At 34.6% G+C, this 144179-nt stretch overlaps 4 protein-coding genes, 1 non-coding gene and 3 pseudogenes across 12 annotated transcripts; 7 read left to right on the forward strand and 1 right to left on the reverse strand.

Annotated features, from left to right (window-relative positions):
- The first annotated feature begins 32495 nt into the window (after positions 1-32495).
- On the forward strand, positions 32496-36197 carry LOC114397296 (annotated as a pseudogene).
- A 1185-nt stretch (positions 36198-37382) lies between these two features.
- LOC114396606 (NADPH-dependent aldo-keto reductase, chloroplastic-like) lies at positions 37383-44953 on the forward strand. Of its 4 annotated transcripts, none has more exons than XM_028358674.1 (7): positions 37383-37800; positions 41583-41633; positions 42074-42202; positions 42273-42371; positions 42829-43104; positions 43437-43679; positions 44581-44953. In XM_028358674.1, the coding sequence occupies exons 1-7, from the start codon at positions 37648-37650 to the stop codon at positions 44662-44664; spliced, it is 1035 nt and encodes a 344-aa protein (XP_028214475.1). In that variant the 5' UTR covers positions 37383-37647; the 3' UTR covers positions 44665-44953. The 4 variants fall into 4 exon arrangements, with proteins under 4 accessions (XP_028214475.1, XP_028214477.1, XP_028214476.1 ...); XM_028358676.1 differs by having other exon boundaries at positions 37384-37800; positions 42074-42150; positions 42284-42371; XM_028358675.1 differs by having other exon boundaries at positions 37384-37767.
- A 3775-nt stretch (positions 44954-48728) lies between these two features.
- LOC114397297 lies at positions 48729-51591 on the forward strand (annotated as a pseudogene).
- Positions 51592-65799: 14208 nt separating this feature from the next.
- On the forward strand, positions 65800-65906 carry LOC114397782. The gene has a single exon (XR_003663407.1). It is a non-coding gene; the product is annotated as a small nucleolar RNA R71 (small nucleolar RNA).
- Positions 65907-69323: 3417 nt separating this feature from the next.
- Positions 69324-71377, forward strand: LOC114397298 (annotated as a pseudogene).
- A 7194-nt stretch (positions 71378-78571) lies between these two features.
- On the forward strand, positions 78572-81499 carry LOC114394646 (uncharacterized protein At2g39795, mitochondrial-like). Its single transcript, XM_028356311.1, has 3 exons — positions 78572-78944; positions 80576-80913; positions 81005-81499. Exons 1-3 carry the CDS (start codon positions 78678-78680, stop codon positions 81162-81164), a joined length of 765 nt encoding a protein of 254 aa, XP_028212112.1. The 5' UTR covers positions 78572-78677; the 3' UTR covers positions 81165-81499.
- A 1777-nt stretch (positions 81500-83276) lies between these two features.
- Positions 83277-85878, forward strand: LOC114395431 (NADPH-dependent aldo-keto reductase, chloroplastic-like). 4 transcript variants are annotated; one of them, XM_028357212.1, is made up of 8 exons: positions 83277-83465; positions 83785-83922; positions 84050-84100; positions 84215-84291; positions 84705-84792; positions 84881-85156; positions 85254-85499; positions 85607-85878. In XM_028357212.1, the coding sequence occupies exons 2-8, from the start codon at positions 83791-83793 to the stop codon at positions 85691-85693; spliced, it is 957 nt and encodes a 318-aa protein (XP_028213013.1). In that variant the 5' UTR covers positions 83277-83465; positions 83785-83790; the 3' UTR covers positions 85694-85878. The 4 variants fall into 4 exon arrangements, with proteins under 4 accessions (XP_028213013.1, XP_028213012.1, XP_028213014.1 ...); XM_028357211.1 differs by having other exon boundaries at positions 83277-83459; XM_028357213.1 differs by lacking the exon at positions 83277-83465 and adding an exon at positions 83523-83704.
- Positions 85879-93138: 7260 nt separating this feature from the next.
- On the reverse strand, positions 93139-101666 carry LOC114395792 (delta-1-pyrroline-5-carboxylate synthase-like). 2 transcript variants are annotated; one of them, XM_028357636.1, is made up of 20 exons: positions 101383-101666; positions 100582-100653; positions 100033-100136; positions 99302-99404; positions 98999-99160; positions 98593-98870; positions 97865-98015; positions 97534-97698; positions 97280-97357; positions 96976-97065; positions 96722-96808; positions 96507-96593; positions 96346-96442; positions 96162-96265; positions 95940-96015; positions 95189-95339; positions 95042-95110; positions 93909-93975; positions 93750-93820; positions 93139-93529 (listed from the first exon to the last, which is right to left on the reverse strand). In XM_028357636.1, exons 1-20 carry the CDS (start codon positions 101431-101433, stop codon positions 93448-93450), a joined length of 2145 nt encoding a protein of 714 aa, XP_028213437.1. In that variant the 5' UTR covers positions 101434-101666; the 3' UTR covers positions 93139-93447. The 2 variants fall into 2 exon arrangements, with proteins under 2 accessions (XP_028213437.1, XP_028213435.1); XM_028357634.1 differs by having other exon boundaries at positions 98593-98888.
- Positions 101667-144179: the final 42513 nt, after the last annotated feature.

Consider the following 144179-nt stretch of genomic DNA (forward strand, 5'->3'; position numbering starts at 1 on the left):
CAAAATTAAGCAATTAGTAAATGATGGGATACTTAGTACTTTAGATTTTGCTGATTTTGAGAATTATGTAGATTGCATTAAGGGCAAGCAAACTAACAAGTTTAAAACTAATGCAAAGAGGAGTTCACACCTATTGGAGATTATTCATACAAATATTTGTTGTCCAGACATGGGCGCGAGTAGTCTGAGATACTTTATCGCCTTCATAGATGATTACTCATTATATATGTATCTTTACCTACTTCATTCTAAGGATGAAGCTTTGGACACCTTTAAAGTTTTTAAGGCTAAAGTAGAGAAACATTGTGGAAAACAAATTAAGATTGTGAGATTAGATAGAGGTAGAGAGTAATATGGTAGTGTCGCAACCTATCCTTCGACGGGAGGGCGAGGCAGGAAGAAAAAGGCACATCTTCCAAAAAGGAGAACGCGTGGGAGTCGCCACCAACATTTATTCGAGGAAAACGTTAAAAAAACAAAAAGAGATCTACGGATTTTGAAAATAAGGGTTTGGGAGTTGCTTACACATAGGGAAGGTATTAGCACCCCAAATGCCTATCACGAGGGGCGGCAACCTTTAATTGAGTGTGCAAAACATGACTTCAAAATTATTTACTTTTCCCTTTGTATATCTTTTTATTTTTTTGAGGTCGACAAGGGTGTTGTCCTTGCTCCTTCGTATCCTTAGGTGCAATGATGAATTTAGACCTACGTAGTTCTTTAAAGTGAGAAAGTTTGTGTGTCAAATTATTTTTATGCTTTTGAAAGGTTCACTTTTAATTAATAAGAACAAAAGAGGGTCATTAAGGCATTGGACCTTGAACGATCTCAAGTGACTTTGATGAAGAGAAAATCAGTTATGCGTTGGTTTTATTAACTTTCAATGTCTTTAAAACACAACTGCGACGCTAATGATCGGTTAAGATTAAACTTTACAAAAGAAGATTACCGATGGTAGAAGGAGAAGATGAATATGCACAAAACAACAAGGGGGAACCCTAAGGGTGCATAGATCACATTCAAATCTTAAAAACAACACTAACCAACGGTCGCACGAAGAACACCGAACAAAGAATGATGTAGAGATTGATCACAGTCGCGATTCGACAGCACCTCGACTTCGTTTCCTCTTCTTTCTTCTTCTTCTCTCTTATTTCTCTCAATTTCCTTCACTAGTCAATGCTGGAACCCTTTCTCAGCCTCCCCTTCACGCCTATTTATAGAAAAAAAAGGCACTTGGTGGACTTGCAGCTTGCCCAGGCAAGCTAAGACTTACTCCTGAAGTAACTGGCTTGCCTAGGCGAGCTGGTTCCTTCACCCTAAAGTCATTTAGGGGCCCAGGCGAGCCAGAGGCTAGCCTGGGTGAGCTAGGGTGCAGGAAACTCAGTAAAAGACCCTTTTGCCCCTCATTTTTGGTATCTTTCGCATTCTTGATCAAAACATTGAACGATCTTTCATCTTGTGCGGTAATTGGTGTCGAAAAAGGCAGTTTGGCTAGCAAGAATCAAAACATCAGTGAATGATAGTCCCCAGACAAAATTAGGGTCTGACAGTTGCCCCTCTTTGCTTATCTTTTATTGAAAATGAAAAGGTATGCAAAGATAAGGGCACTAATTTCATTTGACCGATCTTGCTTTCCGACCAGCAACTAGTGAAAACCAAGGAAGTGAAACCTATAAAAAAGAACAAACGAATATCGATATGGAAGTATCAAAAGTATTAAGCAAAAGACATTGTACTCTTGCACAACAAAATAGGAGACATTGAAGTCTTCGGGAATGTAAAAGACAAAAGACATTTGAAGTCTTCGAAATGTTAAAGACAAAAGATATTAAAGTCTTTGAAATGTAAGAGACAAAAGACATTGAAGTCTTTTCAAATGTAAAGGACAAAAGACATTGAAGTCTTGAAAATTTAAAGACTGAAGACATTGAAGTCTTGAAATATAAGGACTGAAGACATTGAAGTCTTCGAAATGTAAAGACTGAAGACATTGAAGTCTTGAAATGTAAAGACTGAAAACATTAAAGTCTTGTAAATGTAAAGACTAAAGACATTAAAGTCTTGAAAATATAAAGACCAAAGACATTAAAGTCTTGAAATGTAAATACTGAAGACATTGAAGTCTTGAAAATGTAAAGACTGAAGACATTGAAGTCTTGAAAATGTAAAGACTGAAGACATTGAAGTCTTGTAAATGTAAAAGACAAAAGACCTTGAAGTCTTGTAAATATAAAGGCTAAAGACATTGAAGTCTTGAAAATTTAAAGACTGAAGACATTGAAGTCTTGGAAATGTAAAAACCAAAGACATTGAAGTCTTAAAAATGTAAAGACTGAAGACATTGAAGCCTTGTAAATGTAAAGACTGAAGACATTGAAGTCTTGAAAATGTAAAGACTGAAGACATTAAAGTCTTGTAAATGTAAAGACTAAAGACGTTGAAGTCTTGAAAATGTAAAGACTGAAGACATTGAAGTCTTGAAAACTTTCACTAAAATGCTAACACGCTTGGTAAAGAAACAAACTCCCAAACTGATCAGAACAACACACATTTTTTTCAAAAATAATGCGACGAATGAGGAATGAGAGCACAAAGATAGAATTTCTCATGACCAATAATGAGATTAAGACATTTTGCATTTCGTTTCTAAAGGAGCATTAGAAGAAACACTGAATTTAAATTAGTAGAGGAAAATCGCTCAAGGGTGTATAAAGCTTCACACAGGCAAGTGTTTCATCTTAATTCCAAATCACATATACGTCATAAATTGATTTTGCAAGTCATTTCCCATAAAATTAGGGATAATGTGCATAATCATCATAGATCAATAGGACTTTTTAAGGTCGGACTTGTAGGAAATTTTGGCTTTGGTTGCTCTGGTATTTCCTTTTTTTCCGGTGTGAGTAGGAGAGCAGACATAAAGATTTGGCTAGTAACTAAAACGGGCGATCACTTCCTATCACCTCATGTCTTGACCAAGTTACTATCGTTTCCCTTCCTTTTTACCCTTAACAACAACTTTGTACATGGTTCAGACATTGTTTGTTTCAAAGAACTTGTCTTTCTTTTCTATTTTCCTTTTGCTTTTTTTTTTTCCACTTTTGATTGACTTTTTTTTCTTTGTTTTTATTTCCTTTCTTCTATTTTTTTATGAACATTTAACTTCCTTCAAAAAATCCATGACTAACCAAAAGATTATAGAAATCTCCCTTGGAAGATACCCCTGCTCTCTTATCCTAGGGTAAGGTAGGAAACTTTCATCCTAGGTCAAGGTTCTGGTAAAAATCAAGTGTCTGGCTCAAAAGGCTTGCAAATGGCAGAGAATAATGCATATTGGGACAGCTGTTTGGCCAATGGCTTAGAAAGAAGGAATGCCCAGATCACTTCCATGAATCATATGTTATGACAATTAGATATTCATGCAAACTCAATCATAGAACATATCCATGCGGACGCTCAACATAAAATTTGTGGTCACGTAATCACTAAAGCTTAGGGTTTGTTTCCACATTCAGATCAAATCAGTGTTTCAACAATTGTTCTTTTATTAGGTCCATGCAAAACAATTGTTCTTTCATTATCTTTATCCTCAAGATACACATTTTTTCATTTCTTTTTTTTTCCTTTTCAAAAACCATTTTGTTGTGTTCTGATCTACAAATTTTTCGAAGAGTACTGGTGATTGTTCCCTTTTAAAAGCATGTTAGTTTTAGAAAAAGTTTGACTCCTAGACAAAGTTATAATCCGAGACTACACTATCAAAAAAACAAAGGGCGCGCAAAAATAGAAATGAAACCACGCGTAAGTTTTTTTTTTAGTTCTTTTGTTTCAAACAATCCTCACAACAAAATAACATAACAAAGTATTGAAAGAGATAAATAAAATAAAGACAAGTTCACAAATTTAGAAGGTCCTGGTCGGGAGGCTCAGTCTCCTCAAAGGAAGAAATCCATCACATTTGCCATATCTCCATCCTCCTCAGCTCCGTCTTCATCTCTTTGGGCTTCTGTGGGACCTGCACCTCCTTGAAAATTAGGCCTGTCCCCAGGCCATGCGACAATGGCTCTGAACTACTCGAGAGTAGGCCACAGGTAAGGGTTGGGGTCCTGGTGTTGCTGGTGCAGTGTATACTGATAGAAGCTATCGTTCAACTGCACTTGGCCTCTATGGTTTGCCACTTGCTGGTCGGCTAAATGTTGCATGTATGCGTGCATCTGGAGCTCCATCCTCTGCATATGAGCCAAGATGGACTCTAGGGACGGTGGCTGATGTGGAGGCAGTGGTGGTGCATTTGCTGCCAGCTGCTGCTGGTCTTGCCCCAACTGTTGTGCTTGCCTTGGCATGTAGTACTTCTCAATGAAGGACCTATTAATGGGGGCCGGATGAGCTTTGTGGGTGAGACTGGTACCCCATGGAATTGGCAGAGGCCTTTGATCAATGCTGGAAATCCCAGTGCCCTGTTGGACTTCTCTGGGTCCATTGGGTGTCTTAGAGGTGCAATACCTATGAACTGGTAGATGGCATTCGAGATAAGCTGTGCTACATGAACATTGATCAGGGTCAAGATAGCGTAGACCAACTAGCATTTAGGTAGCGGGAGATTAGAATTATGGTCACTAGGAAGGATGTTGCTGAGCAGAAGCGTCATCCAGATCTGGGTCAAAGTGGTCATTCTAGTGCGCGTGATCCGCACCCGCTTCTCTATCACACTCCATGCAAAATCCTGTCCCAAGGAGCACAGTAGCTGGCCTATGGCTTCTTCATCAAAACCTGAGACCTGGCTTTTTCTTTCGACGTACTCACAATGTTGTCCCTCTTCCATGATCAACGGATGCCCCAGGAATTGGTTGATAACATCTTTATCATAGGGGATCCATTGGCCCCGCACCCAGGAACGCTTATCCATAACTCCCTCTTCAGTAGGTAGGCGTTTGCATAGAACTCCATGACTATCTCAAGGTCATACTTAGCCAAGGGCTCTATCAGCTGGATCTAATGCCTTCTAGCAACCTCCTCCTGGAATTCTGGGTACTCTCCTTCTGCTAGTTGGACCCATCTTTCTTTGAGGAAAGACCAATTCTTAATCGCTTCAAAACGGCGTTGATGCTCCTCGCTTTGGAAACGGTGTCCATCAAACTCAATTTTTGCTTGTGGGGCCGCACTGGATCCCTCCTCTGCGGAGGTCTTCCTAGCCCTTTTAGCGGAAAGCTTCTTCATGGCCATCACCTATAAAGACACATCGGTTAGTCGTCATCTACGACTAACTTTTGTATAGAAAAGTTTTATAAAATGTATATATTTTCCCCCAAATTATGGTTCTTTTTGTAGGATCATAAATATTTTCTTGTTTAGTTTAAATTGTGCTCAATAAATACTCTCCACATGGAATTAATGCAAATTTCACTTCAATTTCAGGTAAAAAGGAGAAAAATTGGAAGATGCCGCAGCTGGTGTCTCGCTAAGCTTGGCCCATGCGCTTAGCAAGTATCATCTGCTAAGCGAGGCATCAGCCCGCTTAGCGAGTAAGAGGAATCTTGAAGGGAATCTGCCATGCAAGCACACACTCAGCGCATTATTAGCTCACCCAGTGAGTCATTTGTCTCTTCTGGCGCTTATCGCGCTTGGCTCGCTAAGCCAAAGTTCACTTACTCGCGTTAAGCGCGAAAATGGCGCTAAGCGTCCCTTCGAGGACAGAAAGCCCTTTTTAAAGCCTGAAGTGGAAAATCAGGAGGAGGGGAGTGTAGAGCTTTGAGAGTACGAAGAACAGAGAATAGAGGCATAAAACAAAGCAAGGAAGCAAAAACCTTAGTTTTAAAAGGATATTAGGTTTCAAAAGGTAAAGGAGACATCCCCACCACTATGTAATCTGTTATTTTCTCTTATAACCCACTTCTTGCTTGTGAAAGGTGTTGCCTTGTGATGGAAGGATAAACCCCTTTGTTGGGGAATTCTGCTGAGAACTTGATGTAAATTCTTATCCTATCTATTTAAAGTTGTTTTGTGTGTTCAATGTTTCTATCTATGCTTAATTTCTGCATGATTGTGGCTTAATCACCCATTTGTATGTAAAGTTAGGATCTTTAGCATTGGAAAATGCATTGCATCCTTAGAACTGGATAAAACGGGCTAGGTTATCGTATGTGTTGGATCAAGTGGCCTCGGAATAATTAAGAAGGGGGGGTTGAATTAATTATGAATGTGTCTTGACTAATTAAAAATCTATCCTTCTTAATGTTACTAGATTTAATTTGGCTTTTACTACTAAGTCAAGAAAGTAAAGAACATAATAGAAACTTAACCGAAAGTAAAAGCGATAATTAGAAGTACACAACGGAAATTAAAGAATGTAGGGAAGAAGAAGACAAACACAAGATTTATACTGGTTCAGCCACAAACCGTGCCTACATCCAGTCCCTAAGCAACCTGCGGTTCTTGAGATTTCTTTCAACCTTGTAAAATCCTTTACAAGCCAAAGATCCACAAGGGATGTACCCTCCCTTGTTCTCTTTGAAAAAACCAAGTAGATGTACCCTCCACTTGAACTGATCCACAAGAGATGTACCCTTTCTTGTTCTCAGTATAACAATCCCCAAGTAGATGTACCCTCTACTTGTACCACAAAGGATGTACCCTCCAATGTGTTGGGACAAAGAATTCTCAGGCGGTTAGTCTTTTGAATCTTTGTAAGGGGAAACAAAATATATCTTAGGCGGTTAGTCCTTTGAAATCTTTTGCTTAAGGGAAAGAGAAGAATTAAAAAAATTCTCAGACGGTTAGTCCTTTGAATCTTTTGTAAGGGAGAAGAGAGACACAAAAGAATTCAGGCGGTTAGTCCTTCATTCTTTTGGCAAAGGGAGAAGAGAATGAAAAAGATGAATATCAAAAGTTTTTGAACAAAGAACTTTTCTTGGAAGAGAAAGTGTTGATAAAAAACTTTTAGAAAGATGAAGAGAAATGAATCAGAAAATTCTGTAGAAAGATATTGAAAGATTGATTGAAAGATGTTGAGAGATGATGTTGTAGAAAGATTGAAAGATAGATTATTGTAAAGATTGATGATTATTGTTATTGAAACTCATGCCATGGTCACATATTTATAATCTCTTGATGACTTAAGTCAAAGCTTGTGACTCTTGGCAATTTCTTTAAAACTAGTCACTTAAAAAGTTGTGACTTTTGAAAGAATCTTAAAAAACAAGTCACTTGAAGAATTGTGACTTTTGGAAATGTATTTTTCGAAATCAGTCACTGGTAATCGATTACCGTGTAATCGATCACACATCAACATATGTGACTCTTCATTTTGAATTTTGAAAATTAAAACGTTTAGAAGCTCTGGTAATCGATTACAAGTGTTGTGTAATCGATTACACTAGTTTATAATGATTTGAAACTGTTAAACACAAGTTGTAACTCTTGAAATTTGAAATCTTAACATTTTAAAATAGTGGTAATCGATTACTACCTTCTGGTAATCGATTACCAGAGAGAAAAACTCTTTGGTAATGATTTTGTGAAAACTTCTTGTGCTACTCAATGTTTTGAAAAACTTATTTAGTACTTATCTTGACTGAGTCTTCTCTTGATTCTTGAATGTTGAGTCTTGAATCTTGATCTTGATTATTCTTGAATCTTGATTCTTGAAACTTGGTTCTTGAATCTTGAATCTTGATTCTTGAAACTTGATTCTTGAATCTTGAATCTTGATTCTTGAAACTTGATTCTTGAATCTTTGGAATTTGCTTAACTCTTGATTCTTTGGCATCATCAAAATAACCTTGGAAGACATTGTTTTACGTACTTTGTGTATGTTTAAATTATTCATGCTTTACGTACTTTGGTCTTTTTTATGTTGCCAAAGGGGGAGAGAAAAATGGGTATTTTAAGAAATCGAAATTATATTTTCAAAATTTTAAAATTAAGCATAAATTCAAAAAGAAAGGGGGAGAAAGGGATGAGTGAACGGTAGAACAAAAATTGTATGCATTCTCTTGATTTCAGGATTGTCATCATCAAAAAGGGGGAGATTGTGGAAGCAATGCCTTCCAAGGTTATTTTGATGATGCCAAAGTATCAAGAGTTAAGAAAATTCCAAAGATTCAAGAATCAAGTTTCAAGAATCAAGATTCAAGATTCAAGAATCAAGTTTCAAGAATCAAGATTCAAGAATAATCAAGATCAAGATTCAAGACTCAAGATTCAAGAATCAAGAGAAGACTTAATCAAGATAAGTACTAAAAAAGTTTTTTAAAACATTGAGTAACACAAGAAGTTTTCACAAAATCATTACCAAAGAGTTTTACTCTCTGGTAATCAATTACCATAAGGTAGTAATCGATTACCAGTGGCCAACATTGTTTTCAAAACTGATTTACAAAGCTGTAATTGATTACCATAATCATGTAATTGATTACCAGTGTTTTAAAACGTTAGATTTCAAATTTCAAGAGTCATAACTTGTGTTTAAACATTTTCAAATCATTTTAAACTTGTGTAATCGATTACACAATACTTGTAATTGATTACCAGTGTTTCTAAACGTTTTGATTTTAAAATTTAAACATGAATAGTCACATCCGTTGATGTGTAATCGATTACACTTTAAAGGTAATCGATTACCAGTGACTGATTTCAAAAAATAAATTTTCAAAAGTCACAATTCTTCAAGTGACTTGTTTCTGAAGATTTTTCAAAAGTCACAACTTTTTAGGTGACTAGTTTTCAAAAGAGTCACAATTTTTAAGGTGACTAGTTTTAAAGAAATTGCCAAGAGTCACAAACTTTAACTTGAGTCATCAAGAGATTATAAATATGTGACCATGGCATGAATCTTTCAATCAATCTTTCAACAATCTTTCAATATCTTCTTTCATCTCTTTCAACAAAACTTTCTAATTCATTTCTCTTCATCTTTCTAAAAAGTTTTTGTTCAACACTTTCTCTTCCAAGAAAAGTTATTTGTTCAAAAACTTGTGTTATTCATCTTTTTCATTCTCTTCTCCCTTTGCCAAAAGAATAGAAGGACTAACCGCCTGAATTCTTTTGTGTCTCTCTTCTCTCTTGAAAAAAGATTAAAAGGACAAACCGCCTGGGAATTTTTTGATTCTTCCCTTCCCTTGTGTCTGTCTTCTTTTTCCCTACACTCTTTAGTTTCCGCTGTGTACTTTTAATTGCCACTTTTACTTTTGGTTAAGTTTCTGTTTTTGTTCTTTACTTTCTTAACTTTGTAGTAAAAGCCTAATTGAATCTAGTAACATTAAGAAGAATAGTTTTTTAATTAGTCAAGACACATTAATAATTAATTCAACCTCCCCTTCTTAATTATTCCGAGGCCACTTGATCCAACAACTTGCACGACTCGGTACACTTGCCAATAAGATTTCACATTTACAGTAACAAGTGGAGCCGATGGAACAACATCCAACTAAAATTTAGCATAAAAATTATTTTGTATGAAATACATAACTGTTAAACCCTAATTTCATCCGAGGACTATCGCTCGTTGATCTTTTGATCCTTGCTAGTCGACTTACGATTTTGAATGCCAATTATAGTGTGAAATAGATGGTCATTTAGTGTTTTGATCAAGAATGCGAAAAATACCAAAAAAAGGGGGGGCAAAAAGGTCTTTTCCTTGGTTTTCTTGGACCCTAGCTTGCCTAGGCTAGCCTCTGGCTCGCCTAGGCCACCAAATAGCTTCATGGTGATGAAACCAACTCGCTTGGGCGAGCTCATTACTTCAACACTAAGTTTTAGCTCGCCTAGGCGAGCTGCAACTGTCCCAAAGTGACCTTTTGCCTATAAATAGGCGTCCTAGGGGTGTTTTAAAGGGTTCCAAGGTTCAAAAGTGAAGAGAATTGAGAGAAGAGAGAAAGAAGAAGAAGAAGAAGAAAGAGGAAACAAAGTCGAGGCGCTACTGAATCGCGATCGCGGTCATTCCTTACTTTGTTTCTTGTTCTGCGTTCTTTGTATGACCGTCGGTTAGTTTTGTTTTTTAAGATTTGAATGTGATCTATGTACCCTTATGGGTCCCCCTTGTTATTATATGCATATCCATCTACTCCATCTATCATCGGTGATCTCATTTTTTCTTTGTAAAGTTTAATCTTAACCGATCACTAGTGTTGTAAAATTGTCTTTAAAGAGATTGAAAGTTAATAAACAAAACCAATATAAAACCAACTCATAACCAACTTCTTTTTATCAAATATCACTTGAGATCGTTTAAAGGTCCAATGCCTTAACGATTCTCTCCGCTTTTCAAAATTTAAAATATCGTTTCAAGGTCCAACGCCTTAAACGAATTTTTGTTCACAATTAAAATAAATCTTTCAAAAACATAAAATCAATTTAACACACAAACATTCAGACTTAAAGAACTACGTAGGTCTGAATTCCTCATCGCACCTGAGGATATGTAGGAGCAAGGACAACACCCTTGTCGACCCCAAAAAATAATAAAATATAAAAAGGGAAAGATAAATAATTTTGAAGTCACATTATGCACACTCGACTAAAGGTTGTCGTCCCTTGTGACGGGCGTGTGGGGTGCTAATACCTCCTTTTGGTTTTTCTAATGCTTTCCTCGAATAAACGTTGGTGGCGACTCCCACACATTTTCCTTTTTGGAAGACGCTCCTTTGGCTTTTCGCTCGTACTCCCATCGTAGGGTAGGTTGCAACAATAACCATATTATTTTAGTTATCCCAAGTATAGCAACCAAGAAGTCAACCAATTTTTGTGTAGTCTTTATTAATTGTAGGTGTTACTATACAACTGATAAAGATCACTACTCAGTGTGTATTATTTTGAAGGAAAGAATTTGATATTCTATAGCAATTTATGCACAATGTACCCACCTTGGTGTAGCAAGTTTAACCAAACAATTATGCCAATTCAATTCAAACAACTTTAAGCATTCATATGACTCATGTAATTGATTCTAAAGCAATGTCCAAAACTTCAAACTTAGTTCACACCCTTGGCATTTAATTTAACAACCCAAGTTGATCATGCACCTGTAAAGATCATTACCCATTCAAGCTTCAAAATCACAGAATAGTCATTGCGACATTTCATCAAATAGTTGGTGTGCGCATGTTAAAACATGTATAAATGAGAGATAAGGAGCAACATGACATGCAAATTCATAAAAGAAGCAAAGATAGGCCTAGAGCCATCCAATACAGCCATCAATCCAAGCATTTTGATCATGGGTTTACACACAACTTACCTCATAAACATTGCAAAGAAAGCAACAAACAAAGCACCAAACATTACAAGGCAAACGTAAAATTAGATGGAGATGGCACTTACTTGAATGGGATGAAAGGAATGCAAAAAAATGAAACAAGAGTGCACAAAGGAAGCTTGATATTGCTGCCAATGGTGGTGCCTTGTGAAGCTTTTGATTTTTTTGGGGAATATGGGGTGAAATCAGATTTCACCCCTCCCCTTTTATTTTTTTGTCAGCCATGCTCGCCCAAGCGAGTTAAAATTTTATTTTATTTTTGCAAAAAAAATTTTGCAAAGTTTTTGAGTTATCATTATTATATATATTTCCCTTTTAAGCCTTATAATTATGTACAAACTCTAGGTAAACTTACGGGATAATTCAAGAAAAGGAACAAACCTGGCTCACAATGGAAAACATGAAGCATAAAATTAAAGAGAAAGGTTTAGAGATACTAGGTTGCCTCCTAGGAGCGCTTCTTTAACGTCTTTAGTCGGGCGCGTGGTCTAAGGTCGAGGCTTCGTTGTCTCATCCTCCCTAATTCTTTTGCTTGATTGTGAGCAAATTTGATCATGGACCTAGCACCTGTTAGCACCTGCCCTAATGCTTTGACAAAGAACATGTTAACACGCAAAATGTAAAGAAAATGCTAAGAGATGCCCGTATCACCTTTCCATTTGCCCCTAGACTTACCCAAGTTGGTGTGGTGCTGACCACCCAAAGTGACCCTTCATTCATTTTCCCAGTTGCAAAATACTTTGATGATAAGATTCAGATGCATGCATGTTTATGATCAAACTTTAAACCTAATAATTAAATGGGTGTTGTGATTTTTTTCGTTGTCGTGTTCAATTTTAATTAACGCTTACGGCACCCCTGCTGAACATGCCGAATGGCTCCAGAATACTGGTCATATGAGTGAGCAAGAGCGAGGGTGTACGTTCATGCTCAAAGGCAATGAAAAGTGCAAAGGACATAACACTAGAGGGAGAGATGCAAATCATTAATCCATATTTATTAATGTTGCGATTATTGTTTACAAAAAGCTTAAGATTTGGAGGTCCTAATGATTCCTTGAGGAGGTCCAAACATTAAGCCTTTGAATTGCCCCAAGTATTACGTGTAATATCGCTTGACGATGTCAAAATTCACAGACGAAGGTAGCTTGAAATTCTGATACCAATGACAGATGTCGTACCGGATGTCACGACATCACGCTTCAGAACATGCAGATTATATTTGACAGTATGAACAGATTTAAACAAGTAAATAACACAAGAGAATTGTTAACCCAGTTCGGTGCAACGTCACCTACATCTGGGGGCTACCAAGCCAGGGAGGAAATCCACTAAAATAGTGTTAGTTCGAAGATCTAACAGCCACTGTTTACAACCTTCTCACCTAACCACTACCCGTGCAACCTCTACCTAAGAGCCACTCTTAGATATGAGAACCCCTCTCACTCCCTCTCAATCACTCTCCCGTGTTTACAATTAAATCAAATACACACCAGAGATTGCTCTCTGAACAATAGAGATCAACTCTACACACTCAGGTCCAACACTTGATGTTAGGGTAGCATCAAGGTGGCTCACAAAACACTCAAGTCCCAAAACTCACAAAATAACTCTTCAATCCCGGACTTGGTCGAAAACTCGTGCAGCCTTCATGTTTATATAGCAGTGTGCGTATCTGGGCTGCAACAACTTGCGCTGGATGAGATCTATCATTTTCCTGAAAATCTGCACTTAAAGATCTAAAAGATAAAGCTTGATCTTTTAGTTTTTTATCTTTAATCTTTAATCCCTGAACGAACTATTCAAGTTTGTAATTCGAACTTTAATTATCTTTTAATTCGTTCCTAAAGATAGATCGCCAAATCTGTTGCTAACTGCACATTAATCTGTTAAAGATATAACAGATTTATGTGTCCAGTATTTTCGGGCAAGATGTCCTGGACATCGTATCCGACATCGTGGATCCTGCAGCTTCAATTCTTCATTTGACATTTTATCTTGCCTTGTGCATTGTGCAGCCCAATCTGATTCCTTGACATAACGTTGGACATCATGTGCAGCAACTCCAGCTTTCCTTCAATGTCTAAGTGCTTATGTTTTAACAAAATTTTAGCCAATCTTTTAAAGCTCAGTAAAGCTAAGCACTAACAATCTCCCCCTTTGGCAAATTTTGTCTAAAACATACTTAGACACTTCCTGAGCAGGTACGAGCAGTTATGCAAGTGGGATCAGCAACTTTCATTATCAGAGTAATCAAGCACAGCGGTATCTGTAGTGGCGACAGCAAAATTCTGCAAGTTGCAAGTCGTTTCCAGGATGTCAAGACATCTCACGTGACATCAGCTTTCTGCTCCCCCTGTCTCCATGCTCTTACTGCAGCATCTTCTATCAGCTACTAGTCTTTTCCAGGATGTCAAGACATCTCATGTGACATCAGCTTTCTGCTCCCTCTATCTCCATGCTCTTACTGCAGCATCTTCTATCAGCTACTAGTAGTTACAGTAGCTTACATCAGTCATCATCAGCAGCAGCAGTCTCCCCCTCAAAATCATATACATACAACTCCCCCTCAACATCATGAATCATGCATAATACTACTATTGCATACATAGTATCCTACTACTCAAAATCATAAATCATGCATAATACTATTACTCCCCCTTTTTAGACAGAATTTGACAAAAGTAGAATGCATGCAAATATTACAGACCAATAGCAATCAATTGTTCAAAGGGACATGCCCCTATAGCTAGTAAGAGTAAAAAGCAAAAATAAAGGTCTGATGGTCATGGGGTGGCATCAGAATCATCATCATCGGATTCTGTATCCTCTGCTGCATCTTCTTCTTCCTCAGCGGCTTCTTCTTCTTCCTCAGCTGCTTCTTCTTCTTCCTCAGCTGCTTCACCATCATCAATGCCACTGTCTGAGAGTCGTTTGATCAGGCGTTCCAGCTCCATTTTCTTCTCTGTGGTGGCTTTGATGGTTGCTTCCAGCACCTTGCATGTGTCCTTGAGTTCAGCAATCAAACCATCCTTGGACACAGCACCTGAAGCAACAGCTTTCCCTGATGTCGAGACAATGTCTGGGACATGTGTCCCCTCAAACAGTTTGTAATGCAGGGATAGAGGAGATTCTCTCTTCTTCACTGAGTCAATGTTGTTTAAAATATTGGGATGTTGACTCAACATAATGCCACACAATACAGTTGGGAAGGCAATGGGTAATTTGACAGCAAAAGATTCTGAATGCTTAATAGTTTGATCAAAAATATAGTTTCCAAAATTAAATTTGGACTTGGTTCCAACAGCATACACAAATTTACCCAAACCTGTGGCAACAGTGGAAGTATGATTGGTGGGTACCCAGTTTGCAGCGCCAATCCTATGCAGGATTGCATACTTCACACTTAGCTTCCCTGCAGAAAGCTTCCCTTTCTTTGGCCAATGCTGGACTTGTTTGGCAGTGATTTCCTTGGCAATTTGATGCTCAGAAACAGCAATATCCACCACTCCTTCAGTTGGTCTGCCCAGGTATTTGTTGATTACAGCAGGGGAGAATCTAACACATTTTCCTCTGACAAACACTTTCTGATAATCATCACTCTTTCTGTTTGTTATATCAGAGGGAATGTTGACAATGAATTCCCTGACTAGACTTTCATAGCAATCTCCCAACTTGGTGACAGTTTTCAGCAGTCCAGCAGCCTTGATGAGGTCCATGATCTCCTTGCAATCCAAGGCATCTCTTCCCAGTTCTCTTTCAACAGCAAGTCTGCGTTGATATACAAATTTCCACCTTTCAACATTGCCAATGGAGTGGAATGAAATGTTGTCCAATGGTGCATCAGGGACATTTCCAGGCACCTTTTTCCCTGATTTCTTGGCCCTCTTGATGTCGGGAACATCTAGTTCGACATCATCATCAGAATCAGATGAGGAAATTTCTTTCCTCTTCTTGGAAGGGATTGCAACTTTGCTCCATCTGGATGTGGTAGGAGTGATTGGTGTGCTCTTCTTCTGTGCCATAGTTTTGATTCGTCCAGACCTAGTAATGGGGGTTTTTCCCTTTCTGCTTTGTAATCTTTCTGCAATGCCAGGTGCCAACTTGTTGGCAATGGGTTCCTCATCAGATTCTACTTCTTCTAGGTCAATGAGGTCACCTGGAGCAGGTTCTGGTGCCCTTGGTGCAGGGGTCTCCTCTATGGCTTGATCCTCTTCCTCTGTTGATTCCTCTTTACTGGATGAAGAGAGGACTTCAGCATTTGGGGTGGAAGATGTTGGAACATCTTCATCAGCATCAGGGACAGAAGCAGTTTTCAGAATGCTACTCACAATACTGCGGATCTTCTTATCCATCTCCAGGTCTACTTCCCTAGGACTTGTTGCAAGGCTAGGGTTTTCAGAAATCTTCACTCCCTGTTGTCTTTTGGGAACCAGTTTCTCAGGAACAGGGGCTTGACCAGGAATCATTTGTATGGGGTGGATATTGAATTCAGGTTGTTCCTGGTTTGATGGTGCTTTGGTGGATGATGGAGATGATGGTACAGAGGGTGAACCAGGAGATGAAGTATCTTTTGGTGAGGTAGCCATGGAGAAGCAGAGCTTTTGAAATGGTTTCGTGAAAATCTGAGAGGTGTTGGGGAATGCTGATGAAAACGAGAATGCCACGAAAATATAAATTTGAATGAGGAATGTAGAGGGACGTGTGAAGCAACGGTCGAATCTGTTTTGGCCCAGTAGTGAACGTGCTATTAACGTTTGAGCACATTCAGATAGAAGTAATTGCTATAAGTCTTCTAGCAGACAAATGCCCAGCTTGCCCCTCAGTTTTTCAAACTGATTTGCATCCAATGCCTTTGTGAAAATATCTGCTATTTGTTCCTCAGTGTCAACGTGCTTCAGTGTGATCACTTTATCATCAACAAGATCTCTAATATAGTGATGTCTAATGTCAATGTGCTTGGTTCTGCTGTGTTGAACAGGGTTTTTAGAAATATTAATAGCACTCAAGCTGTCACAGTACAATGTCATGACATCTTGTTCGACATTGTACTCCTTAAGCATCTGCTTCATCCAAACTAGTTGTGAACAGCTGCTTCCTGCTGCAATATACTCTGCTTCTGCAGTAGATAGGGACACACAGTTCTGCTTCTTGCTGAACCATGAAATAAGATTGTTGCCCAAATAGAAACATCCACCAGAAGTGCTTTTTCTGTCATCTGCACTTCCAGCCCAATCAGCATCACAATATCCAACCAGCATTGAATCTGAACAATGACAGTACATAATCCCATAGTCACTGGTGCCATTTACATATTTCAGAATTCTCTTTACTTGATTCAAGTGACTTATCTTAGGGTTGGCTTGATATCTTGCACATACACCTACTGCAAAGGTGATGTCAGGTCTGCTTGCTGTTAAATATAGTAAGCTCCCAATCATGCTTCTGTACAGACTTTGATCAACACTGGTGCCAGCTTCATCCTTTGACAGCTTCAAGTGAGTAGGTGCAGGTGTTCTTTTATGGCTGGCATTTCCCATCCCAAACTTCTTGACAATGTTCTTTGCATACTTGCTTTGTGAGAGGAATATGGAGTCTTCCATCTGCTTCACTTGGAGTCCCAGAAAATAAGTCAGCTCTCCAACAAGACTCATCTCAAATTCAGATTGCATCTGTTGGACAAAATGTCGAAGCATCTCATTCGACATCCCTCCAAACACAATGTCATCAACATATATCTGTGCTATCATCAAGTTTTCAGCATCTTGTTTGACAAAGAGAGTCTTGTCAATTCCTCCCTTCCTATACCCTTGCTGAGTAAGGAACTCTATTAGCCTTTCATACCAAGCTCTTGGAGCTTGCTTCAATCCATAGAGAGCCTTCTTGAGCCTGTATACATGATCTGGATGAGTTGGATCTACAAATCCCTTTGGCTGCTCCACATAGACTTCTTCATTCAGGTATCCATTCAGAAACGCGCTCTTCACATCCATCTGGTACAGCTTGAATTTGAGGATGCAAGCTACACCAAGTAACAATCTGATGGACTCAAGTCTAGCAACAGGAGCGAAAGTTTCATCAAAGTCTACACCTTCAATCTGAGTGTAGCCTTGAGCAACAAGTCTGGCCTTGTTTCTGGTTATAACACCTTCTTCATTGGTTTTGTTCTTGAAGATCCACTTGGTGCCAATCACATTAGTTCCCTCGGGTCTAGGAACTAGCTCCCAAACTTCATTCCTTTTGAATTGCCCCAATTCTTCTTGCATAGCATTGATCCAGAACTCATCAGTCAGTGCCTCTTTCACATTCTTTGGCTCAGTTTTGGAGACAAAGCATGAATTGGAGACAATCTCAATCTCCCTTGATCTTGTAGTGACTCCTCTGTTTGGATCTCCTATAATCAGCTCCTTGGGGTGCATCTTCTGGATTCTAATGGAGGGACTCTTGTCAGGTTGATTGATGTTTGGTTCATCTGTAGCAGAATCAGAGTTTTCTGCATTTTCTGCACTTTTAGCTGTATCTGCTACATTGTCTCCCGATGTTCTGACATCTTCTTCGACATCCTTCTTTCTTGCTGGAGTTAGATCATCAACAACCACATTGATGGATTCCATCACAGTTCTGGTTCTGGAATTGAATACTCTATATGCTCTGCTGTTTGTAGAGTATCCCAAGAATATTCCTGCATCACTCTTGGGATCCATCTTTCTCCTTTGCTCTCTATCTGCCAAAATGTAACATGGACTTCCAAAGATGTGGAAGTGCTTGACAGTTGGCTTCCTCCCTTTCCAGATTTCATACAGTGTGGTTGGAGTCCCTCTTCTAAGTGTGACTCTGTTGTGGATATAGCATGCTGTGTTCATGGCTTCAGCCCAGAGATTATAGGGAAGTTCTTTGGCATGAAGCATGACCCTAGCAGCTTCTTGCAAAGTCCTGTTTTTCCTTTCAACTATGCCATTTTGTTGTGGTGTAATGGCTGCAGAGAACTCATGAGTGATGCCTTCAGATGTGCAGAATTCAGTAAACTTGCTGTTTTCAAACTCTCTGCCCTGGTCACTTCTAATTCTTTTGATGACACAGTCTTTTTCTCTTTGAAGTCTTAGACTCAACTCTTTGAATACTTCAAAGGTGTCTGATTTCTCTCTGATAAAGTTGACACAGGTAAATCTGGAGAAATCATCCACAACAACATAGGCATACCTCTTCCCTCCAAGGCTTTCAACTTGCATAGGCCCCATCAAGTCCATGTGAAGTAGTTCCAGTACCCTGGAAGTGGTCTGATGTTGATGCTTCTGGTGGGACATCTTGACTTGCTTTCCAATCTGACATTCACCACAGATTCTGCCTTCTTCTATTTTCAGATTGGGAATGCCTCTAACAACACCTTTGTCAATGATTTTCTTCATGCCTCTTAAGTGCAGATGTCCAAATCTTTGATGCCATATTTTGACTTCATCTTCTTTGGAGGATAGACATGTGGAGGAGTAACTGGTTTCTTGAGGTGTCCATAGGTAACAGTTGTCCTTTGATCTGCTGCCCTTCATTAGAACTTCACTCTTCTCATTTGTCACCAAGCATTCTGACTTTGTGAAGTTTACATTGAATCCTTCATCACACAACTGACTGATGCTGATCAGGTTTGCAGTCAGTCCCTTCACCAGCAGTACTTTGTTCAGACTAGGAAGTCCATCATGGACTAGCTTTCCCATTCCAGTGATCTTTCCTTTAGAGCCATCTCCAAATGTCACATAGCTAGTGGGGCAAGGTTCAATGTTCACCAGGAATTCTTTAACTCCTGTCATGTGTCTGGAACAGCCGCTATCTAGGTACCAATCTTCCTTAGCTGATGCTCTAAGTGAAGTATGAACAACAAGACTAACAGTCTTGTGTTTTGGAACCCACATCATCTTCCTTCCACTGCTGCTACTTTGAGTTCCATGATGTGGATGGCCATGTAAATGATAGCAAAAGGGCTTTATGTGACCATACTTGCCACAGTAGTGACACCTCCACTTCTTTCTTTTGCTCCTTTTCTGCTGCGTTCCATGATGTCGAGACCGATGTTGTGACATCGTGGCTCCAGTGCTGTTTTTGGCAGGAACAAATTCTGTCATGGTTGTTCTGCCAGCAGATTTATGATTAAATCCAAGTCCTCTCTGGTTTCCAACACTCTTCCCAAGCTGTAGCACCTCATCAAGCAAATCTGAGCCTTTATTCAGCATCTTTATTGATTTTGTCATGTTTTCCAGTTTAGAGTTCAGAAAACCAATTTCTCCTTTAAGTTCAGAGATTTCCTCTTCATGTGCCTCCTTCTCAGCCTCCAGATTTGCAATGACCTTCTTTAGTTGTGCTTCTTGCTGAAGAATCTTCTCACTTTTGATGCATAGTTCTCTATAGGATATAGCAAGCTCATCAAAAGTGATTTCACTATCTGTATCACTTGAATCTTCAGCAGATTCAAATCTCCCAGTGAGTGCATTCACATCTCTGTCAGAATCACTTTCTTGTTCACTCTCTGTATCATCAGACCGACATACAGAAAGTCCTTTCCTCTGCTTCTTGAGATGAGTGGGACATTCAGCTTTGATGTGTCCATAGCCTTCACACCCATGGCATTGAATTCCTTTGCTGTGACTGGGCTTTTCTTCTGACCTTTTCTGGTATTCACTACCTTTCCTGATGTCGAAAGGGATGTTCCGGACATGTGGTTTCTGCCTCCTGTCCATTCTGTTCAGCACTTGGTTGAACTGTTTTCCAAGGAGCACAACTGCGTTAGTCAGACCTTCATCAGTATCCAGGTCATACTCATCTTCTTCTCCTTCATCATTGGACACGAACGCCAGATTCTTGCTCTTCTTTTCAGTCCTATCCGAGAGTCCTAACTCAAAGGTTTGAAGGGAACCAATGAGTTCATCTACTCTTATGTTGCAAATGTCTTGGGCCTCCTCTATTGCAGTGACTTTCATGTCAAATCTCTTAGGCAAAGATCTGAGGATCTTTCTCACCAGCTTTTCATCTGTCATCCTTTCTCCCAAGGCAGTGCAAGCATTGGCAATTTCAAGAATGTTCATGTGGAAGTCATGAATACACTCTTCCTCCTTCATCTTCAGATTTTCGAATTTTGTAGCCAATAGTTGCAATCTGGACATCTTCACTTTGGAGGTTCCTTCATGAGTGGTTTTCAGGATCTCCCATGCATCCTTGGCCACAGTGCATGTGTTGATCAATCTGAAGATATTCTTGTCAACTCCATTGAATAGAGCATTCAAGGCTTTGGAGTTTCCAAGTGCCAATTCATCTTCTTCTTTTGTCCAGTCTTCTTCTGGCTTCAATCCATCAGTGGGCTTTCCTTCTGTGTCCAGCATCTTGGGATGTTCCCAGCCTTTGATGACAGCTTTCCAGGTTCTGCTATCCAGTGATTTGAGGAAGGCCACCATCCTTGCTTTCCAGTATTCATAGTTGGTTCCATCCAGAATTGGTGGTCTGTTCACTGGTCCTCCTTCTTTCTCCATGTTCATCAGAATTTATCTCCCTAGATCTCACTCAGTGATTTCGAGTGCCAGCTCTGATACCAATTGAAATTCTGATACCAATGACAGATGTCGTACCGGATGTCACGACATCACGCTTCAGAACATGCAGATTATATTTGACAGTATGAACAGATTTAAACAAGTAAATAACACAAGAGAATTGTTAACCCAGTTCGGTGCAACGTCACCTACATCTGGGGGCTACCAAGCCAGAGAGGAAATCCACTAAAATAGTGTTAGTTCAAAGATCTAACAGCCACTGTTTACAACCTTCTCACCTAACCACTACCCGTGCAACCTCTACCTAAGAGCCACTCTTAGATATGAGAACCCCTCTCACTCCCTCTCAATCACTCTCCCGTGTTTACAATTAAATCAAATACACACCAGAGATTGCTCTCTGAACAATAGAGATCAACTCTACACACTCAGGTCCAACACTTGATGTTAGGGTAGCATCAAGGTGGCTCACAAAACACTCAAGTCCCAAAACTCACAAAATAACTCTTCAATCCCGGACTTGGTCGAAAACTCGTGCAGCCTTCATGTTTATATAGCAGTGTGCGTATCTGGGCTGCAACAACTTGCGCTGGATGAGATCTATCATTTTCCTGAAAATCTGCACTTAAAGATCTAAAAGATAAAGCTTGATCTTTTAGTTTTTTATCTTTAATCTTTAATCCCTGAACGAACTATTCAAGTTTGTAATTCGAACTTTAATTATCTTTTAATTCGTTCCTAAAGATAGATCGCCAAATCTGTTGCTAACTGCACATTAATCTGTTAAAGATATAACAGATTTATGTGTCCAGTATTTTCGGGCAAGATGTCCTGGACATCGTATCCGACATCGTGGATCCTGCAGCTTCAATTCTTCATTTGACATTTTATCTTGCCTTGTGCATTGTGCAGCCCAATCTGATTCCTTGACATAACGTTGGACATCATGTGCAGCAACTCCAGCTTTCCTTCAATGTCTAAGTGCTTATGTTTTAACAAAATTTTAGCCAATCTTTTAAAGCTCAGTAAAGCTAAGCACTAACATAGCTCTTCATCATCCATGTTCATAAGAAACAACGCTCCTCCTGAGAAAGTCTTCTTCACTATAAACGATCCTTCATAGTTTGGGGCCCATTTACCTCGGTGATCCTTTTGGACATGCGACACTTTCTTCAGAACAAGATCCCCCTCGCTGAACTTACACGGGCGCACTCTTCAATCAAAAACGTTTTTCACTCTGCACTAATATAGTCTCCCATGGCTTATAGTAGCCAATCTCTTACCCTCGATAAGATTTAATTGGTCAAAGCATGCCTGGGCCCACTCTGCTTCTTCCAATCCTAACTCTGCTAAGATTCTTAAAGAAGGAATCTCCACCTCAAATGGGAGCACAACTTCCATCCCATATACCAAAGAGAATAGGGTTTCCCTAGTAGATGTTCACACAAAAGTTTGATATCCATGCAGTGCAAAAGGGAGCATCTCATGTCAATCCTTGTATGACACAATCATATTCTAAATGATCTTCTTGATGTTCTTATTGGCAGCCTCAACTGCCCCATTCATCTTGGGCCTATAAGGTGTTGGATCAAGTGGCCTCGGAATAATTAAGAAGGGGGGGTTGAATTAATTATGAACGGGTCTTGACTAATTAAAAATTTATCTTTCTTGATGTTACTAGATTCAATTAGGCTTTTACTACTAAGTTAAGAAAGTAAAGAATAGAAACAATAGTTTAACCAAAAGTAAAAGCAGCAATTAAAAGTACACTGCGGAAATTAAAGAGTGTAGGGAAGAAGACAAACACAAGATTTATACTAGTTCGGCAACAACCCGTGCCTACATCCAGTCCCCAAGCAACCAACGGTTCTTGAGATTTCTTTCAACCTTATAAAATCCTTTACAAGCCAAAGATCCACAAGGGATGTACCCTCCCTTGTTCTCTTTGAACAACCAAGTGGATGTACCCTCCACTTGAACTAATCCACAAGAGATGTACCCTCTCTTGTTCTCAGTATAACAACCCAAGTAGATGTACCCTCTACTTGTGCCACAAAGGATGTACCCTCCAATGTGTTAAGACAAAGGATTCTTAGGCAGTTAGTCCTTTGAATCTTTGTAAGGGGAAACAAAAGATATCTCAGGCGGTTAGTCCTTTGAAATCTTTTGTTTAAGGGGAAGGGAAGAATCAAAAGAATTCTCAGGCAGTCCTTTAAATTCTATTTGAAAGAGAGAAGGGAGACACAAAAGAATTCAGGCGGTTAGTCCTTCTATTCTTATGGCAGAGGGAAAAGAGAAGAAAAAAATAGCACACTTTTGTTTTTTGCAGAATTTTCACTTGCAGAAAAACAAGGTTTGGAAAAACAAAACTTAGAAAGCTTTTTGGCAAAAGAAGAACAAGAAGAGAGATGAGTAGAAAGGAATTCTTAGAAGTTCTCAAAAATTGTTAAAGTGTTGTAGAAGTTCTTTTGAATGCAAGTCAAGGTCTTACTTTTATAGACTTTTCATGTCTGGTCAAGAAAACCATTGGAAAAGTTATAACCTTGAGAAAATCATGTCAAGAGTTACAACTTTTGACCTTTTATTCTAAAGTTATCATTGGTAATCAATTACTATAATCATGTAATCGATTACACAATACATTTTATGAAAAGTTGTGACTCTTCACAATTGGATTTGGGTTCCAACATTCAGATACATTGGTAATCGATTACCAATATAGTGTAATCGATTACACCATTTGAAAAATATTTTGGAACATTGCAAATCAGTTAAAAACATTTTGAAATCAAATTTGGTCACTGGTAATCAATTACATGAAATTGGTAATCGATTACTAGAGAGTAAATACTCTAGTAACTTAGAAATTTTTTGAGAAAACTCTTTTGTAAAACAAAATTGTGCTATATTTGGATTTTTTGAAAAAATACTTCCCTTGTGAAGTCTTGACTATTGCTTCTCGATTTCTTCTCTTGAATCTTGAAATCAACTTCTCTTGAATCTTGAATCTTGAGTCTTCTTCTCTTGAATCTTGAAACTTAATTGTTCTTGAATCTTGAAACTTAATTGTTCTTGAATCTTGATTCTTTGAGACTTGATTCTTGAAGCCTGATTCTTTGGAACTTGCTTACCTCTTGATTCTTTGGCATCATCAAAATAATCTTGGAAGTCATTGCTTCCACATAAGGCATGGAATTATGGTGTTGGATTTTGATGTCCTCACACATTTCCTTCATCATCTTGTTGTTTAAATTGGTGGCATTATCGGTGATGATCTTTCTGGGTAACCCATATCTACAAATTATCTCCTTCTTAATGAATCTAATCACCACATTTCTAGTCACACTGACATATGAAGCTGCTTGCACCCATTTGGTGAAGTAATCAATGGCGACTAAAATGAAGCGACGCCCGTTTAAAGCCTTGGGTTCGATGGCCCCGATCACGTCTATGCCCCACATTAAGAGTGACCATGGTGCTGCCAATATGCTCAATGGTATAGGTGGAGCATTAACATTTTTAGTGAAGGTCTGGCATTTATGGCATATCCTCACATGAATGCAACAATCTTTCTCCATAGTGAGCCAGTAATACCCCACCCTCAGAATCTTTCGGGCCATGACATGTCCATTGGCATGTGTACCAAAGGATCCCTCATGGACCTCCACTAGTATTTGTTCGGCCTCTCTTGCATCACATCAAAGCAACACCACGTCATGGTTTCTCATGTACAAGATATCCCCACTCAGGAGGAAACCGGCTACTAACCTTCGTAATGTCCTCTTGTCATTGTCAGAGGTCTCAGGTGGGTATTCCTTGTCTTTAATGTATCGTTTGATATCGAAATACCAAGGTTTACCATCCTTCTCCTCTTCTATCAAACAACAATGTGCAGGCTCAACACGACATCTGAATTTGATGTATGGCAAATCTCAGTGAGGGCTCACTTTGAACATGGACGATAGAGTAGCAAGGGCGTCGACCATCTAGTTTTCTTCTCTAGGAATATGATGAAATGATATGTCATCAAAGAGTCCCATCAATTTCCTGATATAATCCGCTATATTGTTTGTGCAATCAAAACACAACCTAGCCATGATAGGTATATATTGCTTATCCGGGGAAACCAATATTGCCCCAATCCTGTGGCCTAGTGCATTAGACGCACCATAAAACCACACAATCCACTTATCCTTGTCCTCATTGTTGGATCAAGTGGCCTCGGAATAATTAAGAAGGGGAGGTTGAATTAATTATTAGTGAACCTTTACTAATTAAAAAAAAAAATGTATCCTTCTTAATGTTACTAGATTCAATTAGGCTTTTACTACAAAGTTAAGAAAGTAAAGAACAAAAATAGAAACTTAACCAAAAGTAAAAGCGATAATTAAAGTGAACAGCGAAAATTAAAGAGTGTAGGGAAGAAGAAGACAAACACAAGAATTTTATACTGGTTCAGCAACAACCCGTGCCTACATCCAGTCCCCAAGTGACCTGTGGTCCTTGAGATTTCTTTCAACCTTGTAAAAACCTTTACAAGCAAAGATCCACAAGGAATGTACCCTCCCTTGTTCTCTTTGAATAACCAAGTGGATGTACTCTCCACTTGAACTGATCCACAAGAGATGTACCCTCTCTTGTTCTTAGTTACAACAACCCAAGTAGATGTACCCTCTACTTGTACCACAAAGGATGTACCCTCCAATGTGTTAAGACAAAGTTCTCAGGCGGTTAGTCCTTTGAAACTTTGTGAAGGGGAAACAAAAGATATCTCAGGCGGTTAGTCCTTTGAAATCTTTTGTTTAAGGGAAATGGAAGAATCAAAAGAATTCTCAGACTGTGTCGTTTTGAATTCTTTGAAAAGGGAGAAGGGAGACACAAAAGAATTCAGGTGGTTAATCCTTCATTCTTTTGGAAAAGGGAGAAGAGAGACACAAAAAGAATTCAGGCGGTTAGTCCTTGGCGAATTCTTTTTGGCAAAAGGAGAAGAAAATGAAAAAGATGAATAGCACACTTTTGTTTTCTGTGAAAGAACAAAGTTTGGAAACCAGAAAACTCAGAAAGCTTTTGGCAAAGGAAGAAGAAGAAGAAGTTCAAGAAGATGTTCAAAGAGATTCAAAGGTTGTAAAAAAATATATAAAAAAGTTATTGAAATGCAAGTCAAGGTCTTGCTTTTATAGACTCTTCATGTCGGGTCAAGAATAACCATTGGAAGAGTTATAACCTTGAGAAAAACCTGAAAACCATTGGAAAAGTTACATCTCTTGATTTTTATTCAAAACTTGTCACTGGTAATCAATTACCAAAACCATGTAATCGATTACACAAAGCATTTTATGAAAAGATGTGACTCTTCACAATTGAATTTGAATTTCAACGTTCAGATACACTAGTAATTGATTACCAATATATTGTAATCGATTACACCATTTAAAAAACAATTGGAACGTTGCAAATTCAGTTAAAAGCTTTTGAAATCAAACTTTGCCACTGGTAATCGATTACAGGAAACTGGTAATCGATTACCAGAGAGTAAAAACTCTGGTAACTTAGAAAATTTTGAGAAAAACTCTTTTGAAAAAAAAAACTATGCTATGTTTCTTTTTTTAAAAATCTTTTCAATACTTCCCTTGTGAAGTCTTCTTGATTTCTTCTCTTGAATCTTGAATTCATCTTCTCTTGAATCTTGAAATCAGACTTCTCTTGATTCTTGAATCTTCTTGATTTCTTCTCATGAAACTTAAAATTTATCTTGATCTTGAACTTGTTGACTGAATCTTGAAATCATTCTTTGGGCTTTTTGTCATCATCTTTGTCATCATCAAAACTACTTGATTCATCATCATGAAGCTTGCTTCTACACACATCTTTAACCTCCTCTTCAAACAAGGCCATAATATCCTCATCTGGGAATTCATCCCAAATGACATTACCTTATAGCATAAGGTTCCCCATAGAGTGATGTAGGTTGTCTTTTCCATATCCTCTGATGCCATCTTTATCTGATTGTAACCCGAAAACCCATCCATGAAAGAGAATAGGGCAAAACTGGTCGTGTTATCCACAAGAACATCAATGTGGGGTAAAGGAAAGTTATCCTTTGGATTGGCTCGGTTTAGATCCCGATAGTTCACACACATTCGCACCTTCCCATCCTTTTTCAGGAATGGCATGATATTGGCGACCCATTGTGGGTACCAAGCAGCGGCCAAGAAACCAGCGTCAAATTGCTTCTTCACTTCCTCCTTTATCTTTAGGGACATCTCGGGCTTCATTATCCTCAATTTTTGCTTTACTGGGGAGCATTTGGGATTTAAAGGTAGCTTATGTTGCATGATTTCTGAACTTAAACTAGGCATATCCTGGTAGGTCCAAGTGAAGATGTCTTGGTAGTCTCGCAATAGAGTCACTAACTCATCTCGGACCTTCTCAGACATACACGTGTCGACCTTGACCTCCTTTTTCTCTCCGCCAATGCTTAAGTTCACAACCTCTGTCTCTTCTTGGAGGAAAGAAATGACTCCTAATGTTTGCTTCTCCTGCTTCTGACCTTTGCCTTCTGTAAGAAATTGTATTCTCTGGAATATTTTGTGTGTAGCTATGTGTCTCAGTGTGTTTTTTTCCTTTGCTTCTTCCTTTTTTTTAGGTTAAGTCAGCTTAAAATTTACTCAACCTCGCGCTAAGGGCGACCGTCGCGCTTAGCGAGTGAGTCAGTGGTCACGTGCTTAATGCCCGACTCACACTAAGCATGCCTTCATGTGCTATTTTGCTTTTCCATGTGACTTCTTTACGTTGAGCGAGTGCTGCGCACGGAGCGAGGGTCTTCAGATCTTCAATTTTTCTTCTTTGGGCTTTACTTTGTTTTTTTACGTCAATTATTCACCAAGCACTATAAATTCACAAAATTTTAACACTTTCTGCACAAAAACTTAAATGATGTTAAAATTCCAATTATTCACACAAAAAGGAAGAAATATGAGAGAAAAGTAACAATTCCTATATGATTTAATCCCAAAATTGACCTATACATAGCAGTTATCAAGTTTCTTTTTTTAAAAAAATGTTAAATGACTTTAACAATCCTAATCAATTTATTAAAACAAAAGAACTAATTGATTTTTTTTTTCCAAAACTTATGGTGTATATTGTTAACCTACTCCAACAAAAAAAGGATGAGAATATGTTAACAATCCCCTCTTTCTCTGTATATATATCAAATGTAATCAAAATGTCATGTTTTTAGGATGGTTGATATGTTTTTTCTTTCTTTAATTTTGTAACACTATGAAAAGCAAAGAGTTGAGAGGTTAAAAAAGAGGAAACATTATTTTAGTTTTTATGTTAAAGAAAATTATAATGGAAATATTTGTTGGCATGCAACACGTATAACATTTTTTATTTGATTGTTATATTTTACAACAAGAAAATGCAGAGAAAGAACTAACTTAAAGCCAACACTAATGGGTTTTCTCTTCGGCGAATTACCATTTATTTTTATATATATGAAGGTAAAATTGCATTTTTGATCCCCCTAGTTGTTTCCAATTTCGATTTTAGTTCCCTTTTAAATTTATTCACAAATTTAGTCCCCCAATTATGTCAAATCATGTAAATGTAGTCTCCAAGTCCAGATTTGAATGTTGACTGCCACAAAGAAATGTTGATTTCCATGTGTCACATTCTAATTGGACGATGAACAAAAAAAATGTTAGAGTTGACTCTTGTGTGCACCTTTTTATGTCCAATCAGAACGTGACACGTGGTAATCAACGTTTCTTTGTGTCAGTCAATGTTCAAATCTAGACTTAGGGACCACATTTACATGATTTGACATAATTGGGGGACTAAATTAGTGAATAAATTTAAAAGGGGACTAACATCGAAATTGGAGACAACTAGGGGTCGTATATGAATTACCAATTAAGTGGTGCATCGGTGCAACACCATTTTTCAACACTTTTATTTATTTTTTATTCTCGAAAAGTCATTTTTACCCTCACTAAACATAACTATCCATCTGTACCAAAATAGATATGTAGCTCCCTTCTTAGCATCCCCCGCCTTCATCTCTTCCTCCGTGCTCCTCCTCCTGGCATTGCCTTGTGTGGTCCTCCTCCAGGATGAAGTTTAATGTCGTCAATGGCCATGACCATAACCTTGCCATTGATCTGCCATCATTCCTCATCCACCTCCTTGATTTGCCACCATTCCTCAATCTCCTCCTTGATTTGCCATTATTCCTCAATCTCATCCACGATTCGTCACCATCCTTAACCTCGTCCCCGATTTGCTGAATCACGACCTTAACCTCTTCCCACAACCAGAAAAAATTGTACTTTGTTCTCTTTTTTTAATACATGTTTGGAAAATTGCCTTTTTTGTTGTGCACAAGTTGGAAGAGCAACATATTTGTGTTCTCTTTGAACCTCGGTTTGTAACTCTAGATCTTTCTAAATGTTGAGTTTCTGGTTTTTCATATTTTTATGTTGATTTTCAATAGATCTGGAGATATGGGTTCTCTTGTTCTCCTTGACCCTGGATTTTTAAATCTAGATCTTTTTGTAAATGTTGAACTTGTGTTTTTTAGATTTTTATGGTTGTAATTAGAAATTATAATTGTCATGGTTTGGTTAGAAGGTTTGAGTAGAGGTGTATTTTGGGTGGAAAACGTTGTTTTGCTTTTGGAATGTTCTTTATAAATGATTGAAAGTAGAGGTGTTAAAGCTCAACCTTAGGCTATGTTTGGAGGGACGAATGCCTAGGGCCCAAGACTAGAGGGGTCTCATCATTTGAAATTGAAACGCATCATTTTCATACCTTAACTCTATAATTCACACAAGTAATTTAATTTCATTATTGGGCATCATATTAGGCTTTGTTGTCCCTAATGATCAAAAGATTAGAGGGTGATCTCACATATATATTATTGTTGATGTAGAAAGGAAATTGGATGTGACTAATAATGATGATCGTCATGTGTTGCGAACTTGATGACTGTTAGTTTTAAATTTATACACTCCACTTAGGACAACTCAAAGGCCTAAAGGTATAATATAGTCAAAACCATAAAAATGTACTCATTCTAGCTATTTATTGGAAATATCCTCTAGAGGCAATATCTTTTAAAGTTTATTTATGATTCAATATAGTTTTACTCTGTCATCCAATCATAAATTACCGTTCATATAAATTTTAAGAAAATTTTGTTAAAGTCATCAAACTTATCATAAACATTTGTTTCTAATTGGATGACAATATAAAACTATTTTATATTGTTAATGCATAGTCATTTTAATTTCTTTATCTTTTAGCATATGATTTTTTTTCCATGTTTCTTACCCTAAATCAACTTTGGCATGTGCTTCATTTCTCTAAAATTAGAAGATCTAATACGACATATCACACATACGATCACAAGAAAATAACTTTTAGCGACCAAAATATTTGGTTGCTTTGGTATAGATTTGTTTGCTAAAGTACATAGAGACGTACCTAGTAATCACCATATAGTGTTCATATTAAATTTGATGACTAGCGTGTTTAGCGACTAAATTTTGACATTGATAGCTAACATTTCCTTTTTTTTTTGTTTAACCCTTTGGTTCATTAGAAGAAATGGATCCTGACTAATTCAAGTCGAGGTAAGTAAAACCTGACCAAGAATTATTTCCACCAAAGATCGAACTCATGTACTACCCGAACAATTCAACCTTAACTTTAGCACATTAACCACTTGTGTCCAATCACTTGGTTAACTAGTATTGATTTGCTATAATTGATTGTTAATTTTTTTTATTGGTATACAATGATAAACTTGGGACTCCATGCAAATGACCTAAACCTTCATCACTCAATTGACTCTAATGGGTTATTGATAACTAATTAATAATAAGTTGTAACATTTTTCTCACTTTTTATTTGGAGACCATATTAACAATTGCAAGTATGATAATTAATTCACTTGCTAAATTTAACTGTATTTTTTAAAAAAAAATACAATTTAAACACAATCACTGATGGTCTCTAAATGAGTATCACAATGATGAAATTAGTAGTGACATTTGGTACAAACAGGTTAACACAAGTGATAACGATATGTATTCCTTAATCAAGTGATCCATGATTCGAATCTTAATTGATCTTTGGGTATAAAATAGATCTTGTTGAAAGGATAATACTTACCTTGTGCGCACTCACGATATCCGACGAAAATTTATCATTGTTTTCGGTGGGGGAAATTCTATATCAATACTATGGTTAGAAAAAAAAAGTAGTGGCATTTGATCGCTAACTCTAGTGCTAATTTTTTTTCTGTTTAAAAAAAATGTTTTTCTTACTACTGTTTAAAAATAATGCTAGTGTTCAATAGATTAGTACTTAATTTTTCTTTATTTAGATGTTAACTGATATCAAGAGAGAAAATATCATATGAGATGAGTGTATCTTATATAAGAAGAAAATGATTAAATTTAGACTATATAATCAAATATAAACAATTAAGATTTAATGTCACATGACCACTTAAAAATTATGTAAATTTTTTTAAAAAACATAAAATATTTTACATTAAATCTTAACTACATATATAGTTATATGAAATTAAATCTCATTCGGATATGATGTTTCCTGTGCCCTCTAACTAACATTATGTAGATGACTTCGGTCTTTCCCAAAATTATAAGGAATTTGTGTATAATAACACTAATGGATTGACTCAATTGAAAATCTAACATTATCGTTAATTCCTTCTATTTTTAATACAGGCAACAATAAGATTAAAAATTTGTACAAACTACTTAGATTCTTCGCTACTAGAACTCTATCTAGCTTCAATCCATAAAGTGATAAATAATTAAACATATTTCCTTCGGACCTAAATATAAGTAATAAATTTTTTTTAACATAAATATAAGTAAATATTAATTAATTTTTATCTTATTTAATGATATTATTCCTATTATGCCCTTCATTTAATAATTTTATTTTCCGTGAATCATTTATTTTTATTCTACAAGTACTATTATGAAGAATATTTTAAGAAAGAAAATAGATTTTAAATAAAATTTTTTGAATTAAATATTATTAATTAAATTTCTTAATCCACACGTCTAGTAGTTAAATTTATTTATATTTAAGTTAGAAGGGAGTACGTACATAAATTATAACTTAGCTATCTCATTTTTTGTCGTTTCCAAGTCTTTTATAGTAAAATTTGAGTAAATTACAGTAATATTTTTTGAAATTTTGTATAATTACACATAACCTTATTCTTTTTTATTTTCCTACTCTAACCTCCTTTTAATTTTAAAAGTATTACAGTAACACCTATTTATATGTTTAAAAACATTCACTGATACTCCCACAATCCTTATACTAACTTCTCATTCAGAAAAGATAAAAGTAATAATTAAAAAGGTAAGATACTTATATAATTATATAAAATCTCAAGAAGTGTTAATATAATTTGCTCTTAAAATTTTCCTCAAACATTTAATCCAGAACAAAACCACGTCTGATGATATGAATCTACGAAAACAATATCGAACCATCGTCAATTCATGCATGGTGAAAGAGAAACATGCATATCTTCCTTAGAAAAGAGAGACACTAGTATACTTTAATTTTAGAAAATCAAAATCAGCTACAGGCAATGTTTCCCAGATCGTACACTAATACGTTTAAAGTTGACTAATCTCGGCCCTTTTAACCATGTCCAACTCCTCTGCATCAAGTGGAATTACCATATCTGTACATTTACATAAAATTGCACAAATTTTTGGAAAAGCGTAGCTAATTTCACATTCTCCTACACACACATATGTGGCTGAGTGACAACCATTTGCTTATAATTTTCTCTTTATTAATCATTTCCCCTCTAATTTCAACTGAAAATTAAAATAATTAAAATATCTAACAAGTAACAACAGTCATATATAGCAGCAATTGTTTCTTTTTTACGATATGGTTCCATTAAGCACTTTCATGGACCAACCTAACATTACAATGCTAATATTCACAACAATAGCATAGTTTCTATCAAGCGCCGAGGCCTTGCGTAAGTGCGGGAATTGCGGTCCGTACCCGGTTCCGTATCCATTAAGCACGGGAACCGATTGTGGCAACCCGTGGTACAAGATCCGGTGCACCGAGGGTACACTGTGGTTCGATGCCCTAGCCGGAACATCTTACCCGATCAGGTACATTGACCCGCTAGCCCGTAGGATCATTACCCGACCCGCATCACCTGCACCGAAGTCGTGCGTGTCCACAGATTTTCGCAGCGAAGGCATGCACCTGAACGAAACCCTTCCATTTAGCATGGCTTCAGGAAACACCGTTTTTCTCTTCAACTGCACCGCCCACGCGCCTTCGATGAACTGCACCGCAAGCGGCGCGTGCCACAGCTACGTTAAGAAGCACGCGGATTTTGGCGCGTGTGTGCGCGTGGGAGTGTGTTGCGAGTACAAGAGTGGTGGGACCCGCAAAGAGTACGTGGTTCGGGTACACGATGGAGGGTGCGCGGCGTATCAGAGTTTGGTGGATTTAAACGGCACGACGGCTGTGGCGGTGGGAAAGCGGTGGCCGGAGCCTGGGGTGGGGATCGAGTGGGTGGCACCACAGGAACGTGTTTGTACGACGCCAATAGATTGCAAGGAATTGTTGAACTCCAAGTGTTGAGTGGGCCCCGCTGGTGGTGGGGTGCAAAGGTGCTTGTGCAATGTTGGATTTAAGTGGGACCGGATCAATGGTTCGTGACAACCTCAAACTCAGAAACAGAGTATGGCTCAAAGCTAATCTAATGTTTTATTTATTTACTAAGATATACTTTAAAATTTGATATTACTTATATAAAATGAATAAGTAGTAACATACTGTATTTTTTTTTTTTGAAGAGAATGTGCAGTATTTTATTTTAAAACCAAAAAGTATTTATTTATTTTGAAATAAATAGTTAAGTTGCAACATGTATGGGCTCGAGTCCAGTGAGAATTAACCCATATACATGTGGGCTTATATATATTGGCAATTTAGTGCATGTTTGATTAAATGTTTGTACCTTCCAAAATTTTATTCTGGTCAACGGATCCAAAAATTATCTTCTGCGTTCATCTGTTTGATATTTATGAGAATGCGTGTCATCATAACTTCAACTAGAACTCAAACATGTCTTTAGTTTGCATATTGAATGAGTTTGATGTGTGGGTTTGTGATTTTTAACTCATGACATGCATATATTTTTTAAAATAAACATTTAATGTTATTAAAAGTATAATTCTGATTAGTTGAGACCTTTAGTTTGTAACCATTTGGGGTTTGAGACTATTTGATGACTATTTTTTATGTAAAACTTGATCAGGGATCTTTAGTGAGTTTTTCTCTCTCAAATTTTAATCAATTTTTTTTTATAAAATTTGAACTTAAGATCTTGTTCATGATATTTGAGTCCGTACCACTCATTTGATATTTTTGCTGGTTGTTACAGAGTATTATTTATCTTTTTATCATTTTTCAGTTGCTTTATATATTTTTTTAGATTTATGTTTAGGCTGCCAACTAATGTGAGGCTCACGAGACCAATTATTATAGATGCTTGTTTATTCTGTATCCTTTGTTCTTGTTTTAGTTTTATTTTTTGTTTTTTAACCTGCAGATACAAAGTGCAAAGGACATGGAAAAGATAGCCACTGCAAAGTTCGGAAGAAAAAGAAAATGCTTCTGGCTGGTATGTGTGTATCATATGTAGTAACTCTGTTAAAAGTTTCTTCTGCTATATGCCAACAAATATCAGTTCGGATCACTTGAGATATTGGTGTGCAATATTTGGTGTGACCATAAATCTTTATTATTATATGAAAAGGGGATTTTAAGAGAACTTCTATTATGAGAGAATGAGATGGGTTAAGATTAAATCTCAATGTTATGTGACTTTTCTATATGATCATGCAAGCATTAAAATTCTAAACATCATGTATAGTTGTATGTTACAGATTTCTTTGTTATCTTCTTGTGTAAACACTCCTCTGATCACATGATACATTCCTTGTATCAAATACTGACAAGGGATTCAAACTCTACAAATAACTGAGCACTCCTATGTTTCACTTTTTTCTCTCATACAAGATTTCTTTATCAAATGCAATTTTCTTGTAGTTGTAACTAACCACTGTGTTTGTGCTCTTTTCCCCCTAAACTCTTCTGTTATCAACAGTGGTTGCTTCCTTAGGAGGAATAGTCTCTATTGTAATAGTTATTGGATTCATTTTCTACAAGAAGCATAATCAAGCAAAGGAGGCCAAAATAAAAAAGAGGAAAGAAATCTCAAGTGCCAAAGCCAGTGCTTTCATCAAGAATCTTCACTGGCAGAGAGATAAAAAAAGCAACTAACGATTTCTCCCAAGAAAACCTCATTGGCTCTGGTGGCTTCGGTGAAGTCTTCAAGGGAACATTCGATGATGGAACCGTCTTCGCCATCAAGCGTGCCAAGCTTGGAAGCACCAAAGGCATTGATCAAATGCAAAACGAGGTCCAAATTCTCTGCCAAGTAAACCACAGAAGCCTAGTGAGACTCCTTGGCTGTTGCTTGGAACTTGAACACCCTTTGCTAATATACGAGTATATTTCAAATGGGACCCTTTTCAATTACCTTCATCGCCACTCTTCTGGCTCGAGGGAACCCCTCAAATGGCACCAAAGACTCAAAATTGCACACCAGACAGCTGAAGGGCTTTGTTATCTGCATTCTGCAGCCAAGCCTCCAATTTACCATCGCGACGTGAAATCGAGCAATATACTTCTTGATGACAAGCTTGATGCAAAGGTTTCTGATTTTGGGCTATCTAGGCTTGTTGAATTGGCTGAAGAGAACAATAGCCATATTTTCGCTAGTGCTCAAGGGACACGGGGGTATCTTGATCTGGAGTATTACCGTAACTTTCAGTTGACGGATAAGAGCGATATTTATGGCTTTGGAGTGGTGTTGATGGAGTTGCTCACTGCTCAGAAGGCAATTGATTTCAATAGGGAGGAAGAGAGTGTGAACTTGGCCATGTATGGGAAGAGGAAAATGGTTGAGGACAAGTTGATGGATGTGGTTGATCCTTAGCTTAAAGAAGGAGCAAATGAGTTGGAATTGGAAACTATGAAGTCATTGGGGTATCTTGCAACTGCCTGCTTGGATGAGCAGAGGCAAAAAGGGCCTTCGATGAAAGAAGTTGCTGGTGAGATTGAATACATGATTAAAATTGTTAGGGGTCAGATTTCCAAATCATGAATGTGTCTATTTGGGAAAAGGAGTGCTGAGAACATACTGGCTATCTAGTTCTTTTTAATAGATTCTATTCTAATGGTTGAAATTCACGTAGTCTTGTTAGTTTGTGAATAAGATCAATCAAATGAGGAGTTAGACTTGCATGAATTTCGCTCAATAAGAGAATTTACAGGAAAGAAAGTGTTAAAAAGCATCTTGTCCGCGTTTCTCATTTAGCCAAGCCCGCAAAGAATTACTGAGCAAAAATGTACCTGATGAAAAAAGAAAGAACCTTTTGGCTTAAAATTTGGCAAATTCTCCTGATGATAATAGCAGGGTTCAAATATGTATGATATGAGTAATAGAAACAAGTAGTCTGCAGGGGAACACTTCTTTTTTCAGAATTTTACTTTTTGTAACTTTTTACAAATTGTCTTTAAATAGTCTATCAATCAAATCATTCAAATGTTAGGTCTTTGGTTGAGGAAAAGAAGAGAAAAATAGAGAAATAATTGTGTAGATCTCATTTTTACATACTTTACTTTCGTTTCTAAATCAACATGCCATAAAGAAACTGGATATAGGAAAAAAAATATGTGAAAAATATTAAATAAAAGAATAAGAAGAATAAAAAATAAGGGTAAGGAAAGAGATAAAAATAGATTAATGATATTTTAACATTTTATTATTTTAAACACTTCATTAATATTTTTCATTTTTTTATCTCTTCTAATCACATCATATCATTTATTATGCATATATTTTTTCTTTTTATTTTCTCTCTCACTATGTTGAATAACATTTGGCATATACAAGTAGACTTTTTCCATAAAAATATTAGAATTAAATAACTAAGAAAAATATCAACGGACACCTAATTATATATTATTTAACATCTAGAATGATAAAGAGATGAAAGAAAGAGAAGGGTAGGCCTAATTATATGTTATTTAACATCTAGAAAGATAAAGAAATGGAAGAAAAAGAAAGATAGGTATGATGAGTATTATGATGTGATATGAAGAAAATATAGAAAAATAATTATTGATAAAGTGTTTATAATATAGAAACATTCATATATCCCTACGTAATAGCTAATTCATTGTTTGGAGAGAAAATAAAATTAAAAGATTATATGGATGCCCCTAACACCTATTGGATAACTAGAGAGAATATATATATATATATATATATATATATATATATATATATATATATATATATATATATATATATATATATATAATAAATAGAAATTATGATGTAATAAGAAAAAAAAATATTAACGGAATTTGTAAAATATTAAAATATCTATGTATCATTACTTAAATAAACTAGAGTTCAACACTGAAGAGGCACCACACCGGGTCCTAACAAGTTTGTCTAGAATTATGTAGTGTACGTGGTTCTAGCTCTACACATGGCCTCGCTGAAATATGTACATCACATTAGCTAGAAATTAACGCCAACGCAAGAGTCCAAGGAGCAAGTGGGAGTGCATTCAATGGTTGTATATTCGGTTGCACCCACGTGTTTATTTTTCATCCACCTTGTTCCATGCACAGCTGGCATTATCTTTAATATGCTCTATCGGGTTGTGTTGTGGTGACAAAAATGAGCAACGAAATCCGGTTCTTCGAGCTAAACACTGGAGCTAATATCCCTTCACTAGGGCTGGGAACTTGGCTGGCTGATCCTGGTGTTGTTGGTGATGTTATAGCTCATGCCGTCGAGGTTTTTTCCTCCTATACTATATTATCCTTACACGTACTTTGTGATTCTCTTTCTTTTTTATTCGCTATATTGTGGATCCGGAGTTTCTTGGTTGAATGGTAGTTTAGCATATATTAACTTAGAAATTTACCAAACTTTTGAGATATGGATCTACAATACAACTGTCATATTTGGTTTGATGTACTTTTGTTTTATTGTGAGAATGCTTATCCATTTATGGTAAGATTCTCAAAATGAAAATTTTAGAAGAAATATAAAAGATTTGTTAGAGTTTAATTGTGAAAGTCAAATATTTTCACGTTAAATAAAAATGAAAAAGTTAAGCAACTTAATAGAGAAAAATCTTTAAATTTAATGTCATGAGATTTTGAGTTAAAATATATATCAACTTTACTTGTATAATTTACTTCAGATTTTGAGTTAAAATATAAGTTTACTTGTGTAACCAATGGTGTAACTGGTCTAATAATTGCAAAGAGTGAAGTCCAGTGGGGTTGCTGACAAGTTGTTAAAATCCAATGATTATTGATCCAATAGTGATTATGTTAGTGAAATCCTATCTTGAAGAGTGAGCATTGGGCATAGTTTAAGTTTGGGATGAATCAATATAAAAATTAATGTGCATCATATTCCTTCTCTTTTTGCATTGATTTTAAACTATAAACTATTTACTAGTTTTTTATTATCACTAAGACAAAAACTCCTATGATAAACACACTTAAAATTGAACTCTTTTTATTAAAGTCTTTTCAACAAAACAAACCTTTAAAAAAAGGAGTTTTAAACTGTGAAAACTCTTGTTTAGAACAATTTGCATTTTCATTTTGAGTTTAGAGTAGTTCTTCATAATAAATTGTCTATTTCTAAACTTATATCATAATACACTTTATTTTAAAAAAGAAATCAAAGTTTGTGAAAATACCATTCAACTTCCCCTTGTAGTATTTTTGTCACTTCACAATGTTCCACTTTTTACTTTCTAGTAAAATGGGAATTTTGTAAATAGTTAATTTTTTTTCTTACATACCTAACCACTTTAATTCAAACCTTTCATCTTTTTTTACACTTTCTTTATCTCTATCAAACAATTTTACTTTACACTCTCTTTCATCTTTTTTCATCTCTCACATTTTCATCTCTTTTTATCCTTCTATACCAAACATAGCCTAGGAGTCAAGAACAAGCCTCTAAGGGTTCTCCACTTAGCGACATAGCAATGTTGCCTGGCACCATAAAGATAGGGCTTAAACATCAAATTCTGGAGATTTTACACTTATTGCACCCAAGGTTGTGTTTAGTGCCAAAAACACATAGTTTCAATCTATGACTCTAAAGTGGATGGCACTTAGTGCTAAGAGTGGAAATAGACCAGACTACTCGATTAGGACCTTATGACCTAGCTTACAATAGGCTAGGCCAAGTCATGCTTGATAAGAAAATAAATTAGACTACAAGTTTTATTAAATCCTATTTAGTTAAAAAGTCTAAGCTCTAGTACATTCAAAAAAAAATTTATGTCTAATAAGTTGACCTATTTGAATAAACAAATAAATATTTGTTATTATTATTGTTGTTGTTAGAGTAAATTATACTAATCACTCTTGAGGTTTCGTAAAATTATACAAGTATCCCCTTTTTTTAACTATTACTGTATCCCTTGTAGGGAGTATTAATTTAATATATAAGAAAGTATCAGTGCAATGTTTCAAACATAAAAGAGGTTAGTGGAGGAACATAAAAAAAATAGTGTTATGTGTAATTTAAAAAAAAACTTTGAGGATGCAAGTATAATTTTCTCTTATTATAATAATAATAATAATAATAATAATAATTTTTATTTTTATTATTATTATTATTATTATTATTATTATTATTTATCTTTTTAAATGTTAATCATGTTGACCTACACAAATAGTTAAACTTAAGCTTAAAATTTCATGGAGGTCTTATTTCGATTCAAAGTATGTTTTTAAATGAGTTATCGTGCAAGTTAGATTAGACCTAAAAATATATTTATATCATATGGACTAAATTGTAATTTTGGTCTTCCTTTAATTTTAAATATACAATTTTAGTCCTATTTGTAAATCAAGACATTTAATCTCTTATTTTTTTAGAATAAACAATTCTGATTCTTTAGTCTATTGACCATCCAAAGTTAAATATTGGTTTTGATGTGATATATTAGTACTAACATGACATTTATGTAGGTTGTTAATATGATACTTATGTGACATGAAGTTAAATAAAATAAAAAATAAAAAGGATTAAGAATTGAACTCATAGCCTCTTATTCAAAAATAAGGTAGTAAACTCATTTGTTTTTTTAGTTAGTTTTATAACCACTATTTTTACATGTACTATTAGTCAAGATTTATTAATTTTTTAATTATAAAAATTTAAAAATATTTAATATATAAATCATTTTTATATTATTTTATATATTTTTTATTTTGAACCATTTACTTATTTTGATTTTAATTTTACCAATTTAAAATTAAGTTTCATAAATTAATATATAAATTATTTACATAAATAATTTGTAAATTTATTTTAATACAAAAATTACTTTTACTCTAAAATTGCTTATCCTAAAAAATAACGAGACTAAATGTCTTTTTAAAATAAAGTAATTAAAATTGTGAATTTAAAATTATGAAAGGATCAAAATTACAATTTAATCTATTATATAAACAAACTATACTCAATTCCTATAAAGCCTAACATACCTATTTTTACCTTTACTTTAGTATAAACCATCACAAAGTAAGCCCTTAACCAAGATTGTAAACCAGACCCAACTTTTATTTGTTTCTAATCCACTAACGTGGACATGTTCTCCAAATTTTGAGCAAAAATATTTTGAATCAAGTGATGACATGAAAAAATGGTTAGTTGCACTTATAATTTTCATGCTGGATTGTTGCATTTAATGATTTTAATAGGTTTTAAACTTTTTTTGCAATTAGCTTATCATATCTAACCATTTACTATGATAAAAAAAATAGAGCAAAATGCACAAACACTTCCTCAAGTTTGAATATATTACACACACATCTCCTCCATATTTGATCCTTACACAAATACTCATTATTTTAGGATCTCAGGTACACTAGTATCCCTTCTCCAGTGACAATGTTAATGTTGTTTACCTAGAATAGTTACGTGTTAGTCACATGGTCCTTTAAAAGAATTTTTATGACAAAAATATTTATGTCTTCTCTCCACCAACCGTTTAAATCATACATTTTAGGGGTTTTTCATGTCTTTATTAGTTTTTGTTTGATTCATGTTGGCCAAATCAATTTCTTCATACCCTTATTCGATTTCTTCATTCGTTTGTGAGTAATTGATCCACCAACAGTTTAGGTCAAACCACAACCAAACCAACACCAACTAGCTCGAACCACCGGCCAAATACAATCGTCGAAGCCAACATAGCTGAACACCACTGCAGTGGAGAAATCTACTTTTAACCCAAGCAGACGCAGACAGTGATCATTAAAATCCTAGCATATGAAGATGGTGGTCATCGAACCTGAGAGAGAACTCAAACCCTCGCAGAACATATTTTGGGGATTTCTAATTTAGGGGTTGCATAACATGTGAGGGTGTAGCGAAATGAGGGATTTAGAACTATGAAGGATAATTTTGATCTTTCACAAACACACAAACAATTAACAGATTCGGTAACAGATGCGAAAGAAATGTATTTTAAAAGAGGAGATGTGCATGTAATATGTCCAAACTTAAGGAGATATTTGTGTAATTTGCTAAAAAAGAAAAGTATCTAACCATTTACTTCATTGGTTCAGGTTGGTTATCGCCATATTGATTGTGCTCAAATTTACGGCAATCAGGAGGAGGTAATTATCATAAACAATGTCCCGATTCAACAAAATACTAGCTCGCTAGTGTCTGTACATGCATAACATTGCTTTTAGTCTAATAACTAAGTCAACATATATGTAATACTGAGTAGCCTAGCAGGTTATTCTACACTCCAATTCACATTGTTTTTGTATTGATTAGAGTTTTAATACATCTATCAATAGTGGTATAAATCATAAACCTTGCACCTAAGAGATCTTTAGACATCTTCATAAGTATTATTACTGATCTAGATCATTACCAATAAGGATGTAACAAAAATATTTGCTTATTTGCAATATTGGATAATGTTTTCAGTTTCAATATGTGATTTGCTATAATGTTTACACATCTATCTTCTCACATGATGCCTTAATTTTGCGACATTGTCTTGGTCCAAATGTCCAATGTTTATGATTCATTCTCTCTGTTGTAGATTGGTTTAGCATTAAAGAAGTTATTTGAAGAGGGTGTAGTCAAGCGAGAAGATTTATGGATCACCTCTAAACTCTGGTTTTATTTCAGTTCCAAATTAATTATCTTCCTTCTTAAAGTTAAAGTGATGGTAGTAGAATCATGCATTAAGTTAGTCTTTAATATCTAGAACTAAAGGATTCTCTATACCTGAAGTTAAGATGATGGACAGGTGTACAGATCATGCTCCAGAAGATGTACCAGAAGCTCTGGACAGAACATTGAGAGACTTGCAACTTGATTATATAGATTTATACCTTGTATGTGTTACTGCTCGATATCTATATAATCTTCTATAAATGTTTAGTATGTGGGTTATGTCTGGATTTAATTAGTGTCAAAATCTACAATGATAAACAATATCTAAGATATAACTTCAGATAAAGTTTTGAATTTCGGATTTATTTTGCATTCTGCCCCCCCGCCCCGGCTCTTTTTACTTGCATTCTCGTTATATGAAAATTCACCATTTTCAGGTCTCAATTTGATTCATGGACAGTAAAATGGTTTGAACAAAATATCAGATGCATTATTATTTTTTGCTTTAATTTCATATTTCATAGTTCTTATTTTGTATCTACATTTCCAACGTATGTATGTTTCGAACAGGGGGCCTAAATTAATACTCCTGCGTGTGGCGCATTATTATGATTTTTTTAGGGGAGTATGCATATTTGTAACATTATCAATTATATACTAATGAGTTTTCCTATTAAGATTCACTGGCCAATTCGAATGAAGAAGGGTTCAGTGGGCTTTAAGGCTGAAAACATTGTGCCATCAGACATACCTAACACTTGGAAGGCAATGGAAGCTTTGAATAAAAGTGGCAAGGCTAGAGCTATAGGTGTAAGCAATTTCTCAACTAAGAAGTTGGGAGAATTGCTTGAGTATGCTCGTGTTACTCCTGCGGTTAACCAGTCAGAGTGTCATCCTGCATGGAGGCAGGACAAGTTGAAGGCCTTTTGCAAATCTAAGGGTGTCCACTTCTCTGTAAGTTTTCTAACCCTTGATGATCTTATTTCATTTTTTCCACAATAGTAGTCACTTACCGATCATGTTTGTCACTTAGCGTGATGGAGTATTCAATTTTGAGGAAGGTTAAAAACACACTCTTTATCATTTATCATTTGTTAAGACGTTTTTAAATAATAAAATATAAGTTGAAATTCATTAAATAACTGTGATTCACAAAACTGTAATTTTTAATACATTTAAATCAATAGCAGAGTGTGTTAGAAAATATGTTGTTATGCTAGCATTTTTCTATTTTCTTTATAAAAAAATTCATAGTTAAAATGTGACATTTAATTGCAAATGTTCAGGGATATTCACCTTTGGGTTCCCCTGCCTGGCTTGAAGGTGATTTCCTTAACCATCCAGTTATAAATATGATCGCAAAGAAATTAGGAAAGACTCCAGCACAGGTAGCTCTTCGATGGGGACTGCAAATGGGCCATAGTGTGCTTCCCAAGAGTTCTAATCCAGCAAGGATAAAGGAAAACTTTGATATTTTTGACTGGTCCATTCCTGAGGACATGCTTGATAAATTTTTTGAGATTCAACAGGTAAATATTTAATGGTTAGCTTCAATCTTTGGATTATATAATTACTGTAATGAGGACCTAACATACACGAGTAAATGAGGAGAACCATTATTCCTATTTCCTACACATATTTTCTACAACACCTTTTCACAAGTCAAGTTTTCTCTGAATTTCTCTTCATGACGTCACTCATGTTATACTTACCTCTTTTTTCTTCTCATCTCCTTGTAGAAAAGAGTTATAGGAATAGAATTTCTCATAGACAAGTAATGATAATCACACAACTCACATTCCTCACATGGATTTGAGCACAAAAAAAATTATTTAATTTATATCGTCACTCCGCTTCCTGTCTACTGTCCGTCCATAGAATGAGTCATGTGACTCATGCATAACATACTTAATTGTTTTGGATTCTGATCCATAATTGTTCTGTCCTCCATTTATTGGGTTGAGAGTTAGGAGTCATTTAGAGTAGAAACTTAGCTGTTGAAGCTTGGAGTTAGTCATAGATATCAATTCAGCCCTTGATAAGCTATACTTAGTAGTTAATTTGTTAACTTTCTGTTATTTCTTGTATTTCTGTTATTTCAGGTAATTCTGTTAGAAAAGAATTTAGCTATAACTTGTTTTAGAATGCAGAGATCCTATACTAGCCATATAAAAGTGAAGCTACTGTTTCTGTAAATAGTTAATGCAATCATTCTGCTCATTTACACGATTTAGCTCTCTTGCTCACTATCTTCCTCCCTTGACTTATCTTCAAGACTCAGCTTTGGTTTTTGGTGTGAGGGTGCAGTAAGCATAGGCCCTATCATTAACAAGGCTTATGCTTGTCACATTATAGGATGTATAAAAGATTTTATTTATTTTTATGGAACTTACATCAAGTTTTCTGACACACTAGTTTTTTTGGTTGCAGGAAAGATTACTCAAGGCTAGCTTCTTCCATGAACCAAATGGGGGTTACTTACCCGAAGACGAATTGTGGGATGGGGGTATATGAAAAGTCAGTTGAATGATTAATTAAATAAGTGGATGGAATAAAAGAAACGCATCTTCTGTTTGCGGTGTTAGGCTATATGAAAATACTCTTATCTTTAGCTATGTGCATCCTTTGTCACTATCAGTCTTTTAAGTTGCAACCCTTCAACTGAGAAATTAAAAATTTTCATGTATGTCTTTCCTTAATTCTCATTGATAAAAAAATCAGACCGCTTTAGTAGGTTTATCGGCTTGGATAACTCAAAATTTGAAGAGTTACAACAAATCAATTTGAAGCGGTCTCTTATAAATTTTCCTTCTTAATTTCTTATTCAGAATTATGATTTATTTAAAGATTAGTTTAGTTTAGTTTTTGTTTCTAAAAAGATAGTTCTACTTAATCTATTATATATAATACAACTTATGATTCTATATACTAAAACACAAAATACCCAATTCATCCCGACTAATAAAAATAATTAAGTTAATTTTAATTCATAATATCATAAATTTAAAAAATGTATTAAACAATGTCATTAATATTTCTCATAGAATTATTATTGCATATGTATAATTTTTCTTTATTTTTTTCTTTTATTTTTATATAATAATCTATTATATTTTTTTTTTGTTTCTTTTTAATTTCCCCAATCCATATATATCCCATATTTTGATGCTTTTTTTTATTTTTATGTTTGTCTGTTCTTAAGTTCTATGCATTTCATTTGATAGAGAGGAAAGTAACCCATGCATGAAAATTTTAAATTAAAATAGAATTTAAAAATATGAATATTATATTATCTTACTATTTATTTCTATTCTTTATCACTCCCATTCTATGCAAACTAACAGGGCCTAAGTTTAGCTACGTCCTTGTCTCCTCCTAGCCATCAATAATAATGGTACTCAAGTGATAGTAGGATGACAACGGGTCGGAGTAGAGTTTTACTTATCTAATCCTCATCCTTGACTCTTCATTTTTTCTTCTCGTCCTCACCCCTAAAACCGAACGGGGTGTATATTTATCTCATTCCCGTCCCGCACGCGGGTTAGGTTTTCCCCGTATCACCTCGTTCCCGACATGTTTATAAAATTTTATTAAAAAATATAATTTTTTATAAAATGAAAAATATAATTTTAAATAACAACCCTAACATATTTTTAAATTATACATGACAATATAAAATCCAATTCAATATTAGCATGAAATTCAATCTAATAGTTTTATGTTTTAAATTGTACATATGTAATGATATTTTTGTAAATTCATTATTAACGGGATGGGTTCGGGTAGGTATTAATAATCTCATCTCCAATTCCAAATCTGACTTTGGCTATGGGAAAAAATGTGATCCCAACCCCAACCCCAATTAACTTAGATTTTTTCTATCAAAATTTAGACGAGTTTGAGACAAGCTCATATTCGACCCTGTTACCATGCTTAGATCACACTCTACTTACAGACACTTTTCCCTAAAATCCTAATTAAAATATCTATATCACATCAAGCTGCTAGTAATTCAGCAAGAGTCCAAAGAGCACGTGGGATGGGAGAGGACCGATTAGACAGTGGTTTGTGTTGGCACAATTACACTTGCATCCTTTTGGCTTTATTTATTTATGATTTAATTATATATTTACTTTTTATAATTTTTAAATTTTTTTAAAATATTTATAATTAATAATTAAATTTTTTAATTTTTAAAGTTTATATTTTGATTTTTAAAAGATTTTTATGGTTAACTAATGAGTTAAAAAAAAGTTAACAACGAGATTCTTTTAAAATATTATCACTAAATCACAATGGGATACCATCTCCACTTAACGAATTCAATAATGACATAGTTTCTCTTGTGTATACAGACACTGCTTGTAGCCAATGACACAACTTCTTACACACAGAAGAAGGAAATGGGTGGTTGTTTTGGGACAACACGTGCCAATGGCCAAGGATGAAGCATTAGTTTCGAGATCCAAAGGAGCAACAAAATTTGGTATTGCAAGCACTAGAACTGTGATGTTAACATGTTTTAAATTTGTAAAACCAATGTGTGCTTGTTCATTCCATTGTAATTTTGTATACTTACCATTGAGAAGATTAGTTAGTGGTGCAATTATGGTCGCATAGTTGCGGATGAATCTTCTGTAAAAATCAATTAATCCCAAAAATGCATGCAACACGGTGAGGTTGAGAGGAGGGGACTAATTGAGAAAGTGATGAGGACAAGGCAAGAAATAAGGGCAAGGAACCTTTAGAAGGACTTGGAGGACCTATGGTAAGGGCTAAACACAAAGAAGGCCAAGGAAGCTCTTCAACAAGTATTAACCATGCTATTTAAATTTAGGCCCAAGTTACAAGTGGAGAAGTTTCAGATTGTTAATTGCACCATGTTTCAAGAAGAAGAGTAGAGGGTGCCACTTTTGTTGAGTGGTTTTATTAGCATTTTGTTAGTTGAAATAAAAGCCCAAACTTGTGTTTAAGTGACTGTCAATTCTCTTGGGATTTGCACCACCTATGGACTTCTTTTAATTTAAATAAATTAAGGTTTAATAAGGTGAAAACTCTAACATTGTGGCTGCCTCTTGCTGACCAAGGAGTTGCGCAATTTTCCATATGTATAATGACACCATCAATTGTTGTTATCAATTCTAGTTTTAATTAGGTTTAATGACACCATCAATTGTTATTATTGGTGATCATTTAACTTGTGTAACCAATTTGATGTCATTCCTATTTATAGGCTGCACATTTTCTAATAAAAAAATAGATCTTGAATTTGAGTTTTAATCATCTTCTAAAGTGTGAGAGTAAATCTCCTTACTTGAGTGATTCAAGAAATTGATTTATTAAGAAACACCACCTTATGTGTGACACCAATTTCGGAGAAGTGATTCTTCCAACCCCCTTCTCCATTCTCCTTCTTCATCTTTCTAAACCTTCATTCTTTAATCCTACTTGAATACCATTGTTATTATCTTCATTTTTCATCTAAACACATTCAAACTTTGAACTAAATATCTTACATTCAACCCTTCATAAACTTGTCACTTTCTCTCTCGTTCAATAAATTTCATAAAAAAAAGAAAGAAAAATCTTTGAAGATCCATCTTCAATCCTTATGCAAATAGATTTACATCAGAATAACATCAATTTTGTTAGCATCGTCTTGACCTTCGAATCAGAGGGATAGCCAAAAGAAGAAGAAACGAAGGCGAAACAAGGAAGCTGCAAATCCTCGATGCCACATTTGTTGAGATCGGCATCAAATGTACGAGCTCGCGAAGGTTTCGATTAGAGATGTGAGGCCTATTTCTAACTTCTATTTACCGATGCTTATTGTGCAATTTTCTATTGAAATTCTAAAATATAGAAAAGAACTTGTGGAGGAACTTTAAGATCCTTGTAGTGTTGTTTTGGGTTTGTTAAAATTCATCATTATGTCGTTTTGTTGCAGTTCCTCTTTATTCAATGACTTTTTGGTTTGTAATTATTGTTGATGATTTTTTGTTTGCCTGACAAAAACATTATTCTGCCGCAGGGCGAACTCCAATAGGCAAGATTGCAAGAAGCTTCGATTTTTCCCCTAATGTGTAAGTAGTTTTTAATAGTTGAGATAATAGGAAAAATATTCAATTTTGTTGGAAACTTGGAAGCATGTGGAGTGCAATAATGAATGCTCACTGCAAAATGGTGCATAAGTGATCGATGAAGAAATAGCATATAGCTGGTTGAAAGATAAAATGAATAAAAACTATTGGAAATTTTCTCTTTTTTAAAAAAACTAAAACAAATATAGTGACGGCTTTTCATTGTATGTACAAGTTATTAAAAACACTAAAAATAATATTCTTTAAGTATCATGTGTAAATTTTCGTTAATTAATTAGTCAGAGGTGACAAAAAAGGGTAAAATTAGAAAATTATGAGAACCAATTGCATTGTTAAAAAACAAAAAAAAATTGAACATTTTTAATAAACTAAGAGACTAAATTTGATATAAATTTAAAATATTTATATATGTATTTCTTTATTATTTAAATTTTTTCTCTTACTTTTAATTAAAATTTATGATTTCACATGGCTAAAATGCTATATGAAGGAATCTATCCCCCTCACGTCTCTTCTTCTGATTACTCTTACTCTGCCACCTCCATCACCTTTATTGAGTTTCACGTCCTTTTTAGTACTGTACTGACTCTTGATTATCTTTACTAGCTCCACAACAACAACCGATTACACAATCATGAAAGTGATGGACAAAGATATTGTAACATTAAAGAATATGTAAAAGACTTTTAAAAGTGATATTTTAAAATTTAATTATATGGATAACAATAATTTTTTTAGAAAGAAATCTATTATTTTCTTTATCAAAGATTTTTTCCAAATCTCAAATCATGCTTATGAATATAAAAATATATTTTTATTACAAATGTAATTTACTTTTGAGCATAAGTAGTGAATACGCTCAAAAGTAAATTACAATTGTAATAAAATATATTTTTATATTCATGAACTAAAATAAAATGACAATGATTAAAATTTTTTTAAAAAAAATTATTTTAAGATAATTCTCTGAAAAATCGTCTTAGAATGTTTATATTCTAACATTCTAAGACGGTTTTTCAGAAAATCATCTTAGAATCCTTGATATATTTTAATTTGTTTTTTTTTAAATTCTAACACAGTTCTCTTAAAAATCGTCTTAGAATGTAAAAATCAAAAAATTGTCTTGGAATTCTTAATACATTTTAATTTTTTTTAAATATTTTAAAATGGTTATCTAAAAAACAGTCTTAGAAAGTGTATCCTTCTAAAACTGTTTTTAACTAATATCCGTCTCGGAAAGGTATCATTCTAAGATGGTTTTTACCTAAGAATTGTCTTATAATACTTTTTTCTAAGATGGTTCTCTATGAGACCGTCTTAGAAAGTGAAGACTTTGTACAATGTTGGTTATGATAACGGTTAATAACTGTCATAGAATGCACAAATTAACTGACGTAGAAGCTATTTTTCATAGTATTGTGTATAACTTGTTTTGTTGTATCAAAAATTAAAACTAAAAGTAAAAGGAAATTAATAATGAACATTTGTATAATTTCTTTTAATTGTATCAAATCACATAGATCTTATATTTTTAAAGATGTCAATAATAGCTTATTTCTAATAAAAATTATAAGAAGGATCCAAAGTTTGTTTTAGCCTACATAATCAATATGAAGTAGTACTTATTTTGTATCTCAAATAGTTCTAGTGTATGTATCTTTTGACTAAGGGCATAAGAATGTGGTGCATTATTCTATTTTTTTAGAAGCATATTTGTAACATTATCAATTGTATACTAATGACTTTGCCCTGTTAAGATTTATTGGCTAGTTCGAATGAAGAAGGGATCGGTGAACCTTAAAGCTGAAAACATTGTTCCATTGGACATACCTAACACTTGGAAGGCAATGGAAGCTCTCTATGATAGTGACAAGGCTAGAGTTATATGAGTAAGCAATTTCCCATTGAAGAAGTTGGGATAATTGATTGAGGTTGCTCGTGTTCCTCCTAAAGTTAACCAGTTAGAGTGTCATCCTCCCGAAGTTGTAATTTCTCATCAAAGTTGAGAGAATTGCTTGAGGTTGCTCGTGTTCATTTTTTTGTAAGTTTGCAAATCTTGAATGATCTTATTTTATTTCGGCACATAATAGTGGTTATAACCAATCATTTTTATGAGTTAGCATGAAGTAGTATTTAGTTTTTTTTTCTTAATTTTCCATGCTTAAAATGTGTCATTTAATCACAAATGTTCAGGGATATTCACCTTTTGGTTCCCTTGGTTGGCTTGGAAGTGGTTTCCTTAAGCATCCAATTATAAATATGATCATAGAAAAATTAGGAAAGACTTCTGAACAAGCAGTAGCTCTTTGATAGGGACTCCAAATGGGCCATAGTGTGCTTCCCAAGAGTTCTAATTAATGAAGCAAGGATTAAGGAAAATTTTGACATTTTTGACTAGTCTATTCTTGAGGATATGCTCGCTAAATTTTTTGAGATTAAACAAGTAAATATTTAATGGTTACCTTGAATCTTCCGCAACATGATTTTGTCACTAGGTTTTTTCTGTGTATTTCTCTTCTCATGAACCTAATAATTTTTTATGAACATTGAATTTCATTAATTCAATTGTTGTATTGAGCATCTTATTAAGAATATTAGGTCTATAGAATTTTATATAATTTAAAAAGTAGTTGATGCTTTATTAAGTAAAAAGTTTTACACCATTATCTAATCACAACTCACCATATATGATAAGCTTGTTGATTTTTATGATAATTACTTTAAAAGTCATATTAACAATGAATTATGATTAAACGCTAGTGTAAAAGTGTTTTACCTTGTTAGAGCATGATCATTAATTAAACTCTTAATGTATTTGTAGATGAATAATTAAGATTAAAAGACAGTCATCACATGATAACTAAAATGTTTGTACATTTATAATTTAATTTTCATTGTTTAAATAAAATCTAATTATTCATATTTAGTATTTTATTTCTCACAATAAGCAAGCATTTTAACTTAATTATGTAATTATCCATATATATTTTTAGATATACTTTTTTTTTGGATTTTCATCTCCATTTATTGGGTTGAGAGTTGGGAGTCATTTATAGTGAAAACTTAAAAAGGCTAGTTTGTCAAGTTTTCTGACTCAATAGCTTTTGTTTTTTCAGGTGAGATTACTCAAGGCTAATTTCCCAGTCCATGAAACAATTGGGGCTTACATATCGGAGGAGGAATTGTGGGATGGTGATATATGAGAAGTCAACTGAATGATCAGTTAAATAATTTCGTGGAATAAAAGAAATGATTATTGTGTTTGATGTTTGATGTTTTATTAGGTCATGACAAATTGTGAACTTGTTCATTTTTCTTCACACTTGATTGTCAAAAACTCAGTTGAATGTTATGTAAGACTTTTTCAAACATGCTTTTTCCATGAATTTTTCATTTAAATTTATGATCAATTATGTGCTAATTGTTGAAGGATGAAATAACCCCAAATATTTATGTTACTACTCTTATACAATTAAAGTTATGATATGTTCATGAAGCCACAATTGCAATTTAGAATCATAGGGATCTTTTCCTTATCTTTATGCACTACTTTTAAGGGAGATTCACCTTGTCAAAGGAAGTTGCTTTTTTTCTTATCGACAAATGTTAGTTGCTAGTTTGTTAGTTTTTGTTAGTTAGGAGATTCGAACACACGACCTCTCCCCCTTTCTTTTCTTCCTTCACCACTAAACCAAACTTGTATCTCCAAGGAAGTTGCTTTTAGTTTGTCCATGTTTAAGTGATAACAATCTCCATGGCCTTGTAGCCATGTTGCTTTTGAACAACTTATTTTATGTTTTGAAGTTTTACTAATTTGAACTTCATGTTTATGAATATGCACAAGATTTTTCTTATTTATATACCTCTATTTTGATCTCAAACTTTTGATATATACAATTATAACTATACAACTGGTACTTGAAATTCACAGATGTTGATGCTTTGTGTGTGTTTTAATTTGGTTTGCTAAATCATTTGTTTATTAGATTTTAGAAACATATATATATATTATTGTTTAACAAGTACTTGCCTACATCCCATCCACTTTATATTTCATGCTATGGATGTTTCATTTTAAACCTTATGAATATGTTTTTATCATTACAATACTTAAACTCATTTAGAGGCATTATATTTAGAATTTTAAAGATAAATATCTTTATTTCCAATCGTGAAATTTTTTTACTTTATTTCATTAACATTTTTTTTAAGTTGTTTAAAATAATTAATCAGAATTTTCCAAAGTCAGTTCTACCTCCAACATGATGAGTGAGTCCCTATCATAAATGACAAAAAGGATTTTGCAAATCCAAAACCATCATGTGATATAAACCATTGGTGGACACTACAATCTCGATCTACAAAAATAATATAATGAATTTGTCAAGATATATATAGATATATATATATATGGGTAGTGGTGTACTACAACATAAGGTTTGAATGGCCTTGGCTTGAATATAGAGTTATTTGTCTAATATTTTGATGGTTTAAAGTACATGATTTTTTTTCTCATGCACTATCACTTTTAATCTCAACCATCAAGTAATAGTGGTAAGTGATTACCTAACAACAATATTAACAACTCAATGACTTGGCATCATCAAGGAGTTTGGCAGTATTGCCACATAATTTTTTTTGTCAAAATGTGTTTTAAACTCATCAACTAGTTTAACGTCATCAATTATTCTCAATAGACAAGAGATTAAAAACATAATTTACCCGCATAGAGTACATGTGATTGCTTCGTCACATTCCTTCATGATGTAACAAGTTATTGGACTGCCAACACCACAAAAGTCATTAGTTAACATTGTTACTTGACAATAGGGACTAAAAGTGATAAAGGAGAAAACCTTATAATTAATAAAACCTTAAAATTAGTACTTTGTTGTTGTTGTTGTTGTTGTTTCGTTTAATCTTTTCTAACTATGTATAAATGACTTATCTAGGCTAAATATAGTTTTGGTATATTTTTTACTTTACTAAAAAAAAAATTGGTCCTTTATATGATTCATTTTGATAATTTATCTCTCAAACTTGGGTTATTGTTGTCTTTGCAAAATTATGATTATTTTTTATTTAATGACATGATTTTGAACCTTTTATTTTATTAATTCAAGATGTAAAATTTGTCCTACTAGATTCACCTACATGAAAACTTTGATACCAATTAATGTTAAACAAATTTATCATAAACATAGTAAAAATCGTATGAAAAGTGAGTCATATAAGCAACCAAAAAAACTTTAAAATCTAGTCTCAAATTATTTGTTATAATTTCTCTAACTTCTATCAACAATGTTTAATTAAAAATTCATTTTAAAACTATGATATGAATATCTAATCTTAAATCTATTTCTTTTTATTTAGTTTGGTCCTTTATCTTTTAAAAAGTTAACTTTGGTTCTTTATGTTTTAAAAATGATTCACTTTAGTCTTTTTCGTCTTTTTTAGAGGAGTGTTTTTTGTCTAGTTTGTTACAATTAACATTTTAAAAAGTCAAGTTAGCACTTTTTGATGGCTAAAAGCCGCCAATAATTGTTTTAGTTTTTACAAAGTATAAGCAATGTTTTGGCGGATTGGAATTATATTTTATCTTCTTTTCACCATTCTTCTTGCTGCAAAAAACTCACTAGAGTCAGACATGTTGGCCACAACCATCCTAAGTTCAAATCCCTCTCTGTTGAACATGTTGTAAGTACTTAAGGGAAGGTAAACTAATTGCATTTGAATATGTTGTAAGCAAATCATTAAACACCAACAATATTACCTCCTCCACAAACCTATTTTGCACATATCCAGATGGAAAAGAAGGCATGGAAACCACATCAAGTTTAGAACTTTCATCAACCAGTTAGCAGGAATACTTGTTCTCGCCTTCTTTGACAGTCACAACACCTATACCATACACAATATTCATCGGAACATGTGGCCCAAAAATTCGCAAATCTACTAGAAGAAAATGATTTCACATTCCTTCAAACTAATTTGATCCCCCAATTGCCCACAGGGAAATCCGAAACCAGAAAAAGTTGATGGATTTTTTTAGATCTAGAGAAACGGTAAGCAACACACCATATCAAGAGCTTTTTAAGGTGCGTTGGCAACGATCGAGGAGAGCATGGTGAGGAATCACAAGTTGAAGGATGAAGATGATGGTGACACCATCAACAATGTGTACTCCACAACCATGAAGAAGAAAAGCTCAAATGCAAACAAGCAAGAGATCGTAGTAATGCGTAGAGGGAGATTTGAAACTAAGGAATCTATAATTCACATTCTCCTTTTGGTCCTATGCATAAACCATTGAGAAATCGATGGTGGGGGAGAAGAGTTTCTCAGAGAAGAAGATAAAAGGAATATAGGTTATTCTCTTTTTTTAAAAAATAAAACAATTATTGGAGGCTTTTAACTGCTAAAAAGCTCTAGCTTGACATTTTTTTTAAACGTTGAACATAACAGACTAGGCGAAAAGGACTAAAATGAATCATTTTGAACACTTAAAGGACTAAAGTGAACTTTTTAAAAGATAAAAGACCAAACTGAACAAAAAAAAATAAGATAAAGAATCAAATTGGTCATTTAGCCAAGATATAAATTATTTATAAAATATAATGTAATTTAATTAAATAAATAATATATGCCTTAAATTTAGTGCATTAGAGGGGTATAAAAGCTAGTTCTAATTTATATAATAGGGTGAATTAAATCAAAATCAAAAGCAAAAATTAGTTAGAGTGAAAAATATAAGGTAAATTATGTTTTTAGTCCTTGAACTTTTTGACATTTATGGTTTTGGTCCTTAAACTTTTTGATAATTGGTCAACTTCTATGAACTTTTTTCTTCCGCACAATGTTTTCATCTTTTCCATCTATTTTGGCCGTTAAGTGATAATGTGACATTGGTTTTGTTCTTATTTTATTATGATTCATTTTTTGGCGGCTAAAAACTAAAAAAAAATTACCTAGATAAAGTATTTATGAAAAGATTAATAATTTGTGGCAACTTATAGCTGTCAAAAAAATGCTAGAACCTAAAAAATAAATCACTCAATAAATTCACAATCAATCAACAATTCAAAATAATAATAAAAAAATCAATCAAAACTTTATTAAAAGGTCAAATTGGGGAAAACCATTACATCAGGTAATGAACCCCATCTAAAACAAATTTATCAACACCAATCCTAAAACCCATATGCATTGACCCATACATCACCAAAAACATATCATGAACCCCCTAGATTTGCAAGCCCCATTCATGAAACACGTAACACCCTTAAATATAACCTTTCAAAATAACCCATTGATTTACTTAATAAAAAGATAGTCCTCAGTTCTTATTAAAGTTAACTTAAAAGATTAGAAAAGATAGTGGAAATTTTGGAGAAAATAAAAACTTTCTAATCCATTTTCGTAAGACATCACTTGATCTTTAAAACGTAGTAATCACTTAACGCATCAAAGCTTCAAGTTAGCGAATGAAAGGAAACATGAATAAACCATACATGCTCAAATAACATATAAAGATAAACAGGTAAACCTATATGGTCACCCAATATAAATAAATAAGTGTCATGTGCCATAAAGAGTAGCAAAATATAATGTGTCCTAATGAAACTAGGGAGTAACATATATAGTCCCAACTAAAGTAAAGTAGTAATGACTAATTAAGTACCAAAGGTCTGAGCCTAAGTCTACCCATCCCAAAATACACGTAAGGGCAAAAACCTAAGACTTAGAGTAGTCACCTCTACCCAAGTCCAAAGTCAGGTGACTGCAACTCAGAAGGGATAACAACCTCTGGCATAGGCACAACAAAGCGGTAATACGGCGGTGTAGTCTAGGTCTACCAAATGTAAAAGTCAACTATGTGAGGTCTATATCCTGGTATGTTTACTGACGCATGGCGACAATGGAGGAACTCATAGAAACAGTCCACATGGAACATATCATCATGTTCTGACCGTGTCTTGGTGGCGTCAATAAAGAATGGGGGATTCCACAACATGCTCGACATCAGACCTTGAAAATGATAATAAGGGAGTGAGTGCTCCATCCCTTTGAAAACCACACACACGAACATTATTAAGTCCTGCACATAACCTAGACAACCACCACATGTAGTATTATAACATACATCACCCACAACATCCTAATATGCAATTCTTCTCTCACACAATCCTTATTCTTGGGCCCAACACTGCCACTAAGCCTCCTAGGCCTTCATGGTCTTACACAATATATGGATGATGATTGAGAAGACACGTCACATGTCGGTATAGACACATGGTGTTCTCACCAACCACATATATAGCTTCGCTCTTGTCAGGAATGCCAAGTGAGGCTCGTGAGTCCCCTGAGCTAACTGAAAATGCTCTTAGTCAGGTTATCACCACTCAACGTTCTTCTAGGTTCCTTTGAACCATTTAGACCATCCCCTAGTGTACCTATTATTGTCATCCACCCTCACTTAAAAAATCCTCACTCATTCTATATGATGAAAAGCATGAATGACGGTCACATTGGTACTTGTGAATAGACATTAGAGAGTGTATTCCCACTGAGTATAAGGTCATGCCCCAACTCTTGACACAACAATCTCTCTAATTCTAACACAATCTCACTACCTTGTTCATTCATTCCTTCCTCTTAATATGTGTCATTCTTCATGAAGCTCGCTATTGCAAGTATCCTCCATCGTGCACACACATAAACATATCAAGAGAAGAGGGAAATTAATCTTCTTCCCTCTTTAGGGTCATCATCAACATGGTCCTTTAAGTGGAAAAAACCATTTTAAAAAATCACTCATCAACACATACCCAATCACTAAGATCATTGCAAGACATTCAAAATAAATTTTGTTCAGGGTCAAACACCCTCAAACCCATTCCTAAAGCACAACAGTTCATGATCAACATCATTAATAACTCATGTTCATAACATGCACATGCCTTGCCAAGTGACCACACTCACTTGGTCTTACAACAATTAACATAAAAATTTCCACAATTCCACATAATAAAGTCTCAATTAAAGTAAACAATTCAATCCATAGTTCACATAATTTATTCCATGCATTTATACACATTTATCACACATTCTCATTTGGAATTGCACTTAACTACCTACTTTGAAATCAACTTTCTCATTCATGTAGAAATCCAATTACGACAAACCATATATGCTTCTCAAGGTTTTAAAATTCAAGGAACTCAGTTTTGAACTCAAAATTCCACAAATCCACTCCCATTTGGCCCTAACAAAAAACTTCCCAACACTTAATTCACAAAGTTCACAAAACTTGTTTTCTAATTTCCATGAGTTTTAGAAATTCATTTCATGCAAATTTTATATCAAACCCTATGTTTTCAAACATGAGGAACTCATTTCCATAGTCAAAATCTACATAAACCAAACACATATGTGCAGTTCGTTCAAAACAGAGCAGAATTTACCGAAAAAGGGCAAAACTTGAAATTGTGATTTCATAAACTATACTAACTCAAATGAGGTGTATTTTATGTCTAACCCTTGGTTTTTGGACCTAGTGAGTTAAATTTTGAGGTTCATAATCACATATTCCAGTCCCAATTTCAAAATTTTAAAAAACAAAGCATTATACACATATAACTTGCCCTAACTAAACAATTTAATTCCAAAGGCTATACAACTCTAAATGAGACATATCATATATGCTTTCCTAGGTTTTTGAGGTCAAGGGACACATTTTTTAACCTAGAACTCACAAACTCAACACGATCATATTATCACAGGTACATATTACGAGTTTCACACAAAAACATACAAAACCACAACATAAATGAAGTTTAACTTCAAAACTTCAAAGCATGGGTTCTAATAGATCAAGTACTCTGATCGAGGCCGTACCCGAATCAAATAAACATTAAAAATGTAATATCTAGGAAGTGATCCTAGGTCGTCTCCCAACAAGTAATGGTCAACCAAACGTTCATATCAGATAGTAATAAAACAGTAACGAATTGGGGGGGGTTGTTTGTTTTTGCAAATTAAACAACAAGCAAATTTGAATTAGAAAATAACAGAATTAAAACATGTTGTTTCCCCTTGATTCACAAGCAAGTCTCTTATCCTAGGTTACGAGAATTTTTCCTTAATCAATTCAACCACTTAATCCAACCCTAAATTAAATTACTAAGCAAAAATTAACATAAGGCTGTCATTATGTGATTAAGCAACACATACACCAATTAATCATGAATGAAACTGATCATTAAGCATGAACGTAAATTAAGCTCAGAGACAATTAATCAAGCACTAAGCATGCATGGATTAATAGCAGCAAATGCAGAATAATTGGTGAAGAGGAAAAACTGATCAGAATTCAATAGTAATAACAAAACCTCAAAGAGAGTTGTGCTTGATCCTCTAGAGAAAACAACGCTGGAGACTTAGCCTTCCATTAATTAGTAGAGAACAAAATTGTAGATTGAAGCAGAAATGAAATTGCAGAAAACAAATTTTATTCTACGTGAATAGTGCGCATGAACAGTAAAAACTGGAATTCTAAAACCCTAGAATTATTCTCCTCTCCGAAAAAACTCTCTAAACTAAAACTCTGGTGCTGTTATATAAGTCCTCAGCCCCAAAGCTTACAAATCAGTTTTAAGTTCAAGCCCATAAATAAAATAAAATCTGGACAAGATAAGATAAGATTGGATGGAATAAAATCTGGACAAGATAAGATTGGATGGAATAAAATCTGGACGAAATAAAATCTAGATGAAATAAAATTTGGATAAGATATGATTTGATAAAATAAAATTGTCTGCCCTCTTCAAGTCCAAGCCCAATTCCGGATTCAAGTCCAATTGCTTATAATTCTCCTAAAATTAAATTAAAAACACAAAATTAGTCAAGTAGGCCCAAATGATAAAATTGCATAATTAATTTGACAATTAAGGCTAATCAATAATTAAAATGGTGACAAAAAGGGTTAAGAAATAAAAGATAATAATGACACATCAAATCCCCCCACACTTAGCCTTTTGCACTCCTGGGAAAAATCAAAAAGCAAAGCAAGGAACAAATCCAGAGACATTAAAGAGAAACAAACAAACACAAAAACAATTACATATTTCTCAATGAATCTCAAGGAATGAAAGGAATAGGCAACATCCAACACGTAGAGAGTTAAAGAATCAAGACAATCATGAAAATCATCCAAGCATCTCAAACATGGCAAGATAGTCAATTAGCTCAAGAATGAAAAGTGATAAAGCCTCATAAGATATGCACTCTATCTCTCAAGTGTCTAGGCTATTGTTTACTCTCGGAGCACCCATGAAAAACAAACACCACATAGACTTGGCAAAACTCTAAAATCGACAACGAAACTCGCCAAACACATACACATGAGGATCAAAAGGTCTTTTAAGGTTGTAATGGGACCAAGGACAAGGTAGAGGAAAGTATGGGATAGGTAGCTAAAACCCAAAGGAATATAGGAGCAATGGGGAATAAGTGGAAACTAAGTAAAAGTAGTAAACCCCAAAACCAAAATTAAAAATTAAGCATAAAAAGTAACCCAAAACAAAATCAACCAAGTCCTCAAACCAATCCAAGTCTTCAAACCAAGACCTCATTTATTCAACTTCATTCTCTTTTTTCTGTTTTTTTTTTTGTTTTTTTTTTTGAACGTGAACAGTAGCATTTGAAAAATAAAGCAATAATTAGGCAATATATGTATATACATCAAGCATGGCCAAAATACATCATCAAGCATGGTCAACAAAAACATATCATCCAATGAAACATACCCACCCACACTTATTCCCAAAACAATTCCAAAGCTCCAAAATTCCTTAAGGGTAGGGTGAGATCATGGTTTTTCACTTAAGGCTTGTAATGAGCTTCAAAGCAAAGAAAGAGGAACATAGGCTCAAAGGGGCTATCAAAGGAATTAATTCAAGGTAGGCTCATTTGGCTAGAGGCTTATAAGAACAAAATGCCTAAATCATCTCTCAACATGCATGTGAAGCAAGAAGTATCAACAAGAGTCAAGTCAAGGCTATTGTGCAAGCAATCAATGGGGCAAAACACACCGAATAAAATTGATGATGATGACTCAAATTCTCACCAAGGGTAAATCTATCACTTTCAATTCGAACTTTCAAAACTAACTTGACATGTAGAGAAAAACAAAGATTTCAATTCACAAAATGCCAAGAAACTCTTATTTCAAAAACAATTACCCATTACCTGTACATAACCTATAATTCAAAGAGAAACATGCAATGTTGTACATAAAACATAAAACCAAAATAATAAAATTAACCTAGAAAACCTCAAAAAATTAAACTAAAAAAACCTAACAAAATCAACAAAATTAAAGAACAATCTCCCCCCCCCAATACTTAAACAACACATTGTCCTCAATGTAGCACAATCACAAGATCAAGAGCAATCAAAACAATCAATAAAATTGGACAAGTGCAATAAAAGTAAAGAAAGAGACAGAAAAAGAAAACTCCCTAAGTCATGGCGGAAGAGAGGTAGGGTGAAGTAAGGAGGTCTCATCCACCACTACATCTACAAAGGAGGGATTTGTGAGGAATGGTTTCAGCCGGTGTCCATTGACCTTGAAGCTCTTATCTGTGGATTCACTTTTGATCTCAACTGTACCATAAGGAAAAACATTAGTCACCACAAAAGGACCAATCCACTTTGACCTCAACTTACCACTCATGAGTCCAAGCCTAGAGTTATACAATAAAACTTTTTGTCCAACCACGAAGTCCTTCTTAGCTGTCAAACTATCATGGAACTTCTTGGTCTTCTCCTTGTAGAATTTGGAATTCTCATAGGCTTCTAAATGGATCTCATCTAGCTCACTTAGTTGCAACTTCCTTTCCTCTCCAGCCTGATCAATAGAGAAGTTGCAGGTCTTTACAGCCTAGTAGGCTTTGTGCTCTATCTTTACAAGAAGATGACATGCCTTGCCAAAGACAACCCGATAAGGAGACATTCCTATGGGTGCTTTGTAGGCAGTCCTATGCGCCCAAAGAGCATCATCTAGCCTGGTGCTCCAATCTTTTCTATTTGGCTGCATAACCTTCTCCAAGATCCTTTTTATTTTCCTGTTTGAAATCTCAACCTGTCCATTAGTTTGGGGGTGGTAAGGTGTGCAAATTCTGTGCACGACCCCATACTTTTTGAGCAAGGCATACATGGACCTGTTACAAAAATGGGTGCCTTGATCTCTAACGATGGCTCTAGGGACTCCAAACCTGCAAAACATATTAGATCTAACAAAATCCACAACAATCTTAGCATCGTTAGTTCTGGTGGGTTTGGCTTCCACCCATTTTGAAACATAATCAACAGGAAGAAGAATATAAACAAAACCATAAGAGATAGGGAAAGGTCCCATAAAGTCTATACCCTAGACATTAAACACCTCACAGAACAACATGGGTTGTTGAGGCATTTGTTGTCTCCATGAAAGTGAGCCGCCTGCTCTCTGACAAGGCTCACAAGTGCTATAGATTCTCCACGCATCCTTGAAGATGGTGGGCCAATAGAAACTGTAGTCAAGCACCTTGTGAGTTGTCCCCTGTATGCCAAGATGGCCACCTGGTGCGGAAGAATGACAGAATTGCAGGACCGAGTCAATCTCATGGTCTGGAATGCATCTCCTAATAACCTGGTCACTGCACAACTTCCATAAATAAGGGTCATCCCAAATATAATGCTTAGCATTGCTCTTAATTTTATCAGTTTGAGCTTTAGATGCTAAGGGAGGAAAAACAGAAGCAACCAAATAATTCACAATATTAGAAAACCAAGGAGTAGGGAAGGAATCAGAAATACTATACAGAATGTACAAATGGTCATCTGAAAAATCATCCCGAATGGGTGAGTCCGCAGACGCACACTCAATCCTACTCAGGTGGTCAGCCACGAGATTCTGTGCACCGCTCCGATCATGGATTTCCAAATCAAACTCTTGGAGCCAAAGCATCCACCTGATCAATCTAGGCTTTGATTCAGCCTTCTTCAACAGCTACTTTAGAGTTGCATGGTCAGTATAAACAATAACACGAGTACCAAGTAAATATGAACGAAATTTCTCAAGAGCAAAAACTATCACTAATAGCTCCTTCTCTGTGGTAGTGTAATTTGCTTGAGCAGCATCCAAAGTTCTGGAAGCGTAGTAGATCACCCGAGGCAGCTTATCAATCTTTTGAGCAAGGACAACCCCCAATGCGTAATTGGATGCATCGCACATTAACTCAAATGGGGCTATCCAATCAGGTGCCTAAATGATAGAGGTGGTAGTCATCGCACGCTTGAGGCAATCAAAATCATTTTTGCACTGGTCATCAAAATGAAACTCCACCTCCTTTTGCAGCAGATTGGATAGTGGAAGGGCCACTTTGCTAAAATCCTTGATAAAGCGCCTATAAAACCCTGCATGACAAAGAAAAGAACGAACCTCTCGCATGCAAGAGGGGTAAGGCAATTGTGAAATAACATCTATTTTTGCAGGGTCTACCTCTATGCCCCTACTGGAAATGATATGCCCTAAAACTATACCTTGTTCTACCATGAAGTGACATTTTTCAAAATTCATCACAAGGTTAGTTTCAATGCATCTACTAAGAACTCTATCCAGACTATCCAAACATACATCAAAAGAGGATCCATAAATAGTAAAATCATCCATAAACACCTCTATGCAACTCTATAAAAAATCACTGAAAATGCTAAGCATACACCGTTGGAAGGTACCAGGGGCGTTGCATAGGCCAAAGGGCATCCTCCTATAGGCAAAAGTGCCAAAGGGACAGGTGAATATGGTCTTTTTTCTTGATCCTCAGGAGCAATATGAATTTGTAAATAACCAGAAAAACCATCAAGAAAACAGTAATGAGACTTTCCTGCCAAGTGCTCAAGCGTTTGATCAATGAAAGGCAGGGGAAAATGATCTTTTCTGGTTACCTGGTCCAGCCTCCTATAATCAATGCAGACTCGCCAGTTGTTCTGCACTCTTGTGGGGATAAGCTCATCCCTTTCATTCTTAATCACTGTGAGGCCTGTCTTCTTAGGAACCACTTGGACTGGACTCACCCACTGGCTTTCAGAAATGGGGTAGATGATTCCAGCTTGTAAGAGCTTGGTCACTTCCTTTTTCACCACATCTAGAATGACGGGGTTGAGTCGCCGTTGTGGCTGCTTCACTGGCTTAGCTCCATCCTCTAAAAGTATCCTATGCATGCAGGTAGATGGGATAATACTAGGAATGTCTACTAAAGTTCATCCAATGGCCTTCTTGTGCTTCTTGAGCACTAGCAACAACTTCTCCTCTTGCTCAGCATCAAGGGAAGCGGAGATGATCACTGGAAATTTTTCTTGTCCTCCAAGTAAACGTATTTAAGGGTTGTTGGTAAGGGCTTCAACTCTGGTATGGGTGGTGGCTGAATAATGGGAGGAACCAGGGTAGGAGAAGAGGAAGGTTCCTCAGCTTGTACCTCATAAAGCAAGTCAGAAGTATATGTACTTTCTGCAACATGGTTAGTGCATTCTGACTCTAAAAAATCAACATCAAGAGGTACAACACCCAGAAAATCAGAACTAGACTCAAATTCAAATTCACTCTCAGTATAAAAATCAGATACAAGATCGAATTCAAACTCAGATTCAGATTCAATGCATAAGGAGTGACAAGTATGCAGATCAGATAAAAATGGATGTTTCTTACCATGAAGAACAGAATCAAAATCAAACATATAATCATCAACAATCTGATCAATTATCTCAGCACGAAAAATAGAATGATCCTCAGATGGATGTTTCATGGCATCAAGAATGTTAAAATGAACAACAATATCACCAAATTCCATAGACAATGTGCCAACATAAACATCTATCTTGGTTCGGGCTGTTTTCATAAATGGCCTACCTAAAATAATTGGAACTGAACCATGGGAAAATCCCTCTTCCATATTAAGAACATAAAAATCAATAGGATAAATAAGTTCACCAACCCGAACCAACACATCCTCTACGAAACCTGTGGGGTAAGCAACACTTCTATTTGCCAAATGAATAATCACATTTGTAGATTGCAAAGGTCCAAGAGATAAAGAATTGAAAATGGGCAGAGGCATGACACTAACTGATGCTCCTAGATCTAGCACGGCATTCTCAAATTTATTATTCCCAATAATGCAAGGTATACATAAAGTACCTGGGTCCTTAATTTCTTAGGAATGTGAGGAACAAATTTACCTATCAATGCTGACACATTTCTGTCCATGCTAATCCTTTCATTGCCCTTGAGCTTCCTTTTGTGGGTGCACAACTCCTTTATAAACTTGGCATATCTTGGAATTTGCTTGATGGCATCTGGCAAAGGTATGTTCACCTCTACTTTCCTAAAGGTCTCCAAGATCTCCTTTTCCATTTCTTCCATTTTTTGTTTGGAATTGCTCTAGGTGGGAATGGAAGAGGGATAGGAGGCTGCAGTAAGTCAGAATTACAAGAAGAAGGTCCACCTGCATGAAAATTTTTGTTAGGAAGCTTTCTCTTTTGTGCAACTATCTCATCCTCTTTTTCGGGTGTAGAATGAAGCTTGACAGGTTCAGGTGCATGTGCTGCTACTGGTGGAGGCACTTGAATTTGGTTGCCAGACCTCAAGGTGATGGCATTCACATTTTTCGGATTCTGCACAGTTCGTGAAAGCAATTTGTCAGAATTTTGGGACTGAGCTTGGTTCAACTGAGTAGCCATTTGCCCCATCTGATTTGTCAGACTCTGAATGGAGGCTCTTGTCTCTTGCTGAAATTGCATATTCTGGATGGTCATTTGCCTCACTAACTCTTCTAAGGAAGGTTGAGGATGAGCCTCAGTTGCTTGTTGTCTTTGTTGTGACTGTTGCAGTTTCTGCTGCTGTATTGGAGGAGGAACATATGGCTTGCTTGGACCAGCAACATTCTGGAAGGGAGGGACAGGCTGTTGTTGTTGTGGAGGACTTGCCCATCTCAGATTTGAATGATTTCTCCAACCTGGATTGTATCTATTGCTTGAAAGATCATAATTATTCTGCTGTTGTTGGTTTTGCTGCTGAGGGGGTCTATTATAAATGTTTGCAGCATAAGCTTCAGGTTGCTCATTGACTCCAGATTGCTGCAAAGAAGGACATAGATCTGTATGGTGATCTGCAGAAAAACATAGACCACAGACTCTTGCAACAGGTGCAAATTTATGATTCATGGCAAGCTGAGTTACTAGGTTGACCAAGGCATCAAGTTTTCCCTCAAGCTTTTTATTTTTAGCAGATGAAGATGAATCCATGGCCACCTCATGGACTCCTCTAAGGATAATAGCATCATTTCTTGCACTGAATTGTTGGGAGTTGGAAGCCATCTTCTCAATGAAATTCCTAGCCTCAGCAGGGGTCATATCACCAAGAGCTCCACCACTGGCAGCATCAATCATACTCCTCTCCATGTTGCTAAGTCCCTCATAGAAATATTGAAGAAGGAGTTGCTCAGAAATCTGGTGGTGAGGGTAGCTTGCACACAATTTCTTGAATCTTTCCCAGTACTCATACAAGCTCTCTCCACTAAGTTGCTTGATGCCTGAAATGTCTTTTCTAATGGCAGTGGTCCTATATGCAGGGAAGAATTTCTCCAAGAACACCCTCTTAAGGTCATCCCAGCTGAAAATGGACCTGGGAGCAAGGTAGTATAGCCAATCTTTTGCCACTCCCTCCAGAGAATGAGGAAAAGCCTTTAGAAAGATATGATCTTCCTGGACATCAGGGGGCTTCATGGTGGAACAAACAATATAGAACTCCTTAAGATGTTTATGAGGATCTTCACCTGCAAGACCATGAAACTTGGGCAGCAAATGTATTAGTCCAGTCTTGAGAACATATGGAACACCCTCATCAGGATATTGAATGCACAAGCTTTCATAAGTGAAATCAGGTGCAGCCATCTCCCTAAGAGTCCTCTCACGAGGTGGAGGTTGAGCCATGTTCTCAGTATGAAAATTAGTAGTTGAATGCTCAAAATTAGAATATTCAGAATCACCAGCAACAGAATACTCAGAATGCTCAAAATGCACAGAATGACCAGGATGCACACTATGCCTAACTAATCTATGAAAGGTTCTATCTATTTCAGGATCGAAGGATTGTAAATCACCTGGATTTCCCCTAGTCATGCACTATATGCAGCAAATCATGTGTTTCCCAAACAAGCACCAGGGGAGGGTTAAAACTACAACTATAATCAAACGATATCCAAATGAGCTGAAATTTTGTGATCAACACCCTAAAATCATGAAAATATAGCACAAAAATTTTCAGACAAAAATTCAAAGTCTAACTATGAAAACTGCCTAAGGAAAGTTTAGAAAAATAAGACAATAATACTAAAAAAAAAACTTAGTAAACGGATTATTTTTCAAGTTTAAAATAGAAATTGACCTCCGATCATTGCCACGGCATGGGAAATTTTCTTCTACCCCAAATGCATTTATAATAATAGTCATTCTGATACCCGGAGCAAAAGTTATGGCCGTTTTAAGTTTTGCTAAAAACAAGTTCCCAAATTTTTTGTCTCTCTCAAATTCAACCACACCAAGTGCTCCTGGTATTTTTCACACAAAATATGGACTAAAAGAAACTCCCACACAAAAAATCATCCAAAAATAACAACTCTAACTATCAAAACAAAAATCATTAATTAAATTACAAAATCAGTCGCTAGTTCCCAATCGTTAATCATTGTTCACAACAAATCACAAAGCTGAAACAATCGCAAAACAATCGCTAAACAGGGGACGCGACTGAAATGCAAAACAGAATGCTACACAAAACAAAACAACTAAATACTATTATGAACCTTTGGCCCATTGCTCTCCGGCAACGGCGCCAAATTTGATCGAGGCCGTACCCAAATCAAATAAACATTAAAAATGCAGTATCTAGGAAGTGATCCTAGGTCGTCTCCCAATGAACAATGGTCAACCAAACGTTCATAATAGATAGTAATAAAACAGTAACGAATTGGGGGGGGGGTTGTTTGTTTTTGCAAATTTGAATTAGAAAATAACAGAATTAAAACATGTTGTTTCCCCTTGATTCACAAGAAAGTCTCTTATCTTAGGTTACAAGAATTTATCCTTAATCAGTTCAACCACTTAATCTAACCCTGAATTAAATTACTAAGCGAAAATTAACATAAGGCTGTCATTATGTGATTAAGCAACACATACACCAATTAATCATGAACGAAACTGATCATTAAGCATGAACGTAAATTAAGCGCAGAGACAATTAATCAAGCACTAAGCATGCATGGATTAATAGCAACAAATACAAAGTAATTGGTGAAGAGAAAAAACTGATCAGAATTCAATAGCAATAACAAAACCTCAAAGAGAGCTGTGCTTGATCCTCAAGAGAAAACAACGCTGGAGACTTAGCCTTCCATTAATCAGTAGAAAACGAAATTGTAGATTGAAGTAGAAACGAAATTGCAGAAAACGAATTTTATTCTATGTGAACAGTGTGCATGAATAGTAAAAACTAGAATTCTAAAACCCTATAATTATTCTCCTCTCCGAAAAAACTCTCTAAACTAAAACTCTGGTGCTGCTATATAGGTCCTTAGCCCCAAAGCTTACAAATTTGTTTTAAGTCCAAGCCCATAAATAAAATAAAATTTGGACAAGATAAGATAAGATTGGATGGAATAAAATCTAGACGAAATAAAATCTAGATGAAATAAAATCTGGATAAGATAAGATTTGATAAAATAAAATTGTCTGCTCTCATCAAGTCCAAGCCCAATTCCGGATTCAAGCCCAATTGCTTATAATTCTCCTGAAATTAAATTAAAAACACAAAATTAGTCAAGTAGGCCCAAATGATAAAACTGCATAATTAATTTGACAATTAAGGCTAATCAGTAATTAAAATGGTGACAAAAAGGGTTAAGAAATCGGAGAAAATAATGACACATCATACTCCTCCCTTACCTCTTAGTGGACACAAAGAAGCAAAGAGATAAGTGTGGGTTGAGTTGGAACCTTGAGCTACTCCAAGAACTTGGACATAAAGATGGAGCAAAAGAGGGTATAAGTTTCTTAGTGAGTTGAAGATGGAAGAATGTAGATGAGCATGGAAAAAAGGCTAGCAAACTCACCTAGACCTATTCAAAAACCTTCAAGAAACTCAACAATAGAGAAGACGAGAAGAAAAGAAAGATAACTCACTCTCTCTCTCTAGCCGGACCGCACCACTCTAGATGGAAAGGGCGAGCTCCTTTCTCTTTCTTATATAGAGAGCCCTAGGTTATGAGGGGGCCTTAGGTCATGAGGGGCCTCCATGCGTGGGTCCCCTAGGTCTTTCTTTTTTTTTTTTAAACTAATTACTCTTAAAGAATTAAGTTCTTAATTAGTCTCTAATTAACTCTCACTTCTAAATCGATTCTAGAGCAATAAATTCATTTATTAATTTATTCTTAATTCTCCTCTTACTTAATTATTTAAGCTAATGGTTTCTTTCATATAGACACATTAATGTTCTAAAATTGTATTAATAATCTAAATCTCTCATATTAGTCTAAAAGTCTTTAATTACTAAATTGTCATTAATTAGATGTTTTCTTACTTTGACTTTTGAAACTACAGTCGACTTTTGTTGACTGATGATTTGACCAAGGGTTTTTTTTACATCTAAACCACTTATTGCTAGACTCAGAACTTAAATCTAGGTCACTTGATTGTCTAATAATGGTTCTATCTCTTATATAAATAATTTTACTAAGGATAATATTATCATATTGCATATCAAACAAACATAAACTATTTCTACACAAAACTTCTCAACCTAAGAAAATTGGAATGTTACAAAACATCATCCAACACATCATCGTCATTTGCTTTGACCACTATGCATGGTGGAGCACCTCAAGAGAACCAAGCCCAGATCATTGTCGAGGCCCACCAAAATCCAAATGTCCTTTTGCGAAAACGGTCCCTCCATCGTGATCGAGGGGGTCACCAATGCCGCAACACCATCATGGACATGGACTATGTCGTGGAGGAGCTCATGCTGGACAGCTTCGAAGGCATCAACATCGTGCTCTTCAGCGCCTGTGGTCCATAATTGTAAAGCATAACAATGTTGTAGTGTATGTGCAAGTGAATAGTAACACAAATGTAGTATGCGAGTGAATGAAAGACGTTATGCCAAGGTTTGAAGTTTAAGTTTGAATTGAGCAAAGGTTTAAAGTTCAGATCTGAATTAAGGAGCCAAGGTTTGCAAGTGAAAGTTATTGTTGATTGACTCTTCTCAATTGGTTTTGGGTGAGGTATTATGTGCAACTACTAATGTTTTTGGGTGAGGCATTATGCTTATTTGTTATTGTGAATTAGGGATTGGAAATATATGAAGAGTAGAACTAAATGGGATTGGACTCTCAACGTATTGTTGCTAAGGTGGTTGGAAATAAGGGACATTGGGAAGGTGAAGTGTGGGTTTGGGATTGGAGGTGGTGGAAAGTGTTGTTTCAATGGGAAGATAATCTTGTACATAAATTTTCAATGATATTGTAAGGTGTGGATAGTTGGAGGTGGTGTCATCAAAATTTGAGGGTATATTCAATGAATTTGGGATATAATTTTATTTCAAATCTCACTTTGGAGACACTAAAGGAAGATTTTTATGTGTCTTTGTGGAAGTTGACAATACCATCCAAGGTATCATGTTTCCTTTGGAGTTTTGGGCTTGATAGACTTTTTGCTAAGTCTAACTTAAGAGCAAGAAATGTTAATGGACAATATGGAAATTGGCTATGTCCGTTCTATCTACAATAGGAAGAGAACACATCACATTTTTTTCTCCTATTACAAATCAATGTTGGTGTGACAAAAGTTGATCGTGTGAGGATCATTGATAGTGCAACTTTCCATGCTTGGTCATGGCTAAAAAGTTGGGATCCATATTTCAGTTTCTCTAATGTGCAGTGGATATTAAATACAGAGGCATGCATTATAGAGTTATGTTCTCGGGCTACTTAATTGTTTTGGAGATTTAGTGCACCTTGGATTATTAGTAATAGTGTATCATCTTTTTACTTCATCATATAACATGGCGATGCAAGGTTTGAATTTATTGAAGTGTCAACTTGTTGTATTGGGACTGAATAATTGGTGGGGAAGTTTATATACATTGTCTTGTACGTGTTGCTTTTTTGGGAATGTCATGGCCATTGATAGGTATGTACGTATTGATGGTTATGATAGACTTATGTTCTCACTACTTGAAAAATGCTTTTTACGACACTGGTTTTATGACGTTTATACAAAAACCAATGTCGTGAGTGAAGCAGTGACATTTTTGAAATTAATTGAAAATTTTTAAAGACGGTTTCTTCAAAATCGGCTTTAAAAATACTTTATGAAATTGTTTTTAAGAACTGTCTTCGAAAACATATGTTTTCCCACTCTTTTACGCTGCGTGGCACATTTTAATTGAGCTAGCTTGGATGGTCATAATCAGGGCCTGCTCCAAGCTAAGACACAAAATGCAATTAAATTTTGAAAATTAAAATAAAAGGAGTGAAGCTAAAAATCCTAAATCTCAGTTTTTCTTCTACACTCACTCTGTGTTATGCAAGAAACAATGAAGTTTAATTAACCCTAGAGTTTCCTCAAGCCATCACAAGAGCAGCAAGGCTCACTTCACTACTCCATCGAGCGTTCGTCACGTCCTAATGAGTGCGCCTCTCTCCACCGATCTCCGATCAAAGTACAACGCGTGGTCCATTCCGCTTTGCAAGGACGACGACGTTCAGGTTGTGAAATGAACCTACAAGGGCCACGAGGGCAAAGTGGTCCAGCTTTATTTTTGTTTGTGGGTCATCCACATTGAGCACATCATCTGCGAGAAGGTTAACGGGTCCACCGTTAACGTTGGCATTCACCCTTCCAAGGTTGTCGTCACCAAGCTCCGAATTTACAAGGACCGCAAATTCTTGCTTGATTGGAAGGCCAAGGGTTGCGCCACTGCCGACAAGGAAAAGGGTACCAAGTTTGCTCATGAGGATATCATTTAGACCATCGATTAGTTTCTCTGCTTTTTTTACCCTTGCTATACTTTTATTTACCGCTTTTGTTGTCGATACTATTTGGAATTGGGATTCGGTTATTTTTAGTGTTTCTTGTGTTTTTTTTATTTGGTAGTTTAAGGGTGTTGTGGTTTGGATCTTAATGGTTCAACTATTGTGAGGCCTTTTCTGTTTTGTTTAATTTAATCAAATGTATGACATTATTATTGCTATTGTTTATTGCGTTTACTATTTTTTTTACTTGTTTTTGCTTTGTGACGGTCATATTTTTGCATGATTTTGATGGATTAAATGGGTTTTAGAGTGCTGCTAACACTTCGTTTATTGGTTTTGTGCTTTGCAGGTTGCGCAGGTCCTGATCCTTGTTCTTCTATTATCTTTTTCCTGTTTTACTTGTAAGTTACTAACTTATTTCCTTGTTGTTGGATGCAGGACCACAAAGTGAGAATCATATACTGGATGATCCCAACCTTGTCTTGTAGTTTTTGAACTTGCGTTTGACTTATTTGGTCTGCATAATTTTTACCTAGGACCATTGTTCCATTGACATTTATATTGCTTGTAGATATTGACATGGTTTTTCTTGCAAGAATGTTGTTTCGAACGGAAGAATAACTCTGTGATTCCTAGCATTCGAGGTCTAGGACCCTCCCAAGAAGAAAGAAAGAGAAGAAGGGAATTCTATTATTTTTCTCTGCTTTCTCATCACGATACATCATTCATTCTTATAGGCACTGCAACTATTGGATAGAGACAAAATGTTCTAACAAAATTCTAACAAGAATGGCACTACCAGAAAAGGAATAAACCATAACAGAAAAAGGATAAATGGCAGACAATCTATGTTTCTATGGCCAATAAGGTCTTGCCAGCTAAGCACCTTGTCTGCTTGCTGCATAATGTCACTTCTGCCTGCTTGCTGTGTGTAATGTTACTATGGCCCATCAAAAACACCTTGTCCTCAAGGTGTTGGGGCTTCAAACCATGGCTACCAAAAGTAATACCAAGATCCCAAGGCCTATTGTGGCAAAACTCACTCAGTTTAGCACCTGTCCGTAGTGCAAAGATAGCTGGTATGCACTTGCGTGAGACCATGATAGTCCCAAAGAATCCAGGTCCCAGCTCAAACAGCGCGATGTCTTGATGTTCTCCATGCTTGGCATGAGGAGCTGTGGTATGGCCAGAACGAAGGATAACACTAAAGAGGTTATCGGAAATAGGAATAGCAGCACGAACGTGACCGAAAGTAGGAAGATGCAGAGCAGACCTAGGAAGCGGACCCGACAATGGTGGAAGGGATGGTTGCATGGGTGCAGGACATGGAGGCACAGTCGGCATGGGAAGCGGAGGCGGCATGGATGGCAGAGGTGGTATGGGCAATGGAGTCGGCATGGGTGACGGAGTCGGCGTGGACAGCGGAGTCGGCAAGGGTGTTAGGCGCGACTGTATGAGTGCGGGAAGTGAAGGTGGAGTCGACATGGGCGGCAGAGGTGGCAGTGGTGACTGCACAGAGGAAGAAGGGTAGTGGTGGCTGGTTCTCGGAGGCAGTTTTAGGAGAATGGCATCCAGTGTGGATTCGATGCGGCATTGAGCTGCAACAAGTTTGGTCAAGGCGGCCTCGAGGCGGTCCTCACGAGCGGAAAAAAGTTCGGCGTCTGTCATTCGAGGTGTGTGCTGAAATGGAAGGGAAGGTGGTTGCTGATGGAGGGTAGTGTGGAGAGGAAGCAATGAGGAAAGATGGTTCGGCGGATGGTGTGGGTTGTGGTAGTCGAAGTTGGTATGACAACCATGGAAGGAAGCCATGAAAGCTTTGTTTAGCGGGTGGTGTGGGTTGCGGTAGTTGAAGCTAGTATGGAAGCTATAGAAGGCAGCCATGGTCTCTCAATGAGAGCACCAAAATGTTATGAGTGGAAGAATAACTCTGCGATTCCTAGCATTCGAGGTCTAGGACCCTCCAAGAAGAAGGGAATTCTATTATTTTTCTCTGCTTTCTCATCACGATACATCATTCATTCTTATAGGCACTGCAGCTACTGGATAGAGACAAAATGTTCTATCAGATTTCTAACAAGAATGGCACTACTAGCCTTAGTGGAATCTTCAATAACAAAAGGAATAAACCATAACAGAAAAAGGATAAATGGCAGACAATTTATGTTTTTGTGGCCAATAAGGTCTTGCCAGCTCAACACCCTGTCTGCTTGCTACACAATGTCACTTATGCCTGCTTGTTGTGTGTATTGTTACTGTTATACTATTTTCTCCCTCCTAACATTCAAATTGTTATGAGCAAAATTTTTGCTCAATGGATCCTAGCTTTCAAGGTCTAGGTACCTCCAGAAAAGGGGGGATTAAGGAGAGGGAATTTCTGATTATATTTCTGCTTGCATTTCTATTACAATGATTGTCCATTTATAGGTGCCAAATGCTTATTCTAGTTCCTTCTACAGGTCCTACGAGGGAGGCTAGCAATAACAGATTTTGCAAAATATCCTAACATAAAGATATATTCCAGACAGGATGTTCTAAGTGCCCAATCCTATGGTGCCAGCTCAGCAGCCCTACTCCTAGTCTGTTATAAATGCTTCTCAGGTGAGTGCTTGTCTCCCCTTGGTTTGGCTGGTCTAATAGCAGATTCATAACAACCCTCCTTTGCCTTTGATTTGTGTTTATGGCTTGCTCTGATTGTGCTTCTGCTGGTGCTGCTTGCAATTGTGGTGCCTCATGTGTTCTGCTCATAACAAATGCATATAAATAAGGTTCTCTACTCGCTCAGTTACACATTTGTCACTGCTAGTGCTGGAGGCATCCTCTTTGTTGGAATATACTTGATGGTTAGATTTTAATTTCTTGCTTTTAAAAGAGCTTTCTCCAATATTCAATTTTAACTTATGGTTGTGGCTGTGTTTGTTTTAACATTGTTCACTAACCCTTCAGTTTGAACATGTCTGTTAGCTAGTTTCATTCGTTTATTATATCAAAGTAAAAGTTATCATAGAAGTACAATGTTTAATTTTATCGATAAGTATTATTAATGGCTAATGTATCATTGTTATTTGGCCTATCTAACCATGAATAATACAATAATTTTTTATTATTTATGAAATTAATTATGTATGCATTTTCTTAGAATTCTCCATAATTTTTCTCTTAATAATATATACATATTATGTTTTTCTTAATTCTATATATAGTGTTTAAAATTTCATATATAATTTCTCCCATTATTATTTTTTATTTTATATATTTTTCATAATTAAAAATATTGATTCAATAAACAAAAATTTGTTTATTAATATCAAAGTAAATTTTAAATTCTAGTAATTTGTAATTTGTTAATATGCATACATGCAATTTTATATGGATGGTCATATTTAATAGTTTAATGTGAAAACAACATGCGTGTGTTTTAATATTTAATTTGTTATTTAACCACAGAAACAGAAGTTGATTGACCGCTTTGTTAAAATTTTCCTCTGATTAATAAGCAGTTGTCACATAGGTCACTGCTTAAGAAATTATGTTAATTAATATGAAACTATCATATAGACACCCGACTAGTGATTATGTATTGGTGTTGGCCATTTATACTAATTCACTGTTGGTGTTGGCCATTAAAGCAAAAGCTTATGCACCTTGATCTTCTATCTTCTTAGTAAGATTTCTTTGTGCTTTTAGTATTTTTTTTATTGTTTCTATTTCTAACTTTCTTGTGATAACTCAGAATGACTATTTTTTCAAAGTGACATTTTCTCCCTCTCATAACCATTCTTTCTCTCATTTAAAGAATTAAATAATAAATTGATAAAAGGATCAACGATAAGTTTCTAAACATAACTAATGTTTGATGGAAGTAACATTTTAATGGAGTTAACTCCCATTTACATCAAACAAGGTCTTCGTCTTGATATAAGACTATAAGAGTATCATGAATTGTTTTGGATTATTTTTGTGGTTATTATTGCATTCACCAATTTGTTTCCCTTCTTACCATTTCAAACTAAGGTATTGCATAAGCTATCCCTGATGCATCAACTCGTTATTTCTATTGGTGGAGGTGCCGTTAAAATTATAATCATGAGATGAAGTTCTAAGTTTTTTTTTAGAAACTATCATAAAAGTATACATTGTTGTTTTTGTTTGTGCTTTTTATTTTTTTGAAATTAATTTTTTTGTATATGTAGTTAGTGTGATATTTTTTTTTATCAACGTATAATGACATGTTGAAATAAAACAATAAGTGGTTTACATTACAATAATAATTAAAAGATAAAAAAATATTAAAAACAGTGAAGAAAACAATTTATTTATTTTTACAAGAATAACATTTTAAGACGGTTTTTAGATCAAAATCATCTTATAATCTTTAATTCTTTAAAATAATATTTTATAAAAACACATTTTCAGATAATTCTTTGAAAAACCATTTTAGAACGTTTAATTTCCAAGACGATTTTTGAAAAAACCAACTTAGAATCTTTAGATTTTTAAATTATTTTTTAATTTTAAAAAAAGATATTATGAGACGGTTATCTAAAAAATTGTCTTAGAAATTATATCCTTCTAAAATAATTTTAGGTAAAAATCATCTTAGAAAGATATTTTTTTCTAAGATAATTTGTTATGAACTGTCGGTTGACAACCGTCATATCATATGTGTCAATTAACCAACTTAAAATATACCTTTTTCCATAATATCTATTGTTTGAAACATACATTCTTGCAACCATTACCCAGGTTTGAAATTGGTATGAAGATATAGTTTTATCCTATTTATAGTTTGTGTATTTCTTATACCCATTTCTTTTTATATATATATATATAATATTTATTTTTCGACAAAAGATTTGTTGTTGGGTTTAATTTTAGAATATGAAGATTTATTTTATGGTTTGACATGTAATTTCTAATAAATTTTAGTTGTCAAAAATTAAATTATAATAAAATTAATATTACATCATCACTTAATAATAAAAATTAAAATGAACAAACATCTACGACTCATCTGTCACGTGAGAAAATCAATAAAAAAAATTAGCATGTTGAGGTGGTCGAACATAGGCTTCAATTTGAATAAGGTATAAAAGTCGGTTAAGCATGGGTGGTGCGGGTTCATATTTGTAAGTATATTCTAACCCGCATCCGACCGTGTAAGTATATCTGTAAAAATTAAGTCGCTGATTTCATTTGTATTTATCCCAAAGTCAATCCAAGCGGTCCATATTGTGAATGCAATTGGTTTCACATTTTGCAAGTAAGCTTCAGATTGCAGGTATCGAGCCTTGTGTCACACTGTCACCGAGAAATTTGCAGTGCCAATACTCCACACTAAGCTAAGTGTCTCTCTCCCTTTACACCTAACGTTTATCCCCTCTGCACATTCATAATTCATTCTACCCTTCATCATCTTTAGTGCCATGCAACAACTATCACCACCCTCGTAAATGAAGTTTCCACCCTCCCAAAGAAACATCTTCATTGACCATAAACTCCTCTCATGGTAGTGCCACGACTCTTCTTCTCAACTTGCTCTACGTGTTCATTTCTTTCTTGCTTCTGTTGTCATCGTTTAGCGCATTAAGAATTTGTGGTTGTCGGAAAGTTGAACTCGCGGTTTAGTTTGCCGGTGTCGTTTAGGCAGAGGAATACCTCAGAGTCAAGGACATATAGCAACCCACCTGCAATATCCACCAAACCCGAAGCCAGCAGAAGCCCCACCAATCCGAAAGTTTAGATAGTTTCGATTTTCTGTGACATGTTTTGGGCCTGAACTCACCCTTAACGGTTAAAATGGACGAAAATGACAAAAATATTAGATGAAAAAAAGTGTAGGAATTTTAATCAGTTGAAAATTTTAAAGATCAAAATCATAAATGTCAAAAAATTTTGAAAACTAAAAATATGATTTACCCAAAATTATATTTATTTGATTTGATTATTTGATTGAGTGAATTAAACAATTTTTCCTTTTGAGGTTTGGACCAATTACACTTAGTACCCCCTATGTTTTAACATTACTTTTAACCCCCTATATCAAACAGTGTTTAGCTTCTATTATATTTTTGAAAAAAGAAAAAGAAGATAAATTTTAAATTTGTGATAATCCATAATTGCCCATCTCTCCTCCCTCCTGCTAGAAACTTGCCTTGCATTGCCATTAGAATCAACAAATCAATTACTTAACTACACTAACAATTTCATATTAAGCAACCAATCCAAAACCTTTCTCCATTCCATTCCTTTTTTTTTTTTTGTGTGTGTGTGTCTGTGTGTACTGTAATCAACTTAATTTATTGAATTCTATCTATTTATTCATTCCATGGCTTCCAAGGCAAACGAGAAGGGCAATGAGTTTGTCCTTGGCACTACCTACAGTTTCGTGGATGTGTGGTTAAACAACCGCATTGAACCAGCAAAACACCATTTTCGACACCGAGCGCCTCATTGGTCGCCGATTCTTGGACCCTTTGGTGTAGGGCGACATGAAGAACGGACCATTTAAGGTTGTCCCCGGTCCCGCCAAGCCCGTGATCATCTTCAACTACAAAAATCAGATGTCTAACAAAACTCAGATCTAAGAAAAATATACCCAGATCCCGAATAAAACCCAAATCTGAGAGAATAAACTAAGATTTAACAGTGAAGGGAGCAAGGAAGGAAGGGAAGAGAGGAGAGCGAGGACAACGGTGGTGCTGTCGCATGTTGTAGTTCTGGTAGCGCATGATGTCGGCATTACAGATCTTTCTCCAACCTCCCGAGCAGCCACACGAGACAGTGTGAAGCTGAGAGCGGTTTTTACTTGGCTTTTATGATGGGGTTGAATCTGTTGGGTCGTGTGGTTCTCTAGGGTGCTCATGAATGTAAATTGTATTTTAGGTTCAGTTTGAAATTAAAGTGTTTAAGAGTCTAGGAATTTTATTGTTTAAGATTCATGGTGTTCATTGTGTTCTTTAGATTCTGAAAATAGTCCTCTAGTTGTGCAAAGTTCAGTTCTTTTTTCAAGAACTACAATAATGTTAAAGAAGAAAGATAAGGGCATTTTTAGTAAAAAAATCATTAAAACTCATGTAATTCAATGAAGGGTAATAGACTGCCAAAAGGGGTTTTTTTACGGTTGTAAAATAGAGGGGTATTAAGTGTAATAAAATCAAATCTTAGGGAAGTCTGTCTAATTTAGTAAAGTATATGGCGCTTATATAAATACGTTAAACCCAAACCCGAGACTCCCCCAAAACCCTAACGCTTAAACCCTTTGCTCTGCGCCTTGAGTCTATCTCTCTGTTCACCAATGGCCATGTACGCAATGCTTCGCCGCGCCTCCTCCGCCGCGCTGCCTCAGCTGGCGCGCCGCCACGCCATGGCTTCCTCGTCTTCTAGAACCTTCCACAGTGTTCTATCTGTTCTCCGCAGAGAGACAGCGACTACTACTACTATCGCACCCTCTCTTCGCTTCGCCAACGCCTTCGCTACCAAGTCCAGCGCGGACGAACATCTAGCTCAAGTGCTTCAGTCTGAGATCCAATGCGCCCTCGAAGACGATCATGCCCAGCACCAAGTAATTTTTCCCTTTTTCACTTGTTATTACTATTTTTGAAGACTACTTTGTTCCTTATCCTAGTGACTAATCAGTAATAACTGTAATTTACCTTTGTTTTTGCATTTCCGTGCGAAGATTTTTTTTTTTACTGGGTTGAATATTAGATAGAAGTGGGTATGGAACTGGAAGTGAATTTTCATCCTTTTGACTTTTTTTGTGAGTTCTGTTTCTATCAGTAGTGCTAAACGACGTCGTTTATGGCATAAAGCTAGGTTGTTGTTGTTGGTGGAGGTGTTGGTGGTGGTGGTGGTTGCGGTTGTGTATTTCCCCTATTTTTCATGTGAAGAATAAAAGTTTTGAAAGTACTTGTTGTTAGTTTAGATTGGTTATTGGCATGAGGTATTCCCATCTTGTGTGAAGGTATAAGATTATTCATAGGTGATGTGAAGAATAGGAATAATTGAGTGTTCAAATAGGTAATTTTGTTGCGAATTGGTAACAGACCGTTGTGGTGGTTTTTGAACACTGTGTTTCTTGTCTTTGTTTTATAATTTACCATTTGTTTGGTTTTATTTGCTTAATTCATCGAGATTATGAGAGGTATCATAGTTTAGCTAAATTATTATGGACATCATAGCTGCTGCCATTGTGCATTTTTGCTTTTAAGAGACAAGAGTGGCTTGAAATTACTATATTTTATTGGCCTGTTTTATAATTATAATATTATTTTTTGTGCTTATGAACAAGCTATCTTTTGTAGTTTGACTGGGATTTTATGTCTGAGTCTTTCTTCGTATGTTTTGAGTTTATGAATGCTGCTGTTGTTAGTTACTTACCTGTTACTAAACATGGTATGGGAATGGAATTTGAATGTTTAAATGTTTGAACAAATTCTGCTGTATGACTTATGCCGTATGCAACTTTTAAGTGGTATCATGTGAAAATTACGTTAAAGATCAGTTGGTTTTCATATGGGTTTTTATACTCTCTCTCTCTCTCCCCCTTTTTTTCCTTCTGCCATAGCCCCAAACCTAATAGATTAACTATTCTTCCTTTCTCCTTCTATTTTATATCTTTTACCACCATCACGTATTACTCTGCAGATGTTTAGTTTTCTTATTACATCATTTTACTCTCTTATATGCTATGATTAGTCGAATCAGGGTTGGGTTTCAAGATGTGCTTTCATTAGTTTGGTAAATATACGTTGAGTTCTGTAAAAGTATATGTTGCAAGTATACTTAGATAGTTCTCTGAATTAAGTTTTTTTTTCTTTTTTGAAACTGAAACGAAGTATCTTAGTTTTCTTTTCTTTTTGAAAATGTTGTAGAAGTTTTGTTAAATTGTGTAAGGTAACTTTCGGAATAAGGAAATGTCCTGCAATGACAGCTTTGAAGCCAACCTTCAAGGTTTTACATACCAAAATTTTCTAGGAGTCATATACTGACTAGTTTGGTCAACATGTACTTTGTTTATTTTAACAAATAAAATATAAGGTGGAAAAATTGCCTTGTAGAGCTATTTGCAGGGATAGTTGTTGTAGGAAGGCCATTTGTTGTTTCTACTTTTTAGAGTTTCCGTTGGTATTTGTAGTCATGTTGGGTCATTCATGCATTGATTTCATTATCTTTATTGTTTAACTTTTCCAGGTCGAAGTTCCTGTTGATTTTCCTTTTGACATTGAGGACAATCCTGGAGAAAGAACCATACAACTAAAAGGAAAATTCAGAGATGAAATTATCAAAGTTCAAGTTGACATCCCTAATGTAGCACCAGAAGAAGAACATGAGGATGACGAAAATGGCAACAATGAGAAGAATGATAGTGAATCTAGCATTCCTTTAGTTGTGAGTGTTTTCAAAGAAAATGGAGTGTCTCTAGAGTTTGGCGTGACTGCTTTTCCCGATGAGATTTCCATTGATAGCTTGTCAATAAAACAGTCCGAGGAATCTGAAGACCAGTTGGCATACGAGGGGCCTGAGTTCATGTAAGTATTTCTATATGGTATTATTATCTAATTTTTTTCATAAAATGTTTCCTATACTTTCTGAATATTTCTGCTCCATTCTTTTTTATAGTGACTTGGATGAAAATCTGCAAAAGGCTTTTCACAAGTATCTTGAGATCAGGGGGATCAAGCCCAGCACAACCAACTTCTTGCAGGAATACATGTTTGCTAAAGACAACAAGGAATATTTAATGTGGCTGAAGAACCTGAAGAACTTCGTCGAGAAGTGATTTTGAAAAGGAATGATTTGTTCTCTGAGGATCGCGAAATGTTGGCAAAGCCCTTTTCTTTGGTATACACTGTATCATGAGAGTTACCGGTGTAGACTAATAATTTTAAAAAAAGTTGAATGGTAAAAGGATTGCTTCACCCATCAATCAATAGACCTTGGGTGTTTCTCCCATTCATTCTTTACCTTTCATACTTGATATGCAAGTTCAAAATAACCACTGCTACAGTGCTATTTATAGATTGGCCAGATAAATATAGTCCCAACAGGATATTGCTGTATTATCCTCTTGATTCATGCACATAATTCAATCTAAAATTTACTTTTTTCCGGGTACAACTGAGATTGCAAAGAAAAAATATCTACATTCAACCATTTTTTTTTATTTTTTATAATAGACTGGTCTAATGCTCAAAACAGTAACAGGAACAAAAACTACATAGGAACTAGTCTTGGCAGAACAATCCACCTAATATCATGATCAAGTATACAGATGTACACCAGGTAAAAAGAGAGTAAATGTATTCCTAATGGAGAGGAGAGAATATTGAGAGTGAAGAAGAGAGGCTTACTTTTATCATTATAGTATATATAGGGCATGTTTGGATGCATCATTGTAAAAGACCTTATAGAGAAAGAATTTATCCAAAAAGTTTTTATCTGAAAAGTTACTTTTACATAAATTAATTTGATGTTTGGATGATAAACTCTTAAATGCTTATTTAAATTAATATGGTGTTTGGATGAAATTGTAGAAGATCTTTTGCATAATTAAAATTACCAAAAAGGATATTATATGTTTTGACATTATTAAAACTAATAATTAAATACTTAAACATTATTATATAATTATTAAATGCCTTAAATAATTAAATATTATTAAAAATAATAAAAATTATTTTCTTCTTCTATTTTATTTATAAAAATATTTTAACTTTATCATTATATTTAAAATATTGTTATATATTTTCTAGAAATTTTCTTGAGGACATTATTGTCCAAGCCTTAGTTTGGGATCAGATTCCCGAGAAGGAAATTTGAGAAGCTGGGAATCTAAGCTTGAGAGGAAGATGTGCTGAGAGCTTTTGCTTTTGTAAAAGCTAAAAAAAAAAAACCAAACACTCTTAAAAAATAAAAAAAATATTTTTCCAGAAGACAATAAAAGATCTTTTGGGCCACATCTAAACGGGCCCATAGTATATGTCTATATACTTGGAATCAATTTGTGGAAATAAATGTTTATTTTAATAAAATAAGGGTAAGTTTGTTTAAACTTATTTTATAAAATAAGTGGTTTTCTTGTTTTCTTATGTGTTTGTGTATATTGCTTTTATTTAAAATAAATAGTTTTATACTTTTTTTTAAAAAAATAAATCATAGTTGTTTCTTAAAAAATGCTTATATAAAAAACTTATTTTAAAATTAATTTTTTAAGTTTAAATAACCTCACCAGTTTTCTGTTTTTTTAGAGTGTTTTCCGCTTAAAAAAATATATTTTATTTATTTTAAGAAGCAAATCTTATATACTTTTTAAAAAATGCTTATATAAAAAAAAATTATTTTAAAATTGTTTTTTTAAGTTTAAACAAATTCACTTGATCTCTTAATTGTCTAACTCTTTTAATTCACTATCTTTTATCTTTATAAATAAATTGATTTATTTAGCAAAAAAAATGTAAATATATTTTCAATATTTTAAAAAAAATTAATGGTTGCAAAAATTATAACACAATTTAAATTGTTTATTTAAATATAAAATATAATTTATATATTTAAAAGATGATTTATTATAAATTATAATTATATAAATAATTATTTATTTTATAAAATTCTACTATTTAAAAGATTTCTATTGATACTGATAAATTGTTTTTTCTTATATAATAGTCTCGAGCTAATATATTTTAATAATTTATTTTTATTTTTAATTTCCTAAGTCCTAACAAAACAATATCTGCCTATTTTCTTTTTATTAACTTTTTATTGATTTATTATTATTATTATTATTATTTTAAAACTAGCATAAAATGAACCCGAGAACCTCGAACAAACTGGAAAGGAGTTGCAGATATTAATTTTTTTTTTTTTTTTGGGTCCATAGTAATCAAAATAGGTTTAGAATAACTCAAACCCCTGCTCAATCAAATCAAGTGACCTGGACCCTCGATAGTTTAGTTGCAGATATTAATTTGAACTTGATATATATTGAAGCTATTTTTTTTTTATTTTTTCTAGGAATTATCTCGCTTTATCAAAGCATAATCACGTGAATCCCCGTTGCCAAACGGTGATTTGGGTAAGGGTAAATTTCCTTCTTCCATTGGTTTCATGGCTCCGTAGTTATTGTTTAGACTTTAGAGTCATTACCAGTGATCCAACTTTTTTGCCTAAACTTTTGGTTTATGCCACGTACCAATACCATACACATAAACTTGCTTAGTCAATATAAAGTTATCCTTCCCTCAACATTTGCGGTATATAAAAAAGATAAAAAAAAAAATAAAGTAAAAATCTTTAGCAATTTGACTCAAAAGGGTATAGGTTGCTGCCTTTGGATTTAAAATCTGTTTATGTTAATCAATTATTTGTATCATAGTTTAATCATTTTGATTCTTCTGCAGGAGATCATGGACAAAGAAAATACAAATGGGCCTTTACATTTTGATCTGAATACTGGTGCAAAGATTCCATCGGTTGGTCTTGGAACATGGAAAGCTCCTCCAGGTGTTGTGGGTGATGCTGTTATTGCTGCAGTCAAGGTGCTTTCTTTGCATTTTGTCTTTATATCTTCATTCTATTGAGAGAGAGTTAGTATTTGGTAACAAGAGAAAGAGCTTCATGTGCTAATTTCTGCTTTGGTTGAAATTGCCCTAATTCTGTGTGCAGGCTGGTTACAGGCATATAGATTGTGCTAGGATATATGATAATGAAAAAGAGGTATATGATAATCAAATTGTTTTTGTCTGATAATATTGTTTTTTGAAGGGGGGATAATTGGTTTTGTTTGTTCTGGCTTTCTTGATGCAAGGCTTACGCTTAAATTTGATGCAGGTAGGGGAGGCTCTGAAAACACTATTTTCTACTGGGGTAGTACAGCGTAGTGAGATGTTCATCACATCAAAGCTATGGTATACTTTCGACTAATCCTTAACCTTAGATAAATTGACCTCACTTTTTCCCAATCAAGCCTTTGATGAGTTTAATTTTCATAAACCATTAATGTAAAGATTTCTATGCAGTCAACTCATTAGAAAATCATCTTAAATTTAGCTTTTAAAGTAAATATTACAAAAGTTAATAAGCTTACAATATATCACAATCTATGATTTGAATACAGAATAAAAAAATCTTTACATTGCATTCTAATTTAATTTCGCTTTTAACATACTTGAGAGCACCTGTATATTTCATTTACTATTTGATTATAAAGAAGATTTTAGAATGCAAGAAAGAAAGATAAAACCTCAACCCACTTTGGTGTTGTATATTCTGTTCAGAGTTGTGAATTCCTCTGGTTGCCTTAAATTTTTTAACCATACAGGATCAGTGACTGTGCACCTGAAGATGTCTCAAAGGCACTGACTAGGACTCTTGAGGACCTAAAGCTTGACTACATTGATTTATATCTTGTATGATTCTTGATTTTAAAACTCTGTGCAATGATACTGCAACTGGAGATGATTGTATGAAATTTGATGATAAATTATTTTGTGAAAGATGCATTGGCCATTTAGGACGAAGCCGGGTTCAAGAGGTTGGGACCCTGAGATTATGGCTCCTTTGTGTCTTCCTGAGACATGGAATGCAATGGAAGGTTTGTTTGCCTCAGGTCAGGCACGCGCAATTGGGGTGAGCAACTTTTCAACTAAGAAGCTGCAAGACTTGCTTGGATATGCTAAGATTCCACCAGCAGTTAACCAAGTTGAATGTCACCCAGTGTGGCAGCAACCTGCGCTTCACAATTTGTGCAAGTCTACCGGTGTTCATCTCACAGTATTACTCTAACTGATCTAAGTGATGTTTTTCTTATCCTGTAATTGAGGTTCTGTTGCTTGTGTTTTGTTAACAACCAACAATTTTTTCCATGCAGGCATATTGTCCTTTAGGCTCTCCTGGATCATGGGTAAAGGGGGAAATCTTGAAGGAACCACTGTTGATTGAAATAGCTGAAAAGCTTCACAAGTCTCCAGCACAAGTGGCATTGCGCTGGGGACTCCAAAGTGGTCACAGTGTTCTTCCAAAAAGTGTAAATGAATCTAGGATCAAGGAGAACCTTAGTTTATTTGATTGGTGCCTTCCTCCTGAGCTCTTCTCAAAATTATCACAGATACACCAGGTTGAAATGCTTTCTAAACATACAAATAATTCATTCTTGTGCACATTGCATCCAACATTTTTTTTTTCAGTTTATTCATTTGTTAGTTTGTTTATTGTCTGATGCAGCAAAGGTTACTTCGAAATGAATCCGCTGTCCATGAAACTTGTAGTCCTTACAAAAGTCTTGAAGAATTGTGGGATGGAGAAATATGAAATGCAGATTACTTTTGATAAAGCTCAGGATGTAATTTGACATTGAATTCTTGTTACTGATATAAAATTACAAATTGTAGGAATGTTTAAAATTTGTATTGTCCGAAGACAATCACCCCTCTACGGTTTTATGTGAATCCTCACATATGAACAAAAGAAAATTTGAACGATTCTTTAATTGTTTACGAGACCTTTGAGTAAATTTTTTACTTTTATCTATGAATTTATTGTTTTATTGGAAGCAAAACAAACAGAAAACAACTTTTCAAACTTGCTGCCAATTAAAAAGTAGATAATAACTAAGACATGACATTAAAGAACATTTACTACATAGGTGTGGTGAGTTCTACTCAGTGCATTTCATTTTGCTTCAAGCAGCACTCTGTCAGCCTGTACCCCTTCAATACAAATTTCACTTATATAGACTCTAAAGATAAAATTATAACCAGAAAGAGAATATCTTGACTTTCTATGTACCGATAGTGATAGTGAAAACATACAGTTGGAGTACTTAACGCTACAACTAGATATACCAATTGTAAAATAATGTTTAGCATTGAAAATGTGACACCCTCTATATTAACATACATATAAATAAAAAAAATATATAAAATTACGAAATTTAATTAAAATGATTTTATTCAATCAACATAAAAGAGTTTGTATGAGTAAAATGGTCATATTTGCTTCACTATTATCAAATAAGACTTATTAAAAATATATTCGGCTCAGAACAAGGCCGTCAAAGTTTACAAAAGAAGTTTTGTTAAACAATGGAATAAAATAAAGTAAAATAACATTATGCAATTGAAATAAAAATTTATGCTCCAATGTTACATTCTATTAGAGCATTGTGTCTTAGTGCCCTTTAACACGAGGTTCTTTAAAGTCATTCACCTAGTCATCTATCCCACGAACACAAGGTTCGAGATCATCACAAGATCCAAACACAAACAACACATAGAGAATGAGTTATCACATTTCTAAATAAAATACAGATAAACAAAGACATAATGAGTATAAATTATAGAAGTCTTTATAACATAGCTCAGCTTAATACAATTTACTTTACTTCACCACATTATCATTTAAAATTCATTTTTCAATCACCAATCACATTACACATGAATCATACACTTGAGTCAAGACGTAACAACATTCATCAATTTCATAATAAACAATTCACCGGCGTTATGCAACATTTATACTAAGACTATGCATTGTGGTACCATGTCAGTGAAAAACCACACTGGAGCCCTTAAGAGTATATAACAAGACACACCACACAATGGGTATGTGAGATGACTCTCACTAAGTAAAATCATAAGGTGAACAGTCATGATCACTCTGTTTTGCAAGAATGCTCTAACCATATGGGATCAACATAGGCTTAAAGAAGCAATCGAATCGAATGTCTTTACCTCTAAGGCCTAGATTTCAAAGAATCCGCTAGGACCTCACCTTCCTAATCAGGTTCAACCCCTAAAATAATTTTTACACGCAGACACTGCTCATCAATTATACAATACCCACGATCTTACACTCGTGTTTGAAACACGTTTAACACATTGCGCTACAATTTAACACTTTAGGTTCCTAACTAGGAATCCTACACTTTCCCTTTAACACTATGCATAAACACTTTTTTCAAGGTAAACACTAGTCGAACTATTGTATAATTCACAGCTTACAACACAAGTATTGTCACATCAAGTGTTAACCACACATTTATTCACAACCGAATTTCATGTCCACAATTTTAACATATCACAACGTCACAATCCACCATCACATGTTTACATGTATTTCACAAAATATTCAACTTTGTACTTATACTCAATCTCAATAAAAATGTTATGATATCAAAGCAACATGTTATTTCATAATTCATCACATATTCAATTTATCACTTACACACAATTTTAATCACAATTTCATGATCTCAATATTACAATCTCGTAATTATAATCATACATGAAGAATTACAACATAATAAACATTCCAAAATAAACTCCAATTTGATCCCTTAAGGATTCTGCACATGCTCCTTCTAACCCTAATTGCAATAAACTCACCCTATACCTCTAAGTGGACTCACGTGTGTAGTCCAGCCATGATAGCAGTGTATCTAGCGGTTCCCTAAGATTTTTCAAGCTTTTTCTCTGTTTGCTCTGTTAGGGTCTCCAAGCGTTAGAGAGAAGAAGAAGGAATTGGAGCCTCTAGTTCACTGTATGCATGCAAAGAGAATTTCTCCTTCCACGGACATTATTTTGCAAATCCCAATGGTGGAGATGTGTGGCAATGCATTTTGAACTTGGTGTTCAAATTTCACGACGATCCAACGGTTAAGAGTCTAAGTCGTAGTTTTACTGGGATGGGTTTCAGTCTATGTGGGAAAAACAAAGAGCTATGTGAGATGGACATTCCCCTCACCAAAGACATTATTTTGAAAATTCCAATGGTGAGTATTTTCAAAAATAAGTTCTAAACATGGTGTTCAAATTTCACGACGATCCAACAGTTAACGAGTCCAATATTATCGTTTTACTGAGACAGGTTTAGGTGTAAGCGGGAAAAAGAGAGGTTTTTAGGAGATGAATAAGAGAAACGGAATTGAGAGGAAGAGGAAGCGTAAAGACATATTATAACTAGGCTATCAAATTCGAACAAGTAACTAATCCCAACCTTGAAATATTAAAAAGAGTTAGATAAGCAAAAAATCTCAAATATCCTTGATCATGAGACATATAATTATCACTATAAATAAGGACCAGAATGCCAACAGTAGTAATTAATATTGACATAATAGAAGTAAATGAATCAATTAAGTACCCAAGCTCTAAAGAAAGATCATTATTTATGGTCCAAGGATCTATTATTTATTCTATTTTTTCTTCATTTTATCATTTTATAAAAAAAATTCTATTTTACTCCCTATCAAATAAATAAATAAAGCATTTCTTAAGAACATATATTTATTTTATTTACCTTAAAATTATTATTTTAATTAATAAAATTATTTCTCCTTATTTATTTAATTAAAAAAATTACATTATTTTTCTAAAACTCTATTTATTTTTAAATAAAATATTTTTTTTTTATTTTTTTTACGAAAAATAGAATGTTACATGAAACACTTTTTTATTATATTAAAAAGGATTTAAATTAAACTTAGACAGAGTACTTTAAAGGCGTGTTTGATTTTGTTGTCAAAAACTGTTTTTAGTATTCAAAATACAACTAAAGAAGGTTGCTTAAATAGCTAGTGGATGGTGGTGCAAAACAAAGAGCAGGGTGTAAAATTGAGGGAGATGTTGAACAATATGAAAACAGAAGATGAGAAAACATCTCAACTATTTCAGTTTTTTTGGTTTTTAAATCACTTGATTCGATTTTTTTTTTCAAAATTTAATAATTTGGGATAAAAAATTGATTGTTGAGTAGATAAAAACTGAATATGAGAAAACATCTCCCAACAGTTTCTCTTCAGTTTTTAAAACACTTGTTTTGGAACCAATTTTAAAAATTTGGTAGATTTTGAATGAGAATTTGATTGTTGAGTAGTGCACAATTGTTTTAGAAAATAGTAATTTTAAAATAAGAAAAGTGAGAAGGGAATCAAATATACCCCAAGTATTTTTTTTATTCAGTTCTCTAATCAAAATTGTCGTTTCACTTCAATAGTCAACATTGACCTTTGATGTCCGTCTTCATTGTATTAATTACTGAGGTAAAATTTCAATCTTGCCTGAAAAAAATAAAAAACACCTAAAAAATTTGTTATTTTAAAAATAACTTCACTTAAAAAAATAATAAAAAAGTCTTCCAATATTCAAAAGCAAAAAGAGAATTTTTATATTGGCTGTTTTTTAAAATAGGCCTTGTATAAATCTTATCACAACCGTATCATTTTCAACATCTCCCAACAATTTCTGTTTTTGAGTTTTTAAAACACATGTTTTGGAACCAATTTTCCAAATTTGGTAGATTTTGAATGAGAATTTGATTGTTGAGTAGTACACAATTGTTTTAGAAAATAATAATTTTAAAATGAAAAAGTGAGAAGGGAATCAAATACACCTCAAGTATTTTTTATTCTCTTTTCTAATCAAAATTATCATCTTACTTCAATAATTAACATTAACTTTTTGATGCCCGTCTTTATTGTACTAATTATTAAGGTAAAATTTCAATCTTGCCCTAAAAACATCAAAAGCACCTAAAAATTGTATCATTTTAAAAATAGCTTCACTTACCCAAAAAAATAATAAAAAAGTCTTTCAATATTAAAAAACAAACAGAATTTTTATATTGGCTGTTTTTTAAAATAGGGCTTGTATAAATCTTATCACCACCGTATCATTTTCAACTAAAATACTAGATTTGGCACATGGTTTAATTGCTACAACACTTGTTTTAGTAGCAATCAATTGCCAACTCTTGCCATTGCTGATCTAATAACAGTCTAACACGGTTCCATCAGATATATGCAACTAAAGGAAGATACCGCTTCCATCTTCAATCTAATACATTATTGAGGGTCACTTTACATATTCATCAATCATCATTTGCATGGCTTGAATCTACTGTATACAGCATGTTAATTTCTAGAAGAAAAGCTGTAGCTACATCAAACAAGCCCTCTTTATAGAGTCCATGAGATGTAATATTCCATTTTTTCATAAAATAAATAAAAAAATTTATTTAAAAATTAATAGAGTTTTTAAGAATTAAATAAATGAGATTAAATAATTTTTGTTAATTAAAATAAGGGTTTTATAGTATTAAAAAATAAATAGAGTAAAATAATGTTTTAAAACATAAATGATATTTTAATTGGTTATTTATTTAATGAAAAAGTAAAATATATAGTAAATAATAAACTCAAAGTACTTTAACTATGGATAGAGATATATCATGTCAATTTTATATTTACGATACATTTTTACATGTTTTTTATCTTCCAAATTTGTTTTTTCTTCTTTCCCTCCCAATATTCTCTCATTTTTTTGCATACACCCAAACTTGTTCCATTAAAACTACGATCTTAGATTCCTTAACCGTTGGATCATCCTGAAATTCAAACACCACCCTTGGAACTCATTTTTGCACATTCCCACAATTGAAATTTGTGAAATAATGTTTGTAGAGAAAGAAATGTCCCTCTCCCGGAGAGAGTAAAATTAAGACTCTAATTCATTCTCCTTCTCTTTAACGCTTGAAAACCCTAGTAGAGTAATTAGAGGAAAAAGCTTGAGAAATCTTGGGAAACTACTAGAAATGTTGTTATCGCTGCCAGACTACACACGTGAGCTCTCTTAGAGGTAAGAGATGAGTTACTCGTGCTTGAGAATTAGAATGGACATGTGCAAGAATCCCTATAGGATAAATTTTGGGTTATTTTGGATTGTTTTATGAATTTCAATTTTGTTCTTATTCTTTTATTTGCGAATTGACTTTGTTTGACAAATCAATTGATATCCCGATGTGAAATTATTGTGAAATTGATATGTTCTTGTGTTGAGTGTGAAACCTAGAAATTAGGTCTTTTCTAATCAGCATGAATTGATGAAATTAAGTAAGGAGAGATTTACCGTAAGAGGGAGTGAGATATTGATTTTGTATTTTTCCCCTTTTCGTGCATTTTAGGTTTTTTTTATATATATAGTTTGGAATTAATATTATAATTTGGAATTAGAATAGACTAATAGAATGCCATTCTCGATTGTTATTTTAGTTTTAATATTTAGTATGAGTTTATATATTGTTTCATGTTTTTATTCTTTAAAATTGGTCAAAGTCTATTTAACTATAAGGCTATTCGAAAGTTTTAGTGAATCCTTGGTGTAACTTTGTTTGATTATATTTCACTTTGTAAATTTATGACTAGAATATTTGTGTGTTCAGTTATTTATATATTGGGTGTGTTTATATATGTAATATTATTTGTATATTATGAATTGTATTGAGATCGATTATAAGTGACAAGTTGAGCATGTGTTAATTTGTGAGATACACGTGAACGTGTGGTGGTGGATTGTGATGTTGGAAGGTGTTAAATTGTGGACATGGGATATGATTATGAATAAATGTGAAGTTAATACTTGATGTGGTATTACTTGTGTTTTGAGTTGTAAATTATACAATAATCCAATTGGTGTTTACCTGGAGAAAAGTGTTTATGCGTGAGGTATTAAAAGTAAAGTGTAAGGTTCCAAGTTAGGAAACTAAGGTGTTAAATTGTAGCGCAATGCACGAGGTGTTAAAAGAAAAGTGTAGGGTTTCAAATTAGGAACTTGAGGTGTTAAACTGTAATGGAATGTGTGAGGTGTTAAAAGGAAAGTGTAGGGTTCCAAGTTAAGAACCCGAGGTGCTAAATTATAGCGCATTGTGTTAAACATGTTTGAAAATAAGTGAGGTTGTGAATATTGTATAATTCATGAGCAGTGTCTGCATGCAAAAGTTATTTTAGGGGTTGAACTTGAATTAGGAATGGGAGACCTTAATGAATTCTTTGGAGTCTAGGTCTTGGGGGTAAATACACTCGGTTTGAGTGTTCCTTTAAGACTATATTGTTCCCATATGGTTGGAGCATTCTCACAAAACAAAGTGATCTTGACTAGTCACCTTATGATTTCACTTAGTGAGAGTGACCTGACGACATACCCATTGTGTGCGTGTCTTGTTATGTACTCCTAGGCACTTTGGTGTTGTGTTTCACTGACATGGTACCACATTGCATATAGGATTGAGTCTTAGTGTATCTGTTGTATAACGCTCGTGTAATGATCATTGTGACTTACTACGTGATGGTGGGTAATGAATTGTGTGAGTGTGAGATGTTGTGCTGTATTTGAGATTTTTTGTTTTGAACATGTAATTAATGTGAAGGTGTGAAATGTGATTTTGTAATTAAATCCTTGGAACAAGTGATGTTATGCAATGAGTGGTAAAATGATGCGAATTGTGCTAAGTTGAACTTGTTATACTTATACTTGTCTTCGTTTATCTCTACTTGTTTAGCAATGTAATAACTCACTCCTGTGTTTTGTATGTCTTTAGATCCTGTGATGACATGATTTTTTATTTTAATTACATGATGTTCCAAACATATCATTTTATTTTATTTTATTTTATTCTGCTAATTAACATGAGTTCTTTTGTAAACTTGAACCTGTATTAACTTACGATTTTATTAAATAAAATTGATTTAATTAGATTATGCGTTTTATATGTTTTTATTTATTTATATACATGTTGGGGTAAAGGATGTCACATGGACCATATGAACAATTGGACAACAAAACCTTTAATGAAAAGAAACTGAAAACGCTCTTGTGCAACTACAGACAGGGCTTTTATAAATATGTACACAAGAGGACAAATTCCATGGCAAACAATATGATTATTCAACTTCACAAGAATATGCACCGCTTCAGATGGCCTGTGTCAACAATATATATTTCTATTTGGCTCTGCATTGCTGTTTCACAATCCCAAGTAGTATTTTTATAAATAAATAAAAGAAACAGTATATAGCCAAATAATATAATTCATGCACTTATTTTATTTCTGCAGAGCATGTTCCGTGTAAGAAAAAAAACCTGGAAAGGGGTAAGTGGTAGTTAAGATATACACTGCACGCACCGAAGCAACTTCTGTATATGAAAAATAGAACAGAAAAATTGCTTCTGGTTGAATGAGGTGAACAACAATAATCCTAAGTAGCTTAAACTGATCTCTGCCTGCACATTTTATGCTTTTACTGGCAGATCCTTGTAAGTATAAGTGACCCCTCGATCACCATTTACCACCTGCCCACTCCCTCTCAATATCCTGCGATAAAGTGTATGATATAGTGTACAATTTAAAATAGTACAGCGTTTAAAACTATATTTCTAGAAATGCTTGAATGATTAAGTAAAAAGAACATAAATGTAACACAAAATTTTTCAAGAACAATTGCTAGCAAATTCATCAATAATTGCAAATGTTTGTTCATTTTGTATTTTCTTTGAATAAAATGAAAACCAAAAGGCATTGGAGAATTCCATACCATCTATTTGTCAACAACCCTTCGACTCCGACGGGACCTCTGGCATGAAGTCGGCTTGTGCTTATTCCAACCTGATCAACAATAAAGCCAAAAACAGTTGAGAAAATTTGAATAACTGTGCTGCTAATTATTACAATAAGCTTATGGAAAGTACACCACCTCTGCACCAAGGCCAAACCGAGCTCCATCACAAAACCTTGTACTTGCGTTGTGGAATACAGCAGCACTGTTTGAGAATCAAGCAAAAATGTATATTCCTCTGACATCAATATCAAGTCTAGACTAAATTTATTCATATTTATGCATAGAAACACAATGAAGCAGGAATGCTATTTACTGTTAAAGGAAGTATGTCCAAATGAAATATGATAAGTGACCTCAATGCACGTTTGAAGCAAAACTGAAGATTTTCAAGAAATTATTTTGTAGGGCTTGGGTATTATGCAGTGCCTAAGTCCAATATCGAGTAGTATAGGATGCTCGGTGGAATGCTTAAGTGACGGTTCTCTCCCCTACAGCTATGCTTTTAAGGGAGAGCTTCCCCAAGTGTTTGGATGCTTATCAATTGGTATCAAAATTGGTTGACAGTGGGAGCCCTTAAGTGGCTTGGTTCTCCCCCCTTGAACACAACATTATGTTTTCAACCATGTGGTTTACCTAAGTGGTTTTCTTTCTCGTCTTACCATGCACCTTTTGAGAATAATTTTCTTGTCTTCCATACACACCACTCCAACCTTCTTCCTAATGATCTCATTCTTGATCTTATCCATCCTGATTTGATCAAAACATCTTCATATATGTGAAAATGTTATGTTCATGGTTCCTAAAATTCTGTTAACTCTTTGCATATACTATTTTATACTATTGGTTTCGTTTCTTTTTCTTTTTTATCAGTAGTTATCAACCTCACACTTTACTCTCTAAAAGTGTATCGAACACATTATAGGATCCAAATCCAAATAAAATAAAAACAGTAGAGAAAAAGTGAGGTATAAATATCCATAACATATTACGTTAACATTTACATTTCTACTTTAATTAGTGAACAGATGGAACAAGCCACACAACTAAACTGCCTCTGTAGTAGAAAGCATGGAACCCAATGAAAGCAACAAATATAAAGAATTAGACTTTGTGACAAATGTAATATCCAATAAAAATGACATCCAAATTTTAGAAGCTGAAGAGGTTAGCTGTTCAGAAAAATTACTGCAGGGCTGCAGTATCTCTTGGAACTTGACACTGGAAGCAAAGGATCAAACAAGGTTACTGAAAAAAAAATCTACTTTTACCTGTCAACCTGACTTAAGAAAGCTTCGGCAATTTCAGAGTCTTCTGCAACAATGCATTCAGTATGAGCACTGCAGAAACAGGAAAGAAATAGATTTTTAAGATATAGAGAATCAAAACATAGATTTTGTAGGGGAACTTGAATTTGCCTTCCATTGTGATGTATGTGTTCAATGGCAGCAAATACATCATCCACTATTTCAATTGTACAAGCCAGTGAGCTATACTCCAGATGGAAAGAGTGTGTTTCAGAAATCTTTAATAAGGAACTGGCTCTTGGTCCACCATATAATTGAACGCCTGCAAATTGATAATTTACAGCAGTCATGTTATCCCTATTGTACATATTTTCCAGTTTAGCAGCATGGTCTAGACCATCCATATCCTAGTAATCTTTTAGAAAAGAAAAATACTTCATTGAAATAAATAGAATGAGATTAATTCAGTTTCATAAACTCTGAAACCGATAACCCTCAGAAGTCAGAAAAAAACGATCACCAATTATATATGATTACAGTTCACCTTTTAATTGAAGTTTTCTTTTAATTACTTATGAAACATGTTTTCTCTTTTTGATTTTAAATGCATTCTCTCTTAAGTTGCAGTTATTTTTTTAACATTGAAACAAAAATTTCCTTAAAAAAAGCAAACATTGAAACTAAATTTAAAAAGACAAGTTCAGTGCACAGAATACTCATTAGTTTTCAGAAAAAAACAATCCGACTAAATGTAAAGAAGAAGAAATAAGCACCAATATTTATAATATCAAAATTTCATCTAATTATGTAAAGGGTGTTCAAAATAGAAGCTAAAAAGGATTTAAAAAAAGAAAATATAAAATTCCAACTTGAATGCATGTTTTGTTCATCATAAATTTATTTGCAACAACCAAGGCCAAACCTTCATGTCGGAGTTCAGCAACAAGTTCATCAAGTCCACCATTCCTTGACAAATCTACGTGTACAAGAAGTGTTTCCTAAGAACATCAGCACACAATATTGTATTAAGCTGACTCTATAGATTCGATTTACATAATGAATGGCAAATGAAGAAAACTCAAACGAAGATATGGATGTAGATGAACATGCATTAGAGGAGGCATTCCAGGGGATGTAAAATTACCATTGCATTGCAGGCTGCAGGGTAATCAATCTTTGCATCCCTAATAATCTTCTTTGCCATATCAATATTAGCTGTTTTGTCTACATATACATGACATATTCCATCTGCATGACAAAAATAACAATTTAATAAAACCCTACTTTGAAATATCAATCAAAAATAGGAAATGTAAATCATATATTACCAGCATGACCAAGAACAGGAATCTTTGTGGAATCCTTGATTTGAGAAACAAGTTTGTTACTGCCTCTGGGGACCACAAGATCTATCACGTCATCAAGCTGTGGCAAAGTATAATTAGTTGAAAATCATTTCAGACAAATAAATTTTAGGAATTTTACTTGCCTTGAGCAGATCTGGAATATGTTCTCTTGAAGTCACAAGCCCAATGAGTTTGTCACCCACTGTATCTGGAATAATTGAAGTAATGACCTACAATAATGATGAAACTAAAGATGAAAACATATTTATAAATTAAAATTATGGGAAAAATACTACAGACAATTCTTATTTGGATTAATCAGATAAAAAAAACCTGGTCTATGATAAATTTTACAAACCTTGTGTAAGATTGCATTTGATCGTTTGGCTTCCTTTCCTCCTTTAAGTAATAGACCATTTCCACTTCGAATGGCCAATGCAGCTATCTATTAATGCATTTCAACAACTATCTTAATACACTAAACAAATTTTCAAAACTTGATTAGTATCACTAGACTCAAAATAATAGATCTCTACTTGTTGCTCATATATTTGACCTTTTTAATGAAGATGTAGAATGAATTACAAATGAGAAGGAATAGGGTCTCTTAACCTGAACAAGGGCATCTGGTCGAGACTCGAATATAACCAGGAGTACACCCAAAGGACATGATATTTTCTCCAGGATGAGTTTATCTGCTAGCTGGACACAGAGCAGTAATCAGAATTGCCAAAATGAATGCCAGTAATAGGATGCATGTTTTGATAACATTTTCTAGAATTTGTTATTGAATAACAGCAAAAGTCAAATGTTGAAAATATATTACATTTGTTGAATGTTAAAACATCATAGAAACAATTTCATGTGTTACTTATATGCTAGCTAGTATTAACATAATTATATAAGGGGTTTTGACCTCAGTTCTCTTTAAGATCTGACCAATGGGTTCTTCCATCTCAGCTAGCATGCGAACAGACTTTACAAGACTAGAGATCTGAAAAATACAAAAACCAAGGTCAGACAAGCTCAATCAAAGAGAAAACTTCACACAACCTGCTTTGACAAGTTTACAGTAGGTCAGTAGGCGTTATTTGGACATGACACTAACAAAAAGCTGGGCAAGTTGTCTTTCAATTTTTTACTTCACTAAGTAAACAATAAAGCTCTTACCTTCTCAGGTCTCAGGGTTAAACGTGATATAAGTGCTTTCTCATATCCCATCTCCTCTGCATCAGCAACATCAGCTCCATTCTCAAGCCTTATCACACTTTCATTATTCTTTAATGCATCAGCCATTGCCAGCAATATTTTCCTCCTTTCATCAGAATTTAGGACCTGAAACCAGAAGCACCAATTATATAATACCACGAGACTTCCTATCTGCATTCATTTTCTTGGCAATAACCAAAAAGAAATTAGTATAGATTAAATTGCTGATACTTAAAGAAATTAATGAAAGTGAACCCTTCTATTCACATTTTAAATATGCAACTTTACTTGCCTGAAGTCGTCTAGAACTATTACGTGCTGCCACTGCCATTTCATGAGCACTCACTTCCTTTATGCTGGTCCACAAATGAGCATCTTTGTGAAAGACAGTACCAATTCTTTCTCCTCGAAGCACTCGTATGATGTTGTCTGTAGCATAGCCACTTCAAAGGAGGTTGAAATGCAATTTGAAGTCAGAAAAAATGCAAAATTCCATACACATGCTTGTACGCAGGTGAACTCATTCATCAGTAGAAGACTGAAAATTGCTTACAACAGAAATCTGAATATATTTTCATCACTTGAACTGGAGAGTTACAACGCAGTCTTTTTTTTTTTTCCTTTTCCAATTAACAAACAAGGGAAATGAGTATGGAATGGACATGATCTCATGAAGTTAGTGGAATATCTACAAAGCGTTGTCAGACCAACTGGATGGTTATCCATAACCTTTTCACAACCAAGAAAGGATAAAAATCCTTTACAAGCCAGTTGGTATGAGATTTTAATCTTCCATTTTATTCCTGGTGCTTTGCCAACAATTTTACGACTTGGGGAATTGAGTAGTTAACAACTCTCCAATAGTCAAAACAAAATTAATTAAAACAATGTCTGTCTCCGGGTATGTCGGTTCTAAAGTGAAATGAAAAGTAGTTAAACAGTCTCAATGTCAACATTTTCCTTTGTCAGTGTCAACATTTTCTTATATTATGAAAAATCTCAGCTTAAAATTGAAGGTACCTAGTAATAATCACAGGTGTGCCAGCATAAGCAGCACAAACAGCAGCATTAACTTTAGCAGTCATACCCCCTCTTCCCAATCTTGACTTTTCTCCAAAAGTAATTTCTCTTTGATGCTTTTCTTTTACATATGTATGAATTAACTTTGACTTGGGGTCAGATGGAGGGCCACTATAAAGACCCTCAACATCACTCAATAGAACAAGGAGGTCAGCTTTAAGTTCCAAAGCCAATAGACCAGCCAAACTGTCGTTGTCCCAGAAAATACCAGAAGAATCCTGCAGACAGTTCTTGCCCTTAAAGGTAATAATTCAATGTCACAAGACCAACAAAATCAAACTAATATTTTTAAAGAAAAAAAGAGTATATTTTCACAAAGGTAAATTTGTGCAAGGAAGCACAATACCTCATAGGGTGCCTTCCTAGTACTAACAGCATCGTTTTCATTGAAGATGGGGATAACCCTTAAATCTAATAACGAGCTCACAGTGTCTGAAAGTTGTTTTCTGAAAGCCGTATCCCTAAAAAACCCATCATTCACAAGAAGTTGTGATGAAGTTACATCAAGCTGCACCAAGCAAATGATATATCACCACATCAATATAGAGGAAGCAATTAGATTAATAAAACACCTGCTAATGTATTATGGCAAAACATACAAACTCAAGATTAGGGACATATTGAATGCACAACTTAATTTAGTGTGCACCTGACTAAACATGATATCATAGAGAGCCATGAGACTACTCTGTCCAACAGCTGCACATGCTTTCCCATCAAGATCTCCTTGTGGATTTTGAAGATCTGAAAAGCTGCATAACAAACAAACCTTTTTTATCTTAGGTTCTTTTCCTCCTCTGACCCTCAAAACTCTACCAAGCTCATGTTGATAGAAACTTGAAAAAGTTTGCACAAGTTCCTTCTCAATGCTATACGGCTTAACAGTTTGCACAAACTCATATTGATGCTCTTTTAACATTTCAAAAAAGAACAAAACTACAAAAGGAAGCATGCTCGGAGGGGGCAATGAAAAAGTTGAATTACTTCTTCAAACACAATGATTTTACAATTGCACCACAACTTTTCTGTTCTGTTTGATACAAGATACAAATCAATGATTAAGGCTGATATATTTTTTTTCTCTTCAGTTTTATATTGCATGAAAAAATTATTATTTCTTAGGAACCTCACCTACCAAACTTTACAAATTGATGCAACGAAAGTATAAAAAAACTTCGTACCCCATTGCCCAGAGGCTCTTCGCTATGCGAAGGTATGGGGGAGGGATATTGTACGCAGCCTTACCCTTGCATATGCAAAGAGGCTGTTTCCGGATTCGAACAACGAAAGTATGTACTAACTATTAACAGAAAGCGAAAAGATCCATGCATGTCTTTGAAAATTGTGTATTTGCTACAGAAAAAGAGAAATTACAAAAACCTGCTATTGACCAATCTTCGATATCTTAGTCTTTGCCGGCCAAGACCGACTGCTCCTGAAGTCACTAATATAACCTCATAATCGTTGTTATTTAGCTCTTTAAGCTGCAGGAAACATAGCTTTCAGTTACAACAAAAACTACATGATCATTGAAGAACTCCAAACACAAGAAAATTTTGTTAGTTCAGCTCCATCTATTCACCCTATTCCTTTATTCATGTAATTTTTTTTATGTATAAATACAGAAAAAAACATTAGAATAAAATATTGGGGTATTTTGCTGGATTCGGATCTGCTATTTTGTTTATACGCTATTCAGATACAAGTTTGCGTTCATGATATGAATAGATGGATGTTAATTGTTATCTTTAGAGGTCTTCTTATATGAATTTAATTTAAATACACAATTTTTTTTACAATTGCCAACTTTTTGTATTAACTAATTAAAAAGTAGTGATTTCTTAGAGGATGACAATGTACTAAATGCATAGAAATTAAATTAAAGTGATATAAATGCTATTCTGGTTTAACAGGGCAAAATGCTTATACCTGCTCGCAGAGAGCTCCAAGTCTTCCCAATGCTAATCTTCCATCACTACGAGTAACCACAGCTGTTCCAACCTTCAAAGTATGAGAAAAAAACTAAAGGTTACTTAAAGAATGATATAAGAAAAAAAAATAGTTTCACTGATAATATACTAATTAATCAAGGAAAATGTTAAGCAGCGCCATCAGGTTAAGAAATAAAAAATAGTCAAGGAAGATGCTAACCATGTCCTCATGCACCAGTTAAGAAATCAAAAATAAAAATAAAATTATTAAAAAAATGTACCACTACATTCTATTGTGATTTCTAATGCTATCCTAATGCCATCTTAAAAAATGAATTTTTTTTATTCAAATTGATTCTTTAACCATTGTCTTAGGATACTGATTAGCAGGGCTAGTTGATTAGTAACACACATGTAAAAGTAAGAGGAAAAATCCAATTTGATTTGGTTCAATAAAAGTGACAATTTCCAGTAGATCTCATTTTCCTAGTTCACCTATGAAATATATTAATAGTCAAGGTTATTAAAAACAGTCTGCAACTGTGATTTGAATTATAACATCAAGATTTTTTAACTGTCCCTCGACTGTATTGGCTGCCACCATATCAACAAACACGGCAAAACCACAATACAACCATTGCCACTAATATTTAAAACCTTGTTAATAGTAAAAATATCCAATCAGAGCCACCCCTTCCATGCACACGTGACATCAGCTTAAAAACATGAAGAACAATTGTTTTCTAGGTTTCCTCTGTACGAAACAGAGTACGTTGTGTGATTAAGAAACGAAAGAGACCTTGACGACGACACGCTTGACACTCTTTACAAAAGCTCGAGTGGGATCCATTGAAGAGAAACGATGGATTGAAGAAGAAAGAAAGATGAGAAAGAAATAAAAAGAAACACAGGCGGAGAGGGTTGCGGTGTTCTTTTTCTGGTGAATGGAAACAGTTAAGAGTTTGAGGTTCCCAGGTACGCGGCTAACAAGCCACGTATAAGGAGGAGGCTATTTTTCTGTTGGAGTTGTACGATGCAATCACGGATTCTCTCTTTGGAGTGACACAAAATCCGTGAGGCTCTGGCCTATTCACTAGTGAACACTTGGCTAATCCCACCTACTCCTAGGTGAACAACTTGTGTTTGGATCGTAAATGCCAAATTTTAAGAGATTTGAAAAGTTTGCAATTTGAATTGTGTTGATTTTAATTTCTTTTATCCTTTAGATGTTTTGTTTGGATAAATTAATTTAAATTTTTTTAATTTTAAATTTTTTGTTTGGATAAGACAATTTAATTTTTTTCATATGCAAAATTTTAATTTTATATTTTAAATAGATGAAATTTCTATATTAAATTTTATAGAAAACAAATACGATCTAATTTTAAAATATTAATTTAAAAATATTTTTCAATTTATAATAATTTAAAAATACAAAATATTGATAATTTTAACTAGGGTTGTTTTGTCTGACCACAACTAGTGATATTTTTCAGCTGACTATTTTTTGATTGACATCAAATAGGGTTTATTTTGTCAAAGTATCCAGAAATATTTGTCAGCTGACGTCAGTCGGGATTATTTTTCGGCTAGCGTTGGTTGAGTCTATTTTTTTTGCCGATATTGACTAGGTTTTTTTACCAACGCCGCTTAGGGTTTGTTTGGCCGACATCGGCTAAGGCCTTTTCAAACGACATTGACCAAGACTATTTTTAGCCAACGTCGGCTTAAGATTTTTTGGTTGATGCCTTATGGGGATTTTTCAGTCGATAAATAGCCCTTACTAACCAACATCGACCTTAAAAACCCTAACAGGCGTTGACAAAAAAATTCTACCCAACATCGACTAAAAAATAACAAGTCGATGTCGACCAATAGAACCTATCCGACCTCGATTGAAAAACATCATTGGTCAACGTTGGTTGAAAAATCCCTAGTCTAAGTTGGCTAAAAAATAACCCTAATCAATGTCGGACAAAAAACCCTAGCCAACATAGGCTATAAAATAACATTGGCTGATGTTGACTAAAAAATAGCTCTGACCGATGTCGACCGAAAAAACTCTAGTGGATGTCGACTGAAAGAACCTAGTCGACGTCGACTAAAAATAATCATGTTTGATGTCGATCAAAAATACCTAGCTAGTGTTAGCAGAAAAAAAACTAGTCAACATCAACCAAAAACCCTAGCTAATGTGGTTAAGAAATAACTTTGGCTGATGTTAGTAGAAAAGCCTAGTCGATGTTAGCAAAAAAAATCCTAACCAACGTCGTTTAAGAAAATTTATTTGACATAAGCCAAAACACCCTAGTTAACATCAGCTGAAAAATAACCCTAGCTGATGTTGGCTGGAAAAACCTAGCTCATGTCGGCTGAAAAATCCTAGCACGTGTCTACTCAAATGTTAGTCATGACCGATGTTAGTAGAAAAAATCTAGCCGATGTCCACTAAAAAAATCATTGGTCAGCATCAACTGAAAAAACCAGGACGACAACGACCAAAAAATATCCTTGACCGATGTTAGCAAAAAATTCTCATGACTGGCGTTAGTGAGAAAAAACCCTAACCAACATCATCTAAAAAAAATCTTAGCTGATATCGGCAAAAAATAGCTTTGGTTGATATCATACAAAAAATTCTAACTGAAAAAACCTTGGCCAATGTCAGTGAAAAATAACTTATGTCAATGTCGGTCATAAAAAATTTGGTCACCCGTAGTTGCAAGTGTTGAGCAAGAAAGAATCATGAGCAATAATGTGAGTTTGAGTGAGCAGCTCCAAAAAAAGAATTTCAAATTCTTTATTTTTGAGAGAATTTGAAATCTCACTATTTTAGTCGATCAAAATGATTCATAAAAATACCAAAAATTAAAGCTCCTTTCAAATATTCTATCCAAATAAGTTATTTTATCATGAATCTTTTTCAATTTCATGAAGAGATGAATTCCCTTACTGAATTGCTCCATCCAAACACACTACTATAGTGTTTATAATGACCAATCCAATTTAATGAAAATTAAAAAAATAATTTAAAAATTGAAAAAACTGAAAATCTAATAACTTAAACTTTTTATTAGATTAGAGTAAATTTTGGATTTGTTTTTAGGAAAAAATTCAATTTAATTGAAATCAAACTTATATAGACACATATTTTATTTATAAATTTATGATAATATTTATGTTAAAATTTTTATTGTTTATATATTTATAAAATTATCACATAACTTATACTTTTTTTATGGAAATTATATATAATTAAAGATGAAATTTTAATAAATAGAGTAATGATATATAAACGTAATTATAAAGCTAAGTAAATTAATTTTAATAGTCTATATTTGAAGGAATATGATGCAATCCTACCCCCAAGGGTATTAGATAGAAGACTCCAAGAGGCTTGGGCTAGAGCTACTAAAGAAGGCCCTAGGGTTCTCATGAACCTTAGGGTAGATTTTTGAGCCCATGGGTCAAGGTTGGATCCATTCTTCTTTGTAAATGTTAGAATTGGTTTTTCCTTCTTTTGGGCCTTGTATTTTGGCCATTCTAGTAGTATAGGGTTTTAGCCTTGTATTTCAGGGCATTTTGAGTAGTCTTTGTAATAGGGACTCTTTTTATATTTTCATGTATTTTGGCATGGGGGTGAGCTTAGCTATTATAGGGGGTGTGTGTAGCTAAGCTCTAGCTTCTTTAGGAATCTTCTCAAGGAAGCTTCTCAAGGAGGTGAGCTTAGTTATTAGAGGGGTGTGTGTAGCTAAGCTCTAGCTTCTCAAGGAAGTTTTCTCAAAGAAGCTTCTCAAGGAAGTTTTCTCAAGAAAGCTTCTCAAGGAAGCTACCTAGTCTATAAATAGAAGCATGTGTAACACTTGTTGTAACTTTGATGAATGAAAGTCTTATGAGATACACTTCAAAGTTCCACTTCTTTCCCTCTTTTATTCCTTCAATTTCGTGCTCCCCCCTTCTCTCTTTCTTTTCCTCCATTAAAGCATCCTCTTCAAGCTTCTTATCCAAGGCAATTCTTGGTGGTGAAGCTCCTTCTTCCTTGGCTTATTCTGTAGAAGCAAATGACTTTGATGTTTTGATGATGATCATGATGATTTGATGCAAATGATGCAAATGATTCAAGAATACAAGCCACAACATCAAGATGATCACTAGTATTTTAGGAAGGGAATTCCTAATTGATTTAGAAAAAGGTTTGGCCAAGTAATTTGAGTTAAAAAGTGTTTTTCAAGAGATTTACTCTCTGGTAATCGATTAACAGAGGATGTAATCGATTACCAGTGGCAAAAAATGGTTTACAACAGCTACTAAATATTTGAATTCAAATTTTAGACTGTGTAATCGATTACACCATATTGGTAATCGATTACCAGCAGTTAATAAACGTTTTAATTCAAATATTAAAGCCTGTAATCGATTACACAAATATTGTAATCGATTACCAGAGGAGATTTTCAAAAAATAACTTTCAAGAGTCACATCTATTCAAATGGTTTATGAATGGCCATCAAAGGTCTATTTATATGTGACTTGGAAACACGAATTGAGAGAGAGTTTTTTGATTGCCCAAAAAGTTTTATCCTCTCAAAAGATTAAGAGAGTTTTTCTAAATTGAAATGTCTTATCCTCTCAAAGATTCCTTGGTCAAACACTTGCATATTCAAATAAGGAATTGTGATTGATCTTCATTGTACAATCCGTCTCTTTCAAGAGAGATTTCTTCTTCTTTTCTTTTTACTTCTGAAAAGGGGTTAAGAGACCGAGGGTCTCTTGTTGTAAAGGATTCCTGAACACAAGGGAAGGGTTGTCCCTGTGTGATTCAGACTTTGTAAAAGGATTTTACAAAGAGAGTGGAAAATCTCAAGTGGGTTGCTTGAGGACTGGACGTAGGCACAGGAAGTGACCGAACCAGTATAAATCAAGTTTGCATTTCTCTCTTCCCTTAAACTTCTTTTATTTATTGCTATTTATCTTTTGCCTTTAAAGAAGTTTATTCTGAATTGTCTTTTGAGTAATTCATGTTAAGGGTGCATTGTTAATCTAAAAAGAGAGAGCGAAATTTTAAATTGGGGAATAGTTCTTGTTATCTTAATTCAAGCCCCCCTTCTTAAGATAACTGAGGCCATTTGTCTAACAAGTGGTATCAGAGCAGGATTCTTGTATAAAGTTTAAAAACTTCAAGAATAGAAATGGCCTCATCCAACTTTCCATTTCTTGAGGGAAATTCTATTAATAGGCCTCTTATGTTCAATGGTGAGGGTTATTACTATTGGAAAACCCGAATGCAGATCCTTATTGAGGCCATAGATTTAAATATATGGGATGCCATTGAAGTTGGTCCTTTTATTCCTACAAAGGTAGTGGGAAATGCAACTATAGAAAAACCAAGAGAAGAATGGAATGATGATGAAAGAAGAAAGGTTCAATACAATTTAAAGGCCAAAAATATAATCACTTCTGCATTAGGCATGGATGAATTTTTTAGAGTCTCAAATTGTAAAAATGCAAAGAAATGTGGGATACATTGCAAGTAATCTATGAAGGCACAACTGATGTCAAGAGATCTAGAATAAACACTCTCACACATGAATATGAACTATTCAAAATGTTTCAATATGAGACCATAGAAGATATGCAAAAGAGATTTACTCATATAGTTAATCATCTTGCATCATTGGGAAAAATATTTCCTAATGAAGATCTTATTAACAAAGTGTTGAGATATTTAAGCAGGCAATGGCAACCAAAAGTAACAGCAATTGCAGAATCAAGAGATCTCACTAATATATCTCTTGCCACTCTCTTTGGAAAACTTCAAGAACATGAAATGGGACTTATGAGACTCTATCAACATGAAGAGAATGATATAAAGAGAAAAGGAATAGCACTCAGAGCCTCATTATCTTTTATTAAAAAAGAAAGTGACAAAAAGGACTTGACTGAAACAGAAGAAGAAGATGATGATTTCAGACTCTTTGTGAAAAGGTTCAATAAACTTCTGAGAAACAAAAGAAATAAAAGGAAATCAAACATCAATACAAAGAAGAAAGAAGAAGACTCCTCCTTAGCCCCATCATGCTATGAAAGTAATCAACCTGGGCACATAAGATCCGATTATCTTCTCTTTGAAAGAAGAATTGAAAAACCCGACAAGAGGAATCTCAAAGAAAAGAAAGAAAAGAAAACATAGATCACTTGGGAAGGAAAAAAAAAATTTCTTCAAGTGATTCAGAAAAATAAAATCATAAATCTGGGTATCATGATAAAAGACTATGAAAACGGAGAAGAGCAAAAGCGATACATTGATAGCAATTTCCCCAAACACATGGCATGCATCAAAGTTTATTCAACAAACAAAGGCCATTTTGACCAACAAGCCCAACAAGTAATATCAAATGATACAAACAGGTCACTTGTCTTTGATTGATTACTTTGATGATCTTTGATTGATTACTTTGATGACTTTTGTTAACTTTTGAGTGAGTTTTGATGCTTGTTTACTCCTTAAATATTTGATTTTCATTGATATTTTTTTTTATATAGTTATGTAGAAAAACCTGAAAATTATCCTGTCATAGGAACAAAATGGGTTTTTAGAAATAAATTAGATGAACATGGCATAATTATTAGAAATAAGGCTAGGTTAGTAGCAAAAGGGTATAATCAAGAAGAGGGAATAGACTATGAAGAAACATATGCTCCAATTGCAAGATTAGAAGCCATTAGAATGCTCTTAGCATATGCATCCATAATGGATTTTAAGCTCTATCAAATGGATGTTAAAAGTGCTTTTCTAAATGGCTTAATTCAAGAAGAAGTATATGTTGAACAACCTCCAGGTTTTGAAATCCCAGATAAACCAAATCATGTTTATAAATTGCAAAAGGCTCTTTATGGTTTGAAACAAGCCCCTAGGGCGTGGTATGAACGTTTAAGTAATTTTCTCCTAGAAAAAGAATTTTCTAGAGGAAAAGTGGATACCACATTGTTCATAAAGAGAAAGCATAATAATATTTTGTTGGTTAAAATATATGTTGATGATATAATTTTTGGATCTACTAATGATTCATTGTGCAAGGAGTTTTCCCTTGATATGCAAAGTGAATTTGAAATGTCAATGATGGGAGAACTAAAGTACTTCCTGGGATTACAAATCAAGCAAACTCAAGAAGATATATTCATCAATCAATCCAAGTACTGCAAGGAATTGATCAAAAGATTTGGGATGGAAAGTGCAAAACACATGGCTACACAGATGAGCACTAGTTGTTACTTAGATAAAGATGAATCTGGTCAATCTATATACATGAAACAGTATGGAGGTATGATCGGATCTCTTCTCTATTTATCTGCTAGTAGACCTGATATTATGTTTAGTGTATGCATGTGTGCTAGGTTTCAATCCAACCCCAAACAATCACATTTGAGTGCAGTTAAGAGAATCATGAGATATCTATTAGGTACAATAAATTTAGGATTATGGTATCCTAAGAACTTAACTTGTAACTTAATAGGATATTCTGATTCTAACTTTGCCGGATCTAAAACTGATAGAAAAAGCATAAGTGGAACTTGTCAATTCATTGGATCCGCTCTTGTCTCATGGCATAGTAAGAAACAAAACAGTGTTGCTTTATCCACTACTGAAGCGGAATATATCTCTGCCGACAGTTGTTGTGCATAAATTTTATGGATGAAACAACAATTATCTGATTATGGTATCCTTCTTGATCGAATACCTATTATATGTGATAACACTAGTGCCATAAATCTATCCAAAAACCCTGTACAACATTCTAGAACGAAACATATAGAAATTAGGCACCATTTTCTAAGAGACCATGTTCTAAAGGGAGATTGTTTGCTAGAGTTTGTTGATACAAAGAATCAGCTCGCTGATATCTTTACAAAACCTCTCCTAAAGGATATATTCTTTTCAATAAGAAGAGAATTAGGACTTTTAGACCTTAGTGATTTGGATAGGTAAAGTTTTATGATTGATTGTTTAATTTACTCTTATGATTGATTGTTTATATGTTACTTTGATTGATTATGTTTAAATTCTTGTTATTATGATAGAATTGATGTATTCCTGTGTGTTTTATAGTTGAATGATTGATTTAAGTGCTTAGTATTGATGATTAATCATATTAGATGTATTTAGCATAGACATAGATATTTTTTTAAGAAACTAGCCTAGGTTATGTTCTGGTAATCGATTACCAATCATTGTAATCGATTACACAAGAACAAGCAGCCTGTAATCGATTACAACATCCTGTAATCGATTACCAGAAGGCTCATTACTCCTGTAATCGATTACCAAGCCTTGTAATCGATTACAACTCGTCCTCGTCTATAAATACTCACGAAATCAGAGCTGCTGCGCAACCACGGCCTCCTCTCACGCCTCCTCCATACCTAAAACTTCAAATCTTCGTATCTCACTCAATTCTTCACCAAATCACGCCCCGTAAAGCCTAATCTTCCTCTTTTTCACTCCTCTTTCACTTCCACCGATTAAAATCCACTAAAACTTCATCAAATGGCAGAGCCATCGAAGAAGAGAAAGGGATCATCCTCCACCGCCGCTGCTGCTGCCCATCGTCGCCACGGGCCATCTGAAGCATCCACAGCACCTATTCATCCATCTTTATCATCTCCAAGATCATCCACATTGTTTTCTTTCGATGATCAACGTCTACGGTACCTCTCTCAATTTTCTTCTAGGATCATTTTAGACCCTAAGTACCTAGACGTAGAATTCTTTAATGATGAAACGTTTGATTGCTATCAAGTGTTTCAAAATTCTGGCCTTGTTGATTTCATGTCATTAAAACTGCCACATTATCCTGAACTTGTAAAGGTCTTCTACTGCAATTTGAAAATTCAGGACGACATTATTTCCTCTGAGGTGCATGGTATTCCTATGATCATTGATCAGTCCTTATTCTTTTCTTTAACTCATTTACCCAGTCAAGGTGCACCTTTTGAGGGCACCATTGTTGATGACTGGAAATTTGATTATTCTAGTCATGATGCTCGCCGCATGGTCTGCAATGATCAGGCTGAAATAACCGGTAAATTGCTGGCCGGATCATTAACTTTTGATAATCGCATCATGCACTATATAATTGTTAGAATTTTGCTTCCCCGATCTTCAAATTTAGCACAAGCCTCTGAGGAGGATTTGATTCTGATGTGGGCTTTTCTCACTGGTCATCAGATCGACTGGGCCCATTTGGTTCGGTACTGAATGCATAAGGCATTACGGGCCAATGCACCTCTACCTTATCCATAGTTGATCACTTTATTTCTGCGTCATTTTCAAATTCCGCTTGATGATGAGCCATTTGTTCAAGTCAAGCGTTCCTTTGCAATTGGTGCTGGTGCTGTGACTTCCTTTGGTTACCGTAAGGATCGGAATGGTCAATGGCTGAAGAAAGACGCACTCCCTCCTCAAGATGAGCGTACTCCTTCGCCCCCTCCTCAGCGTGAAGATTCAGCACTCCTGAATGAAGTCCTTACCGAATTACGAGGTCTTCGTTCTTATATTGATGAACGTTTCGACTCATTGGATACACGCTTTGCCGGCATGGATATTCGCCTCACACAAGTTGAAGAAGATGTCTCTTTCATCCGTACTTGCTTTGATCCACCACCATCGCCTCCATCATCCTCTTAGCTAAATTGTTATTATTATGACTAAGTCTTATTAGTAATTAAGTATTATTAGTACTTTGTTTTATCGCCATGTATTTGGCTTTTTGTTTCTCTAGTTATAGTACTCTTGCACTATTATTATTAATACTTTGGTTGGTTATGCCAATGTATGGATTTATTTTGGTTTAATGTTTGGCTCTGTTTGGTTATTGATTATGTTGCTTAGTTCTTTTTGATGTTGCCAAAGGGGGAGAGAACTTGAGAGGAGAACTTGGGTTAGAAATCAATTATCAATTAGAAATTTATCATTAAGTTAAGTTAGGCATACATGCCAAAAGATAGGGGGAGTAAGGGTTGTGTGAACGTGTTATCATCTTGTATATAGCTTGTCTTGATTTCAGGGATTATCATCATCAAAAAGGGGGAGATTGTAGAAGATGTTTGGTGTTTTGATGATGATCAAAAAGCTTAGAAATCAAGTGATAAAAGTTAGAAATCAAGTGATCATCAATTCCAAAACATAGGGGGAGTAAACGCAAATTTTATATATATACATTGTTTGCTTGAATCTTGATTTCAGGACTTATATTGTCATCATCAAAAAGGGGGAGATTGTAGAAGCAAATGACTTTGATGTTTTGATGATGATCATGATGATTTGATGCAAATGATTCAAGAATACAAGCCACAACATCAAGATGATCACTAGTATTTTAGGAAGGGAATTCCTAATTGATTTAGCAAAAGGTTTGGCCAAGTAATTTGAGTTAAAAAGTGTTTTTCAATAGATTTACTCTCTGGTAATCGATTACCAGAGAATGTAATCAATTACCAGTGGCCAAAAATGGTTTACAACAGCTACTAAATATTTGAATTCAAATTTTAGACTGTGTAATCGATTACACCATATTGGTAATCGATTACCAGCAGTTAATAAATGTTTTAATTCAAATATTAAAGCCTGTAATCGATTACACAAATATTGTAATCGATTACCAGAGGAGATTTTCAGAAAATAACTTTCAAGAGTCACATCTATTCAAATGGTTTATGAATGGCCATCAAAGGTCTATTTATATGTGACTTGGAAACACGAATTGAGAGAGAGTTTTTTGATTGCCCAAAAAGTTTTATCCTCTCAAAAGATTAAGAGAGCTTTTCTAAATTGAAATGTCTTATCCTCTCAAAGATTCCTTGGTCAAACACTTGCATATTCAAATAAGGAATTGTGATTGATCTTCATTGTACAATCTGTCTCTTTTAAGAGAGATTTCTTCTTCTTTTCTTTTTACTTCTGAAAAGGGGTTAAGAGACCGAGGGTCTCTTGTTGTAAAGGATTCCTGAACACAAGGGAAGGGTTGTCCCTGTGTGATTCAGACTTTGTAAAAGGATTTTACAAAGAGAGTGGAAAATCTCAAGTGGGTTGCTTGAGGACTGGACGTAGGCACAGGAAGTGACCGAACCAGTATAAATCAAGTTTGCATTTCTCTTTTCCCTTAAACTTCTTTTATTTATTGTTATTTATCTTTTGCCTTTAAAGAAGTTTATTCTGAATTGTCTTTTGAGTAATTCATGTTAAGGGTGCATTGTTAATCTAAAAAGAGAGAGCGAAATTTTAAATTGGGGAATAGTTCTTGTTATCTTAATTCAACCCCCCCTTCTTAAGATAACTGGGGCCATTTGTCTAACATATTCCCTAGTGGATGGTGCCTCCCCTCTCCTATTCTCCTTTGCCTTCCGCTGCATCTCCATGGTGAAAAATCACCATTGAAGAACCTCATTGAAGCTCAAAGATCCAGCCTCCATAGAAGCTCCACAAGCAAGCTTCCATCAGCATATATGACATTTAACTATGTAATAATTGTTATAGAAAAAACATTTTAATGGTCACACACACGCACTGACATGTAACATATGTCCTATCATAATTTGTCCATCTGTTAACATAGGTCTGTTTGGATGTATTACTGTAGAAGATCTTATAGGAAAATAACTTATTCAAGAAGTTCTTATCTAAAAATTACTTTTACATTAGCTAATTTGATATTTGAATGATAAACTTTTAAGTGTTTATTTAAAATAATGTGATGTTTGGATGAAATTGTAGAAGGTCTTTTACATAATTATTAAAACTAATAATTAAATGCTTTAACATTATTATATAGTTATTAAATGCTTTAAATAATTAAATATTATTAAAAATAATAAAAATTACTTTTTTTCTTCTATTTCATTTAGAATTTTTTTTTATCTTTTTTCATTTTATTTAAAATATTGTTATATATTTTCTATAAATTTTGATTAAAAAATAATCATTTTTATAAAAATAAAATAAATGTATCTCATAAATATATAATTATACATCTTTCTACATAATTAATTTTCATATTTAAAATGTAATTAATACATTATTGTTTTAGTAATGTTATCACTTACATTCTAGTTTATAATTTAATTATTATCTATGTAATTATAATTTATAACATATAAAATATAAAATGTCATTAACCTGGTAATAATATGATCAATAATGTCTTTCAATATAAAATTGTTCAAATGTACTCATATCATAAACATGCAACCTTGTATTATTAAAAAATAAAGAAATTAAATACGTGTTGGAAATATATTCTTTAGAGATTCTCTAAATCGTTCCATTTGTAAAGTACTTTGAGCATCCAGTTCTTCTCATGTTGTAGTACTAGGACCAACTTCACTTTCATCGTCATCAATGTCTATATATTCATTATCTTCATCTAGTGAATCAAATTCTCCATCACTCTTGTCATTTCTTTGAATGAAGTTATGTATAGCCATGCAAGCAACAATGATTTGGTTTTGTGTCTTCAAATCAAATGGTGGCATATTACCCAATATCTTACATCTCGCTTTACATAAACCAAATACACATTCAATTGTACTTTGAAGACTAGAATGATAATAATTAAAAACTTCAACTCTCCCCCTGATTCTAGGCCCAATTATAAATTGTAAGAGATGATACCTAGTTTTCTTGTACGGCCCTAGAAAACCCATAAAAGTAGGGTAACCAGAATCAACAAGATAATATTTACCTAAAGAATAAAATAATAGTGCGTGTTAGAACACAAAATTATAATGATACATATATTTATAATATATAAATGTTAAATACCTTGAGGAGGATATGGAAAATGCAACGCAGGCTTACGTAAAGCCTCCATAAATATCTTAGTATCATGTGCAGAACCTTCCCAACCTGCCCAAACAAAAGTGAAACACATTCTAAAGTCACAAACAACCATGACATTAGTGGTAGTGTAGCCTTTCCGACCAATATAGACTTCTTGTAGATGAGAAGGAACAAAAACTCATATATGAGTACCATCTATTGCACCAATGCAATCCCTAAAATAAGGGCGATATCTGGCATCTTTCAGAATCTCATTAGGAGTATCTCTAAATGATGAATCAATAGGCTTAAATATGTCCTTTGCAAACATGCACACAACTTCTAAGACACTATGGAAATGTCTAGATATTGTTTCACCTGAATGTTTAGATCTTTCCTCATAATTATGAACATAACCTGGTTGACTTAACATGTATAAAAATAAGCCAACTTGCTCATAAATGCATTTTGAGTTTTCCTTAAGTTGTACTTGGTTTCCAAGATATCACATAATTCAAGAAAGACAAGTTTCTTCATTCTAAACATTTGATAACAACGTATTGGATGACCATTTAGAATTTCAAATACCCAACGATGGTCTGTCATGCTTGAATCTCTACATAGATTTTTCACAACATAATTCCTAAAGTAATTGGTAACATTAGGTACAACAAACATCAACACTTTTTTCTTCGTAATGTGATCGTCATCTGTAGATGAAGAGTCACTTGATGATAATGATGAGTCATTTGATGATAGTGATGAAGACATCCTGTAGAAGGAAAAAAAGTCATAACACAATTGAAAATAAAAATCAAGAGCCAAACCATAACCAAGATCCATAGCATAAACAAAATTAAAAACAAAGATCCATGACATAACTGAAATTAAAAACTAAGATCCATAACACAACCAAGGTTCATAACCAAGAAAAACTAGTAAGTGTCAATGATATCAGATAGAGGAGAAACTAAGGAACTTATGCTTAAGTGTTAGACTTGATCCATCCAAGTTGTAGCTCAGGCTCCTCTAAAGCAACAAAGGTGATCATGTTTGCCCTTTTTTCATAAGTCTAGTGGCTTTGTAAAATAGTTCACTCCCACGCTTAAGTCTTGGTAGATCTTTCAACTTTGCCACATATGCAGTAATGCTAGTTGGGTCTTGAGTAGATACACTAGATTCAAATGTTTGAATAATACAATCTAATTATGAGGAAAAATTGGCAGCAACCCCAATTCTTTTGTCACCCTCTCTTGCTCTGTCCACTTTCCTTTGCCGAAGACATTATCTGAGTCGTCATGTCTATCTTAGTGTTATTATCAATGTTATCATTTGTCTCTTTCATTCTTGTGTTGAATCCTTCATTTTGTCTTGAATCTTCAGATGGTGCATATGATGCAAATCCAGTAGCAATAGTACCCTTAAAGAGGAATTCCATCTCAGGTAAGAATTTGAGGTCTTGCTCTCTAAACTTTGCTACTTCAGGATCCTCATATAAAATAAAAAATAAGAATTATCAAATATATTCGGCATGGGTGTTAAGAGATAAAATTTTATCTCATTATATATGTTCATTTTTTTGTGTATACAATGTCGGCAACGAAGGTCGAACATATTGATGACCATACTTAATTTCATGCTTTTTATTGTTTGGACCAAAAGATCAGTAAACAGATTAATTTCAATGTTATTACAAGATCAATATAATGCTGATGTCTAGTTTGCCACCTTAACTGAAATGACACTACTAGAATTTATAGTTTTAACATCGCACGATTAACATTAGTTTTTAAAAAAACTGATGTTAATAAGAGCATGATGACATTTTTGTAAATAAGTCGAGTTAGTTAACATCAACACCGATGTTAACTAGTTGAGGTTAATATTGGTTATTTAAAAAACTGATGTCAACCTCAATTAGTTAACATCGGTTTTCACAAAACCGATGTCAAAACCGATGTTAACCTCAGATAGTTAACATTGGGTTTTAAAAAATCGATGTTGTTCTATCCATAAATTAAAACCTGAATTCATTTTCCCCCCGCGCGCTCAAATCCTCTTTGTCCTTTCTCCTTTCTCCTTCCTCTTGACCCTGTCACTATCACAAATTGCGCTGCTGAAGCTACAAGTGCCGCTCAAGCTGCAACTACCACCAACGAGTTGGGGTTCACCTTTGTCGCGATTGAGGTATGTGACTGCTTGTTTTTGATAGTTTTAGATTTGAATAGTGTTTGTCATCGACCACATTGTGAACAAACATCCTTTAAATGTAATAAGTGGCCTTAAGGTATTTACGTTGGTAAACATTATTAGCAATAGTCATGACTCTTTCTCTCAATAGGTGCATGAAATGAGCATGAGTGTGTGCATAAGGAATACAATTTTGATTCACTCTCAGTCATGGCCACTTATCGGTTCTTAGAATACCTTTGGCTATGCGCTAGAGAGTGGAGTTCCAGTGGCTCTTAACGACATTATCAGTTCAGTTCCAATGGCTCTGCTACAGTGGACCACCTGTTACCGTACTGGGCATGGGTCGTGATGATGGTGTTGTCCTGTTGGTCCGAGAAGGGGCGGTGCTCCACGGCGGGGCTAAGCTATTTGCACCATCGGAGCTGGCACGACTTGCCGGACCTTTCCTTAATGTAGCGGTCCTCTCTGCAAATTATATACACTTTTTGCAAATTTGAGAGTTCTCTCTATGCATACCTAGCAGTCATGTTATCTTAGAGGACATGTGGTTTTAACTTTATTCAATGTATAATCTCATGTAGTCATAGTTTGTCAAAAATAAAAATAACTGGTCTTAGATAAATATTACTCTATACCAAGCTGATATCACAGGTAAAAGTTTATTTTCTTAATGAATAAGCATTTTTATCTAAGGTATGTGTTTTGAGCTACTGCAGGTTGGGTACAAAATTGCGACTAAAAGTATCATTTTGTTTCAAAATAGGCTGACACAATACAATGGTATTAACTAAGTGTCAAATACATGACTCATTGTTTCAAAATAGCCTGACCCAATACATGAGTTAATATCTATGGAGCCCATTTACTATAGATTTATTTGTTTGTTAGAAATTCCAAAACAATTGTTAGTTATCTAATGTATGTGTTTTGAACTACTGTAGGTTGGGTACAAAATTGTGACTAAAAGTACCATCTTGTTTCAAAATAGGCTAACCCAATACAAAGGTATTAACTGATGTTTAATAGATGATTCGTTGTTTCAAAATAGGCTGACCCAATACATTTAAATTCTTATGGATGACTAAGACAGTTAACTGCTTAACTACATTTGTCCTTCACCTAGATGACATGTATACATTTTCCCTTGAACCACACCTTAACTTAATACAAAGAAACCAAAAACTCACCTTTTAATAGCATCCATATGATGTTAAAGTCTAGAATCATTTAACTTGACATAATCATGTGAGATAGAAGAACAACTTAGTAGTCCCCTAGAAATAATTAATATTGTACTTTATCATAGAAAGGAACCTAAGATTACGTAGAGATTAATTAGTACAAATCAAGTTGGCACTGATCAATGACTGTTTGTTTTCTTAGGGAGTTGTTTGTGATCCACTATTTTCAACTTACCAAAAGAAGATCCTCTCAATACATGCTTCTTTTGTCCCACTTGAAATTCCATTCTAATAGTACCGAGTAACTCTTATAGTCTGAAAATGTTAAGAACCAATGAATAATGATTGCACTTACACAAATGCATGGTTCCCTGCCACTGTCATCATCCTCCCCTTCAAACACATATAATTGGGCTCTTTTGTGCCTAAGGTGGTGACCTGGAGTATATTTCTCATCACAATACATGCATAACCTGTTCATCCTCCTTTCATTCTATTCAGCAGCAGAGTATGATCTATATGGCTTGTGTAGTGTTTGGCTTTAACTATTTTGGTTGTGTTTGGTAGTGGTAACAATGGTTGGCTGCTGTTTGTGTTAATTTTGGTATATGGTGGGTTGACTCCAAGTGGAAAGTGTGATTTAGAGTGGTTAACAAACACAGAGGGTTTGGGTTTATGTACTTTGGCTGCCTGATAGAGCTTTGCTGATTTTCTTGCTTGTTGAACTAATTTTGGGGTGAACATTCGGACATGCATTTGAGTTTGATACTCTAGCCCAATCTAGAAACAACTAGTTTTATACTATTCACTGAATCCCATTCTAGTTAAGATAGTTTCAAATTGATCCAAATACTCAATGACAGTCCCGGAGTGCTTTAAAGACATCAATTTTGACATTGGGTCATCATAAACAGCCCCAAATCTATGTGATAGCATTCACATATTCTTCCCACCTAATAGGATCAGTAGTTAACCTAGATTTTATAAGTGTATGGTGGCATTGCAAAACTTTACCATCAAGGTGAATAACAACCATTCTATGTTTGCAATAAGTACCATTGCAATAAGTACCATTGGAGATAACTCTGTATGATTTGATCTTATGATCTTTATGACGAATCACCCCCAGGCCCATTTGATTCCCTCCTGTTATCCAAACTCTGGTTCAGACATCCCTGGTGACGTATGGGAAATTAATTAACATCTAGTCTTTATTTATTATTTGGTTTAAATTAAACTTGATTTGTTGGACATGAAAGAAATAATCTATAATTTCTAGATCTTTGTTAAAGTGTTGAACGTGAAATTTGCTATTTTGATCATGTTATTTATTTTGTAATAATTGCATGCTATAATTGTTGTAACCAGCATTAGGGTGATGGGGAAAGTGAGTTTGTGTTTTAGGTATGTTTTGTAGAAGGAAATTTATGTTTTTTGCCTTCTCCAAGAAAAAGGGTTATGCAACTTATGTTCCTGTGTGTGTTTACTTCTGATTGGGTAAGAACAGTGAATTAAATTTCGAAACAATAGTGAAATTATAAATCAAATTAACTTTCACACAAAATGAAAATACAAGCAAAAAGGTTTGTTTCCTTTTCGCCATTAATTTGAGTTGTACAATACTAAAACTATAAAAAGCTGAAGGGAGCAATAAATAATAAAAATTTTGAAACAAATTAGTCTTAAAGTTTATTTATGTTATAAACTTGAATGGGTGAGATTTCAGTTTTACATTATTTCATTATTACACCACCCTAATAAATTCAAAGCATTATAAATTTATACTAAGTAGGTTGATCATCATTATCAAGCTTGGGCCTCTGGAGATACCTCAAGGTAGCCTCTTGGGACAAGTGAAATCTGAAATAATGCTTGATGGCTATTGCCACTGCTGCTAGCCTTAAATAAAGAATGAATAAATTACACTAGCTAATTCTAAGATTTTGCGAAATTACTTTTTCTTTTAACTTTTTTTAACATTAACATTAACCTTCATTGCAGACTGCTTTTGAGTTGGGAAAAAGGAACCATACCCACCAAATTTTGCACCTGAAAACAAATACTGTTGTTTCATTTTTCAATACAAGGTTCAACTTTTATTATTCCAGTCATCTTTAATTCTGTTATAAAATCTGCAATTAGTAGACAAAACTAGCTAGGTAGGTAATAAATACCAAGGGTAAACATGACATTTATCTATTCCCCACAATTGTATAAAACAATTGAAACCCATCCATTACCCTGTGTGTATCTGTATTGGCAAGTCATAGGATTGAGCAACTTCTAAACTTTGTAAGATGTAGTCAATAAGATATTTATTTGCAATACGGACAAGCTTCACAGCTGAAAGTATAGAATGGTCAGTAACAATATCCTGAAAAAGATCATACTAAAACCAAACTGCACACCCTACTCACACGCCTAAGATCACTGGCGACTAGACCAGTTGGGGTAGAGAGACCCCTGGTCCATGTGGATCCTGCTACCGGGAAAACAGATGGTCCCTACAAAAAGAAGTTAAGAACCTATTTGGGGATCGTCGCTCGTGATAAGGTGAATGTCACATACGAGAATTGGAAGCAAGTCCCTGCTGCTTAGAAGGATTTGATATGGGAGGATATTCAGGTATTTTAGTTTTCATGTTGCATATTGTTTATTAACCAAAAATTCAAATTTAGTAACAATGAAACGTAATTTTTCGTTTGTCAGGCTGAATGTGATATCCATGAAGCATCTGATGTAAGGATAAAAAAGAAAATACTTCAGACTGTGGGGGAGTGGTGGAGACAATTTAAGTCTGATTTGACGTCCAAATGGGCACTTGCAGCCGACAAGGACAGTGTCGACGACACTGTATGCAAAAAGTACGACATTAGCAAGGAGAAGTGTGCCTAATTTTGTCAGACCCGCAGAGACCCTTCGTGGGAGGTAAGTTTGTGATTTTCATTGTTTTAAACTCTAAATTCACTTTCTATTATACATTGTAATGATAACTTTCAATAATATTTAATTTCTACAAGATGTGCGAAAGAAGACACAAGCCATCCAGAAACAAAACATTGCCCTCACGTGTTGTCTTGTGGGGGTTATGAATATTTAGAAAATAAGTTGATGGATGAGAAGAGAAAGAGAAAAATGGAGGAAGCTATTCAATCCAGAAGCACTGACACCGTGATTGATCCTCCATCCCCTATCAGACGACACGTGAAGTGGAAGATGGCCTGCACGAAGAAAACTAGCCAAATAACGTTTGAGGCAGCAAAGGAAATTGCTGAGAAGATTGTAGGGCATTTTCAATTAATAATTGTAATTATTTATGTTTATTGTGTGATTGAGTAAACCAATAAACATGTTCTTTACAGGATTCGTTGGAGGAGCAGGCCTCACAGGGTTCGTTTGTCACCCATGGGCGTTAGGATGTACTGACTATTGTCATTGGGCGACCAGAACACCCTGGTCATGTGCGTGCTACTGGAGTCAGTGTGATGATCAAGCAATACTTTGGACCGGCTCCAAGGACCTCCTGCACGTCTTCCTCCATGGCTTCCGAAGACCTAGAGCAGCTGACGCAACAAATCAGGGACCAGCTGGAGGAGTCGATCACAAAAAAAGTGTCTCAACAACTAATTCAGCCAGATGTAGTCCCAGTTTTAGTCGTAGATGCAATCTCAGGGATTCGCACTGTCTCTTGAGCCTGAGATTGGTCCTTCAGCTGCTCGTGTCAGCACAAAGGAGAGTTGTGTTGATCCCTCAGGGAACGATCCAGACACGGGTGACTCAGACAAATATGGGTTGTACATCGAAGAAAATCATCACCGCCTGGTTGCCCTAGAAAGACTTTATGAGAGATTCACAAACGTTCACAACATTCCTTTGTTGCACGATCAAGTTAAGGTTGGTTTTGATGAGGTTAGAGATGCAAATGCTCCTATTCCTGTACCCACTGAAGAGGTTAAGTTAGTGGGGCAGACACTTAACACCTTCATTGCTTGGCCGACATATCTTGTCAAGCGTTTATCAGAACAGGTATTTCAGTGTCATTAAATGCTTCTTTTTTCAATTAAAGTGTTCATTGTAATTAAATTATGTTAATTAACTATGTTGGATAAACAAGGAGTTGTGGGACCCACGAAACCTACAGATAGGTTGGATCATGATGCCGATGATCCCCTATATCTGATGACATTGACCATCCCACAACTTTTTCTAAAGTTGTTGCAGGTTATGTGGGATGCTACCGTGTTTGGGGTGTATAATAACAACTTCCCCTTGTACAAAAAGCATGAAGATCTATCTGAAATTGCACATGATGGTCAATGTTTCAGCATCTCTGTTATATAGTTATGGATTCTGTAAGTCAATTTACATTATTGCTTACTACTTAACTTGTTGTTTTAAAACATATATATTTTACTCTATTTTAACAACAATAGGAACATGACTGAGACAAGTATGTGAGCGGAGAATGCCGATGTGTATGGATTCCCTGAGTCACAGTCTATACAAAGATCTGGGCAATCGCAATTTGAATCAGAAAGTTATATTAAGAACTGGATGCAGAATTCAAGGAGGGATGTGTACTTAGGAGCCTACTTGAATGGGTAAGTTAAACTGAACAAATGAATTTAATTAATGTATAATAGTATAATAACTTATATTGTTTTCCATTATAGTGCATATTGGCAAATGGTCATCATTTTGCCTAAGGAAAATGTTGTCATCTGGTTTTGTTCCTTGCATAATAGACCAGAAAACTACCTCAAAGGAATAATGAACAAGTTAGTGTTGTTTTTCAATACATTTTTATTAGCATTAGTTGGGAACATCAATATTTTAATTGTACAATACAAATCCATGTTTGTATTCAACAGTGCATTTAAATGAGTTGACAATACTCCACAAAGTAAATCCAAGGTTGCTACTAGATGGATTGTTGTTAAAGTAAGTTATTTTATTACTAATTCTAGTTATATTTTAATACTGTCTACACTTATTTGTACTTAACATTGAATATCTACATTTCATAATGTATTTAGTGTAATAGACAAAAAGGAAGCACTGAGTGTGGGTATTATGTCATGCACTGGATGTCAACTATAACTCTAGGAAGTTTCAAGAATAATGGGAAAACAATAATTGTTTAATTCATACTAATTTCATTTTATTATAATTGGTATTATATATCATTGACTTATGTTTTATCATGCTGTATTTCAATGATGCTAGACCATTGGAGCCAGAAAGATTGAAGGCGCTTCGCATCCAGTGGACAAATTTTTATTTGAAAGTTAAAAATGAAACATTTAGTTAGTGTTTAGGCAATTTTCAAATTGTACTTTAGTTATTTTACATTTTTTACACAATTCATATATCATTAACATTAAATATTCTTTTAATTCATGGTAATTAATAAATTAACCATGAAATTTCTAGTAAAAACTGTTTCAAAACAGATGAAAATGATATGCTATGGTTTGGTTTTAAAATTTGTACGTTAATTTTGGGATTATTAAAAAAACAGACACCATATTAAAAAAAACCTAAAAAAAATAGGTTGTTTACCAAAACTGATGTTGTATGTTATTTTAACATCGGTTGTACCAAAAACCGATGCTAAGATTCATAAACAACATCAGTTTTGGTAAAAAAACCAATGTTGTCATCATATATTAACATCGGTTTTAGAAGAAACCAATGTTGTATGTGTATAAAGATAACTTTTTTTATAAGTCTTATTATATAAGATCGGTTATTTAAATAACCGATGTTGTAATTTTAAATTAACATCGTTTTTTGAAAACCGATATTAACGATAATACTTTCAATGTCGGTACTTTCAACATCTTTTAATAACCGATGTTGAAAGTCCTAAATAACCGATGTTGAAACCCTATTTTCTAATAGTGCGAATATATACTTAAAAGAAAACATGAAAGTGGAAAGAAAACAAAAGATTAGAAATCGAATAACCTTGGAAGGTGATGGCGGTGAGGGTGATGTTGAGTTAAAGGGGGGTGGTGGTGTGACATGGAGAGGGATATCAAAAGGTGATGGTAGTAGTGGTTTATAGTTGTTGCTTGAACTAATCATGGAAAAGAAAAGGAGGTTGAGGGAGAGGAAAAGGGAAACACCCTTGGAATCCATTTTCTAAACACTCTCTTTAAACCATGATTAGTGAACAATTGCTAGCTAGCACTAGCCTCCTTCTTGTGTGTTAGCTGAACTTTGCTACACAATTTATAGGCCAAAGATGTGTGTTTTATGTGTACATTTTTGCGTAGATGGGTTATCATTTCTTAAATCAAAAAGGCAACTGGAAATAGTAATATATGCATTATGTATCTTAAGTTTGAATGACAAAAAAATTAGAGACCTAAAATAAAATTAATTAATTAATTAGAGACATAAAAATATCTAAACATTATTTAAATGACTTGCATAAAAACAAAACATAAAGTCTCTATTGTGGTTCCTAATTACCCTTTGCTAATGTCACCCAATGTAGGCAAGTATAACTTATCCCATACCAACCTGTTCAACATGCAACCTAAAACCTGGATAAAGATGACGAACCATGGATAACACAACTAATGTCTTTTGTCTTATAACCACATTAAATATGATATAGATCTAGAGCCAATCACTTTGCATAAATAGAAGAAGAATACCCTAATCCCTTACTCATGGCATCATGTTATTAATTTTACCCATATCATCTATAGAAATCATGTAACCTATATGTGCTTATTGATTTAAGTTATACGTACATGAAATGAAGCAACAGAGACTTCGCACTCCATCACATATATGCATGCTTCCAAACTTTATGAACTCACTAATCTTATTTCCTCAATGTGTGTGGGAGATGGAAAATTTATGCATATACTATTTTATTATAGTATTTTCACCCTTAAAGGACTAAAGAGGAAGTAAGGAAGTACACTAATACAGTCTATTCTAGTTTTTAAAAATACGGTAAGCTAGCTGGTGTAAGAATTTGAGGCCTTGGTCTCTAAACTTTGCTACTTTCTTTCATTTTTCTATTCATTTTATCTTATGGTACTAAGTATTGATGACTAATCAGATTTTACTATAGTAGAGTAAGACTAATTCATGGCTAAAGTTTTGTTCCGCTTAGCTTCGATACGGGAGTTTTGTATGCATACCCTGACTAACACACATGGTACATGACTGGAGTCCCTTTGTTGGTCTTTAAACATGAAAACAAAAGTAACATAATTGAGGCCAGGGATGGAATAGGAATATTCAATTCAGGCCAACTACAAAAATTTGCAACAAAATGGAGTGCCAGTACATTATCAACAACTACTAGAAGCAGAAGCACACAATAGTCATTGAGTCAGAGGTTCTATGTGACAAATATGAGATTAAACTCATCAAAATATTTAATCAACCTCTCAATTATTCTAAATACATAGAGATATAATTATTTCCCTTTTTATCCTTTCTAATAAAAAAACTTGGTACCAAGCATAGAGTTATGTTATTATACAACTCTTGGACACTACCCGTTCCTTTTGACAATTCTAGTTCTCCCCAATACTTAATTCTAATATTTTATGGTTGAGTCCTGAAATGACCTTGGTCTACATATTGTTGAATCCAATGAATGCCCTTACGCCCGCCCCTGCTCATAATTTAAAAGCCCATCACATAATCTTGATTAAAATCTTGCTGGTCACAGTTATGCTTATGCATCAAATTCTTATCATTTTCCATGAAAATAGGTTGTTCTGGTAGGTCAGTGGTGCAATTAATTTATACATTACAATTGTGCGAAAAATGAAGGACAAGAAGGGAACATAATGAGATGAGACAAAATTGCTTCAACTAAGCAAGAATTTAGTAGAAAGATTGACAGCCATCGCGTAATTATTATCAGCGAAAAAGAAAATCAACAATGAGATACTACGATTCTTCTTTTGGAAAAATTAAAAAGCAAAGTCAAGAGAAGCATAAGATTGTAATAGAAAAGAAAACAAAATAGAAAATGTGGAGGTCATGCTTTGTCATTTTGAAATTTTTTGAGGACATAATTGTCCAAGCATCATTTAGGGAAAAAATTCCCGAAAAGTAAGAATTTCACAAGATGGAAATTTGAGCATGTTACATACGGCGACAACAATATTAGTAAAATCTCAAAAGAGGTAACATCTAAGCCATCTCTATGAATTAAGGTATGATTAGTATTTACAATTAAGTTATTTTTGTGGCAAATAGAAATTAATTGTTAAAATTGTTTGATTGTGTTTACAATGACTAAATAACTAATTTAGTATGTATGATTAACTGAATTTTGTTTGAATTGATTAATGCTTGAATTGCTTATGTTTTGTTTCTAAGACGATTAGATTCTTTTAAAAAATTAAAAAAAATGTTTTGACATGTTAAGATAATTGAATAATTACCATGATATGTGTTGATGATTGTTATTTGATTATGTTAAAATTTATTATGATTAATTAACTATATTTAGTTTAAAGAATTTCTATATACATGATGATCTTTTGTCTTTGGTAATTGTGTTCAAAATTTTAGAAGTTTGAAAATTAAAATTTGGAAGTTATTGGAAGTTAAAAGTTGAAAATAGAAGTTGGAAGTTGAAAATGGAAGTTACTAAAAATTAAAAATTGAAAATGGAAGTTGAAAATTAGAAGTGGAAGTTATTGGAAGTTGGAAGTTAAAATTTGAAATTTAAAATTTAATATTTGAAATTTAAAAAAAAAATTGAAATTTGAAATTTTTTAAAGTATTATGCATAGTTAGTTGATTGTTGATTAAATTTAATTAATTTGAAATGATTGATGATTGATTGTTGATTAAATTTAATTAATTTGAAATGATTGATGATTGATTGTTCTTGAAAGCTATTATGATTTTTTATATTTAAAAGTTATGTTGATTATTTTGATAATATATATTTTAAAAATAATTATGCATGATTTTTGATGTAATATGTGATTAGTCATTTATGAATGATTATGTATGATTTTATATCTCTTGTATGATTCTTGTTTATTTTTTAATATGACATGAGAATTACTTGCTTAAGGTTCATTCATAAAGTTTTTCAAAATCCATTATGTTATATTTATTTATTTATTTTTATATAAGAATTTTCATATATAAAGTATCTTTTTGATTTTGAAAAATGTGTTATCAAGCATGAGCATGATAAAGATATTGAGCATGTAGGTTTCAGAGAAAATAATGATTACATGATTGATTGAGTTCTTTGAACTTTCTAAGTTTTTAAATTATCTATAACAAATCTGAATGTTTGATAATGTCTGTGATCTATATCCTTCAATCCTTGTATAATTCTTGTTTGATATGTTTGAATTACTTGATTGATTGTTCAAAATATTTTTTATGTTTTTCAAAATTATTATATTTTATTTCAAATTAAATCATTTTGATATGATGGAACAATCTATGTTAATAAGAACTCATCTTGGTAAGTGTTGATAGTCAATTAACACTTTGTCTTAGGAAAAAGGTGACTGTATTCTTAAAATTTGTAGATACTAAAAACCAACTTGCAGACATCTTCATAAAACCACTAACCAAAGACTCTTTCTATACCATTAGAAGAGAATTAAGACTTCTAGATGCAAGTGACTTAGACAAATGATTTATGTTTTGATGACTTATGACTTATTTATTATTTATGCACATATGCTTCTATTATAATGTGAGGATGATTTATTATCTTGTTTGATTTTTATAAGTTTCTCTCTCTTGTATGAATACATTTATTGTATGTTTATCCATTTTTATATAATTTGACATGATTAGATTTTTGTCAAAATTATATTAATATGCTAAAATAATTGAGATAAGTAATGAGTTACCATGTATGTGTTCATAACTAATTTTTGTTACTTAGAATTAAGTTTTGATTCTCTGATAATAGATTTAGATTATAATTATGTTTTTTTAAAACCTTGTATTTGGCTATGTTTTTATGACTTTTGAACACTTAGTATTTCTTTTAATACTTGCTTAGTATGACTGAACATGATGATTATATTGACTTGCTCTTGGTTGTTTATGGTTGTGTGTTTTAAACTTAATTACTTTAATAATATATGACTAGTGGTATGTACTTACATTTGATATTGTGTTTTATATATATTTTTTAATTATTCATATATGTTTTATTTGAATATTATGAATGACTTTCTGGATTATATGACATTCTATGAAGTATTATCTTTCTATGATTGATGAATGGTTAAGATATCTTGTTTGATTGTTTTCTATTCTTGTGTATGTCATTTATGTATGGTTTTTATACTTCTTACCTTTCTAAGTTTGATGAATGGTTAAAATATCTTGCTTAATAGTTTTCTGTTCTCTTGTATGATTTTGGCTATATTATTATGGTATTTGAACAATTTACTATTTCCTTATTTGCATGGTATGGTTGAACAAGTATGTTATTTGACTATGTGGATTTTATGGTTAATCTATTTATGATTGTTGCTTCATGGTTCTTACTTCATGATTTGGTTGAATGGTTTTTCCCTCCTGCATTAACACACACCCCAAGCCTTGCCCGCTCGCATCGCAATACACTTCAAATGGTCTCTTAGGGTCGGGCAAAATTAACACTGGAGCTTGTCAACCGCCTCTTCAACTCTTGGAAACTTTGATCACATTTCTCATTCCAGACAAACTTGTCATTCTTACGAGTCAATTTAGCTAGGGGCAGTGCCAATTTAGAAAATCCCTCAATGAATTTTCTATAATAGCCAGCCAACCCCAAGAAACTTCGAACTTCTATTGGAGTTGTCGGTTGCTGCCACTCCATAACCGACTCCACTTTAATCGGATCCACCGCAACCCCATCTTTAGAAATCACATGTCCCAAGAACTGCACTTTCTCCAACCAAAATTCACATTTCTGCAACACAATTCTCAAGTGCTTCTCATGCTCCTCCTTATTCCTTGAATACACTAGGATATCATCAATGAACACAACCACGAACTGATCTAAGTAATCATGGAATATACGGTTCATATAGTCCATGAAGATAGTCGGAGCATTAGTCACTCCAAATGGCATGACTAAATACTCATAATGCCCATACTGAGTCTGAAACGCAGTCTTTGGGATATCTTCCTTCTTAACTCGGATTTGATGATACCCCGATCGCAAATCTATCTTCGAAAATACCGTCGCTCCCCTCAATCGATCAATCAAATCATCTATCCTTGGTAGAGGATATTTGTTCTTGATAGTGACCTTGTTTAGCTGCCGATAGTCTACGCACATCCTCATACTTCCATCCTTCTTTTTAACCAATAAGACCGGCGCTCCCCACGGTGATGTGCTTGGGCGAACAAATTGTTTACTTAAAAGATCCAGCACTTGTGCCTTCACCTCTGCTAGTTCTACTGGAGACATCCTATAGGGTACGATCGACACTGGATTCGCCCCAGGCACCAAGTCAATAATGAATTCCACTTCTCTTTCAGGTGGTAATTCACAAATGTCATTAGGAAAAACTTCTGGAAATTCTGACACCACCGGTATACTGCTAACTTCAGTGACCTCCTCCACATTCATGGAGAACAACACCATGTAAGTTTGAACATCCCCCGTTCCATCGTTGGCCGCATTCTCTTTCAATGGTTCATTTGGAATTACATTTCCACCAAATACTAGCATCTTCTCCTTGCAGTCTAGAAAGATATGGTTAGTAGATAACCAATCCATCCCCAAGATCACATCAAGTTGAGTTAAAGGTAGGAAAATCAAGTCTGCCATAAAAGATCGACCCTCAACAATTATAGGACACTTCAAACACACCCGAGAGGTGGTTATAGGCTCGTTAGTCGGAGTAGACACCACCATATCATATGGTAACTCCGTCGTACATAACCCCAACCTCTCCACACATGCATGAGATATGAACGAATGCGTGGCACCCGAATCATAGAGTACATCTAGTAGTTTATCAGCAATCAAACACTTACCCTGTATCAAATCGTCGGAGGCAGGAGCTTCTGATCCACTCATAGCAAATACCCGGGAGGGTACCTTTGGTCTTCCACCACTAGTGTTGTTGTTGTTGCTAACATTACCGCTCCTTGTGAAATTAGTAGGTCCACGATTGACGGTGTTGGAATTGGCAGTTACCGTCGGTCTCCCAGTCACCCTACATTCTCTAGCATAATGGCCTACCTTGCAACAAACATAACAACAATTCTCCTGTATCTGCTGGAGTTGTGGGCAATTCCTCCTAAGATGCAGTCCTCCGCACTGAAAGCACTGTACCCCAGTCCCCCTTGACTGGCTCATGTTGGATGTAGTCATAGGTTGTTTCCCCTTGTTGCTAGAATATGGCTTCATCCTCTTATTACTGTTTCCTCTAAAAGGATGGCTTCTTTGTGATCCTCCAAAGCCTCTAGCTTGCCTCTCCTTCATCTTGTCCTCAAATATTCTGCACTTTGTCACCAGTTGATTGAAATTCGTGATCTGCATGTAGCTAACTGCCTGTTGAATCTCCAATCGAAGCCCATTCTCAAACTGAGCACATAAGTCTTCTTCGTTCCGAGCATCTTGGTATTGAGGCTAGTACTGTAGAAGTTCATTAAATTTGGCCGTGTATTCCCCAACGGACATGTTTCCCTGCTTCAAATCCAGAAATTCCCTCGCCTTTCGCTTCCTGAGATCTCGTGGAAAATAATTTTCCAGGAATTTGTCCTTGAAGGCATTCCATGGAATCATGCCTCCAGGTGCAACAAATGTAGGTCTCACGAACTTCCACCAATTCTCAGCTTCTCCTTGGAGCATGAATGTCGCATAAGGGACCTTATGCTCCTCGAGGCAACCCATCGCCTCAAAAATCTTCTCAGTCTCAGCTAACCACAACCTAGCACCTTCTGGATCATAGTCCCCACTGAACTTTGGCGGGTGGTTCTTACGAAAAGCCATAAGTCCCCGATACTTTATCGGCTCCACATCACGTTCCTGCACTAGAGTTTCCAGCACAGCTGTGATGCGGTCTAGGACATCACGGTTCTGATCCCTACCACGTCCTGCCATACCTAACCTGTAGGGAAGCTATTAGTATCCAAGAAATTCTACTGAGAGAGTGTACCATATAGGCTATGACAGTTACAACAATATCCTTCTCTCTATACATACATATACACACAACAATTCTACTGAATTAATTGCACATTCCTGCTTAAGACAAGAAAGTAGAAATACACACAATTTGTGACTTAACGTCACTCCCCGAAACCTACTTCCAAGTTTCAGAGATACACAGCATTCACACAGTAAGACCATGAACAGGTTCATTAGAATCCAACTTTTGCTCTGATACCACCAATTGTGGCGTCCCTAAATAATGACTGGTTTAATAATAATAAATTAAATAGCAAAAACCATGGGAAATTTTTTTTTCTTTTCTCTCTCTTTTTCCCAGTAATTCAATTCAGAAGGAAAATTATCACTATAGAGTCCTGAATGGCCAGTTCACAACTCTATTCGGAGTCATTTCTTTCCAATCACTCATAATCTCTAAACTATTTTGCTCTTTCAAAAAGAAAAATATACCAGCCATCATTTTAGGTCGTCACGTGAAAAATAATAAAATGCAGTCGATGAACTCTTTTCAATAAAATTTGTTAACACTTTCTCTTCAAATAACAAGATTAAACATAATTACATTCATCATCTAAAACTGTCCAAAATACGAGAGTTTGCAAAATACATAGTGACATCCACAGCAAAGGTATCAACTGTGGTGGCTTCAGCCACATATATACAATCATCAAAATTTCTATACAATAGGTCTACCCACCCTAAAAATCAAAAGAGTAAACCTAGTAGTCTGAACTAGATACACCCACCAGCAAAAGTATGTAAACCTAGTATAAGGAGCCGTCTACTATGATGAAGAGTCTCCACTACTCGCCGTCCCTCCAGGGCCGCTCTCCTCCGTAGAGTCTGCCTCAGATGCTGACATGACATCCTCTGGAGAATCCACATCAGGGAGTGGGTCCTCATCATCCTTTGGAAAGTCAAGAGCATCCACAGCAGGGTCAGGAGGTTACTCCTCTGGGTCCTCCTCAGGGTCTTCTTCAGAGGATGACACCTCTATCACTTGGACTGGCTCCACTAGTCGATAAGGAGTAGGTGTAGGTAGTATCCATTCCACAGTTCGCTGAAGCGTGCGTGCGGGTTCCTCTGGATGTACCAATGAAGTAGCAGTGAGTCGAATCGTGCCACGAAATCGGCACCTCTCATTGCCTTCGAGGGTCTCCCAAACTCCCTCTAGGCACTCCATCTCCATGCGATCATGGATTAATTGCGCTGCCATCGCGATCTACAAGAAATAAAAGAAAGGAGGTAGACTCCTTCACAAGAAATCTAACTACAGGTAACAATACAATGTGTCCCATAATCGCTGCATAAGTTAAAAGGTATGTCTCAAGGGTTTTCTTCTCTGGTAATTGATTACCAGTGCCCAAACTCGAGTTACACAGCTTCAGCACATGGAAACCTAAAATTTACACTGTGTAATCGATTACACATGACTGGTAATCGATTACCAGTTCCCTGTTACTCTGTGTAATCGATTACACAACATTGGTAATCGATTACCAGAGGCCACCTCAACATTCTATCTCCATTTCTAAGCCTTGTAATCGATTACACCCCTTGGTAATCGATTACCAGAGGCCATCTTAACTTCCTGTCTCCATTTTTAAGCCTTGTAATCGATTACACCCCCTTGGTAATCGATTACCAGAGGCCAAATTCCAGATACCACTCAAGATCCATAGCTGGCCAGCCACCACACAAGCCTCCTTGCTTTGTGGTCTTTGTTCTTTTATTGGTCGACTGCTAGGAGCTCGCCTGTTTAGGTACGTCATAGGTTCTCACTGACTGACTATGCCCGGGTTGGGTCGGGATTGATCAAGCTTGGTTTTGGGCAATAGCACCCCACCTGACGTTCCCAAGGTCTCCTGACCCCCGCGACATATCTCCAGGTATCATTCTGTGGTCAAGAAATAAAAGTAGGAAGACTGACTCTTCCACGCTTTCTCAATTCAAGCTTGTAGGATTATGGGGTACCCGTCATATGTGGTACTAGGTGGCGATCGGGCGATGGTGCAAATCAACTCTCCCACATCCACAAATCAAACATGAACCCACCATCCCCAATTACCCACCTTCAACTGAGCTCATGTACCCCCACGTAGCCCTTATCCTCGTTCCTCTCAGCACCGGGTCCCCATCAACCCCTCCAAGCTTCCACAATATCCAAGCAATTTAATATCCAAACATCATGAACTACCCTAAACCAAGAAAACAGGGCAGAGGCAGAAAACTCTGTCCAAAACACATTCCAATACCACAGCTTTCCCTACTCAAATACCCCAGTAACATTCTCTTCGTTTAGATTCGTTAACCATTGGATCGACTCGAAAATTTTACTGGAGGTCCCTAGTACATAAGTCTACATTTTGACCGTTGGGATCAGCTAGAAAATGTTCAGAACCCAATATGTACTACCTTTCCCATAACCAATAATGCACAAGCATTTTCTGCACAAGAACAAAAATTCTGCTGCACAATTCAACAACAATTTTCTGCATAATAGGGCAAATTTTAGAAATCCCTCTTGCCCTCATCCAATTTTGCTCAAATTGGATCCTACAAGTCTTAAATCATGTATAAATCATATCTAAACCAAAGACAAGCTTCAGACCAAAGCAATTCAAAATCTAGGTATCTAAAACCCCTCAATTTAGTGGGTTTTCAAGGTTTGAGAAGTGAAAATGAGAATGAGGTAATTTTGGAGTAAACTCTCATCTCAAACAAGTCTATAACATTAATTTAAACTTGCTCAAACTGGTTTTACGATGAAAACTCCACCGATTCAAAATTTGACCCCTCAACACCCAATTTGCCCTAGAAATGGCTCTTGCTTTCACCTTTGTCACTCATTTTTCTCATTTGCTCAGCCCAAGCTTTCCCACAAGTTCTAAATGACATTTTAAACTAGGATTAACTCACTTTAGACTCCAATTTACACTAACCCCAAATTTAGCTTCTCTAACCCTCAAAATCTCACACTTTTCTACCTACAACATTGTCATTCTCACATTTAACCCTAAGTTAACTTTCCCCTTCATCTCTACTAGTTTTCTATCAGCAATTTCAGCACACAAACATCACAAAGCATCATCATAGAACCCTAAAACAGAATGGGTAAATTTGGCTCACATCAAACATGACAAGTTTAGCATGCTTTCAACAAATTCCTTCGCAAATAACTACCATAAGGCATAAACTTAGTAGAACTACCCATCATATCTCCCAAAAACCCAATATCCACGAAATTCATGTGAGAAGAATTCTACCCAAACCTGAAATTTGAAGTCCCACAACGTAGTGGTGCGCTTCACGACTCCGAAAATGGCTTCCTTTTGCAATTTGGAGTAGAAATGGTGAGCAAAGTTTGGAGCTTTAATGGAGGCTTCAATGGAGAGGAAGAAGAAGAGAAAAGCAACGTGAGAAGGTGAGGAGAAGAGCTTCTGAATTTCGCTGAGTGAGGAGAGAGAACATTGATTTTATGAGAAAGTGATTTCCTTTTTCCTATTATTTTATTTTTTAAAAAAACACTTGCCACTTGTCCCATTTTGAGTGGAACAAAAAGGGCCCACTTTTTCTCTTGATGTGACTCATACTCAGCCACAAGAAGAGAAAAAATTTGACCTTTTGAAATGTTAAAATTCTGCCTCAGTTTGCATGCCGTTTCTCTGGTTCTAGTCCCTCGCATTTCTCTGCACCCGTCGGGGCCCGTTTTCAAAAGTAAGCAATATATATATCAAAACGCTCAGAATGAAACCCTGAGCGTGGTTCAGAGGTTGGTTTTTGTTAAATTTTAAGTTGCACACAAAACGATAATTTTTAGACTAATTAATTGAGAATTATTCTATAACTGTCCAGTTATGGATTTCTCTTCTTTAATTAGCCTAACCCGCGTATCTTTCCCCCAATGTACATACTTCTACCAGGAGTATATATATATACACTGAATAATACTTATATATATAATTATTCAAAATGTATTGTTTACAAAATTCCGGGTAGAAATTTCTAGGATGTCACATCAAGAATGAAGAAAATACTCAATCAAGATAAGTTTTAAAAAGTTTTTTCAAAACTTTGATTAACACATGAGTTTTTGACAAAACCTTTACCAAAGAGTTTTTACTCTCTGGTAATCAATTACCATATTGGTGTAATCGATTACCAGTAGCAAAATGAGTTTGAAAAAGTTTTCAAACTGAATTTACAACGTTCCAATTATTTTCAAAAGGCTGTAATCGATTACAATGTTTTGGTAATTGATTACCAGTGTCCTTGAACGTTGAAATTCAAATTCAAATGTGAAGAGTCACATCCTTTCACTTAAAAGCCTTGTGTAATCAATTACACTAATTTGGTAATCGATTACCAGTGACTGTTTCTGAATAAATCAGAAGATGTAACTCTTCAAAAGGTTTTTGACTTTTTCAAATTGGTTTTAAGTTTTCCTAAAAGTTATAACTCTTATGAATGGTCTTCTTGACCAGACATGGAGAGTCTATAAAAGCAAGGCTTTGTTTTGAATTTAAAACATCTTGAAGACTTTTCCAATCATTTTCATTACAGTCCTTTACAAGCCTTGAATCTCTTTGAACTTCTTCTTCTTCTTTGTACCAAAAGCTTTATGAAGTTTTCTGGTTTTCTAAACCTTGAAAACTTGTGCTATTCATCTTTTCATTCTCTTCTCCCTTTGCCAAAAATAATTCGCCAAGGACTAACCGCCTGAATTCTTTTTGTGTCTCTCTTCTCCCTTTTCCAAAAGAACAAAGGACTAACCGCCTGAATTCTTTTGTGTCTCCCTTCTCCCTTGTCAAAGAATTCAAAACGACACAGTCTGAGAATTCTTTTGATTCTTCCCTTTCCCTTATACAAAAGTTTTCAAAGGACTAACAGCTTGAGAATTCTTTTGTATCCCCATTCACAAAGTATCAAAGGTTTAACTGCTTGAGATCTTTGTCTTAACACATTGGAGGTTACATCCTTTGTGGTACAAGTAGAGGGTACATCTACTTGGGTTGTTGACTGAGAACAAGAGAGGGTACATCTCTTGTGGATCAGTTCTAGTGGAGGGTACATCCACTAGGTTCAAAGAGAACAAGGGAGGGTACATCCCTTGTGGATCTTTGCTTGTAAATGGATTTTTACAAGGTTGAAAGAAATCTCAAGGACCGCAGGTCACTTGGGGACTGGATGTAGGCACGGGTTGTTGCCGAACCAGTATAAAAACTCTTGTGTGTTTGTTTCCTTCTTCCCTACTCTTTTACTTTCCGCTGTGCATTTAATTTCCGCTTTTACTTTCTGTTAAGTTTTTCTTCTACTTCTCATTCTCTTAACAATTCAGTAAAAGCCTTAGAAGAGTAATTTTTTAATTAGTAAAGGTTTAGGAATAATTAATTCAACCCCCCTTCTTAATTATTCTGAGGCCACTCGATCCAACAATAACTTACAACACAAATGATTGGTTGAAACTTTATTTTACAAGGATAAAGTGAGATTACAGCTCAAATGATCGGTTGAAATCGCTTTATATGAAGAAATGAGGATACTGATGGTAGGAGAAGGAGATGAAGATGCACAAAACAATAAAGAGGACCCCTAAGGGTCCATGAATCATGTTCAAATCCTTAAACACAAACACTAACTAGATGAAGAACGAAGAACGATGTAGAAATCGATTGCAGTCGCACTTTGGTAGTGATTTAGCTTCTTTTTCTCCAATCCTTCACCTCTGGACCTCAAAACTTCTCTTAGCCCCTCTTCACGCCTATTTATAGCAAAATAAGGCATTTGGGGTCATGGCAGCTCGGCCAGGCAAGCTGGTTACTTCACCATGAAGTTATTTGGTGGCCCAGGCGAGCCAAAGGCTAGCCTAGGCGAGGCAGGGGTCAGAAAAAGCTTCCAAATAACCCCTTTGCCCTCCCTTTTGGGTATTTTTGGTATTCTTTTCCGAAATGTCCAAAAGCCTTTCGGATTGCGTGGCAACTAGTGTCAAGCAACTCAATTCGGCTAGCAAAAATCAAAATGTTAGCAAATGAAGGTCCCCAGATGAAATTAGGGTATGACAGTTGCCCCTCCTTACTTGTCTTTTATTGGAAACAAAAGGGAAGTAAAGATAAGGACACTAATTTTGTTCGAGCGATCTTGGTATTCGACTAGGCAACTGGTGAACCAAGGAAGTGAAACCGAGAAAACATGAGGACACTAAAGTTATGTAGAGCGAAAGATATCTGAAGTTCTTCTTTTTTTTCTTTTTCTTCTCCCTTATTTTTATATACATATATATTTTTTCAAAGCATAGAAACAGAGAATGTCAAGTCCTACGAAGCACAAAGACAAGGACATTGAGTCCTATAAAAGACAAAAGACGTTGAAGTCTTTGAAATGTAAATGAAGACACTGTAGTCTTTTGAAAGCGTAAATGACTGAAAACATTGAAGTCTTTTGAAATGTAAATGAAGACATTGTCGTCTTTTGGAAGCGTAAATGACTAAAGACATTAAAGTCTTTTGAAATGTAAATGAAGACATTGTCGTCTTTTGAAAGCATAAATGACTGAAGACATTGAAGTCTTTTGAAATGTAAATGAAGACATTGTCGTCTTTTGAAAGCATAAATGACTGAAGACATTCAAGTCTTTGGAAATATAAATGAAGACATTGTCATCTTTTGAAAGCATAAATGACTGAAGACATTGAAGTCTTTTGAAATGTAAATGAAGACATTGTCGTCTTGACAAAAGATATTGAAGTCTTTAGAATGTAAAGAAGACTATGATAGTCTTGACGAAAGACATTGAAGTCTTTGAAAAGTAAAGGAGTAGATGACCTTGATTGTCTCTACAAAACAACAGACTATGATAGTCTTTGAAAAGTAAAGGAGCAGATGACCTTGATTGTCTTTGGAAGACAAAAGACTATGATAGTCTTTGAAAGGTAAAGGCGGATGACATTGATAGTCTCCACAAGATGAAAGACTTTGATAGTCTTTGAAAAGTAAAGGAGCAGATGACCTTGATTGTCTCTGCAGGACAAAAGACTATGATAGTTTTTGAAAGGTAAAGGCGAATGACATTGATAGTCTCTGCAAGATAAAAGACTCTGATAGTCTTCGAAAAGTAAAGGAGCAGATGACCTTGATTGTCTCTACAAGACAACAGACTATGATAGTCTTTGTAAAGTAAAGGTTGATGACATTGATAGTCTCCGCAAGACAACAAACTTTAATAGTCTTGGAAAAGAAAAGGCGGATGAGATTGATAGTCTCTGCAAGACAACATACTTTAATATTCTTGGAAATGTAAATGACATAGGACTTTGAGTACTATGAAAGATAAAGGCATAGGACTTTGAGTCCTTTGAGAGATAAAGGCGAGGACTTTGAGTCCTATGAAAGACGAGGCGAGGAATTGGAGTCCTATGAAAGATAAAAGCGAGGACTTTGAGACATGTGAAAGATAAAAGCGAGGACTTTGAGACCTATGAAAGATAAAAGTGAGGACTTTGAGTCTTATGAAAGATAAAGGAGAGGACTTTGAGTCCTGTGAAAGCATAAAAGCAAGGATTTTGAGTCCTATGAAAGATAAAAGCAAGGACTTTAAGTCCTGTGAAAGATAAAGGCGAGGACTTTGAGTCCTATGAAAGGTAAAGGTGAGGACTTTGAGTCCTATGAAATAAGCCAATGGGTACTAGTACTAAAGGGCTTAACCTTATGAGAAAGCAAGAGGTTGTCTCTTTGAAAGGGCCCCTCATCTTAAATAAGGACATTAGATTTGGGAAATTGGTAGATAAAGAGAAATCTATGCACTTAATATGAACATGATTTTTTGGGGATGCAGATGCACGTAAGCTTTATCTTGAAATGCAGTAAATGCAGGCTTTGTATGCAACAATGCAATGTAAATGGAAAATTGTACAATGTTCATGACATTCTTTCCTGTTTTTTTTTATTTTTTTGCTTTCTTTTTTTATTTATTTATGGAAAACACAGATTGACTGTATCTTTTTTGACATATGTGATAACTCATGCAACTTCATCCTATCTTTTTGCAAACCTCTTTGGGGACTCCCTCAGAGTGTATGTTCTGTTTGATTCAGTCACTTGACAATTTTGGAGTGACGACAATGGAGCCATTTGATATTTAATCAATCAACTAAAATATTGATCCTAGGGTTTTCCCCTTCCTTTTTAAAAACTTTGATTATTCTGCACAGCAGGAAAACACAAGGCTTTGGGATCGATCGTGCGCCCCATTGAAGGATGGCAATGGATTGTCACACCTTGGTATATGACCAAGTGGAACTTTCTTAATTTAAGGTCATAAAGCGATGCCAAGGGTCTGTTGATCCCATTGGAACTCAATGACATGGGCTGATCCTGAAAGAAATCATACAACAAAGGCCACCCTTGGATTCAAAAGGAATCCTAAGGAGTCCGCATGAGCGACTAACATCAGATGTACCCTACTACCATAATTGTTTTTAGGTAACTTCCATGAGCTCATGGTCAAATGAGTTTTCATCTCAAATGTGCAAGTGTGAACCTCAAGGGTTTTCTCTTTTTCATATATATTTTTTAACAATCATAAGCGTGTGCGAGTTTCATTCCAGAATCCCAACTTAAAATCTAAATTAGTCATTCCTTGATCCACATGGGCTTTATTGGGCTTGTAATGTGTTCAGGGGTAAGAGGGCTATGAAAGAAAGGATTAGAAAGGCTCAAAGAGTGTTTAAGGGTTAAATTGAGTAAGAACCTTGAGAGCATTGCTCGTACCTTTTGGATTGGGCTCTACTCCTTTTGTCTTATACATTAATCTTCCGTTGCACTTTTGTGCCTTTCTTGTAAAATCTGGAGATCTTTGTCTCTTTTTTTTTCTTCACTCGCCTTTGGCGGATTTTATTTCCTTTTTTTTTTTCAGTGTTGCCCAACTTCATGCATGTGTTGTTTGCATTGCTCTTCCTGCTAGTTTAGTGGTGGTTCCTACTCAGGGTTCCTATTTTGCTTTTGCTGTTTTTTTTTGTTATTTTTAGAAAATAGATATGCTTTGGCTCGGAGGGGGTAGCAAAGGATAAACTAGTGTTCGGGATGTTGAAACATGGTCATGTGTCATTTTAAATCTTGACTTAGATCCTTTTGTAGATTAGATTTTGGGACCCTACACTTTCCTTTTTAACACTTCGCACATAAACACTTTTCTCAAGGTAAACACCTATTGGGCTATTGTATAATTCATAACTCACAACACAATTATTATCACATCAAGTATTAACCAGACATTTATTCACAACTATATCCCATCTCCATAATTTAACATCTCACAATCCACAATCACATGTTTGCGTGTATCTCACAAATTAACATTTGTTCAACTTTGCAGTTATACTCAATCTCAATAAAAATGTTATAATCTCAAAGTGACTTGTTATCTCACATATTCAATTTATCACTTATACACATAATTTCAATCACAATTTCATGATCCTAATATAGCAATTTATCATGCTAATCTAGTAAATCTTGTCTAGAACACAAACAAATTATACAAAAATGCTTTTCACAACATGAGGAGTGAGACCCCTCAAACAATTTCACATAATCATATCAAAATCATAGGTCAAAAACACGAAAACACCAAGAACACTCAATTTTATCAACCAATTCGCATCACGACATCAATTGGTTCATCAAACACAACAATATTGTAATTATAATTGTAAAGAAAAAATTACAATACAATAAACAACCCAAAATAAACCCCAATTTGATCTTTTAAGGATCCCTACACATGTTCGTTCTAACCCCAATTGTGATAAACTCATCCCTTACCTCTAAGCGGGATCACATGTGTTGTCCAACAATGATAGCATCGTCTCTAGAGGTTCCCTAAGATTTCTCAAACTTTTCCTATGGTTGCTCTGCTAGGGTTTCTAAACAGTAGAGAAAAGGAGAAGGGATTGGAGCCTCCATTTCACTATCTACATGCGAGGAACATTTCTCTCCCCACATATATTATTTCTTAAATTCTAATGGTGAAGATGTATGGAATTGAGTTTCAAACCTGGTGTTTAAATTCATGACGATCCAACAGTTAGCAAGTCTGGGATCGTAGTTTTATTGAGATAGGTTTGGGTATATGCGGGAAAAAGATAGTTATGTACGAAGGACATTTGTCTCACCTCAGACATTATTTTACAAATCTCAATGGTGGAGTTGTGCGAAAATGAGTTCCATACCTGGTGTATGCAGAAAAAAAAGAGAGGGTTTTGGAAGAGGGGGAAGAGAAAATGAATTTGAGAGGAAGAGAGAGTGTAGAGATGATCGTAAATGTAAAAATTCACCCAATAGGTCTCTATTTATAGCTAGGATATTCTCATCCTATTATTTACTCTATTTTTCTTTATTTTATTACTTTATAAAAATGAACTCTATTTTACTCCCTATCAAATGAATAAATAAAACATCATTTTTATTTTCTAAGATCATATGTTTATTTTATTTACCTTAAAAGTATTATTTAATTAATAAAACTATTTTTTCTTATTTATTTAATTACAAAAATCTTATTATTTTTCTAAAATTTTATTTATTTTTAAATAAAATACTATTTAATTTATTTTACGAAAAATAATGTGTTAAATAACTAAAACTTATCCCTTCTTTTATTTTACCTAAAGTGATGTTCCCTTCTTATGAAGAATGAACCGGTTAAAATTTATTTTAGCTAAAATGATGTTGCCTTCTTTTTTTTTAAAAAAAAATTATAATTATTATATAATTGAATGTCCATTACTTTATGTTTTAAAAGAATTAATTCCTTCTTCGATTATTTTATAATTATTTTGAATTTATTTTTTTATTTTTTAATTAAAACAATAATTGTAACTGTTTTACAATTTGACAGTTAAATATTTTTGAAATTCAAAAAATATAAAAAATGATGAAAAAAATACTAATAAAATAATAAATATATTTTAAAAAATAACTATTTATTAAATAATTATTTATCATAACTTAGATATTGAAATAATTATGTATAAAAAAACTCAACCCTCCATATGATCAATTTCTAGATCCGTCCGGTGTGCAATCCAACGTAACACCTGAGATGTTTCATGTTGCTCTTGGGGAACCCAATTTAGTTATAACCACAACACTATCTTATGCTAATACCGAATTAAATGATATTAAACAAATCTAGAATATCTCTTGTGAACATAAATTTCAATTCTATTAAATTTATTTCATCAACAATTCAATGTCGAAAAAGGTCTTCACTATGAAGACCCTTTATCATTTATTGACCTTTCTTGTTGCAACAAAAAAGTTAGAATGAAATAAAAAAGTGTCGTAATAAATAAAATATCCAAAAAGATACTTCTTCCGTTTCTTTTCTAACCGTCAGATTTTTGAAATATTTTTGTTCTTATTTATCTGTTATTTTCAGAGTTCAAGGTGACATATATTTTTTCTCTCAATTATACCCTTCTCGTAATAAATTATTTTTATATACTCCCAATTTAGATAATAAATATTGTTTAAGTTAAGAATTGTTACGTTTAGATACTCCTTGAACAGCTCGTTGAGACTTAGAGTACTTTTATTAAACAACACTTTGCATCTACTCCAGATACAGAAAACTTAATTCCCCATAATAGAAAATTCAATAGTGCTTTTTTATGAATCTCAATCTTTATTTAAAAGGAAAAGCTTCACGTGAAATTCAACTACAAAAATAACATAAGAATGGAAAAAGGTACTCCTAGTTATATATATTTGCTTGGAAGAAAGAGTTGAAGACTCCTAAGAAAGCATGAAAGGAGAGAGAGTTGAAGATTCATTTGACAACATAGAAGAAAAAAGAATTGAAGTCTCCTTTGATAATATTGATGATGATGCTGAATCAGGCTTGCAAGATGACAAGTCATGGAAGAAACTCCTGTTGCTATTTGCTTGAAAGAAAGAGTTGAAGACTCCTTTGAAAGAATGAAAGTAGAGAGAGTTGAAGATTCATTTGACAATATATAAGAAAGAAGAATTGAAGACTCTTTTGATAACATTGAAGATGATACTGAATCAAACTTCCAAGATGACAAAATCCAAAAGGAGAAAGTTACAAGGGATTTTGACTTAAATGAAGAGGCAGATTGTGGATTTGATTTGAAAAAATTCCAGCAGAAGATTTCCAAGATGATTTTGGACCAGTGGTTAGAAAGAAGCTGAAATTTCTTCTTGCTAAGTTTTATTGACAACATTCTGAGTGAGAAAATATATATTTTGAGTGCGATCGATGGTCTTAAACTTATGAATTTATTTTCGGTAAAGTTAACTTTGTTCTGTTAAAGGATTGTGCAGAACTCTTTTTTTATTTTATTTTTGGATGATGTGGATCGAGGCACACCTTCGGTTTAATGTGTATTACTTGTGCTTAATAGTAAAATTTTTTTTTGCCTTCCAAAAAAAGTTTAGTCCCATATGTACAAACATAAGATTGGTTAACATTGGTTCTGCATCTGGTATATTAATTTTGGTTGGTTTTATATTCTGCTAGGTGGACTATGTAGGGTCAATGACACTTGTTTTGCCTAGGAGAGGAGGGGTTATACATTTGTAGTTACTGTTAAGAGGGGTACACCTTGTTATGATGCAAAAAAAAACTCTGATATTCTGATAATTCATCTTATCTATGTTTAATAGTTTATTTTTAAAAGAATTAAGAAACAAAGAATAAATCTAATGTAAGGTGTCTTTCTTTAGGAAAAGGATAACATTACAATTATACCACTGCCCCTATAATTTGAGATATTGTAGAAATTTTCAATAATACCTATTTTTTTATTCAGTATCTTTTGTACTCATTCTCAATCAAATCTTATTATAAACAATATGTACAAAAAATATATAAGGTTATTAATGTAAAACTCCCTTGCAAAGTGCTATTAGAAGGACATATATAAGGTTGGGGTTACTTTATTTTAGCTATTATTTATTTATTTTTTGACTATACATTCATCCATATAATTTACTTTGCACTATTAAGTCAAACATACAAATCATCCCATGAACTTGGTCGTATTTCTCATGTACGTAGTCTATAAATCCGTGAATCCTTGTCAACATTTGATAATATCTTCAACTAATGGATGCTACCAGCATTGCACCCATGACAAAAGCATAAGATAATATCTTCAAACCAAATATAAACATTTGAACAATGCTAAACAAGATAACATAAGATAAATTTATCATTAGCAAAATAAGAATAGCTAAAACAAAACCAGAGTTTTTGACTACTGAACCAACATTTTAAGTAGAAATGTGACTACAACCCAGTCACAATAGGTATCAACTAGTGTTTACGTAAGTGAAAACTTCTTCCGCCAAAACAAGATCGCACTTCATTTGAGTTGGTAATTGTCCTTCCCTTTCTAGCCTTTCCTTATTAACATGTGGAATTTTATATTTATTGGAACCTTTGGCTTTCATGATCTCTATCATGCATAACTGTAATGATAAAAATATGCGATTAGACTTCACCAAAGAAAAGTTTCCATATGACTTTACCACTGCACTCACAAGTTCATCAATGGGTTTAGGTGATTCCTTGAGTTGCAATGATTGTGTAGCACTAAAAAAACCAAGGTCTAAGACATTCAAATCCGAAGGATTTGCAGGTTGGCACATTAAACGAATATCAAATCCGTCTTGTGTAGCTGCTTGAAAAAACTCCAGATCATCATGATTAATATGAGTTCTTGCATTATCTTGTTGGATAAATATTGGAGACCCCAAATCCTCCCTTGGCCATTTTTCCTTTATAGCCACTAGGACTTTCTCGATAAGAAATGAACCCATGACTTCTCTCTTTATCGAAGTTATTGCTTTTGTCTCCATTGTTCCCACAACTCTATTAACACTTGTCCTTTTAGCCGGTACCTCGGTAACAAATGGAAAAACACCAATTTTCCTGTCAAAAACTTCATTTCCTTGTGAGTCAAATCTTGGTTAGGCTTGAGCAATTAGAAACATAACTTTTCCAATAAATTTTTTGCTTTTACAAGTACGGAGTGGATCTTCCTCATCCGGCAACATATAAAATTCTCAGCTTTTTTTGTCATGTAAAACTTCTTTTCATCAATGTGGATAATATTGTGCATATATACTTTTAAATGTCGGATTGTGTGGTACACCTTCAAGCGTTGACAAGCAAAATTCCAACCGCCTTCTTCTGTTTTCTTCTTTCAATAGTAGCTTTATTGCATTTGAATGGC

Source organism: Glycine soja, chromosome 18, assembly GCF_004193775.1.
Source record: "Glycine soja cultivar W05 chromosome 18, ASM419377v2, whole genome shotgun sequence".
Taxonomy (NCBI): Eukaryota; Viridiplantae; Streptophyta; class Magnoliopsida; order Fabales; family Fabaceae; genus Glycine; species Glycine soja.

Bases quoted from the DNA above. Each gene is read 5' to 3' on its own strand.
- LOC114396606 (XM_028358674.1), top strand. From the start codon at position 37,648: ATGAGCAACGAAATCCGGTTCTTCGAGCTAAACACTGGAGCTAATATC. The intron at 37,801-41,582 runs GTACTTTGTGAT...TCATTGGTTCAG, and splicing joins ATACTATATTATCCTTACAC to GTTGGTTATCGCCATATTGA. The intron at 43,680-44,580 runs GTAAATATTTAA...TTTTGGTTGCAG, and splicing joins AATTTTTTGAGATTCAACAG to GAAAGATTACTCAAGGCTAG.
- LOC114394646 (XM_028356311.1), top strand. From the start codon at position 78,678: ATGGCCATGTACGCAATGCTTCGCCGCGCCTCCTCCGCCGCGCTGCCT. The intron at 78,945-80,575 runs GTAATTTTTCCC...TAACTTTTCCAG, and splicing joins ACGATCATGCCCAGCACCAA to GTCGAAGTTCCTGTTGATTT. The intron at 80,914-81,004 runs GTAAGTATTTCT...TCTTTTTTATAG, and splicing joins TACGAGGGGCCTGAGTTCAT to TGACTTGGATGAAAATCTGC.
- LOC114395431 (XM_028357212.1), top strand. From the start codon at position 83,791: ATGGACAAAGAAAATACAAATGGGCCTTTACATTTTGATCTGAATACT. The intron at 84,292-84,704 runs GTATACTTTCGA...TTAACCATACAG, and splicing joins TTCATCACATCAAAGCTATG to GATCAGTGACTGTGCACCTG. The intron at 85,157-85,253 runs GTATTACTCTAA...TTTTCCATGCAG, and splicing joins CTACCGGTGTTCATCTCACA to GCATATTGTCCTTTAGGCTC.
- LOC114395792 (XM_028357634.1), bottom strand. From the start codon at position 101,433: ATGGATCCCACTCGAGCTTTTGTAAAGAGTGTCAAGCGTGTCGTCGTC. The intron at 99,405-100,032 runs GTTTTTGTAATT...TTTGTTATGCAG, and splicing joins CGAAGATTGGTCAATAGCAG to CTTTTCAGATCTTCAAAATC. The intron at 96,809-96,975 runs GTTAAGAGACCC...ATGCATTAATAG, and splicing joins GACCAGATGCCCTTGTTCAG to ATAGCTGCATTGGCCATTCG.